The 121896-nt window shown below is 39.9% G+C and overlaps 3 protein-coding genes across 11 annotated transcripts; 1 reads left to right on the top strand and 2 right to left on the bottom strand.

Moving 5' to 3' along the window:
* Positions 1–10411: 10411 nt before the first annotated feature.
* Positions 10412–14399, bottom strand: BAMBI (BMP and activin membrane bound inhibitor). The gene is made up of 3 exons (XM_062567678.1): positions 14294–14399; positions 11500–11787; positions 10412–11211 (listed from the first exon to the last, which is right to left on the bottom strand). The coding sequence occupies exons 1-3, from the start codon at positions 14367–14369 to the stop codon at positions 10793–10795; spliced, it is 783 nt and encodes a 260-aa protein (XP_062423662.1). The 5' UTR covers positions 14370–14399; the 3' UTR covers positions 10412–10792.
* Positions 14400–49403: 35004 nt separating this feature from the next.
* Positions 49404–112835, bottom strand: WAC (WW domain containing adaptor with coiled-coil). Of its 3 annotated transcripts, none has more exons than XM_062568988.1 (14): positions 112809–112835; positions 111991–112027; positions 110365–110560; positions 84692–84798; positions 83764–83879; positions 83236–83348; positions 81372–81680; positions 71195–71440; positions 68799–68921; positions 67645–67793; positions 63141–63259; positions 55582–55768; positions 52334–52461; positions 49404–49559 (listed from the first exon to the last, which is right to left on the bottom strand). In XM_062568988.1, the coding sequence occupies exons 1-14, from the start codon at positions 112823–112825 to the stop codon at positions 49490–49492; spliced, it is 1917 nt and encodes a 638-aa protein (XP_062424972.1). In that variant the 5' UTR covers positions 112826–112835; the 3' UTR covers positions 49404–49489. The 3 variants fall into 3 exon arrangements, with proteins under 3 accessions (XP_062424972.1, XP_062424971.1, XP_062424970.1); XM_062568987.1 differs by lacking the exon at positions 112809–112835 and adding an exon at positions 112175–112766 and having other exon boundaries at positions 55582–55765; XM_062568986.1 differs by lacking the exon at positions 112809–112835 and adding an exon at positions 112175–112764.
* Positions 112796–114593, top strand: LOC134136819 (microtubule nucleation factor SSNA1-like). Of its 7 annotated transcripts, none has more exons than XM_062568993.1 (2): positions 112796–112890; positions 113997–114593. In XM_062568993.1, the coding sequence occupies exon 2, from the start codon at positions 114059–114061 to the stop codon at positions 114401–114403; it is 345 nt and encodes a 114-aa protein (XP_062424977.1). In that variant the 5' UTR covers positions 112796–112890; positions 113997–114058; the 3' UTR covers positions 114404–114593. The 7 variants fall into 7 exon arrangements, with proteins under 7 accessions (XP_062424977.1, XP_062424974.1, XP_062424976.1 ...); XM_062568990.1 differs by lacking the exon at positions 112796–112890 and adding an exon at positions 112994–113116; XM_062568992.1 differs by lacking the exon at positions 112796–112890 and adding an exon at positions 112994–113116 and having other exon boundaries at positions 114002–114593.
* The last annotated feature ends 7303 nt before the right edge of the window (positions 114594–121896 follow it).

A 121896-nucleotide genomic window follows, 5' to 3' on the forward strand; every position in this document is an offset into this window, starting at 1 on the left:
GAGCCCCCTGGAGAAGTGGTGCCTCTCAGCTACGGAGGTAGCTGTGTAAGGATGGCACCTTCGAGAGCACAGCCCGGAAACAAGGTGTCCTTCAGAGTGCTCCTGACAAGAGCATCAAGCATCCTGAAGGCTCTTGTGGAGAATCGGCTGCTTTCCCATGTCTTTCCATGGGAAGCACATCCCCATTTGCTTGCATTTGTATGTACACACACACACACACATATAGTCATATACACACACATATATAGTCATATACACACACTGAGGCATATATCTTTACGCTTTTATATATTTAGTGGGAATCTGTAGCTTATGTCTAGAATGGATCTGAAAAACCCTTGAGATGGGAAGCCATCCCTTTACCTAGAGAACATATAACCAGGATACAACATTAATGGAGAATAGCAAAGGATGAGTCTGAAGTCCATAGGGCAGGGCAATCAGATAATTTGGGTTCTACTTAATGTGTTATCAATCACATTTTAGAATTGCACAATTATATGATACAGTATATAATTTTGATAAATTAATTACATAACTCCAACTTCAGCAAGAAGATTTGAACTCTGGAGTTTTATTTATGTTGATATATTTTATAGTTGTTTTATTTCTGTACTTTTTAGATTACACATAACCAAAGCTCAGCAGGTAGGATACCTTCCTGAGAGACAGGAGACCTTTGGTCAAGCTTTTACTTACTCCAAACACACAGGACTGCTTAGTAACCCGGCAAAGCCAGTCTGGCCTGGCCTAGTGGCTGCCCTAGCCAGGAGCAGAAGCCATGAACCTCCGCAGCCTGGAGTTAGATGTTTAATTCCCTTGGAGGGCCCAGGTTGAAGGCTCACCTCCACATGCGCTCTGGTAAGATTAGCCATCTGCCAGTTCAAGGTGCTGAAATCTTGCCAGCTAATCCCCCCCACCCTGTGCATTGCTTACGGGACCTTTGCATCTGCTAGTAAATGTTAATTTGCACTGCACAGCAAAAAAGATAGGCAGAATAATGTGGAGCCTCGCTCCACCCAGTGAATCTGGCCTTTAATTCCTCGTCAAGGTCAACGCCGAGCCCGTGCGGGTAGCGCGGCCGCCTGATAACCAGGGGAATGCATGTCGTCCTGCACGTGAGAAACAGCCGTGCACTGGCCGCGAACGGGCTCCGGGCGCCGCGGCAGGGGCCCAGCGCAATAGGCGGCCCTGCCAGAGAGTGGTTTCCGTGGAAGAAGCAGTGAGGGAGTCTCTGCAATTGGATATTTTAGGACATACGTACACGGAGAGCCTTGGGCTCCCTTCTGCTGTTTGGAAGGAAGGGGATTTCCTGAGGAAAGGGGGCTGAAATCGCCCCACCAGCCTGCGGCTCTGCTCCCCTTCCCGGGCCGTGCCCCTCTCCGGGAGCTGCGCAGTCCGAGGGAGAAGCGCCTGCTCCAGCGCCCACCACGCAGCCAGAGCCCGGGCACCGGCAGGGTCCTTGGACACCGTGCAGCTGCAACACGTCAGTCACCAAAGCGCTACAACTGGGCCGAACCAAGGCCATTTCCTAGTGCTAGCCACAGGCTTCAGGCTGCCTCTGACCCACTGCAGCTGTCTGCAGGCCGCCGGCTGCGCAGGCTCCTGCTCCTCCGTGTGGGTGCCAAAAGCTGGCTACGGGTACTGAGTCATCCCTGCAGCATTTCAGTCTGATTTGTGCTCATTTGTTGCTTTTTCTTTATTTTGCACAGCATCCTGATATTCCTGTTGCCTCTTTACACTTCTCAGCTTAAGGGGCTTGCTTACTCCTGCAGCTACTGTTGTCATTACTTTGGAAAGAAATTAGGTTTCATATGCTCTGCTCCTCATTTTGTGCATCCTCGTGTATCCTTTCTGTATCCTTGCTTCTGCTCTTCATTTCTCTAGTGTGAAGGCAGAGACTTCTCTCAAATGGTGCCAGGACAAAACTCATTGAACTCCATCCCAGATGCGGTTATGCAGACACCACGTAGCCTGTCCTGCCCCAGTGCTTTCCTCGAGAGCGGGTGACTCTGGAATCCCAATGCTGGCAACTATTTGCTTACAAATTCATAATATGTAATGAAATACCCCAGAAACTATTTGTAAGCAAAGAGTTCCCAGGGTATTTCATTACTTATTACAAATTCTCAAATTGTTCATGAACTATCAAATATTAATATGTAGATGCAGGGCAGTATCGGAACAGATCCACTATTTTCAGAAGAGGTTAGCCACATTCAATGGGCATTCACTCAGTCCTGAACTCATTCCGGCTGCGTCATGTTCATCAATTACCATTTAAAAAACAGGAAATACCACTGAATTTTTGTTCATGTGTTGGAGACTACTAGGCCATCGTAATCTGCTTGCTGACAGGAGGAAGGCGAATGCCTCTCCCATACGAGGAGGCTCTGGGAGTACAAAGAGCTACTCAAGCCCTTAGGACGATGCCGGTACCTTGGCTCCAGTAAGCAGGCAGCCTGAAGGTGGAGCAGAGTGTTTTTGTGATACAGTGTACATAGCACTCCACCCAAGCCTCCCTGTGTAAATAGAAAATAAAGTCAAATTATGCCAGTAAAGAGTGGATTACACTGGTCACTGGGAGTGCTTGTGTACGTTCAGTCATAATCTGCGATAAGGCACCGGCCATAAAATGCCTCCTGAACGCGGCTCCTCTGGAAGCTGCAGGATGCCAGCAGAACCAGGAGCACGGCGCGTCGCTGAACCGAGGCAGCAAGGACGAGACGGAGGAAAGTGCTGCTGAGCCATGGGGCCTGGGCCATCCCACGGGGCCAAGAGCGGTCCCTCGCTGCTGCGGGGAAAGGAAAAGCGTGGATTGCTCCAGCAGATATGAGGGGACAAAGTTCGGTTCAAAGAGGTACGGGGCAGCAACCTTTCTACAGGCAAAGTTGCCCTGCAGTCAGTAAAACACAGCAGTCATAAGGACACAGATAACAAGGTATATAATGAAGTTAGAGATTACAGAGCCTTGCGATCAATCCATCCTGCAACAAAAAGCCATTGTGGAGCAGCTCTAACGCTAGCCTCTAAGCTCACTTAGCTAGAAATGCAATGACTCTCAAAACAAAATCTTAGAGGAAGTCTCACTGGCACTGGGATAGGTTAAACCAGTGTGCAAGCCTGAGCAGGCCCCAGATTTGGTGCATTTCTTACAAGCAAAAAGAATATTTGTTTCCGTCAGAAATAAATAGAAAAAAAAAATGTCATCTTCTGATAGGAAGGCCATGTGAACGTGAAAACTTCCAAGAGAGTTGGAGTTAAATGCTTTATTAGACTGTGAAGTACCACTGCAGGAGGACCTGGTGCTTCCAGCGGCGAGGGCTGCTCAGCGGTGCGGCTGGCGAGCCCAGGGGCTCCCTCCGTCCGGGGAGGTGGAATCTGATTTTAAGAAACCAGTTGCATGTTGGTCCACCTTCCAGTCTCCATAGAAAAAAATAAACAAGGGCAAGGTTATTATGGGCTGATAACAGATAACGAGCCGCGGAGCCCTACCTGGCACCAGGGCCATCCCGCGGCGGCGCACACCCTGGCGAGGCGGCGGTCCGGCGCGGCCGCGCGCGGGCCACCCCTCTGGCCAACCGCCAACCTGGGAGCCCAGGGGGGGTCAGGGAGAAAGATTTGATGAGAGGGTTTTGCAGAAGAAGAAAAAAAATCTGCATGTGTGCACGTAATTAAAAGCTTCGTCATGGTGCACATGCATGAAGGTTGTGAGTTACGGCTGAAAATACAGCTTTGACTTGGGCGTTTCCTAGCATTTGAGAGCTGCTCTTTCGCAGTCTTGGAGTCACGTTGTGATTTCTTGTGTGTGAAATGTGAAAAGGCTCTAGGTGATGGGAGTTTTTTGCAGGGAGAAGTAGAAACGAGAAATCCTGCAGCAGAGCGATTGCCGCAGAGGCATCCGCCCCTTCGCCGCGGCTGCTTGGCGCTACCGGCGCTTGCTCCATCAGCGCAGCCAGGAGAAAGCAAGCAGCTCCCGCCTGCAGCGGGGAAACGCACGGCAGCGCGTGTCCCCCCCCCCCGCCGGGAATCAGCCACGCGCGGCCGCTGCCTGGCCCGGGGCTCTGCGGCAGCGAGGGTCGGGGCACGGCTGCTCGCGGGGCAGCGCAGCCCCCCGGCCTCCGCACCGGCGGGTCGCTCCCTTCTGCGCTGCGTGCAACAGAAGAGGGGTGCAGCCCGGGACGGGGGTCCCCAGCCGGGGGGCGAGAAGCTGCGACACTGCCTAGCCCGTGATGGACGCGCGCCCGTCCCGCGCCGGCTCCCGCCCTGCACCGCATCCGGCACGGGACTGCGCTCGCCCGCCGCCTGCTTATTCCCTTTGCAGTACAAACTAATGCATTTGCGGTATAAAAAAACGTTAGCGTTACAGGATTAACATCCAAAAACCCTGCCAACGGGCTCTGACAGGAGGAACCATGGCGTGCTGGAGCCCCACGTGCCGGCCGGCGCTCGCTCAAAGCTCAGCAGCCCTCCACCAGCCTCAGCCACAACACGTCGCCCCTGGGACCAGGGCTGAGTTATGCACATCCTTAAGTATTTGCAGGATAGAGGCCTCAGTTCATCGGGTTAAAATACCAAAACAAAGCAAAACACCTCTGTCTGCGTAACCCACTGCACTTAATAAAAATGCTAGGGACCCCGCTGGAGCTAAGCCATTGTTGATAGCCATAAAAAATTAGTTAATAAATCTTCTTCCCTGTATAAAATAGGCTACTTCACAGCCAGGACTAAACAAATTGAGCATTTCAAAGCAACCTGTTTGATACAAGCCCTGATTTGCACACAAATACCAGCATCCCCAGCACCCAGCGGTAAGCAAGCCCGCGGAGCCCGCTGGCCTTTATTGCTTGTCCCTCACCGGTGTCACAGCCGAGCTCCAGGAGGAGATTTACTGCACAAATATTTTCCTTCCAAGTGACAGGAAGGGGATTTACCTCTGCAATCTGCAGGCCGGTTAGGTGAAATGATCCCAAAGCTAACAGTGGAAAGCAGCCTCACGCACGCCGCGGAGGCACTGGCTGGCTGCACAGTCACTGCCCTGCTGATGGTCCCCCGGGGGTACAGTGCCTCCGGCAGAGACAGAAGCTAAAAGTTCACAATAACACAGCTTTTTACCTTTTTTGGTTGCCTTCATTTTAAAAATGGAAACGTAACTAAAAGAAAAGCAGCTGCTCATCCCCCTGCTGCTCTATTGAAACGGTACTGAAAGACTGTTTAATCTAGTGTGCAAAAGAGAAAACAGGCTTAAAGAGCAGGCTCTGTTTTTAAAAGGAATTTTTGAGTCAGTATTTTTAAAATACAGCTGATAACCAAGGTTGGGGAAAAAATACATTTCACTAGCTTTTATTTCAAATGCATGACTGTTGAGGTATTGCGATAGATCAGAATAACTGCAGAGAGAAAAAAAATTTAAAAAAAAGAAACTCTCACCCTAAATGCACGCCAACCTCTTTTCTCAACAAGTCAGTACTGACTTGTTCACTTCTTTCCAGCCTGTAGGAGCTGTGGGCAGGACCTGCTTCTAGGCAGAAATACTCCATGAAAAGGTCCACCTAAACATTGATGCTTCAACGGGATTCACGGCTTGTTCCACTGGATGCTACGTAATTGTCGCACTGAGGGTGGGGGAGAAACACACATTTGTTTGGGCCCTTCTAAAAATTATGAAAGACTTGGAAACAGTGGTGAGCAAAGTCTAAATTTTTCAAAGCCATATGACTTGGGGCTCAGATTTCCTGATAACTCATTAGGATTTGGGTTTCCAAGACAGGTGTTTGGCATGTCTGATTGCCTGCTCCCTTCAGGGGACACCAAGCTGAGCACTGAACTCCTGCGGTCCTGAAAGTTCACGTTGAGGGGCTTTGGGTTCGGTTCTTCCCCTTGAGCACCCGTTCAGGGCTGAACCCGCTGGTCAGGGTTGAGCGGCCAGCACAACGCTTTGCTCATTTGCAGGCGCTGCGGCTCCCTCCTGGCTTTCTTCCCTTGCAGTTTGTTTTACTTTGGGATTCGCCCACTGGGATTATAAAGGCCACGGAGGAAGGTTAGAGGTGAAACAAAGAAAACGACACTGCTTGTTTGTTTAGAGGGAGCCAGAATTCGTAACGCCCCGAGACGCAGTGCCCCTCCCGAGAGAGCACCGTAATTTTACAGCACCTCTCTTCAGCTTTTTTTACAGAAATGTAATACAGTGACAGGTCCAAAATACCATTTCCCTGAGTAACTCCTAGAACCAAAACAAGAAGGAGAGTTTATCCTGCAAAGGGGCCAGCCGCTGGAACAAAACACACACCACTCCATTGCTCTCAGTCCCCACGTGGGAAAAACGTCTGAAAAAGGAGAGACAACTTCACCTACTTCAGAGACCTTCTTTTCTATTCACTCAACTTGTCCCTTATTATCTAGGTCTCTTTGACCATAGATTTTTTTTTTTTTCCCTTAGGAGATAATCTTCTTATCCCTCCCTTCAGTGACAAGGTCAAATTTTGCTTTCACTTAATCGTGGTGGGACCCCACTGACGGGCACCTGGCGTGGTCCTGCACGGACAGCCTGGCAATACCTTTTCACACTGTTCACACCTTGGTCAACCATTACGATGGTAGCAAAGGATGATGAAGATGCATCCATTTCACGTAAGGAAAATGCTGCTTTTTCCCCTGGCATTTTCGTGCGCCTGCGCTCCAGGGCAGCATCCGCTTCTAATTGGATCACTCCAGATTCATAACGTAGCATGCGGTTGTACAATCACAAAACAACAACAACGATTCCAAAGTCCTGTTAGAAAAGGTAAGCTTTCCCGAGACCAGCATCTGATCTCAGTCACACAGGCACTAATCTGGGGTGAATCTGCAGGCGTCAGTGGCTTTGCTCTAAACACACTCTGGGGTGAAAATGTGAATCACAGCCCAGCTCAGGCAGCCCAGCTCCAGCACTCTGCTACCAGAACTGGCTGCTTGCTTTCAAGCTCTCTGCACAGCCTGTAATCACCCAATATTGAAACCAGATTTACAGGCTCTTTAGAGGAGGAGAAGTTTGTGATTTCCAAAGCAGACACACTTGGTATTTCAGAAAAAGGTCAAACCCCCTATGGAGTAAGGAAGTTTTAATAGAATCAGTTCAGCAGGAGTTAAGAGGAGACATACCAACCCAACAGCTCTCCAGACTGGGACAAGCAGAGACATAGGAAAAGCCACAATCATTATTGTTTGGAGAAAAGAATCGGGGAAAGAGAGAGGCACAGGAGAAGCTAAATTACATCTTGGACGTTTGATTTCATTTATTCCAACCGGAGAGACTTTCAGTCAGAAAGAGAGAGGGCTGTCCTTCTTGCACTCCGGGGCTTGCAGCGGTTTCAAAGAAAGGAGTGTTTGTTATTGTCTGCAGTGGAAATCTGAGGAGTGCACAGCACAATGACAAATCCAGGCTCCTAAGTCAAATACATTTTAAAAGGCTAGCCATCAGTTACCGTCTCACCTCTCTGGACTCCAGCCTCTGGCCCGGCTCTGCAGCTGTAAACGTTGTTTGTTCCCTGCACAGTAAGGCTGCTTGCTGTCCGTGGCTGATACGGCACCAGCACCACGGAAGCCTGTGAGCCATCACTAAGGTCCCTCCTTATTACAGGAATATAGATTAAAACCAGAGAGTAATGGAAAACTTGTATTGGTGGGATCTGTAGATATAATAAGCAGTCTCTACAGAAATACTTATTAGCAATAAATACCGTATTCTCCAAAGAAGGATCTGTAGAATTGCCAAGTGATTTTGGTGAACAGCTCAATTTTTCTCAGCCTGTTTTGAAGTCAAAAACTCTCTGCAGAAGTGATTTTTTTTTCTGAAATATTTCCTTGTGCTGGGCTGAGGAAGCAAAAGCAGATAAAGTGCAGACCAACCAAATGGTTTATCCATGGCTTGGCCAAGATGCTGACCGTTAACCTCCCCCACCGTTGCATTGCTAATATGGTTAAAGGCCATCAGCTTGCAACAGTAAAGGTGATTGCTAGTTTCAGATGTGCACCTAACATTGCAAACACTGGAAAACCTAATTCAGGAATTCATGTCCTGGCACAACCATGCACCTGTGTACTCCAGAACAGTCACTGATGAAGAAAGATGGGAGGACACTGTCTCTGTTTGCCCCATGCTGTCTAGCCTACGCAGATAGCCACTGCTTGCTTCTCCATCCATGGGATCCTGAAGTTCGGCAAAGTCTCAATAAGAAAATATGCAGCTAATTCCTCAACATACAGCTGCAAGCAGACACCAGGGCTTGTAACATAGTTTCCTGAATACATAGGCTTTAAAATAAATTGGAAGTCCACCTTTCACCTTTAAAAGACTCAGGACCTAGAAACTTGCAGGCCGTATCAGCTACCACGCCTACACTGCACATACCAGCCCAGGCAACAGGACAGTATCAGGAGAAGGCAGCTGCGAACCTGCCTGCTTTTCCCAGAGGCTCAGTGGCCCTGCTCTGAAGATTGCAGAGGAAGGCAAACATGTCTTTTCTTCTTTAAAATATCTCCACAGCAAGGGGCCAATTAAGAGTAGCCTGGTCTTATTAGCCTTTCAATGGCAAGTATAAATAGGCTCTTATGTATTCAAATCAGCAGCAAATGAGTAGTGAAGGTCACAGGATGTTTCCATGACTATACAACCTGCTCCTTCGGAGTTCTGGAGAGAACACCGCGAAAGCTTAGCTATTGCACCTTTTGCAGCTCCATTTGCAACAGATGCTACTTCAGATTCATCTCTTTCAATATCAAGTTCCCACCCAGTCCTCCCCCTCAGAAGAATACTTTTGGTAGAGGAGGCTACTGCCCCAGACTTTAGTTGATATCAGTGCAAAGAAAAGGCAGAGCACATATAGGAAAGCAGCATTTTGAAAGGTCAGAAGATCATGGGCCAGGTTCCTACCACAGTTATATCCACATCATCTCTTAAACATTAACAGCTGGAAAAGGTAAATAGAGAATGTAACTTTAGGTATTGAAAGCAACTCTTCAGGTATATAGAGGAAATAAAAGTCAGCAGCTTGAGGTACACAGATGAAACTAATTCTCCTAAGCTATACTTCAGTACTGCAGACACAGACATGGCATTGCACTGCGCCCCATGAGTGTTTAACTGAATGAATAAGTTTGCACTACCCATACCTCTGTTTGCATAGCCAAGTGACCAGCTTATCTCCAACCAGCCTACCACACAGCTTAAGTGTGCTTTTTGGAACATAAACTTGTGACCTATAGGGGCAGCTTTCCCTGGCTTATATCCTTTTTTTATTTCAGGCTGCATACTGCAAGGTGATATACCATAGTGCTCCAAATGCCCTGAGGCTTGGAGACCAACTCACAGGACTGGAGCATTGCTCCAAGGTCTTTTTTGGTTCTGTTTTAATCTTTATTTGTGCCATGCCCTCCCTCACTGAGAGGAAGGGCAAGGGCTCACTTTTCCACTAGAGTAGGAGTTGAAAGCATTTCTAAAGGGATTTAAACATCAATTAATACCAGACTCTTGCCTATTGCTGTTCAATTCCAGCAACAGCATTTTGGATCTTTGTACCATGATGTTGGTCTGCTTTTTAAGCAAGTCTACTTTAATTAGACTTTCTTGTAGTAACAGAGGAAGAAAAATAAATACTGTAAGCCTCTTGGATGCTTCAGGAGTTTTGTTTGTTTTTAGCAGCTAGGCATCAAACAAATGAAACGATCAAGTGAAGCTGAATAGTTGGAGGAGGATAAGGAACAAGAAAATGCACAGAAGCGGGCTGGGAAGAACAGCCACCTATGCAGGAATAGCACAAAGGAGGAGCCAGAGGTTAAAGTGAAAACACTATTGACTCTTCAGTCTAACAGTCCCCCACAAAAGTAGCAGCACGTAATACCAAGTTACACCATAAAAGAGCAAGGCAGTTGTTGCTTTCCATTTTGCCCAAAAAGGTTATCAGCAAAAGTAATATACACCACAGTGCTATCGTCAGGTTTTTCTTTGAATTCCCTCCACCTCCCAAATAAAGCCAAGAGTAAAAGAAAATAACAATTGTGTGAGAAGTGAGGAAAAACAGCTATGAAGAATTAGCAAAAATTGACATGTTGGTTTGCACACAGACAAGTACTTCCCATGAACAGAGACAGAAAGAAATAGGTATCAGGCACAACCAAAACTAATTCTTAGGCAGCTAAAAGAAAAATGGAACAAACAAGAGTTGAGGCTATAGCTTCACTGCTACTTCAAATATTAAACAATAAAGCTGCCACCCTCCTTCAGGAATAACCATGTGATTTCCCTCACCAAGTAGGAGAAAAAAAAGTTTTTAGAATCTAAACACGATACACAGCTTTAACACCACTACCACTTTGATCTGTCACCCACCCCCAAAAAAACAATTACTTTCTAAAACAAAAAGCCACAAACAGGTTTCAGACAAAATATATATATTTTAAAAAATCTTTACAATAAGTCAGGAAACACAGGAGCTTGCATACAGTTTATTATAATAACTCAGTTCTCAGCTCCCTACAGTTCAGATAACCCTGGTGACAGTGTTTACAACTTCTAATTTTTGCTTTCATAACTTTAAAGCAAAGAATACATTTGAGTGTATTTTACTCTGTGCAAATAAGACAACTTTTGGAATCCTTCAGAAGAAACATCCAAGATTCTGTGTGTTGAGGTCCTTTGTTTCTCAAAGATGATTTATGAGAGTTTGTTTTTCAGATAAAGTGCTCCTGTCCAGCAGAACCCAAAGGCCTTCAAGAGTTCATAGAGTATGTCTAGCCCAGATTAAAAAATAATTGGTCATACAAATTCCAGCTTCCCATGTCCGCTGTACATTCCCCAGTGGACTAGCGAAAGAATTTTATCATTGCTGAGGTCCGAATGTCTCATTTTATCACACGTCATGCAGCAGTTCTCATGACCAGTTACAGGCACCATGCATTCCAAGTCCAATTTTGCCACCTGCCCTTTTTTCGAATGATGTCCATGAAAACTGTAGTGCAAACGGGAGAGCATTTGCTGTCGTTGATCTTGCAGTCTCTTATTTTCACTCCTGAGCATCCGCAAGGCCAGCATGATAAGGAGCACCAAGATTAGCCCACCAGCTATAGGAACAGCAATTACAGCTGCCCTGAACCATAATTCTTTTGAAGAGGTCAGTTCCTGCACCTTGGTGATGAGATTCCTGCTGTTGTCATGTTGATATCTGCTCCCTTGTCCTGCAAAGGGAGAAAAAGATGTGAAGCTTATTTCAATTTCAGCTACTGTTTTTATATTTAAGCAATCTCTTAAACCCCACACTGATGAATTTAAGGAGCCACAGCTACATGCTCTGTAGTTTCTACAGAAGTTTCTCCTATAAATGGAAAGACAAGATTATAAGGGTATTTATGATCGTTAGTGTCTCTAGTTACATTAGCAACAAAATCAACAGAAGACATACAAGGTCTTGACCATCACAAGCCTATAGGCTAGAACAGAGATTTCACTAAACCACCTGGCCCTACCTGAAGTCTCACCCTTGGGAGGAGACAGAACATCATGCAGACCCCTGTAATTGCACATGTCTTCATGACAGCACTCCAATGTGAATGTGGTGGTGCCCGAGTGGTTTCGTGCCTGCTTTGCTTGGCAGATATCAGCTGTGCTTGCAATAGAGTCCAAGCAGCCGTGCGCAAGTGGGGAATGTGTATTCTGGGGATCGAGCAGTCTGGAGAAGCAGGCGCTAAGCTCGGATTTACACATATAGCCAGTTGCAACACAGTGTGCAGCATCACAGTAGCATCTGATTTCACCTAAAAAAAAAAAAAAAAGGAAAGAAAAGAAATAAAATCGTGCAAAAAAGGTAAGAATTTGGTCCTTTGAAGCCACCTTACTAGCTACTCCTCTCATTAGCTGCAAGTATTACAAAAGTAATCAAATTTAACAGCATCAGTTTTGGGGTACTCTTCTAGACTGTAAATCCATGAGGGCAGGGATTGTTTCCTTTCCATCACTGTACACTGCCTACCTCATTGAAACCTTAATCCCAGCAAATGCCTTGAGGCACTCGTTATAATTACTAGTACTATGGTCCTTTCAATTAAAGCAAGAACATTTCACTAAGGGTAGAGGGGAGCAGGAAGGTCACTATGGCATTTTTTTTTCCAGTCTAAATAACTCACAAAACTGTTTTATAGCTACTTCCACTCACTGTCGGCAGTTAAACCACATTTTAAAAGATTAAAAAAAAAAAAAGAAAGAAAGAAATCCTTCAGTCCTTTAGGAAAGTCTCACCTATGTTTTAAATTACTATGATAGGAATAGCGTTCTATTTTTATAAAGATAATCTAAACACTTTTTTTTACGCTGGATAGAAACATACAAAAAACTCTATTTTTCCCCCCCTCATTTGTCTCACAAATATTTAATCGGAACTGCTGAATTGTTTATTACCTCTAAGTACTGTGCCAAGATTTGAGAGGTTTAACTAACACCTTATAAAGCTATTACCTAGAACCATTACCATTTAAAATCTCCCTGTCAGGAAAGTTTTTACTGTGTGAAACTGGGCAACTATTTGTAATTTCTCTAGGAAATAAAAAAAAAATTTAAGTAGCCCTTCATATAAAAGGCTTTTTAGACAGTATTGTCAAACAAGCTGCACAGTTTATAATTAATTTGTTTGCCAAAGCCAATGTCTTTTGACCCAAGTGTAAAGTTACTGAATGGGGCGAAATTGAGAGCATGAAAGTCGTTCTCCCCACCACTACCAGTTTTGCATGCAATCCAGCATGCGGTCAAAAGGGGAAACACTTAGACTGAAAATCCTCTACCGGCTGTATGAAAAAAATCTCTCAGGAAACCTCAAAAATTTCTGAAGGAAGTGATAAAAAAGTTCCCTTCATAAAACTCTTCATTTTGTGCTCTCCAAACCGCTCTGGTACGAATTATACATGTCCTGTGCTGCAGGGAAAACTTACTCTTTCTAGGCAAGTTGAAACTCAAACATGCATCAATTCCCAGATTGAGAGGAAGCCAGATTTTGGAGCCATCACTAGAAAAGGAGACTTAAACTACTCTAACGCATTTGCTGTTCTCGACATCACAGCGGCACCAAGGCTTTAAAAGTCTATTGAATTGTCGGATCTCTTCCTTTTACAACCTGCACTCCAAAATAAATCTGTAAGATACCCTGTAGCCACCCCATTTTATGGCGCCCCCTCCCAACATGCACATGCCTAAAAGGTAGTCTGAAAGATGTGAAAAAAACACCTCAATCAAGTCAGCTTGCACTCGTCAGCCTACCTTATACCTGCCCCCAAATGCTGCTGCAGGCTCCAGGCCTTGAAGTTCCCGCTGCTCTCCAATAACTCTGCTTAATAGAAGCCAAATGACGGAGTGCCTCGCTGTCTCCTGCCTGCACTAACTCCCTTGGGCTTCTAGACCAAGGGACCTAATTCCCCTTGGATTCACCCACGCTCCCATCCAGCATGCTGCGGAAAAGCCTCCTCCTATTGGCGCTCCGCTTTAGGTCTCTCCCTGCGCTCTCTGAAAAGGCATACGGTGCAACGACAGCAATATCGTTGCAAGTTAAAAATAAGACGCAAAGGAGGAGCACCACCGCAGCTGACGGCTTTTTCGTGGACCTATGCACAGCGCAGGAGAAGAGTGAAGCAATATGCATGCTTCTTTTTCAGCTATTTATACAAGCCTGCTTAAAATTCTACATTTTATTGACCCAAGACAATCTTGTAAACAAAAGCTGACAGGCTAGTCATCGGGTTATTGCAATTGCTTTTTAATTAAAAACACGTTTTTCGTGAAACAGAATAGACTTTGTATTACTGTATTAAAACTGTATTTCTGTCAATTCATAAAGTTTCTTCCCGTGCTACGCGAAAGGCCAGCAAGGGTACTTCGCATTTGGAAAGGGGGAACAATGCCCCTCTGTTCCCTCCGCTTTCTTGTTACTGTATGCGGCTATTAAAGAAAAATGTCTGCTTTTAGTCAAGATGGCTACAGGAGAGACTGCGGGCTTCCCCCGGAGCTTTTGAAGTCTACAGCAGCCAGAGGTCTGTGATCCCCTAATTATACCATTATCGGGCACATAGTTTCGGTATCTCTGACTTCGCATCACTGCGGCGCTGCCTGTCCCGCCCGCCTCGGTGGGGGCGCACAGGGCTCCGCTCCGCTCCGCGCGCGGCCGCGGCTCCCGTTCAGGGCTAATCGCACCCTTTCTCCCCAAACGCGTAAGCGCCGCAGCACGCCGCCCCCCACGCGAGCTCGCCCCGCGGGACCGCGGCGCTGCGCGGCGCTCACCTCGGGTCAGCAGCACGGCCATGGCGCACAGCTCCAGTTGCAGCCAGACGAAGATGTAGCTGGAGTGGCGATCCATTTACCCGCCCGCCACGGCCCGCCGCGCCGCCGCCCCGGAGCCCCCAGCGGCCGCTCGCCCGCGGCCACCGCTGCGGCGGGGCCGGTGGCGGCTCCCGCGCCGCGCCGCGGCCGCGTCCCCGTGCGCAGCAGGCGGCGGCGGCAGCGGCGGGACGCTGCGGCGCGGCGGGCGCGGCCCCACTGCCCGGCGGCGGCGCCGCCCGCGCTGTAAATACGGCGGGCGCCGGGCGCGGGCCGCGCCCCCCCCGCGCCCGGCGCCGCCCCATTGGCTGCGCCGCGGCGCCGCGCGGGGGCGGGCGGGGCCCGGGGCGGCGCGGCCGCGGCGCGGCGGCGGCTCGGGGCGGCGGCGGCGGCGCGCCCGGAGCCCCCCGCCCGCCCTCCACCCCCGCGCCGAGCCGGGCCGGGCCGGGCCGGGCCGGGGCGCTCCGGAGCCGCCTCTCGCTGCGAGCCGCCCCGCTGCGCCTCCGCGCACGGCAGGTGCCGCGGGCCGCCCTGCGCCGGCGGCGGCGCCTCCCTGCGCCGCCCCGCGGCCCCCCGGGCGCCCCCCGCGGGCCGGAGAGGTCGCGGCGGCCGCGGAGCGGCACCGCCGCTGCCCTCGCGACGGCGCCTTCCGAAAACCCGCGCTGCGGCTGGGGGGAGGCGGCGGCGCGGCCGCGGGCGGCTCACCCGGCCGGGGCGGCTCCCGGCGGCCGTGGTCGGCTCGGAGCGCTCTCCTTCGGGAGCTGCTCCGGAAAGCAGCGTGCCCCGTGGTTGAAATTCCTTTGCCAACGTAGCTTTCTGCTCCCATTACACCTTATAAAACTTGATTTCGACGGTATTTGCACACCGACCGTTTCCCATTTATGGGCAAAATGCTTTAAATATTTCGGGCTGCCGCTAGTATTAAATCTGCTGGACAATGTGCAGATAATAAGTTAATAGCAACAATTATTCTAGAATTTTAATTCGAAATGTTTTGTCAGTCTTTAAAAATGTTTTCAGTTCAGGATATAATACCTTGTGACAGAGACATTCCTCCCCTGAAAGAGAAAGGAGGAAATATGAAATCTGAGATGGAGATAACTCCGGTTTACTTTGGCAGAGAGGAACAGGCTGGATCTCCAGCTAATTAGTGCTGATGCCATCATGCAGTATAATGGTTTTACTGCGAGTCTTGCGATTTACATACGTACAAGATAGATACGCGCGTGCTGCACCGCAGCCTTTACACTTGTGCTATGCACATTTGCGCTCTACCACAAAGTGATTTTCTAATGCTTGTTTCTCTTTAGAAATTACAAAAACACTGAGCTCAGCCAAGCCGTATCACCCGCTCTGGCACTGGCTATCAGACAGTCATTTGCAAACATAAGACAATATGATTCATTATAATTTATAATCATTATAAGAACGTGTAATTCTGCAGGTATCATTTCTTCTGTTCCTACCACTAGTAACAAGTGCATTTAGCAGGTCTCATTTGCTACATGTGATACCGACAGACTGGAAATGGATTTATTCGTGGAGCCACATTATTACACTAAGTAACGTGAGAGACTCCCTGAATGTTACAAACATCCTGTCCAAGGGAACTTGTGCAGACTAACTAGAAGGCAATGTGCTTGAAATCAGTTTTGAACAGCAAATTTTCATTGACAGCTGTCACGTTTGAATGGTGATCTAAAACTTACTGTAAAAAGTTGCTAAATTCTGGGTGCTGCAGACACGCTTGAAATACCACAACTGGAAAAGGGAGGGTAGGGATTAGTCCCCAACTTCAGTTTCTGTCAAAGCAATTACCTTAAATTCCCTTTTGGGAATCTGTGGGACGAGCCAGGATGCCAGGAAGGTTCAACTGCCTTGCTGTGCATCCTTGCTCACTTGAAACCACTGGTTTTCCCCACAGCGAGCTGCGCAAGGATTGTGTGAGGTCCTCTGACAGAACATATAATGAACAAGATAATTCAGCTTTTGCAGCACTAATTTGCTTTTGTTTTAGAAGCAAGAACAGATAGGGCCAGACTGGCCTGTAAAAAAAGGGACAGGAGACAGACCCAGCACAAAGCAATAACAACAACATGTTCTGCAACTGGCAGGAATGTGGGATAATAACTACAAGGAACCAACAAGGGAAGCGTCAGAGGCCCGAGGCTGCGTGACGCGTCTCCAGCAGCCATGAGAGAGCAGCCTGGAGCCTTGACTTGTGATGACTGCACCATCCCACAGAGCACAGGGCTGCTCCCCCTCCCCCAGCACACTCAGAGACAGCGAAGGCGTCCAAAAGAAGCACAGGTAGAGGACCTGGACGGTTGCAAAATCAGCCTTGGCGCACCTCAGAGAAGGGGACTGCCTTGGGAGGCGCCTCGCAGGAGGACGTTCCCTTCTGCAGCAGCTCAGCACCATGTCACACAAAGTGGTTGAAAAGACACAATCCCCAACAAAAAGAAGAGACTCGTTCAAGAAGCGCTGCAGGCTGCCCAAATCCCATTTTGATTCTTTTAGTTCATTTTGCAGCCAATAGTTGCAGGACCAAGTTTCTGCCAGGGACATGAGCACTTCTTAAAGACCAATTTAGATAAGCATCCAAGGTCCTGGGTTATTCGAATCCTGACTTCTCCTGACAGGCAAGCAGCTGCTCAGCGTAGGACTGGCTTTTCCCCCTGGTTTCACAATCACATTGAAGAAGGGGTCGACTCCCACATTGGGAGTATTCAAGTAGTCCAGTCCCAGAAGAGTCTACCTCCCATCTTCAGCTGCTGAAATCCCTCACATGAAGTCCCAGACCACATCCACCATCTTCCCTGGAAGCTGCATTTGTTGCAAGACCCCAAACCAGCACAAGAGGGTGACTGGCACGAGGAATTTAGGTTTTTTCTCACTTTAGAAGGAAAATAAACCAAGCCAAGAGAGAGGCAGAGCCAGCAGCGCTTTTAGAGTACATTTTTTGAACCAGAAAAGAGTTCCTCCCTGGTTCTGGGATCCCAAGACTTCCATGAAAATCAACCTCCCTGCTTTGTGTTGCTTCTTTCACATATTCCCTTTCTCCTTTTAACATGAATCAGTATTAGCACCTCTGCCTGCTGCCTCTCCCTAGCATGTATTTGCCACTATCATCAATGTGCCTGCAAAATGGACTAAATTAAGCTGAAACTTCAGCCTGCAGGTGCCCCTGATTTAAGGAGCTGCTCCTAGAAAAGTGCTTCGCAGTAAAGAATATTTCTTTATCTGGCAGCTTTGAACATTATTATGAATTCTTCAACCTTCGTTTAACTTGCCTGGCATGCTGGCAACTTGCCACTGCTTCCCCAAATATTTGGATGTAACCTTCCAGCCTGCCTCCATCAAAATCCAATTGTGCTAACATAATATCCTCCACTTGTTTGAACCCTTCCACCATGACCACCCTGACAAAAAAAGATTAAAAAAAATAAAAAAAGAAAGAAATAGATAACATTCACAGTCCAAAAATCCATTCTGCATTCCTCTCCAATCCCTGCATTACAGCAGCCCTGTCCTGGGGAAACCTGCATTCCTGAGGGAGCACTGGATTTGCATATTTACATATTTGCATGTGCACTCTAACATTTGCCAATATTGCCACATAACATGCTGATTTCACTAGCAAAGAAGGATTACTACTACATTTAAGTCATTAAAATTGGTGTCAAAAGTAGCGTTAGCACACCGTATCCATTCTTTTTTGCACCTTGCAGTTGTGAAGTTGTGCTGAGAATCTCTCATATGGAAATGATAGGAAATAAAAATCATCGAGATTTCTTAAAGTTTCTTTGCCATATTTTTTAACTGTTCAATACTAACAGATGAGCATTTTCTTTTCCCAGTTATTTTCCCACCATTTCAGCTATGATACACACAAACTAATTCTACCAAATTGCTTTTATCTATGCTAATTATTGTCTTTAAAGAAAAAAAAAGATAAGGTTTAAGTTAACATAGCTATACTCAGCATAAACCCTAGGGGACAGGGAATACAATGCGACTCCATGAAATTTCTTCAGCTTCCCATTTCTGCGACTGGCCAGGGATTTCCTGAATCAAGGAGCTGTTTGGGAGCGAAGACTACACAGAGCCCGGAGCCTGGCTCCTCCGCCAGCCGCTCCCCCGGCGACAGACAGGCTGTCGAGCAGGTTCCCGCAGGTTAATAACTCCCAGGCAGTTTTATCCCTCGCGTAACTAGAGCAGTTCAAAGGGATGGACGGAGGCCTGCTCACTACGTGCCTGCTCACTCTCAGCAGCAATTTGTATGTCCCAAGTGAAACCCAGTTACCTGCAAACTGAAGGGGGGGGGGGCTGATTTCCAGAGATACTCAATGTTACCTGTTCATATAAAATAAATAGGAAGCAAGGCTAATGCATGCTTCATAAGAACCAACTCTCCATGCCCGGGGGATATATTATCCAAGTGGCACCAATCTGCTTCCCCCATAGACACAGGGCAAAAGAGAGATACTCTTTAAGGTGGCTGAAAAGTGAAGCATTTGCTGACAAATCATCACTATACCTTTTTCATTTAAAACTAATGTTTCTTTCCCCCCAATTGAGCTGCACTCCTACTTCTCCAAATCAATAGGACGATTTGCGTTTATCCTCCTGGAGGCATCGCTGCTAGGACCGGGGCCAGAGCAATCCGATCGATAGAGAGAAGCTGGAGAAGAAGCAGCAGAGAGATTCCCCCAGGGAGAAATGCAAAACAACTGGAGAAAGGCAACAATTATTGTAATTGAAGGTAATGAGGCTGAGGCGCCAGCTCTGGATCTGCTTAACATCATTCAATACAAACTGAGACACACATGAAGGAGACAGCTGGAGCCCAGCTCACCCTGCCACAGCCCAGCCCTGCTCCATGCCTGCAACCCACCACCAGCCCTGCCCCTGCCATAGCCCCAGCTGAGCTTAATCTCCTCATTACAGCCCCCTCCACTACAACCTCCCCCCCCCCCCAGCTGTAGCATAAATGCTCACGGGACAGGTCTTTGTCCCGTGCTAGTAACTCAGCAACACTGGTGCGGACAGATTCAGGACACTCACTCTAGATCTGATTTGCCTTAGGGTTGCAGAGTCCTTATTTTCCTTTCCATAATAGACTCCTGAGTTTGTAGCATCTTCAGTGTATTTATCCTCACTGTGCACTGTAAGGTCACATGCTGAGTGCAAATCACTCGGCCAAGGACTGTGGCAGGGCAACAGATTGCGCCCCAACTTCTTAACCCTCACAGTCCTCGGAGACTGCCTCTGCTTTCCTTCATGCACCCCCCTTTCTGCTGTCCCCAGCCCTTCTCCTCTTCAGCTTCCTTGGCATGCAAGGAAAAACAGTAAGAGCAGGATAAATCTACAGAGGAGACAGAGATCCAGGAGAAATATCCTGCTGCTCTGAGAGTTTCTTTCATGACGCTGCCTAGCCATGCTATTAGTGTGTCTATACCTCTAAACCAGTACTTGCCCACACTTCTTCTGGTCTTAGCGCAGAGATCGAACTAGCTTTTGATGGGGTCTTTAAAGGCATTTGCATTTTCACCTTTGATTCCTTATGTGCAGAGATTCCATCACAACTTTAATAAAAGCAGGAGGGTTCAATAAACCACGGGTCTGCTCTTTAGAGCTTCTTCTCATGTTGCCCCTGTCTAGAAGTACAGCCCTCCAATTCTGGTGAGACCGTGCTGGCAGTAGGATTTCTACCAGGCCACCACACTTTGGTTACTGTCTCCTCAAACAAGGACTGTAAATGCCAGCTTTGCCCGAGGCAGGCCGTCCTCCCCAGCCAGCCCGAGGAGGCTGCTCCAAGGTCTCCCAGAGCTCCTCACAGCCGGGAGCATCCCAGCAGCAGCACCGCGGCGGGAGCAAGGCAGCAGCCCTGCCCCGGAGAGCCCCGCGAACAGCTAACCCCACCGTCCCTCAGCACGGCCAGCTCCTTTCAGGAAGGATTTCTAACCCGTTCGCATCTGACATTTTCCAGAAGTCACTCCCTTAGATTAATGCTGCCGCGGTTGAAATAAGAGGCAGCGGAGCCAGAGACAAGGTAACGCGGCAGCCGCGGCGGTGCGTGCGGCGGCGCCCGGCGGCTCCCGGCTGCCGGCAGGCGCCTCTTGCCCTCTGCTGGCAAAGCCACCCCGAGCGGCGCGGCCGCCCGGCTGCACGCTGCCCCACACCAGTGCAGCCCCTGGGCCACCCAAGGCACCCAGCAGCGTTACAGTAGACCCCGAAGCCGTCTCTTGTGGCTATGCTAACATGGGAAGATCAGTACAGCTTCTCCGGTGCAAATAAAGGTCTGAGAGACGCTAGATAGCACTATAACTACTTTTGACAAGGGATCAGCCTGATACTAATAAAACCACACACAAGCGCAGCAATAGCTAATCACACCTGCCAAAAGAGCTAGAGAGCTACACAACCCTATGGCACAGCAGGACTCGGATAAACTCCTACCCCAGCCCAAGCACTGCGCTCAGGAGCTAGCGTCCAGGATTCAGCCGTCGCCTTCTGAAATATCCACATAAAGGTGTTACATGTCAGAATTCATAAACTGTACCTAAAAAGTCAAGCACCACCTATCCGATCTGAGTTATCAGGTGTCTGGAGATGAGACATGGCAAATATTAGGAATTCACTTTAGATCACAAGCATGAGAAATCATTACTTATGTCCTGACACTGCATAGCAGGCAATCAGGAGAGGTGGAATTAGCTCTGGAATCATGACACGGCCAAAAAAAACCTCTGAAAATTGATCATCATTGAATAGGACAGAGTATACAGTTCAAGTAACATTTATTACAAACAGCTGTAGTTTGGACATAGGGCATCTATTGAAACAGTCAAACCACAGCCTCTTTTGAGAAAGGAGCTCATTGCCTTTATAGAGAAGCTAGCATCTCAGGCTCACACTCATACATGGAGAAGACATGATCCATGATGCATAACCACACGTCAGTTCCTCTGAGAGTTTATACCTAGCAGCAAAAACCTGGGATAATCCAGAGAGGCTAGGAGAAGGTCTTCTCTACTCTCACAAATAAATACTGTCAGCAGCTCCCTTCTCTCCCCTCATCCTCCAACAAAACTGCAGCTCTAAAAGCTTTTGGTGTGGATAAAGAAACTCTCCAATGATATGTTACTCGATATTAGTTGATATTTATTGCTTGACCTCTATTTTCTGAGCTGCATATTTTAGAGACAAATGTCAGAGACAATGTAATCTATAGAAATCAGGAAAGCCGATGCCCATTATAATAGACCAGTCTCAACTGCTTAAGCAGGCAGTATTCTGTTTACACCAAACTCCAGTTCTGATGGGCATTTGAAAATTCCCCTGGCTCTAGGAGAGGATCAGTAACTACAGCAGGGACAACTGGTAATTCTTGTAAGTAGAATTTAGAAAACTGTAAACAGGGAGATTAACAGGGTAAACGAAGCTCCTGCAAGCTGTGGCAGATGCACAACAGGTTGGAGTCACAGAAAGGCCCGGCTGCCAGATAGGACAGTATCTGATGACCTGAATTCACGGTCTCAGATGGGTCTAATCCGAGAGGGTCAAGATGGTCATATCCTCAGTGGTCTGCCAGCTCTCTGAAATTCCCATCCTTGTAGCAAGGACTGCAGAAGGGATTGCCCATCCCAGCAGTTCACAGCCCAGCACTGAAGCGCCTGCGGGGCAGACACAGGCATCGCCCTGCCACCCTCCAAGGAGGGGACGGTCTCAGGTGAAGGAGAAGGACACCCTGTTCTTACCAGTAACATCCTGAGATGCTGGTTCATCTGTAGAAACAGAGAGAGATCAGAGAGAGGAAAATAGGGGTGGAGGGAAGTGCAGTATAGACAGAAAGTGATACCAAGTGGAACAGAAACTCAAATTCCTCAGAGTCTGGGGCTGGGAGGCAACAAGGAGCCAGGAATGATGAGTGTAGAGAGCTGGTAATCCTGAAAGGGGGAAGAAGTTTTACTCTATGTTTTCATAATTACTGAAGGAAAGAGTAAAAGAGACATTGGAGTTACACAGGACACAGACCTAAAAATCAAAAAAAAAAAAAAAATAGAGAAAAAGGTAGTCCTGATTATTCTTTGAGTATAATGTTCCTATAGCAGACAGGACACTAAACTGAGGCCCTCCCCATGTGTAAAAGCTTGTGGAGCAGTTGTAAAACACAGAAGTTAAATGCTCTTCAGGTGGAAAGTGGGATGGGGCTACCTCCTGCCCCCTATCAAGTGCGATGCGTTTGCTGCTGCCAAACCTTGCCCACAAGTGCAGCCTCCAACAGTGACTTTGAACCTCCACACTGCAAAACATGGCCAGTGCTTGCCTCTGCAAGAAAGCGCAGGAGAAGACACCTATGAAACACGGCATGAGTAAGATGACAGCACTAAGAAGACCCTTAGCAATAAGCTGCTACATGTTGGCACTGCTGAGCAAGTTGCCACAGTCCTGTCCCGAGGACACTAACCCCTGCTTTCCCTGCCCTCTGCCACTGCCATGGGACTTCCAGCTCTTCCACTTTGTGTGTTCACTACAGCCACACATTTAGCAAGTGGCTGGTTTTCCTTCACCTGTTATATCTCCTTTTTGTTTGTAGATACAGTCAAGTTATAGTACTGAGGCAATGAGAGGGGCTTGATTGCAGGCTGCAAGCCAGTGAGCTGAGTGGACAGAGCTCCTACCTACCAGGAGCAATGATGAAGGTGAAGTATGGACTTCAGCAAAGCTGTATAAATCACTTTCACCATACACTCAATCTGTGCATGATGTTAAGTTAGCTCTGTACCCCTTTAGCTCTGCTTGGAGACCCTGGCGGGAAGACTGAGACAATACAGAAGATCCTTTCCCCTCTCGAACACAGATTTTAAACTCATCTTTATCTAACAACAGAAGTAACAAAAGGGCTGGTATTAGAAGCTCAATTAAGTGAAACACTGGTGCTGAACACCTAGTGGCTAGCTATTAGTGTGGGAAAAATCAAGGACAACAATCTACAATAACTAGCATCCCTGTTGTTAGCCCGGGATAGCTGCATTTCTAAATAAATGTAAAATATACTTATCTGAATTGCATTCCCATAAGTAAATCAGGGCCCAGGCTACAAGCCAAAGGAAGGAGGACACTGGCGTTGGATCCTTTTCATGCCCTGTGGCTATGCCATGAGCTGCTCCATTCGGAGCATAGGAGTTGGAAGGGAAACTAAGCTCTGCCTCCCGTGTCACAACCAGCAAGAACTGTTTCATGTGACCAAATGCATTTGCCCTTCCTGGAACCCTCAGGTTGAAACAACACCAGCTGATTCATGATGCAAATGCCAGTTGAAACATTTCTATTTCCAGTAGCATGAGGCACCACTTGATTCAGCCTGAGGGGGCCTCACACAGGATTAGTCAGCCTCCCCAGCCCACAGCTCTCTGCACGCCCCTTTCCACGGCAGGGAGGCACCCCAAGTCATCTTGCTTGAACTAGATTACTTTTTTTGTGCAACAAGAGGGGTATTAAAGCAAAAGGAAAGTGCTATAGGACTGTGAAGGAGTCACTGAAACAGAGTAGAAGGAGAGGAGAAGGTCAGTTATGAAGATATTGGAGCCTACTAGAAGATGTATCCGCTGCAGACATAAGACTGTGTTTTCTGCTGCGTGAGCCTTCCTCTGGGGCACCATGCTGTTGATTCACTTTTCTCCACTCCCTAGGAGTTAACATAGTGCTCTACATTTGATCATTTACATTAACTAATTTACTATCAAAAACTTGCTTCTCAGCTGGCCTTCTGGTGGACAAATACTCCACCTTGCTACCCTCGTGCCTTTTGCTCCCCCCCCACCCCCTTCATTTTCTGCCACCAGAGAAATATATTGAAAAAGGTGTGTATGATAAAATTTCAGAGGTCTTCCTGCAGCTAACTGGTGCAACACAGAAAGCTGGGAGACTCCTTTCAGCATGAACATGCTGGGCCACAGCAGGGCTTTAGGACTGCCCACAGCTCGTGGACTCCTTTCAGCACCCCCTTTCACTTTAGGGTGAAGTTGGGGTTATTTTCCCCTGCCCTCAGGAGAGGGATTGGAGAAGGTGATTAAAGTGTTTCTGAGGTGACAAATGGCAAGGAGCTGAGAACACGAGCAGATCTTTGCACTGCAAACATCCCTCGCGGTAGGAAAGCTTCCCTCAAGGATGAAAGAGTGCAGCTTTCCCTGGAAGCAGTCACACAACTGAACTCGCCTCCTCTCTGGTCATTTCTGTTACCAAATCAACATCATTGCCATTTTCCTCTCTCATGAGCTCAACATAAACATTGTGAAGACATTACTCAGTACTTACTACCAAGCAGCTACCAAGGAAAGAGGACAGTTTAGACTAAAAATTAGCCTAGGATTTTAATAGTGCTCCCCTTCTTGCCTACTTTAAAGCCCACACAGCCAACACTGGCTGCTCTGAATCCCAGACACTATACAATGCTGTCTGTCTTGCTGGCCTTGCTCTGAACTGTTTTCCATCACAGGACACATTGCAGTGACTGAACTATCCAAACCCTTTCTCTGAGCTGGTTGATTCCCTGTGTAAATCTCCACGCTTCACATATGTTCAGCCCCAAAGGAGCTCAAGAAGATCGCCTCTACTGACCTACTTTTCAGGCCTCTTCTCAAAATCCTGAACGTACCTTTACTCCTCCTCTTGCTTACATTATTTTTCCCTGTATTTCCATCTGCAGCTAGAATTAGCAGAAGGAAGATGTACCAAGCCACTGAGCAAGGAGGAGCAGAATGAAAACAGGCCAAAATGGAAAGAAGCCCAACCAGCTTACAGGGAGGAAGCACAAGAAATGAGCCATAGGAATGAAAAGCAGTGAGCAGATCTGAATGCAAACACCACAGTGAGAAAAGCTGGCCCCAGCACCATGCTAAAGGAACAAGATATGACTTGCCAGGAAAAAAAAAAAAGGATGCAGTAATGAAGGCTAAGGATATGCTGACTGACAGACACTGGCATCGCCCATATCCACATGTGAGAAATTCTGTCCTCACTATCTGGCTTTGCAATTTGACAAGCTGACAAGCACAGCTGGGTCAGCAGAGGCACTAAGAGAAACCAGAAATGAGGGGTAGTTACAGGCAAAGGCATAAAGAAGCCAAGATGAATCTGAAGTCTGAGGAACAGATTGTTAGCTGATGCAAAAAAGGCACAAGCTTTGCTGTGTAGCATCCTTGGCAGGTCACACTTCACAGGGACAGTGCTGTTGGTGTCCCTCTGCTTGTTGATAAGGACTCTGTCCATCATTCTTGGTAATTTTGTAATAACACTCATACTTTCATTCCAAAAACCCGATATCTTGCTCCAGAAATGGGTCATTATTTCCATCACGCCAAGCTCAAGATTTTTCCCTGTGCACAGAAAACAAGTTTCCCTGTTGCCTACTCCATTCCTTACCATTCTGTAGGAACACTTAGATGAGGAATATTTTACCATGACTGATTTAATTTTTTCCTTTCTGATTTCAATGACATAATTAAGAAAGCACAAATGACGTGGCTTTTTCAGAGAATATGCTCTTTCCCTGTTTGCTGGCACATCTGGAACAGTCCTCCATGCTGCACTTGTGTCAGAGATCTACTTCATTTGTGTTGAAAGAAGGGGTTGTCAGAAATCTGGAAATGGAAACTGTGCCAGGGTCCTACCTTAATCCTTAAAACTACACAGCTGCTTCAGACTCCCTCAGTACAGATTGCTAAAAAATGCTGTGGTATGTAATGACTTGCCATCAACAAGCAGCAGGGACTGGCAGATGGTATGTCAGGAGATATCCTTTCTTTATAGAGCATACTTCTTCCAGAAGATCCCCAAAGCGCAGTGCAGAAACCAACCAAAATGACTAATGCTCATGATCTTTGATTAGAAAACCGACGCCTTTTCAGCTGTGGTGTGGGTGACAATCCTGAATAGAAACACACATGCCAACTCCAAAGCAAGTGAAATACATGGCAATCGATTCTTATAAATTGAGAAACGCGTAATTCTGTCACCAGCCCTCATGGCTCTTATCACAGTATTAAACTTCATTGGACCATTACCAAGAGCAATCCTACAGCTGATTCGGAAAACACAATACCTCGTTCACAAACTTCTCCTTTCTTCCAAACTTAACAATTAAGACCAGGATTCTTCAAAGGACTGTAACAGTGCTAAGCTCCCATTTGCCACAGAAACACCCCCATGTATTACCAACGAGCAATAGTTACACCAGGCCTGAACATGGCAGATGTGGGAAAGAGGATAAATAGACGGTACAAGCCATTGTAGCACCTACAACCAGAGCCACTCAGTGAATTCGCTCACCCAGCAGTAACACTCATAAAAGTATCCCCATTAGAAAAATCACACTTACTTCAACAGATTGTTTTCTCTCAGTAGAAAATGGTGTGCAGTGGATAGAGCGCTATACTATAGAAACTGTGAAGTCCAATAGACCTCAACACACAAGAACTTCTCTTCTGGCTTTCTCTTGAACAATGTCCTCATGAGAGAAGTGTTAGGAAATATTAAGCTTAACCCCACTGAAGTCATCTGAAACCATCTTGTTTGACTGCTTCAGTGTAAGAGGAAGGGAACACGAATGAACCATATTTCACAAGCAAGCTTCAGAAAGCGTTCAACTATATGAAGTGCAGTCCCCATACTGGATTCCAGCTCCAGTATATAAAATAATGTGTGAGACTTGTTCAGCATCCAAAATTGAAGCCATCAAGTTCTACAGATGTTGTAAGTTCATTTTTAATCATTTGGAAATGACAAGGAAAGAGCTGCAGGCAGCAATAAAGTATCCCTACATCCATTACCACTTCAGAACCAGGAAAAAACAAAAGTAATGGGTTGATACCATAAAACTATCATAGAGGAATAGGGCTAGGAAGGGCCTTAAAAGATGATCAGATCTATTCTCCTTGTCCAGGGCAGGATTAGCTCTCCCTACAGCAGATGCTTGTCCCACATGTTCTTTACAGGCACCTAGTCACTGGGACCGCAAAGTTTTCCAGGGCAGCTCTTTCCACTTCTTTACATGCTGTACCTTATTATTAATTACAGCTCGAGTCTTCCTTGATGTGACCTAAGCCTCTCACTCCTTGTACTACCTGCCATGGACACAGAGCACATTATTCCTCTCTTTTTGCAACAACGTTTTACACATGTGAAGATTTGTGCTTGTATGTTCCCTTCTTTCCTCTTAGGCTAAGCTACCCCTATTCTTTCGGTCCTCCATGGTAGGTCTTGTTTTGCAGATCAAACTGAAGTCTCTATAAATATGGACATCATGTGATACTTTTCACCAATGAGTTTCATCTCATGTTTTTTCAGAAACCATCTTCTTTGTGTATGCTTCTTTCTTGTCAAAGAAGAGGTCACAGCTTAGCCAGCATCTCCTCTTATTCCTTTTCCTGTTGTTCATCCATACTAGAACCACTTAACTGCTTGCACTGATGCTCTTAGCACTTTTTGTTTGTTTGTTTGTTTGTTTCAGGATTGCTAGTTCTGCTTCTCTCATTTTTCCTTTAGGCTTCCTCCCTAAAATTACTTACCAATTCAAAGTTTACTGAAGTCTTTCAAGTTTATTTTGCTTTTTTCTCAGTTTGTATTCCTGAGCAGTACAAATATTATCTTTTATCTTCACATTCTCAACTCTTTTGACCTACTGATTAGAATAAAATCCAGAAGAATTTCTTCTTTAACTACTTTTTCCTCTTTCTTTTATATATATATATAAAAAGTCATTTTCCATCTCATTCATATGTATATGAATATGCATATATATATATATATATATATATATATATATATAAACGTATAAAACTAATTATGGCAACAAGCACTGGAATTCCTTGCCATTCTGCATCCTGCTCTTCCTTTCCTAACAGATGCACAGATGGTTATAGTCTTCCATGAGCACTGGAAGATGAGGCTGATTGCTGAAAGACAACCCGGTCCACCTGAGGTTTCTGGGATGGCAGCCTGCAGTAGTACATACTCCTTCCTACGTTTGTTGTTATTGATAGAGCTAACAAACCTTTGTGAAGGCATTGGAAGGATTCCTAACCCACTCTTTGTCTCTTCTTTGATGTAATAGCTGGGAATTGCACAGAACTTCAGATGCACGGCTTCTGCACCAGTGACACCAGGTCCTTGCTTCGTGCTCAGGTGATGATCAGATCGTTCTTCCCTACCACAGAATAGGTATTACCACTAAACCTGTGATTACTTTCTCTTTGCAGAGCAACCATGTCTTCCTCCTTTGGTGATGCTGCTGTAAGCCTCTAGCTTTCTAGTTTCAGTGTTTGGAGGCCCCAAAATTCATCCTGTCATCCATCCCTGTAATGATGGACCTGTCTCTAATTGACTCTTTCTCACCTAGCTCTTGCAGCCCACTTCTAGAGAATCTCCCCTCCACACCAGATAATGCTGTTCTTCCTACCCTCACTAGCAGCAAAATGTAAAGTTCAGTGCCTGGAAATCCCACTGCAGATCCAGGCTGAAGCATGTATGTTTCTGGCCACCACACATGCCTGTACCTCATGGTGGGAGGTCAGGGAAGGTCTCAGCAGTAGAACTGCTCTAGCAGCACCAGGTTTCATCATTCTTGCTCTACATATTAAGATATGTCTCCTTTCCAGACATAAACCTTGTGAAACTCTCTCTTTTGGCGCCCCTAGTTGCCCACAGTGCTGAGGCCAAAGGTTCAGAAATCCTCACCCAGTGTGGCTGCATCCTGCTCTCTAACTAGGCTGCAAAAAGAGAGCAGAGATGCTACCTCTAATTAAACTGGTGCAGCTGGAGCAGCCATAGCAGATGACTCTGCATGCAGGGACTATGTGGTGGTGCTAGGATTCCTTACAAACTGAGCACAATATTCAGTTTTCTTATGATCTGGAGAGACTACAAGAAAAAGAATTTAAAGATGAAGAGGAGGAGCATCAGAGCCGCAACAAAACCTTTCCACTGTTCCTAAACAGGGACAGAGCTTCTGGCTGCCAGTGTGAAATGTGCTGGAGGATCTCCAGAGCAGCTTATGGATTTCCACGTGGAATGCCGTGCCACAGTTTGGGATCCTTGGCATACCTGTCTGCTGACATCTGCTACAACATCGGGATGAGGCCACGCTTGCCTCAGAGCAAGGCAAGCTGCACTATCCACAGCAATTCTGGAAAACAGCTCTTTTCCCTGCAAGATTGTCTTCCTGAAGAGAGAGCCATAGCTTCACTCAGTTGAGTTGTTCTTTCCTTTAGTAGGCATAGGAGTATGAGTAAGAGATGCCCAACATTTCAGACACATTTTCTTCTTTGGCATGCAGAACATCAGTTTGCCTAATGCTTGTAACTATGTGTATTAGCCATTAAAAACACTAACATTCAGAAGGAGACTGGTAAAAGTCTTCACCTGCATCAACAAGTTACTTAATCTCATTTCAGCTATTTTTTAAAATTCTGTTGAAATATATTATGTGTCTTCAGTAACTCTGAAAACATACTGAGGTTGTTTTTTGTGTTAAAAATTATGAAAGAGATAGTAACAATGTCCCCTCCACTTTCTTTACAGTCAGTTCTTCAGGCAACTAATGTTTTGATCTAATTGAGGCCACCAGATTTCTCCAATCTAAGGACTGGGTTAACATTAAAGATATTCCTCCTCAGCCCAGTGGTGGCCAAGTGGCTCAAGGATAAAGCTAACCAAAAAAGGGTCATGGCTAATTCAGTGTTTATCAGTGAATGCTTTAAAATCTCTACATAAATAAGTGACTTAAGTTTGTATCTCAACTCCAAGGTGAGAAGAAAGAAGAGATTCAACATATTTAATTCAAGAGGCTTCTGTCAAGTCTGCACTTTTTTTCAGGTTTTCAGAAATTCTCTCTCTCTCTCTCTCTTTTTTTTTTTTTTTTTTTTTTTTTTTTTTTTTCTCCCTAATTGGGATCTGCACTTCTTCCTGGTTTCAATAACACCGTTCAGGAACCTCTTCTGCATGACCTGGGACGTCAGAAACATTGAGCTCTCAGCTGTGTGCTGTGGTAGAGATGGACTGCTAGGGAAAAAAATAGTGAGATAGGAAAGCAAAGGGAATCTGCAGAGATGTCACTGATGAATAACTTAGATAAAGCTAAGTGGAGATGTGAGGTCCAGCATGCTTAGAAATAAGGAAATATTAAGAAAGAAAAAAAAATTACTTCAAAATTCATGACTCCGATGCATGCTTCTGCTATTTCCTTGGAGGAGCAAATGAGAGAAAGACTTTTATACAAGCTCATGCACCTAATATCCTAAGTAGCCATACAGGCTCAGGCTCCAACTGAATAATCAAGCTAAGATAGCTACTTATCACGACAGTTTCTTCCTTCCTTTCCCAGTACTTTTAGTTGTTTTCAGTGTATCTTGCTTTATAACAGAATAAGGCTTTCCCGAGTGAGGGCCATTTCTTAGTTTGTGAAATGCCCAAAAATCCTTTGGGAGCTCAGAAGCATTTTTTTTTTCAATTCTCAGCTAAATTTATGAAGATCATTTCCATAATTCGTCCCAGATCTGGATGAGTTTTTACTTAGCCTGAGTAATTATCAACTGTCTGTGGAACCCAAAGCCATAGAAGACTCCAGCTGCTATTGCATGACAACATTTGAACCAAGAACAAACAGGTAATGAACTGGATCCCACCGAGGTCACTCACAGGAAAACGCTTTCTAAACACTAAACATGAGTTTGCTGTACAGAGGAGGTATTTTAGTGGAAAGAGCAGCTAGTGTAAAAAATCCAAGAAGATTTAGGAAGGCAAACATACAGGAGCCAAGCCTCAGTTCTCACACTAAAATCAATCAATCAGACAACTTAATCATCTCATTGCAACACTTTGGTTGCTCTTTTAAGCTGGGCTGGTCAATAGATTTCACTTTCCCTCCAATGTACATTTGGACTAGCAATGCAAGCTACGATATCCCACCTCACGTGGGAACTGCCAGGGTCTCTTCCCTGATGAAGGCAGGTAGGTGCAAAACCAGGCAGTGAACAATACAAAGATATCAGGCAGTTACAGTACAGCACTACCATCCTCTCACATGAATTTTGCACCTCTTAGATTGCTAAGGCTTGGAAGAAAACAAATTTATACAGGTCTGTAAGAAACAAGAGACTTTAAGACATTTAGATGGAAATAAAGAGGAGAACTGATGTCAGAAAACAGCAAGCAGCTCTAAATGTAAAGAACAATATCCAAGAGAACAGAGCTGTCTTGGCAAGATATTCTTCCAATGGGATGGTCCCATGCTCTACCTAGTGTTGATATTAACCCAAAACATTTTCAAAAGCACAAATTAGCTTTTCTTCAAAGAACAAGGAATCCTCGCATAACTGCTCTCCTCCATGAATTGAAGCACTTCATGAAAATTACTGAGAGTCACTCGGCCTGCAGTTTCCATTTCTCACTAACATCTTCAGCAAGTATGAGCAGGACCCATAGCCTCACCCTTGCAAAGGCTGAGCTCTTCCACATTCTACCACTAAGAATTCAAATGTTACTCCACTGAATGCCTTTGGCAAGGGCGTTTTACCACTATTTAAGGCATTATTGTGTACATTATCACTGCAGCATTAATTAAAGAAAAATGAAATAAATCAGGCTGATTGCAAAATGAAGGCTACAGAAGAAAAGAGAAGGAGAAGTTTTCTCTAAGGTGGTGTAACTCTGAGTAGAGCTTTCATTCAAAAAGCATTTGGAAGAAATTAACTTTGGTGCCTGATCCTGCAAGGTCCTGAACAGCATCACCTTGCCTGGAAGCTGAGTAATAGGCTATGGCAGTAATATATAGCACTTTTTGATCAAAGCAATTCCTCCATGCCTAGATCTCCTCAACACCATGGTATTTTTTCTCTTGGTCAGGAACTACCAGCTTCACATCACAATTTTTCAGCATGGCACCTCTCTAATGAAACAGGTTGCAGCTGTGCCCAAACGTTTGCAATAGTTTAATGCAGTGGGAAATCCTGGAACTAGGGAGTTAACATGTCAGAATAACCACAGCCCTTAAACTTCACGTTACAGCCAAATGCAAAAACTGCCAAGTGCTGCATTCCAATAAAACGCAACTCTCACAATCTGTAAGTGTAATAAAATAGCTGTTAACAATTCTGTAACTCTCTCTCTTTGAGCTTGTAAAAGCTTGAAGGTCAGCTGGAAGTCAAGCTGCATTTCTTTGGAAGGAGGGCAGGCCAGTCCCAAGTTGACCATTTTCTGTCCTTTTACCTGATCACCTTGTCCTTTTGAAGGGAAAGCACTACACCTTGTGGGTTTTTTCTACCTCACTACCACCATAAGAGCAAATAGAAAGGAAGGGTGTGTTACTGGAGGGTGTCTAAAGGGAATGGCACTAAGCGATCTTGCCATTTCTAAAGTGCCCAGATTTGGTTTCCACCAGCAGAAAAATATTGGGCGAATGCTGTCTTAGTTGGTGGTTTGTAAGAGATAAGTTGATGGTTTCCTTTCTTCAGGATTGATGCTGGAAAGATTCAAGACCCTGCAGTGAAGAGAGAACTTCGTCAGTTCCAACAACACCTCAAAGCATTAAAAAAAAATTAAATTGTGTAGTAACCAAGGACTACTCACCAGAGTACAGGGGCTGGGTATGCAAACCCAGGCACAGTGAAACATGCACAACTGAAATGCAAGACCAGAGGTTAAGGACATAAACTCAGTCTGCCACGCAAGACAGTGAGGAAGCAGGACAGATATGGAGAAAGGGAGCAAGAGCGGAGGAAGCAGAGAAAATTCATCACCATTTTCTCATCATGAGGCACTCCATTTCCAGCTTGGCAAACCTAGTATATTTATTTGTCATCTCCAGGGTCAAAAACCTCCTCATTTAATCAGAGATTTGGAGGGACAGAACATGTCAACACTTAAAAGAAAAAGAACAAAAATGAAAACAATGTTTTCCCCAGGAATTTCCCATTTGTGTCCCCAAACTTATCAAGTTCTTGAAAGAAAAAGCATCTGGACAGACCAGAGTGCCCAGCCACTGCCAGAGCAACTCTGATGAAGTCAACAGTCATTGCAAAAATAATATAATTGACTCCTGTCAAATACCTCTTGCAAGAAGAAAGGATCCAGCTTTATAGTTTTTAATATAAAACTATATATTGTTTTAGAAATAGTACATAATTATATTTTTGTTATATTTCACAATATAACTATTTATCTATTTATTTCAACTACAAAAAGAGGGAATAAAAAAAAAAAAAAAAAAAAAAAAAAAAGAACATCAACCTGCAAAAACAATTCAAGCACAGGCTTCAAGATCTGTTTCAGCATAATTCAGGAGTATTCAAAGTCCTAACAGGCTTTTTCTTGCCATTATCCTACTGAGGCCAGATTTAGAGAAGTACAATAAGAAATGTGAGACCAGATTTGCAGAACACCAGCAGCAGACAGAAGTCACTGCTGCAAACCCATTTATAAAGAGAAAATTCTAAAATAATAGATATGTCTGCAATAGTCAAAGTACAGATGCCTTTTTTTTTAAGAAGCCCCCTTTAGACATCCACATACCTGAAAAAAATTTTTTTGCAGGAAGAGTACAGTGGCAGCTCAGATGACAACAGCAACACAAAATTCGTGAAATATGTTCAACCTCTTACTATTCCTTAGGATCCAGCCTTAAGCCTTACTTAAAGTTTAGTTGGGAAATGGGCCAAGTTCGCTGAGTTTTTGGTTAGAGGAGACTGGCCTTGGCACTGAAGGAACTGTGGAGCTTTTCTGAAGGGAGCTGATAGGGTTCACATCTGCCTCAAGCAATTGGCCACAAAATGGGCCTCTGCATGATCTCTTCTGAGAAACACCAGGAAAATGAGATTTAGAGTTGTGTGGTGAAGAAAAGGGGAAATAACAGTCACCAAGAAAACAAGCCCTTATGACGGCTAAAAGCAGAGCATGGGTGCTGTTTACCTGAACACCTTAACTGCATGAGAACAGCCACTGCACAAAGAACAACGTTGCTGGAGCCAGCACAGCTCCTTCTTCTGTCCCTTAGGGGAACAAGGGCCAGAAAGAATAAAACCTGGTCCCGCAAGCTCACAGGAGCCACACGTTCCAGCCCCATGCACACTCCCCCACCACGGCTGCACCCATCCGCACACTGTGCTGCTTTGATGGCAGGGCAGGAGCAGCTCCTGGTCGTGCACGTTGGCTCGTGGAGCCTCAGCCACCTCCCAGCCCCAGAGGAAGGCTGTCAAAGCACGTCTGCTGCTGGAGCCGCAGGACCTCCAGAGCCACCACACGGATTGAGCCTGTGTGGCTGCTAAAGCAGCAGGGCCTTGCCAGACAGTCTCACTGCAATGGGAGCACCAGCAAGTGGTCACCTTGGGAGATGCCTCAGACACACCTGAAATACACAGGTATAGACACTTAGACAGCCAGAATAACCTGAGCTATTTCTCCAGTGTGGGTCAAAGACCTGCCACCTGAAAAGAGCAGCAATATTTCTTTTCAAAGGCTTGGACACTTTTCTTCAACAAGGCTTTTTCCTGTGCCTGCAGCAGTGTCCTTTGGAATGTCAGAGGAAGAAAAGGGAAGGAACAATGAGGAATGAAGCAAGGCAGGGCAGGACCCAGAGCTCAAGAAATTAGCCATGGCATAGGGAAGTCCAGCCGTTGTATGTCAGCCCACACTGTGGCTGGGGGCCATCACAGGAGCTGCAAGTGTTGGGAGAGCAAAGGGAGGAAGGAGGAAGGCAGGGGAAGGGAGGGCATTGCTTCCACCTTGGCCTGTTATTGCCCCCGAGCACCTGCGCTGAGCAGAGCTGGCAGCAGGGAAGGGGTGTGCTTGCAATCAAGGACCCGCTGGCAGCCAAACACCCCGAGGAAGCCAGTGCTGCCTGGAGACCACGGCTGCCTCACCCAAAATCACCAGTGATGTCTGGTGTTGCCCTGACCAGGCTATTGTGGAAAGAAATAGAGCGATGCTTTGAACAGCACGTGGGAGAGGTGAAAGGGCAGATGGCTGCCACCGGGCAGAGAAGAGAGCCAGGGAAGAGGAGGAGAGGTAGAGGTGAGATGGGTTGGGAGAGAAAGAGTGGGGCGTGGGCCGCTGCCTGCCCTCGCTGCGGAGCTCGCCTGGGCTGGCTGCAGGAAGCTTCACCAAATCCCTAACAAACCACTGACATCTAGTGGCCCTCACTGCTGCTCCTGCAGAGGCCCAGAGCTGGGCGCTTCTGGGGCTCTCCACTCCCACCTGCTATTTTCCCCAGACAAGGAGATGCTCAAGGACTGGGCAGCACTTCTCAGAGCATCCTCAGGACTTACTGCCTTGCACCCATCTAAAATGTACCCTGGACTGGCAGCAGAGCAGCAACTGCTTCTCCTGTACTGCAGTACACCCAGGTCTTTCCGATGCTTTTAGTCACTCTCTTCATACAATAGCAAGTGATAGCCTGCCACACAGCCCAGGTGACCTCGGGAATATCTTCCCCTCTAGAGGCCAGCCCCATTTTTCCAATTAAGATTTTAAACTTCCAAAGAACTTTCCCCTTTGCACGGCCAGCTGCTATTGTTTAGCTCCTCTACCTTCCACTAGCTGCTCTAGCGACGGGGAGCTCATCAGCCGTGAAGGGTTGTGGCCAATCTCTAATATCCAGAGGAGAAGACCAGGGTATGGCATACATTCCAAATATGGGTGCTCATATAAAAGACCACTGCACAGATCAGGAGACTCAAAGAACCACAATGTGTTTTATTTCCCCTGTCCTGGCTCAGGTTAACAAGAGCCAAGAGCTGATGGATGTTCACCTTGTTTCATACTGGCCAGCAGTGACATCAGTTTAGCTTAGCTTCTGTCTCCCTCAAAGCAATGTCATCAGGCTTTCCCATCATTATAACTGTGAGGAAAGTAAGCTTTAGACAGCTAGAGAGGAGGAAAGTTACTGGTATAGAAAACCAAGCGCTTCTGCAAGAGCATTAATTTCTCCATTAAAAACAAAATGGATGCAGTGGTAGCAAAGTCCACTCCTGATCTGACAGCATGACAGCAATGATCCTTTTGAAGAAAAACAGCATGAGCAGCAGGACACTTCCAAAACTCCATGTGATGTCGACAGTTCACAGACAAGTGAGAGGATAACAGAGGACAGGCCAAGCCTCTGCTGGTGACATCAGGATGTCTGCGATTTGGCATCGGCACCACCTGGAAGGCACTGCACAGTGAGGAGAGGAATATTCAGAAATCTCTAATACTAAGTGACAAATGCACAAACTAGGCATACGAGGTTGGCAACTGGAGCACCAGGGAGTACTCAGCAGGAAGACATAGTATCATGCACTTCTTAACTGATAAAAGACATTAGAAGCAGTATGAGGAAAAACAAGTGACACTACCAGGAATTATAAGGGGAAGCCCAGAGACTGTATAACCCCCAAACTTTTAAGTGGGTAATGAAGCCAAACTGGAGACCAAAGATCACTAGCTGTGCTGTTGCTTACCAGCTAAGCCTCCATGCTGGACACAAATAGGTCTGGATGCTGGAGGAGATGGGAACAGCTACTACTAGTTAACCAGCGCCACCAAGTGCACAGCTGTCCCTTAGCATAGCAGAGGTGGACTGAGGTCTCCAGAGTAGCAAGGGGGAAACTTTGGAAGGACTCATCTTCCTTCTCAACTGAGGGCATGGGTATACCACATATTGCTGGCAGATGTCAACTTTCTCTGCTCACACCCCAAGCTGAGAAGCGCCACATGTGTACACCAGCGTGCAGCCAAGACAAGAAGCCTGGCTGAAAATCTTCAACTGTTTTGACCTGGAGCACAGTCAGAGCAAACTTGCACTGCCTGCGAAACACAGCGTAGAGCTTACCCACACGTGAGGCAAAAGCAGGACACTAGTGTTTGTGTCAGTGTTCGTGACATGAATGCTTGAGCAATACGCCCAGAACTATTCTTTTCCTTACACATGTGTCCAGCAGCAAACCAGCATAGGGGACGGGTGAGGGCAGTTTGATCCCTAGTGCATGCAAAGCTAGAAATTGAGCCTGGTTTCTAACAAGGAATATTTCTGTTGCTGCCCAAAATGTTTCAGACACAGAACACCAAAGAATGGTTTTTGGCTGTAAGAGGGCTATCAGTCACTAACTATTCTTAAAGCCTGATATACATGCTGTCCACCGAACGCTCAAGGGGAGGTTTATCCATAAGGCGGAACAAAGTTCTCATACACGGGCTTGCACTGCAGATGGCAGAAGGACCTTGGTTTCTCTGAAACACTGACCAAAAGAGGTGGCAGGGAAACAAAACAAAATTAGGCAAAAGGGGATGAGGCCACCGCAGTCAAAACCTAGGCAAGAAGACTGTCACACTACAGTCTGCTAAAATCCTACCTGGAATGAGAGAAATTGCTTGGCTGAACTATCATAGCAAGATACTTTCGGCACAGGCTCCTGCATGATCTGAAAGCAGTGCACCCTCTGCAACACAAGATGAAGATTCATCACAGTAGGGGATAGTAAGGACCCAGAGAGACTTAGAAGTGGGGCTGGAAAGAAAAGCAAGCCTCAGGCACTAAAAGGGAAGAAATAACATTTCAAAAAGGATGGTTCAAAATGGATGAAATTAGCAGATTTGTTTCTCAGGTGGGTCAGAAAAGTATTTTTAAAGCCATTGTGACCTACAAAGCTGTTGCGACCTACTTCTACATATATTAAAATGCACTAATTACCTCTGAGTTTTAGATTAATATTGAAAGGCAGATTCAGTTAAAATTATAATCCCCAAGGCATGTCACTCATTCCAGGAAAATCTACAAAATGGAAAGACACATGGAAGAAATGATATTATCTTGAAACTCAATCCAATTTCCCTGAAAACTTCAAGTCTGTATAGAATTTAAATATTTAGCAAAATTAATAGGCAAATCGATCTCATTTTTCACTTTTTTTTTCTCCTCAAGGGATAGGTGTTTTTTTAAATGTAGGATAAGGTTTTAGGAAGTGCTGCTTATGAAGATATTTTCTCATTCCTGTATATACTTTGCTTGACAAATACAAAAAGGATCAAGGCATTACAAAAATATATCATAGATTGCCAGGTAGAAAGACTACCTCTTTAACAACACTATATGAATGAATTAAACCTTTCCTGTCTAAAGAGAAAAATTTCATAACCTATACTATGAAGAAATTCAAGATATAGGATTATATTAATGTTTCCACTTGTCAAACAAGGAAGCAATTGCTGAAAAATATGAATAACAAACTTCCCCATATGGAAAGTCTTGTAATCACCCAATCTGACTTAAACACAGATGGTATGGAAAAGCAGAATGCTAGTAAAATATAGGAGACTTTTAAACACCCATTTTAAAAAGGTTAATAGCATGGTTCCTTTGGGGGATCCTCATGTAAAACTATCTACAGCTGTACAAGCCTGAGGTAGGTTTAAGCCTCTCTGCACCTTGATGTTTTCACACCAGATCCCGCAAAACCTGGTGCCAATGACTGGGCATACTGAATGTGAGCAAAAATTATTTTTGTGATAGGAGGCTTAGATTACCTGAAAGTCGTAACAACTGTTTGTATCAATACGTGGTAATGGCAACCAGTTTTCAAAATATAAAATAATATACGAGATCCTTAGTATGAATGAATGAAAGTCCTCTACTAAGTAGTATTCAGCGGTGATGTTTATTGTCACATGTTTTCTGCACGAGATAGGTTTCTGTGAAACTTGGATCACTACTATATTTTACCAGCGCCCTGTAGATCGGGCACATGAAACTGCAAAAACACACAGCAAACTTCTCTGAAGCAGCTAGCAAAATGTTGCCTCCAGTTCAACAAAACATTAGAAATGGCACTTAGGATTGTAAGCAGCTTGGGACAATTGTTGCCATTTCAGGTAAAAATCAGTCAGAAACCTCCAGTTAACATATAAAACCGCATTTAATCTTGTATCAGTCAAGAATGATCAATACTGAAACTAGGCACTACAGAACTAAACAGTCGACTGTGTTCCCAGTGAAGAGAGAAAGGCATGCATGTTAGCCAGGAGGCAAACACAGAGATGGAGGGGCTCATGCCAAAGATTATTCTAAGCTGGATATCAGAGTCCAAACTATGGGAACGTCAATTCTGTCGAAAGCAACTCAGGTTTCTATGGCCTGGGAGTCTCAACCAGCATTGCCAAAATCAGATCTAGGAGCTGGCTGTAAGAGCAGTGTTCAACAGAGTTCAGATGAACACCAAGATCGTGCTTCTTTAAAACCTCATTCCACTAGCTCTCTTGTACCGATTCTTCGGGGGATAACACTGGCTGGAGCCCTTGTGGGTGCCAGAGAGATTCCTGCGTCTTGAGCTTCCTGAGGTGCTAAAGAATCAGAAAACTCCAGTTCAGCAAAAGACTTTCCAGCTGGAGAAGAACAGGGGCTTTTTACCAGGTCTCGCACAAATCTGCCTTGGCTGAAACAGAGACAGCACAGACCCAGCTCCAGTACCGTGTTCGCCCCTAAGCAGGCATCAAACAGAGCTTCAGCTGGAACAGAAGTGAGACAGATTGACTGAGGGGAGAGAGCAAGCGCACGCAGAGACAGAGTCTGCGTCTCGCATAGCCCCACAAGGCAGGGGCTGCCAAAGAACCTGGGCTGGCTTGAAAATCGTTGGAGATGTCCAACCTGCCAGGCTGCTCGCAGATCACCAGCGAGGACACGTGCTTGCTCACAAGTTTCCCTGAAGGGAATCTGCAAAATTTCACAGAACTACTAAGGATTTCAGGAAACACTCCAAACAGCTCAGATGGCAGACACGGATAGCCAGGTCGGTTCTTCCTCCTCGAGAGAGGTTTGGTATCTAAAGAAACCAGTGGGGTGAGAACAGTGGCTCAGCAATAGTTTAACAGGGGGAGTCAACGGGACAGGACAGAGACCTGGCGGCAGCTGCAAGATCTACGATCACCTTTTGGTGGCTCTCAGCAACCACCCCAGCACCCCGGGCAGGGGAAACGGTGAGGTGGGGTGAGTCTCCAGCTGCTGCGCAGGAAATTAAGCCTTTCTTGTGACACTGTGTCCTAACGGGGAGGCTTCTGAGAGAGGAGCAGGTAAACCTTTCCAAATCACCAAGCAAACGAGTGTGTTAAAAGGCCCTTAGCCTTCATATTTAGCAGGCTGAATTGCCTTGGGGGCTCGCATAGCTGGGGCCTGCAATGAAAGACAAGCATTTTGTCTAGCCTCTCTCAAAAGCCACTGGGGCTACTACTTTCAGCACCCACCTTGTAAGGCAAATCTATAGCTTGCGCAAGGAAGCATCTCAATTGTTCTGTATGTAAAGATAGGTATCTATAGCAAGGATAAGCTTGCAAGGAACACGAAACAATAGCAGCAACATTAAACTAGTACAATACAGCCTACGCAAAAGGCCCTTGGGGTTTGAGATGCGTATCAGCAGAGAGAAAAAAAAAATAGACTAAGCTTCTAACTTAGTCACTCTTTTGAGCTGTGACTGAGGGAACTTCCCCCACCCCATGTTCCTTAACGAGGCAATATCATGTGGTGCAGGTACAGAAGTTTTATAGCTAGAAGACAGTAGTTGTGGTGAGGTCGAGCATGGCAAGGGTCAATTAAGCTTCTGGAGCACGCACAGAGCAAAGAACAGTTCCTACAAGACTGAATTAATGGAAGAGGAAACAGACTTTTAACCAACATTTTACATCAAGAAGTAAATTATGAAGAAGCAAGTACATTTTTAAATTAGCGAGGGAGAAGTAGCACCCAAAGTTTAGGGACAGGATCAAAAATATGAGAGTGTTGCTTCAAAATCTGCCAAAGCATTTCATCCAGTGAAGAAAGCTAAGCACCTCCACCTGGGTGCACAGCACACATCAGACATGAAGAGAACCTCTGAAGTTCCCTTGCCTGATTGCAAGTGAAATATTTTACATCTTAAGCTTTATTAGGGTATTAGAAAAGTATTACCAGTCACTACTTTCCTCAGGGATTTTTTCTTTGCTAATGACTTTTAAAAGCCACAAGCATGAAGCAAATCCATCCAAACAACCTTAGAAAAGTGTAGATACCAAGGGAAGATCATTGTGCTAGTTGATTCCCCCACCCCCCCATGCCCTGAGCCCTCCTTCCTGCACACACATCTGTGAGTTTTAAGAGAAACTACTCTTTAGCGTTTTAGTGCCTGTCTGTACATACATTAACTCTGTGGCTATTACAAGCTGCACCTAATTAAAAGGGGACTTTGGAGCTCCTGGAGAAACCAAGGCTGAAGGACTGCAATCCCATGCCATTTCTGTAGCTGCACGCCCAGCAGGCACCCTGAGCATACCCAAGTAGCAGCCCTGCCTCAACTAAAGGAGCACTTCATAGAGCACAAGGTCGCCTGACCAAGCAGCTTACTGCTGCTAGAAGTTACTCTGAGCTCCCCTGCCCTTGCCTGGCCCCTTGGTGAGGCCTCTCAGCTTGCGAACTCAACACACACATTTACCAGAGTGTTTTCTGCTGCAGCTTTGCTCCCTGAACTGCTTCAGGGCTGTCGAAAGGTTATCGGCAGGAGCACAGAATCCAAAGTAAGGGAGGAATAACCACAGTCTACCCTCCGTTGCAGGGAATCAGATACGTTAGGTGAGCTCTCCCACACTACGAAACCTCACCTTCGGCAAATGATTCCTGTGATCAAACAGTCTATGCAGCCTGCAAGAGCAGTCCTTAAGGATCATTCCTGTCAGTATATGCATGATACATATGCATATACTCTACAAGCACACACACACACACACACATATATAATGTACATACATATATCCATGCATACACACATATACACAGCCCAATTTTTCAGGTGAAGAAAGAAAAAAAATACAGCAAATTATTTTTTTGAATTAACCAAAATTCTGATAATCACCTAGGTAAGAAATGAGCTTTTAGATTTTTTAGCCTAAAAATAGAATAATATCAAGAGGATCAGTTATCCAAGCTTCTGGCAAACGTTATTGTGAGCAGAAAGGCGTTTTACTTAGTAAGAGAAAAAAGGGACACGTTGCAAGTGGTTTAATAGCTTTCCTGTTAAAAAAAGAATGAAGGCTTATTGTGGACAGGAAGAAAAAGTTCAATTAAAGCTTCCAAAACATGGGAAAAAAGAAAAGCCTTTACTCTGAGGATGCAGAGCAGCAGCTATATGAACCTGGACAGACGAGCAGACACCAGAGCCCCTGGTTCCACCGAGCGGCCCAGGCAGGCACGTGCTGGAGCACCATCTGCCACGCACTTCTGTCACTTTGCCAAATAACACTCCCCAGGACCCAAGCTTTCTGCTGCTAACAAAGATGCATCTAGCAGAAAAACAGGAATTCCACTTGAACTCCAACAGCACCCCAACTACACTGACAAAAGATCCAACTACGTGGTTTTTGGGTGAAGCAGCACGTAAGATCCTGAGAGCAAATCCACCTGGCCAGACAAGAGTAAGTTGTTTAGGCTATTCAGAGCTCTGAAAGATGACATGTTGACATGTTAATAGTGCCAGTCTTAGGAATTTGGGGGAAAGAGAGAGAAATAAAATCAATATACAGGATTTCACACCATTCTTGTTATTGACACAGATGATAAAGTATTAGCCATAATTAATTGGACAAACCGTCTTGCACCATAAAAATGGAAGAAAAGCATAACAAACCAGTCTGAGCTGAGTAATGGGCAAATTTTGTTCACTGATCCCAAATTCCCTAAACTTCCAAATCGATGCAGTGGGGTCCAAAGCCAAGGGAGTCACTTACGAACACCATGCTGGACATAAATGTGAAAAGCATCCCTTCACAAATGTTTTATGGCATCTGTGACTAATAGAAGGTAGCAAACAGGTGATATGGAAGAAATACTGTCACATGCACTAAACAAGTGCTGGAAAGACAAGGCTGTTCAAGCTGAATCAATAAACCTGGTCCACAAAGCCTGGTATATGGGGCCATGCAGTACAAGCAGCCATATGGATGAGAAAAAACTCAGACATAGCTTTACTGGGATACTCTGACAAGACCTACCAGAATGTCACTAGTTCCACTTGGAGACAAAATTTGACATTTCATCCCTTAGAAAGTGCTAGAACAGATAGGTTAGTGGCTTTATCTGGGAGGACAGAAATTCTTCACAACTTTCAGGTCCTTAGCCTGCTAGAACTCTGATTGGTACAAAATTTAAGTCAGTCTTTTCCTTTAGATAGATGGGATCTTCAGACAAAATCCTTGGTTGGGAAACCCAGAAATTTGTAGTGAGGAGTGTCTTCAGGAACAATTTCTGCTAAATTAACACAGTAGCAGGATCAGCAGCATCCAAGGAGGTTTGGAGAACAGAGCTCGTGCCTACAAGCAAAAAGACTCAATTTTTCAACATCTGTTGTACGAGGCTGGTAAGATAAAGGAACTTCAGATCTATGTGACAAGACTGCCATGTAACTGGAGCTCAAAACTGTATCACAGCTGAAAACAGTTCTCTTTACGAAGAAATTTATATATACGTGGATCTTAGCTGCAAATGAAAGCTTTTGGTTTGCTGCCGTAACTGCAAAAGATAACTACCAAAGTAGAAAGGTAAAGCGAGCACAGACACAAATTATTCCTGCATTAAAAGCTCTGATTCTAAAGAACAGACTAGTTATCAGTAGACAAGTTACTAGTCAAGAGCAGTGTTAACAACAGTGAGATGGCACCTTGGCTCAGAGTACTCCTCTGCAGGAAACATTCAAAAGCAAAGCCAGTATTTTGAAACGTCTTGAATTGTCTCATAATCATCTTATGTCTGTATACAAGCTAGCATGGTTCCCTCTGGCACCCAAGGCAAGTTTTCCCAGACAGGAGAAACTGAGATCTCCAAGGACAGTGAATTCAGGTAAGGATTCACTGTTCCATGTGATCATGGAAGGAGACAGAACAGCATTTGGCACGTAATAATCCCTCCTCCAACACCACAAAGAGCGCTTCTTGGGAATAGCAACCGTAAGATGAATTGATGAAAAAAATAGTAACAATAAATAGAACAGGTACAGTATATGAGCACCCTGCTGTTGATAAAAGGTGAGTGAGCATATGCAAAGTTAGTTCTCTCATGGATTTTCATACAGTAGTATCCTGAAAATTCTGCTGTTGACTCACTCTAAAGCAACCAAATCAGAATTACAGAAAAGTTCCCAGCACAAAGGGTGTTTTACTTACTTTTGCTGAAAACACTCAAGCTATCTTTTAAGGTGGCTGCTGGGCTGTAGGACTGAGGCTCTATCAGGAGCAGAGTGAAAACCTTCTGCCAAAATCTGTCAAGTGTTTTCACGAGGACAAAAAGTTATTCTAGGGACAGCTATAGGAATGAAGTATCCACAAAAACTTCCAGCTCCTACCTCCAAGAATGGACTTGAGATTTAACTATAAATACACAACAATCAAGTATTAAAGTAAGCAAGTGTCCCATATGTGCAGCTGACACGAGTAACCCCAAAACACAGTGACAGTTAGGGTACATAACTCCTTTCATTCAAACGTGCAGTACTGTCTACTGTAGCCAAACTTCCAGCAATAAAGAACTCTGCTCCAACCAACAAGCCCCTGCAAGCATCATCACATGAAACACAGGAGATGGTAAGATACGGTCTCCTTTGACCCACAGATTTACCTAGCTGGTACATGTTCCCAGTATCTTTGGGGAAACTCCTGCAATGAGACTCCAGGCACACTCCAGAATCCTTCTTAAAAATGAATGAGAATGCTTTTAAATCTCTTTGCTCTCAATGTGAAGGTCAGGAAATGAATCATACCCACTTCAAATGTATTTTAATGTGTTTTAACTGCAACAATGAAGACAACACCAGTGTCTACCAACTTAGAAGACTCTTCTACTGAAAGGCATACAATTCATAAATCATGTCTGAAAGGCAGAGGACACTACATCGCTGTAGAAGAATATTGTCTAAGCAGGGAAAGGCAGAGTCAGTCTTGGCATCTGGAAGTCAAGACCATTGAGAAGAGCATACAGATCTTCAAAGATACCAGAAGGCCTGAATAGTAAGGAAAAATACATGATGCAGCTGTAGAAGCACCTACCATAGTAGCCCCCTGGCTCAGTCATATGGTTTTATTAACAAAGTCAGTCCCTCTTCTACTGGAGTTTCTTCAGTATCCCACTATAGATAAAACATTATTCTAACAGCACTACCTGTAATGACTGAGCCTGCCCCTTAAAGTAATTCTAACGTCTTTATTGTAATAGTTTAACAACTGCATAACACAAAAACCAAGAGCAACATATCACATATTTAATGATTCTTTTATCAGTTCCACAACAATCATCTTTGACCAACTACATTAAACAAATTAATATGGAAAACACATCCCACAACTCCAATAAACACCTGCCTAGGAAGAAAACAAATTTTGCCCCAGAAGAGATTAATTTGATTTGACTTGCAGGCTTCGAATGATCCAAAAAAGCTCCCTTCACTAAAAAACATGAACTATATTTGAAAGGATAACATCAGTTTCAGGACAGATAATAAACGATGAGTAGGAGATCTAGTAAGGGGTCTTAGTGAATCCGCTCATTTGTTCTCCAACTTCAGATAGATTTGGCAGGAAGCAGTAAAGTCTGCTTTTCCCCCTCAAGTAATGTACAGAGGGCCAGTTCCTGCCTGTCACTCAAGAGAGCCTCCAGATCACACAGTAAGGCCCAAATTGCACTGTACGTTAGTGAATTTGTTTTGGAGGCCATTAATCCATCCGTTGCCTTTTAGTGGCTGAGCACTTTAAAGCAGTGTTTGCAGTCTCCTTTTCCCCCAACTTGTCTAATGCTAGTGAAAGTTTCAGTATGGCAAGTTGGCGTTCCTGAACTGACAGCTGCTGTAGGCATCTGAAGGATGTGCAGGAGGGAAAAGAAAGCTGTTGCTTGATAATCAAATACAGAAGCCATCAAGCTTTGCATATTCTATTTAATGCTGACAAAGAAGTACTCTTAATTTTATTAGTTCAAAAGGGACACAACCAAAGTGTGTACGTATAAAAAAATATATTATACATTAGATATAATGTATGATATATATTATATACACCTACATATATATTTTTAACTTGCTACTTTAATCCTTTAATTCTTGTTACTCCTTGTAACTCCCAAGTTACTTGCACCTATTCACATACTATAAATCCTGTAGTATGAACTGTGTCAAAAATACACAGCACATCGACTAACTACAGAAGGGGTGAGAAGATTAAACAGAGAAGTTTTCACATCATAATCAAAAAAAAAAGGCTGGAAAAGAGACTGTCCTATAAAACCACAAACAGCAAGTTTAGCAGGCAGCAACTAAGAATACATGAACCTTCATTCAAGTCAGAGGTTTAAAAAAGTACTCCAAAATAATTTCCACACAATAGAAAATTAACACGTGAAGCTCACTGACACTGGTTGTTATACAGCCCGATACTTGAACCAAAAAGGAACAAAGTAAGTTCATGGAGAATAGGCCCAGCATATTAAAGAGAAGCAACCTCTCTCTCAGCAAGCAACTAAACCGCAAAAAGCAAGAACTACAGACAACTGCAGATCACTTACACTTCAATCCGTTTCATATGTTTGGGCAACGTAAGAAAATGAATGTTACTAGAAATGCAGTGTTAGATTCTGTTCCTCAGAAACTCGTGTCGCTTTGCCCTGGCTGTCTAAAGAGGCAGAAACAATGTATCTTAAAATTCACTCAAAGTTATTCTATTCCTGGCTTCTAAGCAAAACCAAACATTTGCATGATATGAAACACCACACACATACAAGAGATGAAAGAGTGAGCAACAATTATAAATTCATCTGTCCTGATTTATGGTCACAGTTAAAACACCATGAAGTCAGAAGCAATATAGCCCTGATCTCAGCATCTCAGACATGAGCAATGGCACTATTTGTAATCAACACCATTTAGGTGTGCATTTTAGAGATATTCATAAGATTCAGGAGCAAGCTGACACTACAATTTTACTTTCCTTATTTCAATCCACTGGTGAAGACCGTGATTCATTAACACATTCACAGACAGAACGCATTCATGTTGTTATAGTGGAAAGGTAAAAACCTGGATCAATTTCTCCCAACATGAAACACTTAGCTTCAGTCAAGGATGGGCCCAAAGAAATAATTTTGTCAGAAAACTTTGTCTCTATTCTACAACTATCACTATTGCTGAGACAAAACTATGGGAAGAATCGAAAATAAGTCAAAGATGAAAGAGGCCAAACTTTAAGCGTAAACATAAATGCCTGCTCTTACAGTTAAGGCATTTTACTGTATTTTAAAGTACTTCAAAAAGTCAGGATATTTTTTTTTCCATTTTCCTCTAGCTAAAAATGTATGTATTGCCATTTTCTACCTCTCCCCCTCCCCCACCTCTTCAGTTAAGGTATTTTAACTCAGTCCATCTTAGGAAACAATATACAACTTCCACTGATTAAAAAGTAGTCTTAAAAATCTGTCTGAGCCCACTCAACTTAAGGCAAAAAAAATAAATAAATAAAAAATCAAGTAGTACTTCTGGTGCTGAAAGACAGTACTTTGTACAAACAAAACATGTAGCATTGCATGTCAATACCTTTACCATTTAGTTCATTTTTTAATCCATCACCTGTAACATAATTGTACTTGATCAAACTATTGTAATGTATACACCTCTGCAACTACTGAACTCGCAGTGCCATCACTTTTTTTGTTTTTAAGCAAAGAAAAAGCCAAGTTTATTTTGTAGTAGCAATAGTTTCTTTTTTATTTTTAATATACTTTAGGAAACAATATACAAAGCTGAGCTTTTCCACCATTTTCAAACGGTGTGTTGCTCCAATTACACAAATTCAGCGTTTTGTGATGGTTAAGAACAGCAGTCAGCACCAGACTTAAACAGTTAGCTACAACACAAACATCCTTCGAAATGAAATGTCATAATAGCAAGACAGGTAAACCAGGAGTTAACATATGACAACTGTTGGGGAGGTGTCTTAAATCATCCTTGTTGAATTTTATATTTCATTAAATATTTTATACACAATTTCCTGTTTACAAGTTTTAAACAAAACCTCCCTTGAGGAATTATTTAAGTACAAAAATGTTCAACAAGAACAGTTCTAATAAAGAGTCCCCAAACAGATCAAATTTTAATGTGTTGACCAAAGGAAATGAAAACCAGTGTTTCTTTGTTTTAACATGTTTATTACAACAGATACAATTCACATCTGACTAGCTTTTTTTTTTTCCTCTTTCCCCTCCCACAACCATGTTAACATGTTCATTGGGCTATTTCTTTATATTTGAGCAAGTAATGTACTTTCAGCACACATGCCCAGCAGTACTCTAAGTCCATTCTTACAGGGTGCAAATGGAAATACGTTTCAATAATTTATACAAACAAGTGGGTTATGCTCAATCACTGCAATTGTAAGCTACTGTACACAGGAATGAAAAGTTTATAGAAAAAGTGCCATAGCAACAGTGCCTTAAGAAAAGAGAAAATTAGAAGCATTAAAAAACTGATAAAATCAGATTTTGGATTTCACGGGGAAATGGAACACAGAAAATGAAAAACATTTCTCTGTAAAACAGAAATGAAGAAGCACTGCTCTTGATTCGGTGCAAGTGTGGAAACAGTTGTTTCATGATATTTTGTACATTACCCAAATTGTTGCAGCCTTAGACACAGATCGCCTGGCGCTTGCATTGAATTTTAGGAAATGCAAGATTTCTGAATGATAAATTAACTAAAAAAAGAAAAAAGAAAAAAAAAGAAAGCTAATTTTGCAGACAGGTTTACATGTAAAAGGCTAGGTATTTAGCCACCTCAGCATTGATTAGTTTTGGATGTCTAAGCTCTGATACACATGGCTTCCCATGGCTTCACTCTACAAAACATATTTACAACGTGAAGAATACATCTACAAGAAATCTACATTTCAAGGGTTTTACAAATCATTCTTGTATCTTTCCCCTGAATTTGACTCCCTCCTGTCCCCTTTCCCATGTCATCTTTTTTTTTCTGCCCAGCTCAACGGTCCAAAGTCTACTCAAATGCAGCTCAAAAGTGTTAAGACTGGGCATCAGTTTAACAGTTCCTGTACTCAAAACCATGTGCAATTGTTCACAACTTTTCACACCATGAAGGAATTCTGATTCTTTAGCTTTTCAAGTTCTTTAATTTGTTGTCTCAAAAATAGTATCCTGAAAGAGAAAATAATTAAATTAGCATAAAAATTCCATTACATACAGATACTAATCTATGCAAGTATCTCTGCAATTTCAGTGAGAGATGCCAACTTCCTTAGTTCTATTAATAAACTTCAAATACTTTAAATGAACTCCTAATCTGTTAAATCACCTATGTTTAACACATGCAAGGGCACAAACCTGTGTATGTGAATTTCTAGTTTGGAATATTAAGTTGCTGTATTTCGTTATGACTGATACACAATGATGTTCACGCCTACTTGAATTTAGACTGAAGCAAAAGTAGGACACATCAGAAGAATACGTTCAGAAACTGAGTATTCTAAAAAAAGGTATTATGCTTGCGTCATACAGTTTTCCCCAGAAAAGCGTGCAATAGCCCAAAGCACTCGAGTTTTTACCAAATACACTGCTCCTCTGTCCTCAATTCCAACATCCTCAGTAGTTCAGCAGATTTAGAGGACAAGACCAGGAAAACAAACCTATCTTAATGTGCCTGTTCTCGTAGACAGAGTACTGCCAGAAGCACAAGCCATCATCTTCCCATCCTTCTATTTATTTCCTCCTCATGTTCTGAAAGATTTTATATTCTAGTAAATGTGGATAATTGTGCAGGCAGAAGAGCTACACATGCTCTTGCATCCCTAGAGCAATAACCAAGACTCACACCCAATCTATTTTAGCTTAGTTCATCAATACAGAGAGTCATAATTTCATTCAGTATGTAATTAATTCAAGAAATTCTAAACAATTGAGCCATAACACCTTTTTCTGGTATTTGGTTCTGTGGTTGGTACAATTAAAACTTACTTTATATGAAGTCTCTAGTTACAGTAAACTCCAGTCTTAAAATATTTGAATAAAAGATGAAAAGACATTAAGGAAAAAAGCTGTCACTACAGCTCATTTGAAAATAAACTGTACTGCTAGCTTTCCCTTAAATTTTTTTCCTTATTTTCCTGATTTGACATAAACAACCACTGCAATTAATGAACATTGGGTTTAGTTACTATTTCTAAAAACTTTTAATGATAGCTTTGTAACAACTTTTCATTATGCTTAAGTGTAATGCAAGCATGTGAATGAAATAAGGAAGTGCTAAGCCAAAACACTACACAAATATTCTGCCAGTCAAAAGTAATTTTAATAGACTCAGAGAAAGCATGTATGTCAGCACATTTTTGTAAAGTGTTTTCCAAATATGCAACCAGTTCAGTAAAAAATATTCTATTGAAAAGTAGGTGAAAATGCTCTGAAAAGAAACATTGGAAAACACAGTAAAATTGAAACATATGAGTGCATGAAACATATCAGTCAATCAAGAGTGCCATTTCACATACTCTCAGTAAGAGTTAAAGCAGTACACTTGCTTTGCCCAAATACAAGGTTGCTTCTTTTAACAAATTTAAATAGTTCTCTTCTCTGAAGAGTACAGAGACTGTAACATCATTTAAGTTTACTAGCTTTGATAATCCCAGTATTTGCAAAACTTCCTTCCCGCCTCCCATTTCAGCTTGCAGCTTTTATCATATATTCCATGTCTCTGGGATGGCAGCAAAAACATATGATGTATGTTATCACAGATTCGAAGTTGTAACAATCCTTACCTATCAATGACTTAAAGACACAGAATGTATAAAGCAAAAGTGCTATTTAGCTAGATAAACAATGACATTTGACATGTTACTGCATATCAAATACGCCTTCAGAGACTGAAATTAAACCTTAGTAGTTATTTCATATGTAGGAAACTAAGCAGTATATTAAATCCTGTAATTTATGTAATTAAGTTATGGAACAAAATTTTGAGGAGAGCTGACACTTCAGATCTTTTATCACAAAACATTCACAAGTATTTTACAGTCTACTTCTGACTACAAGGATGATTTTGTCAACTGCCAAAAATCAACAGCTTCTGAGATTCAATTAGCAGCTGTTTAAATAGTGTACATGTCTATTTAAACAGCCTAAGATAGTAAAAGAGAATCACTGTATTCAACAAGCTACAGCACAACTTAATAAGCAAGATGAAATCATTCAAAAAGGAAACTGAATATGAAAGCAGACTCAGCATCAAAGTATTGGTGAAAAGTTTCATCATGTATTGTAAAGCTTAAGCTTTTCAATTTTCTTACAATAGTCTTTAAAAATGTGGTTGCGTACTGCTGAAGCAATACACAAGATATGGCCTATTAATTGATTTAAAAAGCAGAAGTGTACTTTGCCATAATCATTGTCTCACTGAAGAACCCCAAGATCTTCTCAGATGCCTTTTACCTAAATAACAAACATGACTTTTTTTTCTTAGCATGATATCAAGAACTCTTCAAACTTGCTCTGGCTTTTAATGTAATAAACGGTTCTCATACAAACCACAGCATTTAAGACCAGCATGAACTGTGTAGATGTGCACTTACGTGATCTATGATGTATCACGTATGAACATATATTTTAGATATCCTGAACTACTGTGAGTTGATCAGTTTTTCCTAGTATGTTAATTTTTCTGGAAAGATTCTTCCATTTAAGTGCAAGTACATACACGTGTCCTATACCTCGATATTCACTAGAGACTATCAAGAAGTATCTGTGTGGAAAACAGGCAAAATGTACACAGAGAAGGTAGCTTTCATACCTGGTAAGCATTAGCATACTTGCATTTAAGTCATCAGTAAATAAACCTCATGCAGAACAATACCAGAATGGGAAGTGTAATACCACCTTGAGAACTACCATTTTGAAAATAAGCACAGAGCACACACACTTACCTTTGCTCACGCAAAGTTGCTTGAATTTCACATACTCGAACTAAAGATCTTAAATTCTTTAATTCAGTACAAATTTCTGACATGTGAACACTTCCCATGTTATGGGCTTCCTCACGTAATCTTGATGCCTGCAATAGTTAAATTTAAAAGGCAGAATTTTGAATCGTGCATTAGAAACCGCTGGCTATAGCCAGAGAATTGTTGGATGAGTACATCTTGAAAGAGTAGAGCACTCTAACAATGAACACTAAATCACAAATGCCTTAAATTCTCTTTAAAAAGTTCATTTGGAATCACAGAAGTGGACAGCAGTGGGTACCAGAAAATCATCTAGTTCAGGCCCATGCTGAGGCAGGGATGTTTTAGATTTCCTTGATCCTAAAAGAAGTTTACCCAACAGTCTTGAAGATAGGAAACTTGTTGCTCTGTCACATGCTAAGAAATTTGTTCAAGTAATTAACAGCCTCCATCCACGTTTTCCAATCACTAACTTAAATTTCTCTTGTAAATTAAGCTTTAGTGACACAAACAATCAAATGACATCATCTTTCCAACTGAAATATACAGAAAATGTTCATAACCCTCTCAGCTGTTCTCCCTTCTAGACAAACTCCATCATTTCAATATTCCCACTAAGTCAAGTGGGGAGTGGCTTAAGTATGAATTTAGAAGGCATGACCTATCCCCAGTTTGTGCATTTCTTAAAGGCTTGTCACTGAATTGGATATAAGACTCCAGCTAACTCAACAGCACCAAGGAGAATGTAATTACTCTGTGGTCCTGTGTATCATGCTGCAATACAGAAAGAAGCCTTTTTTGCAAGCAGCACATTGAAGAAAAGAGTTTATGGTTCAAAGCAGTTCTTTCCTGCAGTATTACTGTTTACCAATGCTATTCTTAAGATCTTGTACACTTCATTTTTCCTTTCCAAGAGAAATGGTCTTTAGCACAGGTCTTCATCTACTTCTGGCATTTCTCCAGTTCTAAAAGGCATTTTGCATTCTAGTTCCTTCTATTAGGTCTTCTTTTCTAGACACTGTTGACATCCACAAGTAATTAATGCAACCAATTAGATGAATAATGGAAAAAAAATTAAGAGGAGCCTGTTCACCAGCAGGACATAATTCCTTATGTCTTCTCAAAGCCTCGAGACTAACAGCAAACTACCTTTTAAGTACCTTTTGTTAAAAGTAACCAGTCACACGCATTGAAGTAATTTCACTCAGAAGGCCTTTTGTATAAAATAATCTTGTTAAAAGGTGCTAACAGCCTTGCTGTAAATCACAACACAGCATGTACCATTTTCCTGCACAACCAATGCCTGCAACTTTATCAGGAAAAAAAAAGTCCATTTCACACAGTCCATCATCTGTGCTGACTGTCCACTACAAGGGTTTTCTTTCCAAGCTTTTCTAAATAGTATTATCACCATTTTTTTCTACTGAGATACTGTTCAAGACTTTTTGAACTCTACAGTTACTGAGTTCAGACCATCTACAATACCCCTTTCTCACCTTTCAGGTGAGGTGAGGTGCTTAAAGGTAGATAGTTATGCTGATTATTTTCCAGTCAACCACATAACTGGATTATTTTCCAGGTTTCCAGATCAACCATGAGTTCTCTGAGATAACTGCTAGTGGTTCAAGAATTGTTTTAAGTACTAATTACTGCACAGTACATTTTGTGAAGTCTGTTTTAATACATACCTGCTAATTAATCTTTTTAAGTTTACTCTGGTACGTGTTTGTATGTTTCAATTTCAATTTAAGCTGAAGCAACAAAAGTATCATGTATTTCAGCCTCTCTGCTTCAGCCTAACTTACCTTCTTTACTATGCATTGGACCTACATTCTCCTTCATTTTTCTTTTTTATCAATTATCTCTGACTTAAGTCCCTTAAGTGTGACTACTCAAAACCGGCCTGTAAACATTATCTTCTGAAGTGAAATCATCCAAAATGGCTAATAAGACAATACAACACATGAAAGTTGGCACAAAGGTAGAAGTATCCAACTTAGTTCACAGCAGCCTAGTATTAGCTGCTTTTCTTTCATCTACTGATACTGCAGAAAAATCATTAACTTATACCTAATACAGTTATAAAATTTTATAGTTTATATCTCAATTCAGTACACAGGGAAAATAATACTATCAGAATTTTCCAAGCATTGGGCAAGGGTCATAGAGAGAAGTGGATATGCTGCATCATTTCCTTATTTTTGCAGACATTCCACAGCTGTGTGGAAACTGATTTTCATGGTTTGGCTGAGTACAGATTGGTATGCCTTAAAATTGAATAAAAATTTAATCAAGAAAACAAAGAAAAAAAAAAAAACGAGTCCATAAATAAAGATTAGTCTACTTTGTACTTTTATTTTAAGAGTCACCCTACAAGCTACTTGCCAAAAGCCACCAATGTATGCTTCTGACAGTACACCATCATTCTTCAGAAGACCAAAGCAACCTGGGCTAAGAAAGATTACTGTGTAACATAAACTGACTGTATGACAAGGTTGCCTGTGACAGAAAGGATGCGAACAGGATTTAGTGGCCCATATGGTATGGTAGTGTGTTCTAAGCAGCTGACATGCATCCAATTTCCCTATATTATCATAATGTAGCATGTTTCACATAATTAGCTATAAAATAAGGATAGCACTTTAGACAGAAATTCTGTCTATGAATTTGGGCCATTTTTACAGTCAGAACTCATAACCTACATCATCTTAACAACTGAGTACAACAATAAGGCAGAGCTCCTTTTTCACTGCACAGCTGAGCTAACAATCCAGGAACTTAAACCGAGGAGTAGTCTCAATTAGTTTAATTCAGCCACCCAAATAATGACAGATGAGTTTCAGCAGACTTTTTCTTAACATATATAATAATTATGTTTCTGTTATGTTCTTTGTAAGTTTCAACAGAACACAGACGGTACGAGAAAACAGTTATGATAACTATTCTTCCATCAGAGAATTTCAAAAGCACTGGTACGTTAAATGAGACTGAAAACACTCAATTGCTAAATGACAATCTCATGCAAAACCTGCAAACCTGCCTTAAACCCACACCTCCGATGTTTTCTAACATTATTTAATTCTCACCTTTTCTACCTAAGGCCAAGCAGAGGAGTTTTTGTTTTTCTAAAAGATACTTCTAATTTCTAGAAAAAGCAACAGATGTAACAAAAGCAGACTTCAAGCTACACATTAACACACTCACTGGGAGCAATGCACAAGTGTACTCACTTGCTTTTCTGCATGGTCTGCAGGCCAGCCTTGAACATGCTTTATAAGGTTTTCATTGAAGTGTGCTGCTAGTGTAGGTGTTAACGAACAAGTAGGTCGTACAGATGTATTCTGTGGCGCAGACGTTGAATTTGATGCACTAGTGCTGGAGGTATGATTTGGACCTGGTGACGGGCTTCTTTGACTACTAGAAGAAAGTTCAAAAAAAGTGAGGATCTAAAAACATACATAAAACATTCCTGCAGACAAAAAAAAAAAAAAAAAAAAAAAAAAAAAACCCACACACTTGGAACCCACTGCTTCCAGCCACAAATTACATAAAACATTTAAACGATAAGCAGGTATTCCTGATAAATTTACCCTAAGCTACCTTTCAGCAAACCTCCTAGTCACACTGGAACCATTTGAGTGCTGCAGTATGACAGTATTTTAACTGTAATAGCTGTGTAACAAATACATAAGCAGTGGCTACATTTTAGTACTGGATAGAGATTATATACATACACATTCTCCCTCAACATATGTTTGCAAATAGCTGCAAGTTTTCCAAAATTTCAATATTCATGTGTCCAATGAGGTCAAACAGGCTTATTCAACAAAGTAATTGGAAGTGTCACAAGAATCATTAAGGAAAAAAAGCCATCCCTCTCTCCTGAGATGAGCTTTGAGAAGTTTTACCAATGTTGCAACACAAATTCCTAAGTGACTTTGTTGATACTGTCCATCTTCACTTTTAGGATAACAGAAGCATTAAAAGAAGCAGTACCACATCTGTAGTTACCAACCAGACTGGTTTACTGGAGCATACTCATGCTGCTGCCCTTTTTCTCATTTTAAGAGTTTGTTCACAGAAGCACAGAAGTTCATGGCAACAAAAGACATGTTAAGTTGATCATTTTGTATTTAAAATTAAATCAGAAGCTCTGTACCCTGGACCAAGCCTTTGACTGTCCCCTTTCAGGTCTCCATATCCAAGCAAAACCAGTATTTATATTTTCTGAACAATACTCATATACACAGCTTTTCCAATTTTACTATGCAACCACAATTCTTGGTCAAAAATTCTTCTTCTTGTTACTAAAAAAGCCTCTCATACTGATTTTGGCAAAAGAGTCTTTTGACACCCACAGGGTCTGAGATTACATTATCTACGAAACCATTCTGGTAACTGCTTAGACAACATTAGTTCTCTCACTGCATACCTCTAATAGTTACCCTCTCGCTTCACTCACTCCAAAATTGCATGTCTTTGCAAGACATTTTTCCTCCCTATCTCACGATGCTCCTGATATGTGGAGTGGCACATCAAGTTCCTTTTCAAGGACCTTATCTCTTTATAAAAACCTATTTCTGACTAAAAATGTAGACACTGGTTAGTTAAATCTTTGGTAGGCTGATAAGATTGACTAATCTAACAAAGTTTCTTGTACTTGCTATTTGCAAGTCCTCATCCTTCACCTTATACTTGGACTGTAAGGTCTCTAGACAAAGAAGTTACCTTTTTCATTTGTATCACCTCACTTAACAGAGCTGTGGCACACAACTTGAATACCTAACACTATGCTCAACAAGTCACAAAAATTTCCCCCAAGTAGATTTACAATCACTGATACCTAAATTTACTTGCTGTGTATCCAGAAGCCCAGGTACCACAGCCAAGATGAACACCAGACTCTCACATCAACCACACCCCATACAACCACCAGAACTGCAGCTACATAGTTCTGCCCTACCGTTACTCTTCCACTTAATGCTGTCCTTGCAAAAACAAGGCCTCTCTTCTCCAATATTCTTTCAGTCACTCCCATCCCCTCCACTCACACATACAGTAGTTCTGTTCTTGTATTTTGGCAAGAGGAGGAAGGAAAAATGCTGGTTACAGCTTATGGACATGGACAAGTCAGGAAAAGAACTGCCTGCCTCTAGCCTCTCCATCCTTGTGAAGGGAGACAAAGAAAGCAGCAATCTTCAGTAGCACAAGCAAATAGCATCACTAGTACAATAATAGTACCTCACAACTACATTTTTCTTTAGGCACTACATACACTTGGAAATAGTGGTACTAATTACTAAGCACAGAGTTAAACTAACAAGATGCATTTGTTCACAATCATTCTCCCATCTATGGTGGCAGCAGCTTTCAACATACGCCATAACTTCAGTCCATTTCTTAAATCCTACTACTTGCTTACAAGTAATATAATGAAAAAAAAATCTGAGAGAAACTACCTTAATTCTTCAACTAATCTACCCCCTTGAAGGCTAACACAACATTTTTGCACAATCTTTACAGCCTAGTACCTAGCCATTTATCCTGATCACTCACATGGCAGAGAACCATAGCAGTTTTCCAACCAATCAACACACTGACACACAAATGCTGTACACAAGTACAACACATTGCTCTACTATACAACTTCCTTCATTTAACCTCATTCCTTACACTACCCCTAAATTTGTTTAAACGCTTAGGATATTAAAAAAAACTTAAAAAGATTTTGGTGGGTAGCTTTCTTAATATTTTATGCATAAATTTCCCTTGATTTTGGGAAGCAAAAGTTGCAAAGGGAATACATGGCATAACTGAAAAATAAGAAAGCATTTTTTAGTTAATTCTACTTAATGTCTCCCTCATTAATCGGCTTAGCCACTTACTGAAACTTAGAAATGCAAACACTTAACTGTAGAAATGTTGAGCTGATTAGATTAAAAAAAAAAAGCATTTACATTTTGAGATTGGAGTTGAAAGTACAGAAAAATGTGATGGTAAGAAATGCTGTATATCAGCACCAAAAGAAAGGTTACAGAACATGTGGGTCTACTCTTCTATAAGGCAGGGTTATCCTAGTGACAAAGGGCATGAAAAAGGCCAAGATGCTCAGTAACTTTTTTTTTGCCTTTGTTTTTATGGCTATGGTCTGCCCTCAGACCTCTCACATCCTGGAGCATGTCAGCAGAGTTAATGAGAGTAAAGCATTATCTACAGCAGAGGAAGAATGAAGGAGCACTCAATGCCAACTCAACAAATCCTTGCAACCAGATGGTATGCACTCAAAGGTAATGAGGGCCAATGCCATTTTGAGCCACCACCTATCACCTCTAAAAGATATGACCTTTCAAGTGACTGACTGAGACCCCTTATGATGGGAAAAAAAAGCAAATGTTACACCCATCTTCTGGAAAGGCAATGAAGAGGATCTGGGAATTACCAGCCAGCTGACCTAACCTCAGTCCCTGAGGAAATTACAGACTACATCATCTTGGAAGCTCTTTCCAAGATGAAACAGAAAATGGCCATTTTAAAAAGTCAGCACGGATTTGCCAAGGGCAAGTTATGCCTGGTCAACTTGTTTTCTATGATGAGATGGCTAGCTCAGTGTACATGGGGAAAGTAGCAACGTTTTTCTACCTTGACTTCAGCAGGGCTTCCGACATGGTGTCCTGCTGTATTTTTCTAACTTGACAGTCCATTTATCCTATCCATACTTCACCAGGACGATAGATGAAAAACTGGCTGGACTGACATGCTGAAAGTGTTGCAGCTAGCAGTACAAAGTCCAACCAACAGTCTGTGACTAGCAGCGTCCTTCACTGATCAATACTCAGGTCAATGGATTGAACTGGAGCCAAGTTCAAAAAGGGCAAATTCAAAATCAAAGCAGCTAGGATAGAATGCATCATGAAATAGTATAGGGTGGGTGCTGGATATGAATGCAGATGGAAAGCAGCTTTGCAGAAAAGAATCCAAAGATCTTGGTGGACAAATTAAATGCATGTTAGCAGTATACCCATCTCTAGAGCAAAGGCCACATATTGAGTGATATTAACATGAGTGAGGCCAGCAGGCTAAGCAAAGCAATTCCTTCTCTCTTTTCAGCCCTTGCAAGATTACATCTGGAGTATTGTGTACTTGGGAGCCCAGAATTGGACAAGACAGACATTGCCATACTGAGAGATCCCAGTAGAGGACCACAAAGATGATTAGGGGGCTGAAGAACATGGCACATTGGGATAAGTTGGAAGAACCGAGTAGGAGGGCTGGAGGATATTCTTGCAGTCTTCAATTACGTAACAGAAGGCTGTAGAGAAGATGTAGCCAGATTCTTCTCAGAGGTGCACAGTGATAGGACGAGAGGCAGGGACACGAGGTGCAATACAGGAAATTCAAATTATATATATATATAAAAAATATGTTTTTACCATAGGAGTAGTCAGACATTGAAAGAAGATGCCCAAGCAGGCTATGAAAACTCTGTCCTCACAGCTATTCAAAAATCAACTGGGCAATGCCATCAGCAACCCAATCTTGCTGGTCCAACTTTAAATAGGGGCTTGGACTGGATGACACCTGGACATCCCTTTCAATTTAATTATTCTATGTACTCATACAGCATCATCAGACTGACAATACAGAGAAAGGATACATTTATTAACTAAGTGGGACTGACACTTTATCTTCAGTGCTTATGCCTTTGTTGGAAGGAGACCAAAGCCTCATATTACTTCTCTTCCCCTCATTTATCAATCTGACTTCTCTTACTTGAACTTAATCAGTAGAAATCTCTTCAACATATCACAAATGTTCCAGGGAAAAACCAAAACCCATGAGGTTTTCAAAAATAGATTTGTACCTTAATTATGAATAGAACATACTATCATAAAATTCCCTAGCACTGCCACATTAACAGCAGGGGGAGCTGCTAATACAGCAATGACAGAGGAAGTTCCAAATTGCTGTTCTATTTTTAAATGCTCCAATGCTCCAGTCAAATACCTGAACTGCTAAGTGAGTTTAAAATAGTCTACGCCACAGGTAACAAAATGTTAGGTGTTTTTTTTTTTTTTTAAACTAAGGCCAAAATGTTTTCCCATGAACATGGGAGGAAAAAAAGATGGACGGTTCTGAAACATACTACTACAACTACAAAATCATTCATTCTACCTCCTGAAAGGCTCAACCCTCTTTCCCCTAGCATGTCTGCATTTTCTAGAGATAAAGGAAAAATATTTTCTGCTCTTTAAGGAAATAAAAATAATCCAGGTAAGGATACCTGGTGAAATTAACTCTTAATTATGTAGGTACTCAATTCTATTACTAAAGTATCTATAATTCATGGCATATCTTACAGAAGGCTCATTACACCACCTACAGAGATGTTCAGAATTTTAAAGTTATCAATAGATATTTACATATTTCTTGGAGCTGAAATTATTTTTTGTCTGGTCTGGGAGCACTGTCTATTTGCTTAAAATCTTCGATAATAAGGGAAGCAAAGCAAAACAAATGCAACTGTGACCAACTCCTGCATAATGAATCCATATCCAAACTGGCACCACATAGGGAAAAAAAAAACACTTAATTTACAGAACTTTTTAGATTACCTGTCCACAATTCATTTTGTTGTTCTTCATGTCTACAAAAGCTAGTCCCAGCAGCACTCCTCATTCACATTTATTTCTGTATCAATTCAAAAACACTGCCTGGACATAGCAAGTCTTTTTTGGATGATTATACCTAAGTCTGAACTGGTCCATTTTTTTTTCAACTCCCCTTCACTAAAGGGAAAAAAATATCAGACATTAATGTTTCTCAAATTACTTGTTCCTTAATCTTGTATTTCTGCAAATGAGACACTTCCTAAAGAACAAGAAACTAGTGATTCACGATTTGTCACTGTCACAAATGCATAACAATTTGAAAGATACATAATACCAACTACTATCAAATCTTTTAGGTAAGGATATTGTCACGATATCTGACAGTAGGCTACACGCTCTCCCCTGCTTGCATACTGTTTCACCTGCCTCCTCCTCAAATATGAGAGGGTGTTATTTGCATGGCCCCTTTGCTTCACCTCTGCCATTGCTAGGACAAATTCAGCTTACCCTCTCCAGCAAAACACTGATGCAAAGTGGAACAATGTTTTGTAAAGGGCTAGTAGATCTCTGAAGAGAAGTGGTTGTGGTTAAGGGTTATGCCAGGGTAGCAGATCCTACAACCTAAAAAAGTGAAGGTATGCAACAGCAGGCAAAATGCCCACTAGTATCACTTCAAACAGACTCCAGGCCACAGTGAATGGTCCCAAGGGTATGTCACTATCTTCCTTAAAAAGTTTTCCTATAGGGAAAGGTGGATCAGCAAAAAGGAACATTTCTCCTTCACAGGCCCCACAACCTCACTGCTCCTTACTAAAAAGGTTCAGCTGGTCGTTAAGAATCAACTTTTGATGCTATTATTCAGAAAGATTTAAACACCACTATACATAATTGCCAGAGGCTGAAGCTGACAGACTAACAATATAGAGAGGACCTAACCATAATATAGACAGAACTACAGATAAGACATTTGCCAAAGATCCACATCAAGTCTGCGTAAGATAGCCAATTCTAAAAGACTAAAAAACTTCTCACTTGCTTCTGTTTGTACCCTCACAAACTGATCAGTATCATAGTTGAGTCTTCAATGAGGCTATTCGCCGGGACTGGGCTGCCAATCACAAATAAAATTTTATTCTAGATTTTTTATTTGAAAAAATGCTGCAATTAGCTAGCATATAAATAAGACAGAAGTCAAAGAGGTTGTCTTTATTAGTCCCAAAGCATAGATAAATGACATGACTATTTTATGATCTGGAAAGTTTCACCATGAAGCTCAAGGATGCTGACAAGGAAAGGGATTTTTTTGTGTGTGTGTCATAACCCATGATAAAAAACCATTGTAACACCACTGTAAAAAAATAGCTTTTAGAAAGTACAACTCTGCAGACTTTTGGAAACTCAGTGACGGTGCACTTTTTCAAGGAAATCTACAAGTAAAGGTCCTTTCTCCTACCAAGATTCTAGACTATGACTCCATCGCAGACATCTAAGACTAATCTTAGATGGCATCTAAGATGGTAACATCTACAGCATCCTACAGAAGAAAAAACCCATTTCCGCAAAAGAAATGTCAGACAATATACAGACTCTAAACCCGTCTTGTAAATCAAAGGCTAAATGTTCATATCATGCAACATTTGAACAGGCTGTGATGTGGACAAAAAAATCTGCCTAAGGAAAAGCATTTGTGAAGCCTACTTAATGTTTTCCGTTAAGGCAGAAAAATCACATGTCAGACAGGAGCTCTTAATTACTAATTTAAAGATCTAATCTACACTATAGCAAGAAACCACAAACATCCAAGTCTGAGCCAGTCAAATACCATTCAAGCATTTAATCCTATAACCACACAGAAATAAACAAAAACCCGAAACTCAGAAATCAACTTTTTCAGAAGACTGAGAATCACTTCTTTTATTAACTCCAGAACGACAGGGCAGAAACATGAATTCAATTTTACTTCTGTGAACAGACCACTAATAGTGCATGCAAATCCTAAAATGGAGAAGCAAGCATGTTAGCTCTGTACTAAAGTTATTCGGCTGCATCTTTTCAGCAGCAGTAGAGCTAAATCACAGCTTCAACAAATATGCCAAAAAACCTCACAATTGCAACATATACAATATATGGTAGATCTGGAATGAAAACAGAATACAGTACAGACAAGTATTTCAATGTACCTTGAGCGCTGAAGACTTCGAGGAGAGGCAGGCTCATGACCTGCCTGCTTGTCAGCTATTACTGGTTGCTGAGGTGCTGACTGTGAAGCTGGTCCTTGTTTAACACCTGGAGTAGTAACCTGAAAAGTTCAAAACTCTATTAGATCTCCTCCACAGGAATACTAGAGTAAAATAACCAAAGGAAAATATGGAAATTACAAAGTAAAAGAACTGGAGTTTTTGGTTCAAAGTCTTACTTAAATTTAAAAGAATTTTAATAGTCTTCACATGAGAAGCAGGATTCATTATCTCTAGCTCCACGGTTATAACAACTTTTTATTAGTTTATTTTTAAATTTAGATCCATACGACACTTCAAAACTTTGCAAGTTTATCAGGTAAACCAGTCCAACCCAACGTCAATTTTGGCCAATTCCTCCGTCTCAGCACCAAGCCCATTTTCAACTTCAGAAGAGTTGCTCATTATCTAGAACAAAATTTCCACTGAAGTTTTCTACTTAGAAATACATCATTATTGTGCCAAGAGCAGAACTGTAAATCTTGTTTTCTTTGTTTTCAAGAACAAAATTAATTAGGTCGTAAGTCTTACATGCCCATCAGAAACAAAAAATTTGAAAGCTTATTTACCAGTCTGCTAATCCCCTTTCAAATTGTTCTGCCCATTTAAAACTAAGGAATATTAAAAACACAAAAAACAAAAAAGTCACTTTTAAAGAAAGGGCAAGAGAGGAAGCAGCTCTAAATGTTATTTGCCACAGGAAAAAAAAAAAAAAAAACCTACCAAGCTAAATATTTTAAAGAATAGGGAAGAAAACCAGGTTCTAGGGATCCAAACAGACAGAAGGAAATTAGGCAGTCTGTCTAGCATTTGCTCACATCAAGCTGGTGTAGATTACTAACTAGCAGTTATCAGAACTTCCAGAAAATACTGTTTCACCAACAGACTCCTGTGAAACAATCCACAGACACCAAATCAACCTCTGCTAAAGTAGCTCATATATCTTGAGTTTGTTTTATTTAAATATATAGGAAATCTTAATGTAAACTCAAACACACTTACTATGTCTAAAAGTAAAAACAGCCCACTTTTTAAAACTACCCCCCCTACACATGCACACAAAGAAGTCTAAATAGCACATGAGGAGGCCTTGCTTCTGGAGAGATGACAGTATCATTAGAAAAACATTCAACTAGCAATCCATAAATCAGTTTACTAAAAAAAAAAAAAAAAAAAAAAAAAAAAAGCAACCAACAAATAAGCATCCTTATGAAATGTAAGACGAAGACATTTGGTGTCAATGTCTCACTCTATGAGGAAAGGTAACAACTATTGAGTTTGTTCTAATACCAGCAGCAATTTTAAAAGGAAGAACCATCAGAAATACCACCATCACCTCACAGGTCTAAACTGGAAAACTAATAGCTCCTTGTTTGGTTTAAAAAACCTTACAATTTATGAATTCAAATAAGCACCATTACAGGAGCTACACAAACTCTTAATTATTCCATATTTCCCAAGTGTTTCAAAGACGTAAGTAATCAGAGATATCTGGAATAGAAAAGAACAGAGGCTGTGTCAAAAGATTCTCAGTAAGAGACATTCTCGCAGAGCTTGACAGGTCTTTGTAACATACGCTACATCACTTAAACTCAAAACAGTTTCTGTCCATATAACACAGGCACAGATAAACAGCAAAATGTGGTGCATAAGATCCTTGAGTTTGGGACAACTTTAGCTGCCATGTGCATGTAGTATACCTCCAGACAGATAGACCAGTTTGATTTTAAATGCAATACGGACCAAAGCCCTACCGTGCAAATGACACCACACTGTTTCTGAAGCCAGTCAGCCTGAGTACGTGTGCATCAGGCCCTGAGCTCTGCTTGCACAGTGCCAGCTCAACTTTGTCTGCACCTGCACAGAAGCACCTTAAACCAACTAGCCTGTGTTCTAAAAGAAACTGTGTCCTGGCCCAGCACTAATTGATTACGCGTAATTTACCCTAAATTGGTAGAAATGGATAAGGTAACCTGACTGACAGACATATCTAAATGAGTACTAAAACAGACATGCTCACACTGGAGCTAAATTCTTGTCTTGATACCTTCTTAAGAACTGAATTCTATCAATAGAAGAAAGTTCTTTCATCATGGAATTGAGAAAGCATGTGTTATTGAACCTGTGTTACTGCTGGAACTAGAAGACAAACAATTGATTTTTATTTATTTATTTTTAAGCAGCTCTGTTAGCACCAGATTTGAGGAACACAAACCAGAAAAGCTCCTGCTGGCAAGTGCTGCTACTATTTCTGTTCAGCTGATCTGAGAAGTTTTTCATGTTAGCTAGAAAATAGAAAGCTATTCCTACAGTGGGACATCGTAAGAGCTATGATGTCCCACAGAAGGAGGAGGGGTAAAAATTTGTCAATGTATATCATGCAAAACAGTTCATCAAAATTAAACAATGACATTCTGAAGTAGAGACTTTATAGTGGATAATAAGTATCTGAAATTTATTATATTTAACACTTTGACTGCAATCACATTTTATGTGCTTCAAAAATAAACCAGGCATGCAATCTCACCTCATTAAGATGCTGTCTTTGACGGAAAGGTGGATTAAAATACAGTAATTTAAAAATGTGTGTCACAGTACGCCCATAGAGTCATCAATTTCAAAAGAACTATTAAAAACGTATAAATAAATGCACAGTGCCCTAATTTGAAAATACTAGATGAGAAATTCTGCATACCAAGTCACTAAATACAGGCAATCACAGCCATGTATGTAAATGTTCTGTTCTCACCCCAAAGTCTGCAGTAACACTTCTAAAGATGCAACCGCCTAACTGCAGAGAAGCTATTTCTCCCTTGCAAAGGAAGAATATTTTTCATTTCTTTGCCAAGAAGCTGACAAAATATGTACATATATATATAGCAATATATTGATAGACTGGGTTAAAACCTGAAGCTATCACTCTTGAAAGATTTGTACGATGAAAAGGACAACTTGCCACCTCATGAAATCAGTAAACTTCTAGAAAGCGTCCAACTCCTTCTTAACTTCCTTCCATTATTCACAGTCAAAATAACCTTGTATAAACTACTGGATTTTTCTTTTGTTTTTTTTAGATCTTTCTTAAAAGAAAGAGAGGTCTTATGCTCCAGTGCATCATTACAAAACTAACTCAAACATAGAAGGTTACTTGGTAGAGGGCAGAAACAGCCTTAGCTTCAGTTTCCTTTAGTAACAAATTCTTTCTTCATAATAGGTTCTTAACTCAGTATCTCTCCTCATCCTTGATCTATAATATGAATTGGAAGGGCGAGGGGGGGGGGGAGGTGGGAGCTTCGGAAAAAGGAGAACAGTTCATCTTGAATACCTCTATCTATCTACTTTTCCCAATCATGCTTAGCAAAACAGAGGCTCTGATCTGCTGAATAGAGAAAGAGCACAGGAAAATTCTACCCACCCACTCCACTCCAAAGGAAAAAAAAAAGAAAAAAAAAGAAAGTATTTCTTCATCAATATAGCCTCTAAAGGATATGAGAATCTGTGCTCAGATTCTGCAAAAGACATTTTTTCCCCCTTTAAACAGTGACACATGAGAAGGATCATAAAAATCAAAATAATAAGAGGCAGCTTTGTGTTTTCTTCAGCAGGTCCATCCATTCCTAGAAAGACCCTTAGGAACTTACTAGTTAGCTTCAACTAATGTTTCTTCGTCACTGTCCAATTAAGAAACTCTGAATGGAGGGAGGGAGAGGGGGAGATCAGGACATTGCTGACCTTGTAAACACCATTTCTAAACCAATTTTGAAATCAGGGAAAGCATGCTTCCCCATGAATCTCTCTCCCATTCTAACAATCTTTTATTGGCTAAAGTCCAGGAAACTACATCAGCCATTGCCCTTCAAGCAAGTTTTTGCTAGCATTTAAATGTACTAGTATACTGATAGCTCAGTATTGTCTCCAGACATTGCTATGGCATGAGGTACCTTCTGAAGTAAGCACAAGCTTTTCTTCAAGAAAAGAAAAATAAGGATACTTGAATTCCATGCCTGAGATCTACTGCAAGAAAAGAAGATTGCAGTTCCTTCTGCTTGTTTTCTTTATTTCAACCTTCTCCAACAAACTAATACAAAGCTGCAAAGATCACTTTTTAACTTGTGCTCTAAAACCAGAATCAAGGTGAAAGACGACTGGCAGAAACAACAGAAGCCAGAAAAATTCTGAATGGTTTTAAGTAGTACTGTATTTTAATAAGCAAAAATAAAAATACAAGAATATATTTTCATTTTTAAAATGAATTAACTTACTATTCAACCTACAAAGAATTCAAAACACCAGTTATATCATGACAAGTGTCAAAGAAGCTAGGAAAGATAATGTGCATTTCATCATCACATATGTAAATGTTAGTAAAAGGATATGTACCAGCAGTATTTAACACTACCGTTAATGGTTTCTGACTACAATAAACTACAAACCAAAAGCAGCTTACCTTCTGCTGTGATGATACTGGTGGTGTAGTCATCAAAGGTTTAAGAGGAACGGTGTTAGTCTGAGGCGTGCTTATTCTTGGAGATACGTATGATCTTGGCGATGAGGCATCAGATGTTAAAGACATTGGAGACTGATTAGATGTCTGAGCTGTAAAGATAAAAAGATACTGCTTTTATAAAACCATCTGATGTGAATTAGATTTTCTTTCTAGTATGCTGTATTAAATAATATACGGACAGATTGAATTTGAATAGAGGAAAAAAACAACTGCCATGATCGAATTCTCAACAATCCTAACTAAAGAGTTGTATTTTTCCCAAACATCCAAATTTCTGGAATATGCCTAAAGTTTTAAAATATGGGTGAGGAAGAAAATTTTTGGTGTTTGTGGGTGGGGAAGAAGGGGAGATGCAAGGATTTTGTGCGATGATTTTCTATACATGAAGAGTTTAAACTATTCTCATTCGTGATTCCTATTTTAAAGCGCTTGATTCAATTTAACTGACAGAATGTATGAAAAATTGCATCTAGACACCTGTTCATTCCATTTTGGATATCTGATTTCCAAAAACAAAGAAACATCCCCCTCTTCCTCCCACCCCCAGTGTTTTAATTACTAGTTAAAAATTAGTATTAGCGAAATACCCTTCATCTACACAACAATATGACTGCATTTATGTTTTTGTTACAGTTACTCAATTTACTAAGTTATGAACCAGAATCTACTGAAGATACCTGAAGAAATACCATGCCTGGGAAGTGAAAAAGCATGCACTACCAAGGAAGTAGTGTGTATTATACTAAACACTAGATGAGTTTAATTAAAGGTTCAGAACAAATTTAGGTGTTGTATACACCTGACATAACTAACTCTATATAAAATAATCATGCAAAGCGAGAGAGAAAATCACCCAAAAGCAAAAGAGCAGAGAATCACATTGATTCAGTTGCTTATCAGTTTTCCACTCCCCAAATAAAGAATTTTTATCCTACCTTTGGTAAGAAAAAATGTTCAACATACTCTATGCTACATAAGGAATTCTAAACTAAAGACAGGACAGCATGAGACAGTTTCTTTAAGTTTTGATTGTATCAGCTTTTATAAAACACAACCTAATGATTTTATGCAAGTGAAAAGACGACTTTGAATACCTTGTGTAGACAATTGTGCAGCTTGAGAAATTAGGGAAGTAATATTGAAAGCAGATGGTCCAGCAGTGAGAATTTTATGGAGTATAGACTGCAGAGAGGCTTGTGTCACAGCTGCTGTAAGAACTAAAAACAAACATTAAGTTTTAGTGACAATTCCAGAATGTCAGTTTAAACTGTTCAAACTAGCTAAGCAGAACGTGTTTAAGTTGCTTTTTCCTTTTGATTTTCTGCATCTACAATTGACCAAAGGGCTAACAAGTATTTTTCAGCGACAGAAATTCATCTCATGAATGCTTGGCACCTCAACCCAAATAATTTATTTAACAGCTTATCCTCAGGGATACATTAAAAAAATCCTCTCATAAAATAACTTTAGCTTTTCAGTTTGATCTTATGAACCAATAACAATTGGTCAATAGTAACCGAATCGAAAGAGAACATTTGTTCAATTTGTTACTATAAGAGGCAGAATAAGTTGTGGGTTTTGTTTGTTTGTTTGTTTTTTAAACTATAAGTACATTCCAAGGAAACTGTATTTTCACTTCAACAACTGAAAAAAGAATTGGGGAAGAAAAAAGGGCTCCCAGCTGAGAAAGTGATAATACACTGAAATATTTATCATGGGAAAAAAAATGTTCTTGTTCAAGGAAAAAGAAGAGATAAAATCAAGATGCTCTGATTAAGGGAAATGGAAGGCCACATACACACAAATCTTCACTTTTTATAACAGAAAGGAAAAAAAAAGATTATTTTCAACGAGGTGTTTTTAAACTGCACTATAAGAGAGGAGCACTTTATGGTACAAGTTCATGGAATCCAGAATCTGAACACCATTACTGAAAAGGTCCACAGATTTGTTGAATGCTTACCAAACATGCCCAAGCCTGGAAGAAAAACTGAGCTGCTAGTACAAATGCAGACTAACTCTGCATTATGCACAAAGTGAGGGCAGTCTTGATGTGCAAGGTAAGTCACTGTGCCCTTGTGCACGTGCTGCCCAAGCCCTCACGCTATCAAAAAATACTAAACAATTTTGTTTCAACACAGAGACAACAGCTGCTGCTGGGTTATGGCAAAAGAACGAGACTGGGCGCCTAAGTCTTGCCTAAGTCTTGCAACTTTCTAGTAAAATACAACTTGAGTCTTTTAACTGGACATGTTGTTTTCTATCGCAAACAATCATGACACCCCAACTTTTTAGTCCAACTTGGTACAATAAAGTTTTCAAAGCTTCTTCCAGCACAAGGAAAAGAATATTCTATTTACCTATTAGTAAATAGAATTATTACCTGAATGAAATTATAGTATTTGTTGGTTAAACAGAAATTCAAAAGACAGCTTTTCCTCATAAATAATTCTATGATTAGTCTTAAATTTAGGATCAGTCCTAAATCTTAATTAATATTTTTAGTATCTTGACCTTCATGATTTGCACCTTTCTTAATGACTACTAAAAGTCATTTTAAAAGTCATTTAAATTGATGATCACTGCATAGCAAGTTCAAAAAAAATCATAACACCTTCTTGTTCAGTGTACTCTCACATGCAGACATCATCTTAAATAAAATATTCAAAATGCATCAATTCTACCTGTTCCTGAACAGAAAGGTACTATAGTTAGTTCTAAATTCTCTTCTGATAAACTAGGCCTACACAACAAAATAGCTGAGGAATACACAGATAGATCACATACACAGAAAAGTGAACTTGCCAGCACAGTTACTGATATACCATTTTTATGTTAGGCTTAAATCCTTCAAGAATGACTATTTTTGCCTTGGTGTACTGAACTCAAACCTTCCTGGAGACCAGAAGTTTTTCTCTATGTTCCCCAGTGGGATCTTCAATAATGCCATATAAGAGTATTTTAAAGTTTTAAGATACTCTGTGCATATTTCCACTATCAAAAACTCTCAGAAAGTAACAGATATTGTTAATGATTTCTCAACTTTATTCAGAAAGGCCAATATATGTTCTGCTAAAGAAAAGAGTTGACCAACAACAAGATTTAAGAATCACTAAAGTTTCAGTATTTGGAAACACAGAAAGTAATACAGACTACAGAAGACAAAGAACATCACACAAAACAAAAGAGTGAAAAGCTCTAAATTTTGTTCAATAGACTAATGCTGACATGGTAATTAAGTCCCCAATCTCTCAGCAATCAGTACTGCTCATATAGATCAGTACTTAGGAGTTTAATAACCTTAAATGTTATTTGGCTAATTTAAACAACAATAACAAAAAAAAAGGAAACAAAAAAATTCACCCTCACTTTATCTATGTATTCATTTATTTACTTGTTATTTAAAGTAAGGCTTGCATTAACTACAGCTTAATATAATACACTGATCTGCATAAATAAAAGGTTACATGAACTTTAAAAGTATCCTTACCTTCATTGATTTTGGATATATCTACGCTAGAATTATTAAGCTGCAATGTGGCTTGCAGAGCAGGCAGCAGCTGTCGAAGGAGATTTGGGTCCTGAAGTAATGGAGGAATTGGTGACTGCGGGACAGGTGAGACAGGGACTGTGGGAGCAGATGAAGCAGGTGCAGAAGCTGGATTCAGTCCAGAAGCAGAAGATGTGGAAGGGGTTGTGCAAGAATGAGATATAGACTTGTCCAGAGATGCAGACTCTAAACAGAAAAAAGATAATAATTTACGATTTTCCCCCATACAACCTCACAACTATCGTCACTAGTAAAATAACCACATTAAATCCAGATCAACTTCTTAACCATTGTTACAAAAAAGCTATATATAAACATAAACACTGAAGGTATTTGATAATAGTGCAACTAAGACTATCGGAGTCTATCATTTATCAGGAGAAAAAAATGTTTTACTTCAAGGAGTAAGACTGAAAGTTGACAGTGTCAAAAACAGGATTTTTTTTTCCAATATACTGCTAACTTTTAGGACAAAATTGACCCCCAAATGCCTCTTTTTTCATCTACCGTGCACATATTCATATTCTTAACCTATAATTCCAATCTTCTTTTGGAAAACATATGATGAACAAAAACTTGTGAAGTCCACAGGCTTCATCAACAGATAGGATAGTGCATCAAATTTGAGGGGAGGGTATAAGCCATGCTTCATTTATTCAGAAAACAGATTACAAAAAACTACAATCCAGCAACATTGCTCAGTATTAACACATAGCAGAATGACCTGTACTATACATGTAAAAAAAAGCTGTTAATATTCTCATAGCAGAGGAAATATCTAAAATATCTGCTCATAATTAATTTCAAACTTGTCAGCTTTTCATGAAGCATCAAAACCTGTATCTTCTACTTCAATTAATCTCATTTTAGCAAGTACCAATGGTTATTATCCATGTAAGTGTTTAGTAATTGAATTCAGTCACATCGTATGGCAATTTTTTCCAATTAATATGCATTCTTTAATTAATTTTAAATTTGATTTTCAGTAAACATGAAAGTTTCTCCTTCAATCCAGTACTGTAGAAGAATTCTTGCACTGAAAGAATTTCTCCTTACTATTTTTATATCATCAGTCATTTCAAACATTTTCCACACCTCTGAAAAGCCTGGGCCCCTAAACTTCAATTTTACCTTCATTTTCCCTTATACCTATTAAATTGCATCAGCAAAAAAAGAAAGAAAAAAAAATCCCGCAAATTTGGTCAAAATTAATGCCTCTAACATACCAAACAGATTGGATGACAAGTGAAGAGATGGACAGGGATCCTAAATTTCACCTCGAATGCTTGCCTGAAATACTGAAGACTTATTTTTATCCCCACTCCAACTTGGGCAGGTAATATTAACCTGGATCTTCCCCGTCTCATGTAAGAACCCAAACGAAATGAAGTAATTGGCTACGAACCTCTTTCACAATAAGGTTTTTTATTTCTTTAGGCAAGATGATGACAGTAGGAAGAGGCTGACTGCTTTAATAAAGAAGAAAAATAGAAGTATCTTGTTCTGTGTTAAAGTTTCTAAATGCTGTTTTCTAAACAGTCTTAACTGCAACTCTTTAGCTTGATGCTGATTTAAATAACTATCAATACGTAAATCAAACAAAGTTTCTAGGTTAGATATGTCTGAGCTAAAATAAACAACATGTAACTATTATAATCTAATTACCATCCTGTTAGCCACTAGATAGGTTTTTTCATTTTTTTGGAGAGGGGCACGGAGGGTTTCATCATTTTTTTCTGCCAAGCTACACATATAGAAAATTGTGTGAAGTAGAAGGGATTCTGTTTTCATGCTTTTAGAACAGAAATAGTTCATGACAGGTCACAAATACTCCAAAACAACTTTTCAGTAAAACAGCCGAAAAGCCTAAAACAAAGCAAAACAAACAAACAAAAAAGGCAGAATCACTCATATTTGACTTCTTGTGAGGATGGAATAGCCAAGGGACATAGACTTCTAAGAAAAAGGCTAGCCTTATCTAGCTACAAGCTCCTCAGGATTAGGGGTCGTCTTTTCATCGTATTTGAGCAGGAACTCCAGAAGCTTTCACAAGAAGAACTTAGAACTTTAAATAACACAAAGGGACAAGAAGTGTTATAAAGATGGAAGGGGGGGGGAGAAAGCAGATAGAGAATTCTTGTATCATTTTCATTGACACTTGACTGGACAGTCGATTAGGTATTAGTTCCCCCTTAAAATAGTTAAGTCATCAGTACAAATCTCTGTCATAAAAGTATTATGCACAAAATATTATGATGTTACAGTATTCAAAGTAGACTTACAACTGCAAGTCAAGACACATTAAGTAAATAAGAATCTTATCATCCTAAACAAAAACATGTAAACTTTAAACCAAAACTGGCTCTGTCAAAGTCCAAATAAGGACAACAAGATACGTTTGCAGACAAAAGCAAGGCAATTATGCACAACAGGGTATATTATACTTTTTAATATAACTCTCCTATCCTAGAGTTTTGAGAACCTTAAAAAAAAAAAAAAAAAAAAAAAAAAAAAAAAAAAAAAAAAAAGCCCAAACAAACAAAACGACAGAAACTAGGACTAATTTCAAGAAATATTTAAAGCAATTACACTCATCTTCACAGTTAGGTTAAGATATTTTATCGGAGTTAGCTCAGCCCAAATGAGACCACGTTCCTAGGATCAACGATACAAAGAAGGAATTAATTGCTCTAATAAAGCTACTCATCACTATAATATTAAATTCACACAAGCAACACTTCACCTAGACCAGCACTCCAAATAGCTTACATAATTTCTGACCCATGCTGCAGTTCTGTATGCAATGAGAAACTGAATCAAAGGCAAACTCAAGCTAACAATGCAATGAATACAAACCTTAAAGTTCGTTTTAGGTATTTGTTCATTTCTTGAAAAAAAAAGCACTCAATCTATTGTGTAAAAAGAAACTGAATAAAAGTGCTCTGGTTTGGCTGAACTTTTCTGCTATAAAGATGCAAATTGAATCTCACCAATCCAATCCAATTAATTCTTTCAGACACAATGGAAAATGCTATCATGTATCTGTGTTATTGTAGACTTTTTAAGTATATGTTAAAATATAACTGAGAAAAATATATTTTAGATACAATCACAAATTAAACAGGTAGGGAAAATGTAGGGGAAAAAGATGGTATCTAAACCTAACACTTCCATCTTCGGAGACGGTTAATATTTTAAGATCAACAGTCTAAATTCAGTGAAATAGTACATCACTATGATCATGACTATTTACACACACATAGCATATTAATAATTCTATGTTATCTAACATCATACAGAATGCAGAGCACAGTTCTTAGAGCACCACTGTAGTTCACAAATTAGGTTATTCATAGTGAAATAAAAGAGCATAAGAAGTGTTCTTGCCAAATCAAAAATTTGAAATTTCTGGTTTATACTAAGCAGTATGAATGAGTATTTCCTCTTCTATGAAGGCAAATACCTTTGTGATAAAATTTGAAACTTCCTAACAAAATATGGAAAGAATTCAAAATAGTTCCATACAATCTTAACACTATTAAAAGCATATTTTTAATGACCTTAATTTAAGCTAACTTATCTTACTTGATGGCTTCCAGACACAAAAATAACTCCAAGAAATACTTCCAATAAAGAAAGACTCTAAATACTTACACATCTGTTTTTGTGTAATATGCATTATAATAGGTTTAAAAGGTTTAAAACTGACTATATTTGTGTCGTGCAAAACTTCCAAGTTTCACTGCTGAAGTTAACACAAGCACTCAAAACTTCTCATAAAGAAGTATCTGTCCCACATTAATTCTCAGCTATCACTGCTGTGTGCATCTCCCCTGAAATTTCTACAAATATAAGCAAAAGACTACTTACTCCCTCCCCTTCTTCTTCCCAATTCCCTTTTTCTAATCTTCATGAAGTTGCAGGACTATTTCATCACATGTTTTCCCACAGTTAACTTCGCTTTTCAATATTTAAACACTATTTGCGAGTTCCTACAACATTTTCTAGGACTAAAAAAAGAAATGTTTAGAATTATACCTAATCTCATCATTCTTAAAGGCATTTGAACCCTCAATCAATACAAGGCACCTGAAATGAGCATATGATATTCAGAAAGGTTCAGTTTCTTTACAAATTTAAGTTTTTCTGTTTGGCAGACCTGGTTCACTGATACCTGTCTTTCTGCCAATACTATTATGTTCATAAACAAGTAATCTACAGTATTACTGCAAAATAAGCTTTTTACTAAATGTCAGCTACATATAAACTTAATTTTAACCATTAGCACATCAACCATTAATTAATTCTGAACCTATAACTGAAATTTTACAAATTTTACAAAGAAAAAAAATGCAAAGTACAAAGGGTATTCTAAACAAACAAAGAAAAAAACATTTTGTTGCAAGGCCTGATAAACTCTCAAGCAAAAAATAATGTTGTCTGCAATTGGACAGGGCAATTCTTCAGTCTCCTCATTGTCAATACTAATTTCCACACAATTCTACACAATTACAGTCAAAAGACTTTTTAACCTCACATAATTTCAGCTATTAACATCAAAGTCCCAAGGAAAACTGTTATTAATAAAAATAACAAAAAAAAAACAAGAGCAGAATATACTCCCTTGTGATCCTTTGAACTGCTGAGAATTTCATTAATTAAAATTTATGTTTTAGCTTTTCCTCTCAGATCACTGTTCCAAAAAAATTCCTTTGCACCAATTATTTCCTGAAAAAAAAAACACTATTCATCTTTGTTGTGACAATATGAAATAAACAGTATGCATTCTGGTAATCACACAGGCATATTAGAACCAGCCTATACATATTTTAATAGCAAACAGAAAAACAAGTTTCTGGTCCATTGCATTTAATTGTATTAAAAAAAAGGAAGAACTAAAGTCATCCAGAAATAAGGAAGAAAAAGTACTCAGACGCCACATAAAAAAAATAAATGTGGAGAGGAAGTAAAGTACAGCGCTATTTACTTTTTGTTACATTAAAACACAGTGGGGAAAAAAATTGTAACAAAAATCATTTTTGAAGACCACAATGATCAGGAAAAAGCTTTCTGTTTCTAATCTATTCTGCTAGAACGTGACCTGTGATCACATTTTTGTGGGCAAAAAGATGGGAAGGCCAAGTTATAAGGCCATATTCACAACAACAAGAAGTCGTATGACAGAGGTGAAATTTGCAGCAAAGATACACAAGTGGACATCTGAACTAAAGTAAATTGGAGGCTACTTCTTGCACCTGAAGCATCATTTCAAGTCAGAGCTGAAACATTACTTTGAACATTCCTAATCAGTGTGACTTTTCTTCTAAATATAAAAGGACCAAGTAATCCTTTCAGAAAAAATATGAATCATTTTGAACAATGGCACCATAATGTCCTTGAATTATAGTCCAGATAGCAGAAGGCTAAGTATTAGGTTTGAGGCAGTATATTAAAATTAAATGGCTGAATCTTGCTGTCACCAACTCTGCCCTTCATAACAAGGTAACTTGGCTTCTAAGCAAACATCCAACCCAATAGCAAATCTCATTCTGAAATGCAGTTCTCAGCCTAGTATGTTAAAGTTAAGAAAGTTACTCAGATTACGTTTAGCCCACTGGCCTAGAAAACAAAGCTTTCTGAACTTTGAGCTCCTCGGTCTCAGCAGATGGCTGCTGACAAGCGCACCTCCGCACCTTGTCAATCCGTGCTATCTATCCCCACAAGTCAGCCGCAGCCCTGTCAGTATCTGTTCCTAGTACTTGCTCATTGACTTATTCAGGTGAGTGAGAGGGAAATCAGCGGGAGGATGAATTTTTTGTTCACTGACTTCCTTTACAGGCTTTCTTTTGACAACTTACATACTTGTACTCCCAATATGACTTACCACAAATACCTCTGTAAGACAGCTGTAGTTCACTCTTGCTCATTTATCTATGTGAACACAGGACTTGTTTTAATTACTTTTTTAATGACAAGGAAACTTGCTGTTGACAGGCTAAATCACAAGTTACCAGCGTGATCCCTCAAATATTCCAACAGCTCCTACCACTGATGTAACTTTTATGCCATTAAAAACAAAAACAATTCATTCAAAGCCCTCTAAGTTCAGTACTACATTAATGCCCACTCAATTTATCGTGAAATTGAGTTGTCTCTTGCTCTGCTAGCAACAGCCATGCACATGTGCTTTCACACTATGCCCTCAGTGGGGAAAAAAACTGCTGATGCCTTATTTTCTCACAATCCTCTCCCTCTGCTATAATGATTAAACAACTATCACCTAAAACAACTAATTATTGCTAGTGATTAAGAATCATCTGCACATTCATCTGTGCTGAAGTATCTTGTAAGTGTATACACCACTGTACATTTGCCACTCTAAGCTCTTTGAGCAGTGATGGCCGCATTTAGCTCTTTTACGCAGTTCAGCTCTATAAAGGTCCCTAAGTTATACCCAAATAAATAAATAACTACATTTAAAAGCAATGAATTTTTATAAATACATTTGGCCAAATGCCAACTATAGCAACAATGACAACTGAGTTCTCAAACATGCTCCAATTCTCTAAAACACAAAAATTCTGTATTTTTCTCATGTTGGAGCAAGTCACTGAACTACTGCAATCTCAGAATTGAAATTTCGTATTTTATCCCTGTACAGTTGCTAAAATAAAGTTAACAGCAATACTCAGCAAGCGTGTCTGAAATACCAGAAGAAACCTCTAACAGTCGCTCTAGTGTAATTTTTAACCACTGCATGAATTAAGTAATATATTTAAAAGCGCAGAACTCTGCCAACAAAGAAGATACAATGATACTGAATTCTAAAGACTAGAAAGTATTAAAAGTAGAAAAACTATAGAGGCGAAAAGGATGAGGAAGAAGCTCTGCCACCACTGACCAACCTGTCTGATCTGTCAGCATCAATGTTACAACCTAGACAAAACTGCACGAGCCAACTAGCGAGATTTTGACAGAAAATTTTCTGAATGTATTGCTGCAACCAGAAACAGGAATCCTGCCTGATGGGACTGGAGGAAGGGCATGAGAAGCAGCATCCTACAGACAGAGACACTGTTAAGATATGGACAGCATGACAGCATTTCATTCAATAACTGAATTAGAAACCAGAAAATATGTGATGCATCCTAGAGATAAAGCAGTCAAAAAGTAGGAAAAGCAACCCCACACGTTACCTGCATAAAGCACTCACAGTGAGCACAAGCAGAAGCAGCAGATTCTGACTGGAACATTCAAACCAAAGGGAAGGTCAAACAGTTCCCCAGGAACTCTCCACTACTGCCAGCCACTGAGAGGGCAGAGGGCTACCGCTAACAGCTGAGCTATAGTTCAGCCAGGGACTTTATTCAATCTCCTTGTGGGACTACAACATATCCCTGCAGTAAAAGAGACTGAGCTGAAAAAAGCAGTCTTTTTTTTTTTTTTTTTTTTTTGGGGGGGGGGGGGGAGAGTCTTTTTTTTTTGTTGTTGTTTTGCTTTTCATAGCTATTACTGGATTAAAAATGAACACTATGAACACAACTATTGAAACAGCAGTACACATATGCTGGCATAAACCACCAGCAACACATTGACAAGAAGCAAATATTCTTTTAAGCAAGAACTAGTGTACTTCTTATTGTACATCTTATTTGGACCTAGCTACTTTTATAAGCAATGCTCAAAGACAGCTTTACTGGGATTTTTTGTTTGTTTTTTTTTAAAAAAAGAGGAAAAAGAGAGAGAGAGAAAAGGATGGCATGGCAAGCAAAATGCAAAAGATCAAATACTGTTTGCTTTACTAGCATGAAAATAAAGCTCTCAAACTATTTGCTGACTCTACAAAGATTTTTTTTTTTTTTTTTTAATACTTTGAGTTGAATGTCTCAGGACAATTTTTTTTTAGCTTTTTGCGCAACAACTAACAAACACTTTAAAAACTGCATACCTATAGTACTACAGGTTTACAGTCACCTCGTGGAGAATGAGTACCAGAAATTCATCCAAAAACCTCCCAATTGCTGGCAGAATATTCTCCCTTCCTCCCTTCTTTTAAACATACACTGCAACAAGAATTACTCTGGTCAGATCTCTCATCACATGGAAGTCTAACATTCACAAAAAAAGAAAAAGGCAAGACTACTGCACGTATCTTTTGAATTATCTTTGATCATAATAAAAGCTGCACTGAATTTTTCTGTTACTGTAGGAACAAAGGTAATTAAAGTAACACTTCAAAACTTGTGGTTTCTGCAACTGTAAGTATTTCAAGCCTAATATTCATCTATTTAAACCTTCTATTCTTCTTCAATTACATGCATTAATTTTAAAACCCTGATTCACCCTGTCTGAAACTCAGGAAGCGTTATATTTGCTCACAATGAAGTATCATGAAACACTGAATTACAAGACATCAGTATTACAAAATCTATCCCTTTCAGCTGTATAACCTTTAAAAACGCAACTACACAGGATGACAGAAATTAAGTGATTATGAGCATGGAAGCATCCAAGGTAATACAGACTCCAAAGGAAAATCTATGGTGTCAAGACTGCCTTACACGATACTCCTCACTACTTGTACCCACGCTCAGTTCTCAAAAGAGCATCACATACACAAAAAACACTAGAATTCTCTGCAAACATCTCTAGCAGTTGTCATCAGGGCAAATTCCTTTGACTGCAGCAAAATTCAGTTACTCAATTTTACTGCAATTTTACTGAGTGCATCAACTGCACTCAGAGCACAGAGGCTAAAAACAAAAGCAGGTAACTTCAGTGTTCTGTACAGGAGCCACGCTTAAACTCATACATCTTTTTTTTTGTTGTTTTGCTTTCCTAAACAAAAAAGAGCTTTCCAAAAATCTTTTAATCCTCTACAGGTAAGTCAACATTAATACACTACTTTATACATAAAGTCTCAAGGAAAAAAACATACAAAAAACTCTTTACATACAGTTTTCTTGCACTGTAGTATTTGCCAAGGTATGGCATTGTATGGGAGTTTTTTTTGATGGTCAAGTGCACTTATCTCTACAATAATAGCCAGAGTTCTTTAACTAAAAAAAAAACAATCATCCTCCCAAAAAACTGGAAAGCAGAAGAGCGCATGCAGAGTAAGAGACCAACATCAGGCCTAACTCCTTTTGGTATTCCTTTTAGGACTGTTATTCTTCCTTAACTAGAAAGACTTTTGAACATCAACAGAGCAACACACCATCTTTCAAAAAAAGAATTCAACGTCCTATCAGTTAAGCACTATTCTAAATTAAAGACAAATGTTTATCAAAAATTATTTTTCTCTTTTTCTCAAAAATTATTTTTCAAGGTCCAAAGACCTCAAAATACTTTCTTACACAACATTACTTTCTATGAACCATTAAAAAACCAAAGTATTTCACTATCACTAATAACACCTATCTCCATTCTCACGTTCTTCTGCAGCTCTTCTTCCCTAATAATGAAGTAAATCCAATTAAATACGTAGACTTTTGAAGGGTCACAAACAGTAACTAGCACAGTAAGGTTCTGATCTTTGCTTGGAGGGTCTAATGCTTCCAATACATATTATAAAGAAATACAAACTTTCAGCAGCTTTAAAACTGAAGATACAGCATATCATAGGATGTGGATCAAAACAGAAGAGTAGCTATTACAGACATGTAAAAAACTTCGTTTCTTTCTGTAAGAATGGTGGTTGTACTTACTGACAACTTTGACACTGGCATTCCATATAGTAACAGCAATTGATAAGACAAATTGGTCCAAAATGACTTTCAAACAGTGTAACAACAGCTATGTTAAGAACTCAAATAACAGCAAAGATCCAAAAAAACATGAAGGGAAAACAAACTAAGATACTTTTTACTAAAAGATAATTTGAAATGACAATCTGCAGAGTAAGTCAGTAAACAGTATATACTGTAATGTCAATTTGAAGCTGTGTAAAATACAATAAACGTGGTTTAGGGGAACTAACAATACATCAAAACAAAAAGAGGTTCTAAGCATAATCAACACAAGAAACACATTTACATTCTAGAAATAACGTATTTGAATCAGTAACTCAAACACAATCCATTATCTTAAATACCATAAGAAGTTTCATCAGACATACCTTTTCTCTCTGTTTTCTGTGAAGGGATGGAAGATGTGGATGTAGGCAGTTTTGATAAAGTAGATGCTCCATTAGCATCAAAGGATTTCTTTGGCTGGTGATCAGATTGTAGAGAAAATGGACTAGGAGGAACAGTGCTTGGGGTAGCAGTTGGATGAACCACTGGTTTGATGGGATGCTGTACTGGAGTAGAACTACTGTGAGTCTCTGCTCTTGGCAGTCTGTAGTCTCTGTCATTGTGCCTGCTTGTTTGAGATAAAATATTCTGTGGGAGCATACTACTGGCGTCACTGGAATGCTTGTCTTCCACTTTTTTTCAGGATTCCCCAAGTAATGTTGCAATGAGGGGAAAAAAAGATTTAATTAGAAGCTTGTTTTAAGATTGCAATGACTGTGATTAATTCAGTAGCGTATCAATAATAAAAGCTGACTGAATTTAAGATTTAAAAGGGAAAAAAAAATCCTCAAGCAGATCAGCAATAAAAAAGGCAAAATTCAATTTTACTCACTGAAAAAGTGCACTTTTTCTGACCTTTGCTTGATTTAGAGTTCCTATGTTTTGATGAAGGGCTTCTTTATAATAAGTGCTACAGTCAAAGTTAAGATTTTAAGTCTCCTAAAAAATCTAAATCAAAATCTATTATTTCCACCTTGTATTTAGTGTGAATAGACAATTCATGTCATTTCTTTTGTGCATTAAAAATCCCAAACCAGTAGAATTTAATAATTTCAAATCCTTGCCTTCAAAGAATTCCACCTCAAGTCACCTAAGCACTAGTTCAAAGAACTTACTTTCAGCTGAATTAATTCAAGAAGATCAATTCAAGAATGAGGGGCTAATCTGTGTTTGTCACATGCTAATGGACTTTGAAATATGCTACTCTAGGAACACATCAAGCGTATGTATATACTTCTCTTCCTGGTTCCTAGATTTTCATCTGTCATAAAACAGTTACTGCCACATGCAACTTCTGTATGTTTCATGGCATACACATCTTGAAGAAACACAGCTTTTTTCCTCCACATATTGAAGTGTTGTTCATCCTTTTTTATTTCTTTTTAATTTTTTTTTATTTCGGGGATATTTTTTGGTGATGAAAGTAAGTCTTTTGAAAGTCTCAGCCTTGTCAAGACCACAGATTGGAGGGGAAAAGAAGAGGGGTGAGGGAAGCCGGGGTAAGAAGCAGATACCTTTGCTTCAACTTTTAAGCCATCTCAAGAACTACACTATAAAGTTACACAAACTACATCAGCATACAGAAGGAAGTTTGTAATACAACTGTTTCCTAGAACTATTTGATTATTTGATTAAAGCTAGAAATCTGGAAAAAGAATTAAAAACAATTCAATTAAAAAAATATCATAGTCTGGGAAAGACTTTGCTTAACAGTGTTAGCATGGTGAAAAATAACATACACAAGACTCTGATAATGCTAATGACAAAACCCATTAAGTTAGCTGATTATTTTCAAATGAGAAATCAAGGTTTTAGAATTTTGTTGCTCAGAATATTACATAGATAGGTCTCATAAGGATCAAGACATTCCAAATATATTAAAAATTAAGCTTTTTTCAATAACTACCTAAAAGAAAAAAATCACTAAATTAGCCAGTAAACGCTGAAAAAAATAAGCAGTACTATGACAAGCATTAAGCAAGTGTAATATTAGTAACAGCTCAACGTTATTTTAAGGATCAATATTTGTGAGAGCTGTCTGTGCTACTAGGTTTGGCCTTTTTGTATTAAAAATGTGGGAGAAAGACAGCTAGGAAAAGGGAATACTTTTTAGTTTAAAAAATAAAACAGTAATACAAACAAGGCAAGAATATATTACTGTAAAAGAAAAAAAGAAAAAACACATACTTCCACCGGCAAACCCACTGGCAGCTGTCGCCTGCATCACCTCTCTTCTGTAATCTCTATCTTTTGGGAAACTGTTAACTGACATTTTGCTTGCTTCTTTTTGTCTCTGCTCTCTGAATAAAAGAAAACACAAGTTAAGTAAGAACTTAAGTCATCCTAATACTCTCTAGGGGTTAAGTTACATGAGATGAATTAAGCCATTCCAGTAGCTTGCTGCTACAGCTGAGGAGCAAACTCTACCGACAATTTCCCTTACTTCAGCTCCTGTGCTTGTCCAGCTCCTCAATAAACCAGTTAAGCTCACTAACCTAGCTGCAAGCCACAGTTTTGGGTTTTTTTCCCTTCTTCTTCCTTCTGGATCAAATTGAAAAAGGAATAAAACAGCTGCCGGAGGTCATATAAGGGTGGGGACAGACTAGACTTGGACCATGTAGTAACCTATTTGGTTGGCTCAGCTACTGTTTGAATTATCTATAGTAAATGTTTTCCTTATGCATTAAAAACACACACACACACACACACACACACCTTTCCAGCCACTCTTTTGGTTTTTCCCATTGTGAAACTTCTGTTCGGCAGTTGTAGTAGTACTTTTTGCCTGAAGAGCTGATGTGTTCAGACCAGTCATCCGCAGAATCATAAGCCTTTAAAATACAAACAGTGTTGAATTAAAGACTACTGGGGAGTTTTAATATACAAGTTTAAAAGCTTCTATCATTTTTAAAGCTATGTAGTGTCCTCATATGCACCCTAATCACCTCTAAATGCCTATTCCATCTGACATAGTTTAAAGATGTGGACCACTACATTTCCACTACATTCTACAGGATAGTTTATTCTATTTTATTCCTACCAACTCTGAAAAAAATACACCTAACAGTATGTTTAGTAGGATGCGATAACATCAGTATCGCTAAACTTTAGATTTCTGCACCTTAAATTTCCTTAAAATATTAGTATCTAAATATCCAAGCTATGGCTTTTGTCACTTGTGATTATATATTTTAAAAATCTCCATATTAAAATTTTTATTATACTTACAGAATTTATCTACTGTTTTCAGTGCCATACACCACCATAACTACTAAAATTTACATAAAGTGACCAAAACTCATGATGTATAGTACATCTTAAATAAGTAAATCTAGACAAGACAGTATGATTTTTACCAATGCTTGTGGAAAATATTTCTCCCCATAGTTACTTTTATTTAAACAATCTAGTATGTTAAATTCAAAGATAAGTACCTGAAACTTCTAAAAATAATCAATTTTAGTATCTTTACAAGATGTATCAACTGCAGTTTGGGTATACAGGGGGTTCATACAATAAAAACTTATATTGGATAATTCAATAAAGCACAAAATTTACACTCCTTATTCTTGACAAAAATCACAAAAATACAGTGTGTATGAATGGGGTAAAGTAGAGACAAATACTAATCACAAATACTCACCGCATCAGAAGTCTTGCTTGGATTATTGCTGGGATTAGAAGAATGTGAATTTGAACTATGAAGAGCACTGTGGTTATGTGAATTTTCTTGTGGAGAGTAACTGGTCCCTAAAGGGGAAAAAAAAAATAGTTGGTTCACCATACCTGTTTTCATACAAACAAAAACATCTGCATTGTAAGGCTGCAGAGGTGCGGCATCTTATTTCCTAAGCAACTTACATAGTCAGACATCTTTTCTAAACTAGATTTCTGCATCGAAGTGACTTAGTAACAATAGCCACCTAAATAGACAATTTACATCCTGGGCACAATATAGTTCAGAAACAGAATTTCAGGAGGATCACATGCATATTTACATTGCATGCAGGGTAAAGCCTACTTTGCCTTTTTAGTTTTAGCAATGCAGTATGTCCTTTATTCTCACTCATGGAAGGGCTTCTTCTGGTTTCCCTAAAAATTGCTTCTTTAGGTAACCTGTTTTTTTTTTTTCCCTCACCACAAAAACATTTAAACATAAAAGAATAGCTGGAAAAAAAGAAGGGTGGGAATTCCCAACACTTCTTAAATTTACATTTGTGCCTAAGCTAAAATAATGAATTACACCTGAACAGTACTAACTTCTACTTAAACAAGTTAAAAAAAAAAAAAAAAAAAAAAAAAAAAAAAAAAAACTCCAAAGGTTTTTTTTAAAAAAACTACAAAGAAAATTGCTCCTGGCCAAAGGTTACAACTCAAGTAGAGACTACAGCAAGAGGCAGACACAGAGACACAGAAGGAAGCACAGAAACAAGAGGTTATACTTTTGCATATCATCCTCCTCATGTTAAAGTAACAGAAGAGCAGTGCTAGTTTTCTCCTCCATGGGTATAGTTCATGAAACTGACTCACAGCAGAATCTGACCCACAGAGCAGGCACAAAGATACCAACCAGATTATAGTAACTACCTTAGGTCAGTTAAAAGCCATCACAGAATGTAATTCTTAGGAAACTACTAGACTATTTTTATAGTGTTTACTATCACCTATTAAGCAATATTCTCAATGAAGCGATTGAGAATTAGAACCATTAGAACCATTAACTACCATTAGAACATAACTAGCAGTGCTATCAGTCAGTAGAAAAAATAGACTTTCTTTTTTTTTTTTGGGGGGGGGGCCTCTGAGCAAGGAGTAAAAAGAAGTAACAACAAAACACACAAAAGCAGAGGGAAAGAGATCAGCTCAGCTACATTGCAAGAATAAAAATGCCAAGAGTTTAAGCAACAGGTTCAAAGGAGAACACAAAGTAAAACAAGAAGAACTGCAGGAGATGAAAACAGACTGATCATGAGATTAGGTAAACAAAGACAAGGCTTTCAATTTTTAAAGGGAAACCAGCGTTCAAAATGGAATGGCAGCTGAATACTTTAAGTAGTGAAGTGTTTACCTGAGAGTTAATATACTACTTGAATAGCTGAATTTAAGCAGTTTTGCTCCAACATGAACTTTTAGAGGTTATATGTTAACCAAAACAATGTATCACATAAAGGTCTATCTCTTTTCAAATTAAAAAATTTCCTACTACCAACTATAAAAGACTACTGAAAGAGATAGGCATTCATTTCTGACTAGGACAATGCTCCCAGATTTTACCCTTTTACCTTCTGAAAATAGAAATTAGAGCTCTGGGGGAAAAAAAAAAAAAAAAGTAAAGGTGTTAAACATCTAGACTTGAAATTTAAAATCTCCAGCAAATTCAGGTCTTCCTTTGAAGTCTTGCCTTCTTTTCTGCCTTTTTATGTTTGACCCAAAATTAAATATGATGCCTAAAGGTTCTCCTGAAGGCTAAATCCACTGGAGAGTCAGGAAAAAATTGTAACTTCCTGTATTCTCACTGAGGTGTATCATTGCATCTGTATTCTCTAAGAACTGCAGCCCAGGATACTTAACCTGCTCTTTTAACATCCCATATCCAAGTTTGACTACTGATCAGACATTCTATAAAGCGGAACAGAAAGTGCTCAATTTAAAACTTGCTTATGCACCCACACCATTAGAAAATACAAGCACACTGAAGTATGTTTCAGAAAACACAAAAAACAAATTTTCAGCTTCACTTAAATGTGCAGTATTATGATAATAAGCTTTTTCAACAGAACAACATATGCTTATCACTGCATGAAACATCCAGAACTGGCCAATGTTATCTAGTAATATTTGTCCCTGTAATTCAAAAATGAATTAAAAAGGTTTTCTTCTGAATATTCAGTATTAGTCTGCACAATGCCTATCTTACACATGTACAAAGGACAAACTGATGGATGAAAGAGATGCAATCTTATTTAAAATGTCCTGCTCTTAAGGTTTCCCATTCCTTGAAAAACTGTAAGCAAATAATAAAAATTTGTTGTTGTTGTTGTTTTTATCTGATTTCCTCTTCCTTGGTTATAGATGTTCATATAAATCATGTCAAACTAAGAAAAATAGTTTTGTAGACTACATTCCAAGAAAATAGAAAATATCCTAAATACGCCAACATTATGTCTTTTTTTTCCTCTACCTATTGAGGACAGTTTTTAAACACCTATGGGCACTATATTACAAACCACTAGCTTCACATACTATGTAGCAATCTAGTTATGAAGTCAGAAGGATCTTAACAAGTGGCAAAAACTGAATCTTAAGAGTATCTATAACAAGATACAGCAGTCCACCGTTACAGGTAGGGAATGAATCGAGCCACTAAAACAACTTTTACAAGTCTTCTGAAAGCTACACATAGGATGACTAGATGAGAATCGTGTCATGGTGCAGCATGGGAGAGGTTATAATGCAATATTTATGTTCAGTGCCTTGTGACTACATAAGTTGACAAAACTTGCATACAGCTTAGAAAAACAATCAATTACATAAACAAAGGTGTACACTCATATATTTAATACCTTACAAGGGATAAAAGCCAATTTGCACATGTATGAGTTATTGACAACCTAAAATTCTTCCTGTGTGGTTTTGGTTAACATCCGTATGTCATTCACGTTAAAAATTTGAGAGTCCAGAAGAGAAGAAAGGAAAATGCGTAAGTCTTGACCACAAATAAAGCCTTTCAAAAGCAAGACAATTAGGCGTACACTATCAGAAAATGTGCTCAGAGCCAGGTAAACTCAAAGTTATCACTTCAGCTTGTCAAAGCAACACTCAAAGCATACCTGCTTGGTATACACATGAACAACAACAAATAATTGAGCTTGCACTGAATGATGTGGCCTTAGGTATTACACAGTTAGAAAACTCCAGAATTTTTTTTAAAATATATTTTTCACACACACATGCACTCAAACACCCTGACATGTATGCATGAATTACATTAAAATTACAACATAGTATCCCTCAAACAACCACACCAATCAAGTCTTGACTTTAAGATACCAATTATGGAATGAGGTAACTGTTAGATATTTACGTATTAATCATTCTGCTAATAGTCTATTTACTAGATTCTTCCCAAATCCTGCAAGAACAACATAATTATTAAATATCTTCATATGTTGCTGTGGATTCCTTACAACTATAATGCAACTCTTCCACAGACATATTTGTCTGTTTCTACTAAGGTAGTACTATCTGCATTTTAAAGAGGAAAAACAAGACGAAAATTTACCAGACGGCTTTTTTAAAAGATTCTTTATCACTTTAACATGTAAGAAAACACCAAAATCGTTAACTCACTTCAGTCCCCAAACACAGCTGTAGTCATCTGCAGTAATACTACACCTTGTTCAGCATAATGAAGACGTGGTTGGTGATTGCAAACACCAGAGCAGTCTAAATATACAGCCAAACTGAATCTAGTCTAATGTACATTTTCCAAATATGCATTTTCCAAATATGAACAGAAGCCAACAATCTATTCATTCAAATAATAAAATCCTTCAGTGTTGATTCCATCCAACCCTTACAACCAACCCTCAAACTCACTGACCAGACTTCCAGCCTCCAAGTGGTCTGACACCTCAGTATCTCCCCACCATTTCAAATTGCTCCCTCACGGTCTGGTTCACAGCCACAGTACTGAGTCACACAGCACCTCTAAGCATGTATCTGAGTGACTGCAGCAGTCACACCCACCTGCAGCTGGATTTGATAGCGGAAATGCCTATTGTGCAGCAGTTTCCCCATCAGGGGCCACAGGGCCTTCTCCATACTGAGCTGCAGCCCTTTCAGCAGAACTCCTAGGCTGCTCCCACTTGAGCATGTCCCAAACCAGCGCTCCTGCTCTGCCCCAGCTGGCCTCATAAACAGTGCTCACAGCCACTCCAGCAATACTAACCGGCTCGGGTTGCCACAACTTTTACCATTTCATTCCAGGCTTTTAGAAGAGCCATCCATAAATATATACCTTGATGGTGTGCAGGACAGTTACTGGCACAGATATCCTCTCCCCACCTCTCTCCATAATGCCATTTTATTTTATGGATCATACTCCTTTACATTTGGATAAGTACCAAAACTTAAAGAGAATGAGCAAGAAGCCAAAATGATGTTTGCTATGGGAAGCTTCCAAGACTGAAGCAGATGATACCTCGGAAAACAACAGTTTTAGGCACTTCCAACACAACAATTAATGACTTAGAGATCAGGTATAAGCAATAAAACTAGTATTGTGAAATCTCTCCACATACTAAAACCTTGAAGCCTCAAGGAGGATGGGGAGGGAGAAAGAGGAGGGTAGAAATACATATTTATCTGAAAGTCACCTAGAATTTCAACAACTCAGCCCAGCAAACCTTAAGAGCTCAGACTGCCAGGGAAAGCAGTTCAGAATCTTCAAAAAGCCACCACATTAAAAGGACATGTGGAGAGCAGTCTGCAAGTGGAGACCCTACGAAGGGGGACCTTTTCCCCTTAATTGTATGATAGCTTTCAAAATTAGCAGTGCCTAACAAGTATGACTGCTGCAGGCCTGAGAAGTAGATTGTAAAAAGTCTCAAAGATAGGATCACTGAGATTACTTCAAACCCCAGAAACAGGCCTGACATAAGATAGACAGCATTCTACCACCCCAGAGATGTTCCCTTAATAACAGCACTTCCCATCCATTCCTCTTGCAGTCATTCTTCTTGTTATCCCACTGTCTTTGACAAAGCAGGATTAAAAGAATTCTGTTATTTAAAATTATTAGCATAGCTTACAATTTAACAATTTTAAATAAACATCTTTGGTGCACCACAGAATTTATATTGTTTTATATTCTCTCAATTTAGTTAGAACTACTCGCAGACATGCCTTTTCTCAGCTTAGTCATTATTTTGGAAGCAGTTAGATCTGAAAAGAGCTATTCCTAACTGGAGGAGGCCAACAATGGCATTGGTACTTTAGTTTTACCACATAAAACTAGTGGTGTAACTGCATCAGCAACGAACAATATGTCTTTTAGTACAGATCACAGTTAAGTTATTAAAACTATCTTCAAGTAACTTTCAAAGGAAAATCACATCTTCTCCACTAACACGTGTCAATCAGCAGGAAGTAAATACTTAACGCCTACTACTGAGCTTCTGAGCTTCTGCTATGCCAAGATTCACTTTAACAAGGTATTTGTAAGTACTCTCCTGATGCAAACTGCTGAATCCAAGACAGTCTGAGCAGCAGTGAAGCTTCAACACTACTCTGGACTTGGAAAACAGACATTATAGAAGGTAAAATAGGAATATTACATTCAGAAAGTCTTTCTCAGTAATTTTCATATTTAACGGAAGTTTGTACTACCAGTGAAAAAACAATTTAACTCAATGAAATTAAGAAAAGCTGAGATTCCCAGTTGAACAGACTTCTGTAATAAAAGCAACTATTTTCTTTCCCTTCCTCCCTCCCACCTTTCAAGTAAAAGCTGAACATCATTCCTTTCAAAATGCTATACATCTATACTGGCAACAGCAGCAACCATTTGTAACCAGCTACACCCACCCTTTGACTTCTTAAAAGAAGAGTCAATTATACCACCATCCAATCAACACCTTCTTCTAGCATCCAGGTATCTTAGCTTAATTAAAGCTCATTTTAGCTCATAACATTATGCAGTATCATAAAACAAAATATGCAAATGATATGCACAAATAGGAACACAGACACACTGAAGTCATCTTCAAAAGATAACCCAATAACCCAGTTCGGCAAACAGTAGGAAAATCTATTTTTCTCCTTTCTGAACACACTTTCATTGAGAAATCAGATAGTAAAACAGATATACGCCTCCACTCACATTCAAGCTTTTAGCCAGGAACAAATAGTAATATTGCAGTAGTTCCAGTAACGACTTAAGCTATTTGATTTTCAATAGCTATGCATTAAAGTTATCTTTATACAGTCCAACAACATATGCAGTGCATGTTACATTCCTGTTTTGGTCAGAAAAATAACTAGCTAATATTTTAATTTTTCTTCTCTCTTTATGAAGTATCGATGCAGATTATACAAAGAGAAGTTTACAAAATACTCACCAGCTGGGCAGGAAGCACAAAAAAAAATGCTTCTTAGCAATAACCAGTGTTATAAATGAAAATGGAAGAAAGTCCTTCCCTTAACTCCCTCCAGAGGTAACAGAGACTCAGAAAAAGCTCTAGGATAAACTTCTATTCTCTGCCGCAGAAACCAGCGTAAGAAAAGAAAAACTGGGCAGTAAAAGAAAAAAAAAAAAAAGCAATTAAGTCAATTCTGCTAACTTTTACTCCATAGCTAGTATTCTATGACTTCCCTTTCTTCCAGGTAATAGCATGCAATCAAGCTCATTAAACTCAAGACAGTAAAAGAACTTGAACTTCCTCAACAGAACAAATACTACTGAACTCAGAGACACTGATTATCTGTCAACAGAGGAAAATCTATCAGCAAATGGTTTGTGATAGTAATATTTTATGGAAATAACTAATTAAGGCTTTTTTAAAGAGTGAAAATGATGGAGCCTTATCCAGGTATGCATTAAAATGTCTAAAACGTATTTCAGTTGACTTTTTTTTAAAAAGAAAAAAGAAAACATAAATCTTTGTGCAGAACACTCTGAATTTCTGCACAAGGGAAGAAAAGTAGCAGCACAGTGAGAACACAACAGCCAAAGTCTTAGCAGTAACTGAACAGACCATCATGACCATTTTTATTTGCCACATGCTCAAGTAAAAAGACAAAACAATTTTACTTCAGTGTATTTGTATGTGGCCTGCTGTATTGAAATAAAATATGGCTGCTTTCCACAGGCAACTGGAATCATAAAAACTTGCCATTTTTCTAGTAGAGCAATGGCCTCAGAGAACATACCAACTGTGCAGTAACATCTTCCAGAAATTCGTAATACACTAAAGTTGAATGCACAACACTCTGCCAAAGGAAAAGAGGAAAAAAAAACAAAAAAAGCCTGATCACTGTACTGCCCAATCTCATACTCACTGTTTCTCCTCACAAAATAAATCTGCTTTATACTACTCAATAAGTAATTCTATGAGCAAAAGAATTTAAAAAGTCTCATCTTCTTTCCGACGACCTCTCCTATCCAGGACAGCAGGCGTTATGCTGTTCTGTAATGTCTGGCTCACAGGGTAATCTTCAAAGCAGTGAAAGTACGAGATTTCATCTTTTTCACCAGCTCTCTTTTGCACAAGATTTCAGAGAAATTAGTCCCAGACCTTAGTATAAATGACCAACAGTTGTACGTAAATGGAGTGGGACAATGGACTGACAAAGGATGCACAGGATACTATAAGAATGTGGATTTCTTCAGAAAACAAGATTAAAAATAGTAATGAATTTCTAAAATGACAGTGTGAAACTGACACTTCAAGAAGGGAAGGGCAGAAGAAGAAAACCAAGTAAAGCCCAAGGCTTACATTGTTTTACTAATGAAACACTCCAAGAACTCCCAGATATTACTGATTAGTAAAACGAAAAAGATGAGCCTAAATTTTTATTTTAGGTATTGTATAATTTAACACCAGTTTTCCATCCTCTGCTTACATTTTTATTTCAAATGAGATCACTCCAATTTCACTTCATAATTTGAAGTTTAATTTTGGGGCAAACAGTACAAACCGTTCCAGGAAAAAGACCTACCCATTGAAAACAAAACAAAAGGCAGTAACTAAGACTCAACTTAAACCTCCATTTTGAGTTCTCACATAATAGTTCCATGATTTTCTACTCCAGTAGTTAACAGGCAAACTTACTTTTCCTAAGACTGTACTTTGCTCTGCATGGACGCAACAGTTTGGGTTGTCATCACTGGCCAAATAGATATAAATATCACAATTATAAGTCTATCTTTGTCCAACCATCTCTTCCTAATCTGCTCCTTTCCTTGTTTTAGCTACAGTAAAATGGTTAGGTAAGTCTTTTTTGGTTTTTATTCCTCCTTCCTCCCCTACCCACCCCAACCTAAGCAAGAGAAGTCACTTTCCAAGTCACATGCAACTTAGAAAATGATCATGTCCACTGAACAAATTCTACTAAATCCAGTGAGATTCAGAAAGATCCATTCCTCAATTCCGCAAATCACAATCTTGGAGAAAGAGCAAGGAAAGAAATATGCATTTCTTATGCACTCCAGAAAAATATAAATAGATATCAGAGAAGGGGAAAAGTCATAGTAGTTGTAGTAAATACTACAGCTAAAAACAAGTCAGCAGACAAAACTGACTGCACAGTATTTTTGCTATTTTTTTTCTGTTCCACTACCTGTGAGTTTACAAGTAGAATAGGGTTCCGTTAAGCTGCTTTGTGAAAACATAGGGAGTCCATCTCCACCTCAGGATGAAGAAAAAGAAGATAAACAATTGCAGTTTTCCACACACCATTTTGCAATAATTAAGAGGCTATCCATGAAGAGACAGAGTTCAGAGCAAGGGAACAGGAATAAAGAGCAAGAATAAGCAAAGAAAAGAGCAATTGCTGGAAAATGTGAATTCTCATATTCCCATTTTCCAAAGATGACAATATTTTTTCATTATTTTAAATTAGGCTCATTCATGCTGCTCAATTCAGAGTACAGCAGATAACAGGTCGCCAAGTCTCCACGCAACCAAGTTATACAGATTTCAAAGATCCTTCTCTTGGACCAACTCAAGAGTTGATAGACTTAAGATGGCTATCTACCAACTCAGAATTCAATATACATTGCATGAAGGTTCAACTTTTTTTTGAGAAATCTAATTATATAGGTGCCACCTAGACTAAGACTGTGATCCAACAGACCACAACTGAATGGAATGAAAAAATGTAGGTGTGTAAATTCAGAGATACACGTATGTATACACACATAAAAATATGATTGTGTGGTCCATTTGTGAGATCTTTTGCACCAAACTCTAAGAAGATGCCTTTACAAGAAAAATACGAGAATCTTCTGGCCCATCAGAAGTGTTCGGTTAGCATGCAATATGCATTCCAATACCCCAAGGAAATGCCTAAACATGGAGGAAGAGCAAGAGTCAAGCTGGTTGAATTTTTATAAAACCTTTGATCTCTCTTCACAACTTCTTTGCATACTTATTGTTATGTGGTGTTGTTGCCAGGCAATAGATATTCTATTAGTCAAAGGACAGCAGTTCCAGATATGACATATTTCTGTCATATAATAATAAGCACCTATGTGATCTACACAGTCAAGGACATCCCTTCTCTCTGCCCACTTTAAAGGAAACTTAACTACAGCCCAGTATGCTAACAAATGCTTTGGCATGAAGTCCATATTGAAGTGGGACCGAAAAAAAAAAATTACAGTTGGTAACTATTACAAAGTCTTCTTTGGAAAAAAACAATCTCCCAGCCAGGAAATTACTTATTCTAACAGAACTGAAATGTTCGTTATGTTTGTTTTAAGATTACTAAGAATTTTTTTCCTAAATGAACTCTATCAGGAGATACTCTGTAATATGAATTTCAAACAGTAATTACAGAGAAGGAATAAACTGTTTTAGCCATTGTGACTCCAGAAAAAGCAACAGCCAACTAACACCTAGTAAAGAAACAGAAGGATCTGTAGCAGAAACGGGAATACTCTCACTTAGGTAAAGATGGATCAATTATAGAAGTTTATCGGCTTTAATAACAAGCTAAATTAAAATCTCAGCTGTACACAAAACTGAAAAGCCAATAGTAAACATTGAAGACTCTTAAATCATATTTATCAAGATTCTTTTATGTGTTAAAGCAAACCACTATGTATCACTTATTATTTGAAACATATTGTTGCAAAGTGAATCTGGACTACCAGGCAAGCAGAAAATACAACATATGTAATATTAACCAATAACACTAAAATTTAGGACTTGCATAAATGTTTACTAGAAGCCACATCAGATCTTTTTTTTTTTTTTAATAAACCATGGTATTTGGTTTTCAAAGCACTAATTACACTTCTATTTTAATATTTAAACAGTCACAGGAGTCTTTCTTTCCCTTCATAAACTTCTGCTGGCCTTTTTTTTTTTTTTTTAACAGAAAAGCATCATATTGGCAGGTTTTTTGATATATCTCAACCATTAAAACAAAAACAGTCAATAGAATAGACAAATAATTTTATCAAAACCTATAAAAATGCTTATATTTGAAACTGTTTACTTCTGAACAAATGTAATTAATAACATCTGAGAATTTTCTTCTCCTGAAGAAAGACCACCTCCAATTGGCTTCTAAACTCTTCTAGTAAGAACACTTCAAAAACTCTAAAAGCTTTGTAAAGTAGATTTTTAAGTGAACTGAAATAGTCTCACAATCTACAGGTTGAATTTAAAGAAGCTTCAGAATTACAGGTGGGCACCAAATTCCTCAGATCTACAAGTCTGCTATTCCTCCCTTCAGATTCTGAACAGCAAACGGAGAAAAGTGTTCGCAACCTCCTCAACACCACTTAACCTGTCCAAAGCACCCTACTTAAGAACAGCCAACTTATAAATATAAGCAATTTCACCCACAGAAAGTATGAAAAGGTACCATGAACTTCAGCAGTGCAAAGTCACATTCCTTACTCTCTAGCTCACGATCCCAGATCTTAATGTGTTAAACAAAAAGCAATCCCCGATTACAGCATCGCTGATGGAAGTAAATTCAGAAATCCATTTAATCTTGTGTTACTTATAAATATGATCACATTTTTATTCATTGGAACCTCTCTCTTAAAAAAAAAAAAAGAAAAAAGGTACTTGAGAATACAGCAAAGCTATGCTTCCCCTCCTGACTGTAGTCCAGAAAACATTTACATCTCTCATACAGTGCAAAAGAGCACAAGAGAGGCTCTTCTGTCCTCAAGTATAGAGGAAAAGGCTTGTAAGTGTTAGGACATGCAATATAGGAGAACTGTTGAGCTGACAGCCAGAATTCTTACTAAGAACTAAAAATGATACTATCTTAACTCCAGTGCAGATACAGAATAAGGGCAACCGACCAAATTTTCCCCCTCCTAGTCATCCTCCCATCAACGAACCATGAAACACAAGTGAACAGCTCTCCCCTAAACAACATATTGTAATCTAGTAGTAAGAGATTTAAGTTCTCTAACTGAAGTCTTATAGCACTACATGTAGGTACTATCCTATCTCAGGCAACACCACCACCATAATCCTGGTAACTCAGAGTAAGTTTAAAAAAATACTGTATCACTGGTTCATGTCTTTCTTTATGGGTAGGGGGATAGAGATGGGGCTGTTGGAAGATTCAGGTTCCATGTCAACTGGGATAATCCAGTTAAAAGCATTCTTCCTTTAGAGGTTTTAAGGGTGGAGGGACATGACCTATGAATACCGACAAGACTGGGCAGAAAACAAATCTGACACACTTTTCAAACTACTGAGAGATCAAAACAGTAAAGAGAAAAAACATTCAATAAAAGTTGCTACACAAATGCTGAGTGAAAAAAAAAACACAAAAACTTTTTACATCTGAAAAACACTTGCCAGTTATCACAACCAGCAGTTTCATGCCCTTTCAGGCCTTGTAACTAAAAACAAGAAGTCTTGCTTCTCCAGGAACAAGAAAAGACAGCTTAGAAATCATTCACCTAAAAATTAATATAAATAGTGTTAGGATTTTAATACTATTAGTGTTCAGCTGAATATTTGGTATGGCTTAACAAAGGTATTGTGTAATCATGTTCCAAATATCTAAAGCATGCTAAATGACTAACGTCCTCTCTTCACATTAAGTCACTCTTAAATACATACTTAAAATTCACTCAGTCATTCCTGAATTTTTCTTAATAGAGGAAAATACATCTCTCCATAAAAGCTAAATAACATTTAAAAACTGAAAATAGATTTTAAAATTTGCTGATTACCATTCTAGGTATCTCATTTTATTTCTTAGTTACACAAAATTCTCTAAGGATTATGAAGAAGAGGTTGCAATCACTAGAATAGTGTTTTGCTAGTAAAAAAAGTGAATTTTACACCACTTGAATTTGAACAGCACTACTAATTTTCATATTAAACAAAGTATAAATAGCACTCTTTCAAAAGAAGATAGAGAATGTGAAAATGAGGTCTGTGTTAACCTGTCAGCTCTAAGTGCCTGAGTGAGCAACAAACTACTTATCTAAAAAATATCTAAACTCCTGCTGATGTTATTCAAGGGTGATACCTGACACGTAAAAACACATCATAATTCAGAATATAACTATATGAAAAAAAAATTGAACAGGAAAAACCAGTTAAAAGTGCATTACCTAATTTGTACAAAAGAGTTTACGCACAGATATGCATTATTTATAATTATTTTCCTTAATAAAAAGGTTTTTTCTTCACATCTGTGAGTAAATAGATATGTTTGAAACACATCAGTAAAAGAGATGAGGAGGACAGATCACAGATTTCCTTTCCCTGTTTTCATTGTGGTTAGGTATGAATATTTTATAATTCTGTTACTCTGACACACTCTGTAACAATCTACCTTTCTATGGAGAGAAAAATGTTGAGAAAGACTGACGCTTTGCAGGACATAAAATCATGTAGCATTAGAGTTTAGGAAATCATAGCAGACTCCACAACTAATCTGTTTAACAGAGACTGAGCTGTAAATATTGCTTCTTGAAATATTTTCCGAAATCCTGACATGCCTTACATTTTCCTAAATATATCATAGTGATAGAAAATGTTTTTCCTCCCTCACCACCCCCCAAAAAAACCCACTTTTTTGTTTTAATCTTACTAGTGACACTGAAATCCCTATAGTAAAAGATGTAACAGGCTTGAAGGCAGGAATGAAATTTTTTTTTAAGCTTTTAACTATGCTGAGATCTTTTCTATAAATAAAATAAATTTAAAAAAAACCCCAAAGCTCCAGTACTGGCAATTCATCACAACAACTTAGTCTGAATTCAGTATCATCTAATATTAACATGACCATTATTATAGATTTTATGTTTTCCTCTAACAAAAACACCGATCCTCAAGATTCCTTGACTAAGCAGATTTAAGAGCACTACTCTCAAAAGCAAAATCATTTAAATCACCTCAAATCTTTAAGAGTTATAGAATATATGTAAAGCTCTCATCTCACTAAGAGCTGGTCAGCAAATGGTTTGAGTTTTTGCTAGATAGCATTCTTTTAAAGAAACACTTTTACATATTGTCTCTTTGTGTTCAGTTTCTGCCAAAAACCAGCATGCTCATTCATAGTTTTACTTTTCACAAGCTTGCCTCTGGTTGGCTGCTTCTCAGGCAGACCAACTGTATGGAATAATAACAATGCCAGGTTTGAAGTACAGTCCTCTTTGAAAAATAGCAAGTAGATAATATAGTAAATTCAGCATGCTACTGTACTCCAATAACCGCCAACCTTTTTTCTTTTTAAAGCAATGAAGACTGATTTGCTAGTATTCGGGATTAAAACGCATACAAAGATTAGACAGGAGATGTGCCTCCATGTTCTACTTTTTCCACATAACCTTGACAACATATGGGGCTTTCAGCACCTGCCCATGAGAAGACACAGAGGAGCCATGTTCTGGTTACACCTCAGGGAGCTATCTCTACCCTCAAATGACATAAAAATATTAAGAAGAAAATTGAAGTTATCAAATGAATCAGATCCACAACAAAAACACACAGATTTTATACTAGGAAGTTTTTAACTCACAAAACTATATGCTTTCAACCACAGTCTCCTAAAACCTAAAAGGTATGAACTGATCAAAACCAGAAAAAGTTTTCTAACCAGAGTTCAAGATATTTTATCAGTCTGTGTGTTTACATAACATCTAGTTTTTTTAAGCAAATACCACAAATACTCCAAAAATAAGAAAATGCAACTTCACTGCACATTTCTTCAAAAAGCCTTTATATTTTTTCCACAGTAAGAACCTACACTAGTTCAATTGTGATCAATTTCTCTATTAATATTGTAAAAATGCTAGGAAAATTATCAATTATTGTTATTGCAAAGTAGATGTGAGCTATTTCAGTTCAATATTGGCTTACTTAAATCAATTTTACTTAAATCTTAAAAAAGGAGTAACCTAGTTTATCCTGCTTCTCATCTCATCTTGTATCCATCTTAGTCTCTAAGCCCAGATCTGTTTCTCAGACTCACAGCCAAAGAAAGCTAGAGCTAAGGACAGGAATCATAAAAAAAACAAACAGTAAGGAACCAGCTGTCACTATCAAGTCCTCTTCTTACATCCAATTAGTTTTTCTCTCTCCTTTATGGTCACAATAAATAACAGGAAAAATATCCAGGTAGGTAATTCAGCAGAAATAATCTACAGACAAGAAAAAGCTGGGGGAGAGAAGAAGGAAGAAAAAGGGGGAGGGGGGTGAAGGAAACTGTAATTGTAATTATAACCTCATACTTTTTAAAGAAAGAATTTTTAACTTCAATTGTTCACTTCAGATAATCCTGCAAAAACATAATCCAGTTTAAGGAGTAGCACACTTCTGTGTTCCAAACAGGAAGTGTTTATCTACTCTCCAAATAAAGTATTAGCAATACTAACTTTGAAATCAAATGGAGTCATAGGAGAGAACGAAAAAGGAAAGGACATTATAAATCTTTCTTCAAAAAGGATGTCAACCTTTCTGTAACAAATTCTCCTGGCACAAAAAAAACAATTTGAAGATTTTAAACTTGTTACCACATGCAACTACGTGAAGCTGTGTGGTTATGCTCAACTCCAGCTAAAACCAGATCTAGCAAATATATCCATCCATGAAACAAACTAAAACCATACATTCACTGAAGCGTGCAACCATCTTCGAAGAAATAACATTTTACATACTAGGTCTTGTATCAATTGCACTGAAGTGCGGATAAATTTAACAAATTCAGCTAGCAAGATCTTATCAGAGATCAGATATCTAGATTATCACCAATGCTAAGGACAGATTTTAGGACAGCTGCTCCTAAAAAGCAAGTATGCACTGTTAAAGGGCACAAAACAAACTGTACAAATGGAAAAGGCAGCTGTAAATACTTACTTCTGCTGCTGATAGATCTGTCAAAGTTACACCCAACCACATAACAGCACTCAAAAGAACGTAATTCTCAGAGACCAAAAATTCCACAATGCAATACCAAACACATTTATAGGATCATAATCCTTCATATACGGGTCAAGATTAACCAATTTTAAAAAGATACATAAAGAAAATTATGTATACATACCCTATTTCCCACATTCACGCAACAAAAAAAGCATTGCAGTAGTGCTGCTTAAAGGTAATTCACAATTCTTAATCTCTCTCAATTTGAACAGACCACTAACCTAAAATATCTAAATTAGAAATGTTCATATTACTGTATTATCAACAGGCATTTTATAAACTAGTTCTTTTTTTGTATAAAACAAACACGAAACAGTTGTCTAAAGTGAAGTCATCCAGTTTTAAGATTTCCAGTCCTGGAAAAATAATCATAATAAGTTACTCCAATTGTTACTAACAACATTAAAATGTGCCAAATATCTATTTCCTGAATGTTTGTTTAGCTTCTGGTCACTGGATGTTACTGTACCTTTATTTACTATATTCAAATTCTTTTCCCAGTTGCTATCAATCAAATAAATCCCTACTGTTTTCTTTGCAATTATACTGAAAGTTCTTCTACTCTCTCTTCCCAAAGCACAAGTTTTAACTGCAGTCATTTTTTTGCCTCTCCTCTGAAAATCTCCGGTTTTGCATCCCTCATGAATGGTGAGAATCAAACCAGAGACTTTATTCCAACAGCTGTCACACTCACCCAAATAGGTAATCTCTATCTAGTCCTACTTGATATTCCTCTGCTCATATATTCTTTCTGGCTAATATTACATTCAAATATTACGCTCTGAATCGCGCATCAGGAATTTCACGTCCGTTTTAGAGTCACTGCTATGCATGTATCGCCTTCCTGTAAATTCTTACACTCGTTCTGTAATCTCCTTCCTGAATAATTGTACACAGCAGACCACTCTTACTTGTATCTGTACAGAAATTGGTATTTTTGCTTTTGCATAACTTAACTAACTCTGTAGAAGCAAAAAGTTTTAATTATTTACTACAGTCTTAAACTAATGATAATTTATGACCAAGGCTAAAATTTCTTCCTCACAGAAGAACGTTACTACTTCATTCCAAGAACAGATCTATGCATGCTAAAAAATATATTCACCCGACAATGACAGATTTTATAGTTTCAGAACCTATCAGTAGTATTTGAACCTATCAGTAGTATTTGATCCATAAAATACACAGTGTAAATAATGTTTTATATTTAAAGATCTCAAAATACTTTATTCAGTGGATAAGAATCACTGATCTCACGTATACTTGAGATAGCAGGTCACAGAAGTTGGTTGATATGCAACAGAAAATTTATGTCAAAAGCTGAGACAGGAAAAAAAGATTTCCTGAAGACTTTTATTGCGCCTCAGACTCTGGAAATTTAGCTCTGGCCAAATTAGCATAGGAAACTATGTCAGAATGCCTTGCGCTTGCTATAAAGTAATTTTTCAGTGATATTGCAAAATTATTACAAAACCAGGAAATTATATTTTATCATATCTTTGCTGTAGAAGCAAAATAAGGTATGTTTTAGAAGCAAGGTTGAAAAACTACAACATTTCACCATTTTCCTTGGCAACTCTTCTCTTTACAATAGTCACTATAAGGAAGAGAGACTATCACAAACTAACAGCAGGCCTAACGAACAAAGGTGTTTAAGTATCTCATTTCCCATTCACTTCAAACACAATATAACATTCCTGCATGCATGGAATCACCAATCAAGGCCTCAAAGGCTTACCAGACATCTTTCTTTTTATCCACCTGATAAAAAGAAAGAATGAATAGTGAGATCTGCTGTCAGCTACTTGCTCAAAAGCCTAAGTCCCCTTTGAGTAATTTGGAAGAGAGGCTTTCTAACTAGACATTAGACTCTTGGTGCAGAATTCAAGGATACTTTCTGTATTAGCCTCTAGTCAGTAGGCAACTGTAAATCGCACCTTAAAACATGCACCTCAACCTCCTCAGCTTCTAAGTAGGAAGAAAAAATAACTGCTTTTCAAGCAGAAAAGGGTGGATGCAAAAGTGTATTTTCATTTTCCCCCTTCAGAGCTGCTAGCCTGTTGCAAGATGGTGGGGGGTTGCCACTACCTATCCACCAAGCTTTCATTTGCAAGTGATCTTCCCTCAACAAGATTTCTCCTAGATACGGAAAAATTCTGTACATTATCACTGATAAGCAAATTTTTATGAATTCCAGTTCTGCTCTTCAGATTTTTTTCCCCTATTGTAGTTCTCGGAAAATCTCATGCAGCAGAGTTTAAATGGATTTCAAATTCAAGAGATACCTACTGATTGATTGATTTCAAAAGTTTCTAAAATTTACAGGATTAGCAGTTTATTTTAGAAGCTTCCACTTTGCTGAAATTGATGCAATTTGACTTATGTATTCAAAAATCTTTCCACTTACTACAGAAGGATGAATTTCAAAATACTCCTCTCTGAAGCAACACCTCAAACAAAAAGAAAATTCAATGAAGTATAGTATAGAGTGTAATTCTACTATTAACTATGCATGCAACATCAGACAGAAAGCTCAGATTTCAGAAAAAGAGATAAAATGCTTAGCAAAAATTTGGCAAGCCATAACTGCTCTGTTCAGTACTTTTTCCACAAGGAAAAATAGTGAAGAAACACAGCTACATGCCAAATATAGGCAAGAATTCCCTGTATCATTAGGTTAGTGATTTCAAAAAGGAAAACATTACTGATAAACAGGAACATCTAGTGAACCTATATTGCTTTTTCTAAGGTAGTTTTACTGTAAAAAGCTAGGTAGTCTACTAAAAGTCTTCCAGAGATGAAAGAAAATCTTGTAATACTGAAGTTACACCAAAGGAACACTTTATGCAGTCAAGTACAACCAAGTTTTGTGACCCTTCATAATTCAAGAAAAAACATCAAGAGGGTGTTGAACATAAAAAAAAAAAAAAAAAAAAAAACAAAAAAAAAAACTCTTTTCAAATGCTACATTTAAGTACTTATTTTTACATTACAACTAATTGCTAGTAAAGCAATTTTTTAAAGTAACAGTGCTGAAAACTGTCATTCAATGTCACTACACTTTTTCCTTACTAAAAAACTATGTAAGAAACAATTTCTCTTTGCTTTAGAGGTAAAGATTCCCTCTTAAATGGCCTGAGAAACGTATATAGAAGCTTCACTTAATAAACAAGCATAGTTAACACTAGAAGTTGAATATTGTTAAATTATTGTTTTCCATAGTAAAGCTATTACAGCATATTGAACTAGAAAATGCCTTGTAGAGGGCAAATCACACTTAAATAAATCAGTTTCTCTTAGCCCAAATACCTGTTAAAAACAAGGGGACAGACCTTTCTCTCACAAGTCTGCCTAATTTAAATGACAACTAACTTACTCAATGCTTCATATAGAATGGAAAGAAACAGTAGGAAAATCAAATGCAAACTGGCAATAAACAATGTGTCTCTTTACAGAAAACAGCTAACTCCTCAGCAGCAGTTAAGAAACTAACTTTAATCAGGGCCCCTTAGCACACAGTAATTCGAGGGGGGTGGGGAGAGACACACAATTGCTTAACTTAAAAATTGCTATCTTAACTATTGTATAGCATCAGGCAGCTCTACAGAAATTACCAATTTCATTGCTTCTTTTAACTTTCAGAAGAGTAAACCAAAAATATCTGTTCAAAAGCCCAAGCAATAGCCAGTATACTTCATTTCTGCAAACTCAAAGGCTGGAAGTATATATTAAGAAAGCATAATGCTAGGTAAACTAATCAGAAGGAAATATTTTTTCATGTACTAAAGGAAAGCAAATTTGACAAACTTTGTTTATAATCAATATTTTTCCACTTTCCCAAATGTAAGCTAAGCTTACACAGAAAAGCTTGACAGATCTAGCTATTGAAATTATCTAAACATATCTAAACACTTACAATCCAAGAGCTAAGTTTTTGCATTTTTAAAAACATTTAAAGATTCATGTTCCTTTAAGGCAACTAACAAAAAAAGGAAACCTTAAAATATGGATTTGTAAGCAGATCAGCTCATATACTAGCAATGAGCAATAAAACAAAACAGCACTGAAATTCTGTAAGTTCTCAGTATCAAAATCCTAATGTCAATGGATTTTAGGGAACTAGCTACAGCAAAACCTGTTGCCATGCACTGCAGCTTCCACTGTGGACAGTCTCATATTCATAGAATTTCTCTGCTCTCCTCTCTGCTGTCCCCACTTAGATCAAACACCAGGGTTTAATGAAAGGAAAAAGAGAACACACATACACACAAATGCATTTTTTAAAAGAATTAACGCTTAGTACTGTCATATTACTATCACAATTCTTACTCAATATAAGTAACACAAAAAACTAACTTCCATGCTATGCTTTTTAAAAGAACAGCTTTGCAACTACATTTCGAAAGCAAATCTGAACATTAACATTCTGAATATTAAATTCAAAACTAAAAAAAAAAAACTGTACAACTTATATTCTTTACTGATTTTATGATTACGTATCTTCCAATTGTTCTCTGCTATTAGAAAACCTCACAGCACAGTTAAAAAATGAATGGTAATACAACTGATCCACCAAAAACTAACTTCAGAAGCACTGCCAAAGGTATAGAGCAAATTTTAAGTTATTTTCTATTTAAAAATCCCAAACACTCAACACAAACTCTTGTTAAAATTAACCTCTCCCCCAAAACTGAATGTATTAGCACAAGTAATGACTTCAAAGAAAGCTTTTATTCAAACTTAGATATCCACAGAAATCTTTTTTTTTTTTTTGGGGGGGGGGGGAAGGGGGGAAATGTTGTGGTTGTTTTAATCCACAGAAAAGTTTTTCAGAATTGACCAATCCTGGAAGCAACTGCATTTTTCTACAAAAAAATAAAAATAAAAACCCCATCTTCTTCAGAGCCATCCACCATTTACTTTTAAACAGTCAATATTCAAAAAACTAGGAGAGGTTTTTAAAAAATATTTGGATGTTGAGAAGAAAATTTATTTCAAAAATGTTTCATGACAATCTACTCTCTCATTTGTGATCACAGATGGCTCTCTTCTCAACTTTCACAATAACATAAAGGTGAAGAAACTGTTTTCATCGTGATTTTAATAACAGCACATAATGCTGGTCAAATGGCTAGCATTCTCAACCCTTCACTGTGCTTTAACTATCCTCACTTCCTTTTTTCCACCTGCTCTGTAATTTCCATGCATACCACCCAGCCAGCTTCCATTCTCTTGCACCTGTCCCAATGCCCTGTTCATTTCTGACTGCTGGTCAATGATCACACAAATTTAACCAGAAGTTAGCTTCTTGTCCTTCTCTACTATAAGGGTCGCTAGGACAAGAAAGAAAAGCTGACTCCTCATTTCCAGCTGTTCAGTATGACTTTCACAATGTGGATTCTGAACTCTTCCTGGAACAACTGAAAACAATGCAAGCCAACACTCCATAACAGAAGCAATTCCTAAGACTGGAAATTCATGATGTAAAATACTCCATTCAAGCTCTGATGGAGCAGTATTTTTTAGGATTTTGAATCTTAGAACTGTATAAGGAATGGCAGAGTTATTATTGATAGCATTCTTAATTGCCAATTTAAAAAATAGAAGAAACTTATATTCATTAAAGTTTGGTTACATTTTGAAATCTAAATATCATGAGTTATAATCAAATTTCTGGAAAATAGCACACATCGCATACAATCCAGCTAAAGATTCTATGCTGTGTATACTAATACTTCCCATTTGTTATTTTTAACAATTCATTGAGGTCACGACAGGAAGCAAGCACATGTTTTCAAAGTCTCTTAAGCATAAATGTAGCAAAATACTCAGCATCTTCTTCACAATAACAAATAACTTGAGTACATGTTGCGAAACTGAGCTCCAAACTCTTTTCACTGAACTCGTAACTTTTTTTCCTCTTTTCTATTATTGGTTGGTCATTCTGCCCCAAACACATAAACAACAAGAGACAACCTTTCTGCCTCAGCCCCACACATCCTTTTTTTAAAGCAACGGGTTGTATCTTGCAATTTTTACTCCCAAATAGCATTAATATCTCCCTCACAACATTCCCAAAGCTACCCTATTTGACTTCCTTATCTCCTCTTTCCTGACTGTAATTCTTTTACATCAATACAATCTCATTCATTCCGCTGAAAATAGCTACTAGGATCATCCACCCTCTCAGTCCGTTTATCCTCCGGAACAACAATGCTAAATCTTTGTACTTTCTCTTTAATGGAAACACTCCTCAACATCCACAAGGCCCTTCGAAGTTTTCTTCCCTGTAAACAATGGCAGGTTTAAGTCCCTATTTGTTACTGTTATGAAACTTCACACTTCGGTTGGTCTCATAATACCGCTGATCTCTTCAAACTCCACATTTGCCTATAGGAACTGACCTTCAAATAACAGGTACCCTAAGGGGGGTAGCTATTCATTATGTTATAAACTCTTGCACACATAGCCACAGCTCACAGGGACCTGAATATAAGTACGAAATTATTTAAGTACTTTGATACATTAGCTATACAGTACTCTTTGGAAAACAGGAATGTGACAAAACCCTTGAAAGTACACTACCATGTTTAGCCCAATGTAAATTTGGAAGTCTCCCCAGACAAACCATCTTCTTTGTATACAGCCTTTTTCCAGAGAAACCATGCAGTAAGCACCTATGAAAAATGCTCTGTTTGCACTCCATCACATAAACTTCAAAAATGTAATTGAAAGCAGTAAAACTTCTTACCATGGATGCAGTTCTATAAGCACAAAAGAATCTGACGTAAGTACTCCAAGAACAAGCTATAATGGCAAATACCGTCATACACATAGTAAAAGGTATTCACAGTATTCACAGGAGGGTCTATTATTTGTGAGTTATTCATTTTAAACCAGTATAATCAGTAAATGTTACACTTCATACACGTATACATAAAGCCTTCAAATGACAGTTAGCTAATTTTGTTTTTACCACAAAAAACAAATGGTCATAACTAGATGCATCCCAAGCACCAGCATGCTACACCAGTGGAGCTTTCCATTTCAATAAAGAGCAAAAATCAGAAAGATAAAAACAGGAGCTATTTTTTAAAAACAGCCAAAGGAGGAGACTGAAGGGTGTTGGGCTCGGCTTCACAGTCAGCAGCAAGACTCCAGATTTGGGGGGGCTGTTTTCTGAGGAATGAGAAAAATCAAAGTTGTTTGTTTGGGGCTTTATGGGAGTTGGGGAGGGAAGTAACACTGGAGATTTTTCAATAGCATTCGTTTTGCTAAGTTCAACTAGATCATAGGATGGCAATAGTTCCTTTGTAGTAGTTCCAAATCCAGCACCAATGACTTTCTAATAGTGAAATGTACAGCACTTACAAAAATAGAAATAAAAAAAACCAGAACTACGACACTTTAGAACATATCGCTCAAGTAGGAGGAAAAAAAAAGAAAAAAAACTATAGTAGCATCAAAGCCAGTTAGTAATAGGACTTCAATAAAGACTTTTCACAATGATTTGTGGTATGTATCTACTCAAACAAAATTAGCTTTTTTTTGGAGCCACGAAATGAAAAATGTAAAGTTACCTATATTCCCTGCATGTCCATATTTATAAAGCTATGGAAAATCTTTAACAGTAAGTAGTACTTCAAGTTTTCTGTCTACTTGAATTACACTGGTAAAATTATGTTCTTTAGATATTACCTAAATACAAGTCTCCATAATACCCACAGCATTTCAACTATCTTCTAACACCTACCTTTAATTCATACTGACAGAAAGATTCAGTAAATCTTGACAAAACATACAAAATAAGTTGTAGTGAGCTAAAACTTGCACCTAACTACTTTGAAAGACAAAGTTGACATGCTCTTGGCTCCAACCAGCTCAGCTTTGGCTTACTGTATACAATATACAGGATTTAACATAACTTTGATTATTCAAGGAAAATTAGGGCCAAATCTATTTTATTAACAATACAAAAAAAATGTACTTCTTCATTCCATTACATATTACAGATGTTCATTTATTTAAATTAGTAGTTCTCCCTCAAACTGTGTAGGATTACTTTCTTCTCCCACTGTACTGAAATAAAATGTGCACATAAACACTTTCAGATCAGAATAAAGTAAATTCTTCACTGTCCTAAAGCCTGGGAAAATAGAAGTAACAGTGGAATAGTGTTCCTTCTACTTACAAAACTATGAATAATTCACTCATTCACTTCTATCATTACCGTACACTTCCATATATCAGGACATTCATCAGCAACGAAATACAGCTGAATCCAGCAAGAACTTCAGAACAGCTTTCCTATCTTAAAAAGGATGTCAATACTCAAAAACACAAATATTCTCCTCATACTCCAGATGTTTACACATATGTATAGCTCCACTGAAATTAAAAGAATTGCCAATTGTAGCAAAACTAAGCACAATTACAAGAGTATGCAGGATTAGTATCTTTGGACAGGTGAATAGGAAAGAATACAGTGCACAAAAAAATGAAATTATGATACCTTGAAATGTAGAACAGAGAAGCAGCATACCGTCCTTGCACATACGCTTAATTCTCGGCGTTCTGTACTTTTAAGTATGGTCAAATACACAAAAAAAAGCCACTGTATTAACACAGGATGCATGCTTTAGCATGGGCTACAAAGCAGGGCCCTTTTAGTAGGTCTACGAAGATGATTAGAGTGTGGAACATCTGTCCTACGAGGAAAGGCTGCGAGAGTTGGGCCCGTTTAGCCTGGGGAAGAGAAGACTGAGGGGGGATCTCATCAGTGTCTGTAAGTATCCAAAGGGAGGGTGTCAACGGGATGGGGCTAAAGTCTTTTCAGTGGTGCCCGGCAACAGGACAAGAAGCAACAGGCACAAACTGAAACACAGGATGCTCTGTCTGAATATAAGGAAGAACTCCTTTACTGTGAGAGTGACAGAACACTGGAACAGGCTACATAGAGAGCTTGCAGAGTCTCCTTCTCTGGAGATATTCAAAACCCACCTGGATGTAACCCTGTCTAACATGCTCTAGATGACCCTGCTTGAGCAAGGAGAGTTGGACTAGATGATCTCCAGAGGTCCCTTCCCAACCTCAACCATTCTGTGATCCTTTAACACAATAGCATCACATTATTAGTGATCTACAAATATTTCTGTATTAATCCAAAGAAGGAAAAACAAATAGGAACTATAAATACACTTGGATGCCATAAATATTTCTGGTACAGAGTAACCTAAAGGGTACTTCATGTTAAAGTACAATACAGAAAACAAATTAATCTATCTATTATAACAAATAATGGTAATGCAGTAACAAACATATCTTTACATCAGAAGCTGTTAACTTTACACAGAACATCAAGAAGCTCTAATTTAAAGCTCTATCTTTAAATTCCCTATTTGAATACTTTGTTTTATACTCCATACGAAGACAAAATATAGTACCTACAAAATACAACAGGCTTCAAAATTCAGTCCGTGCTTGGGGTTTTTTAGACTGTAATCATTACCATTTTTAATTAAAAGGAAAACCTACTCTTCTGCTTCTAGTATCAGTTAAGAAATCATTGAGCATATTATCTGCTATATCCTATAAAAATGCAACAAGCTAGCTAACTTAACTGTGAACATTTCCCCTCTGTGTTCCTGCCAAGAAAGATTCCAGAAAGGGCTAACTTGGATTGTTATTTTCTGATCGTTTAGCTGCTGTGTAGAACTTAAAATGAAGAAGCTCGTTTACGTTTTTATGGGGTATAGCCTATAAACTGCTCAACTACATACTATATCAACACAATACACAATTATTTAAAATAATAGCACTGTAATATAGTTTTTAAAACAGCAAACATTTATCAGTGACAAATCTACAATACCATTTTATATTATTGAATACTGCAATATATCTGAATTAAAACCAACTCAGATATATCAATTAAAAAAAAAGACAAGTTTATTTAATTTTTGTGGCGTTAACAAAAACTACTACACCTGTAAAAATAAAAATTTAAATCATTACTTCCAAAGAAACTTCCATTTTGGTTTCAGTGTAGTCTTCCAAGTGTGGTATCTGGCACATCATTTAGTACACAGCACTCCTCATATCAGTGATAAATGCTAATCTGTAATATTTCTGAGAAATCAGCAATTGCTTAAATAAAGGTTAATTAAAGATAACTCACCACCATCCCTCTCTCTAACTCTGTGAGCATGCACACTTTTTGCTTTAGTGTGCCCTGTGTTGTCACCATATTTGTTTTCAGGGCTATCAGATCGCCGCAACATTTTATTTGGTGGCGAAGGATCTGTGGTGTCTCGCATCTTGTCATGACGGTGATCACCACCACTGGGGTGACCCTTGGATGAGTATTTAAGAGTCTGCAATACACAACAAGAAAATAGGCATTTATAATGGATTTAAAGATACAGAACGGATCTTAAAGTGGTATTTCCGAATTTTAGATCTCTTTACAGAATACATTTTAAAGTTAATTACTTTTAATTTCCCATTTCAGTAATCAGCATTAGCCTTTCTGGTTTTAATTATCTACATTAAAGCAACAAGTTCTGTAATTAGAACTCAAAACCATTTTCTCCCACTATGACATCCAACATAACATTTGTTGTTAAGATAAAACTAATTTCTGTATCTTTTCACTGGTAAACTGCATACATTCAGCAGTAAGTGGGCCACAGTACTTCTGATTCTTTTGTAAGAAGCAGAAGTCTCTAGCTAGTATTAAAATGATGATCAAAAAGTTATACTGAATCAGTGTAAACTCTGAATATGTCTTCCATCTTGCAACTGAGGCCACTTAATTCCACCTCTACCTGGAACTTCTGCAAGCTTTTTTCCAGTACTAGCATCTCTGCAACAGAAGCAATAAAAAGCCTGAATTCTGAGGACTTACAATATGGAATATAACAGTTAATTTAGAAATATTTACCAGAAATGACGCATTATGCATCTCTTTGACCTGCTTGATTTTGCAGTGTGAACTTCTGAGTGGCAACTGTTTACATTTACACGAACTGTCACTAACAGCTGCCTTTGACTGTCAGGTAACATTTCACAGTGATACAAATGCACAAAAATGTAATAAAACAACCGTTCAATTATGTGCCCTAAGGAGAGCAATACTACAATATGCAAGCACTCCCCAGATTCACACTATCAGAACTAAATTTCTCAGTAGGCAAGGGAGACGAAGGCAGTATCCCTCACAGAAATTAAGGTTCATCTCAGCAATTCAAGGATTTGTTAGTGATTTCTGACCATAGCTAGCAGCTGGCAACTGCAGAAATTAAGCCTTACAGGCAACCTCATTTATTCAGTGTCTAAAATCATGCCCTGCTCAGGTTACAGCCCATAGCAGCAGTTTTGGGGAGAAGAAAGGACTTGGGGAGGGGAGTGGGGAATAACAAAATGTCTTTTGTTTTTAAAAGCAAAACACTCGCCTCCCCTTGGATCTCTGCTTACGGCAAGTAACCCCAACTCACTCTCCCACCCCTCCTACCCAACCCTCCCTGACTCCTAGGCCCAAGCCGTACACGGGCTGCACTAGGCCTCTCCTCCTCGCCCAGGCCCCAGAGGCCCCAGAGAGGAGCCGCAGCCCCGTGCTCTCCGCACGCAGCCGCCGCTGCCTCCCCCGGCCCGCCCCGGGCCCGAAGAGGCGCTCAGCGACGGGGCCGAAGAGGCTGTTGCACCGCGGCCTGCGGCGGCGGCCGAAGCCTACGCTGGAGTAGCCGCCCCCCCCTTCCCCTCCCCTGCTCCTCCTCCCGGGCCTAGCGGCCGGCGCTTTAGGTACCTGGTAGGGCTGCGAGTCCCCCCTGCGGTCGTGACAGCTAAAGAGAAAGCGAGAGAAAGAGAGAGAGACACAGAGACGTTAGCGAACAACCGTTACCGGCCGCCAGGGAAGGGGGCCCAAACATGGCGGAGGGGAGGGGGAGACCCCGCGGGGCAAGGGGCCAGAGGAGAAGGAAGGGATTTACCCATCACTGAGTCTCTGCTGTTTCCTCGCATACATTACCATCAATGCCCGGCCTGTGTGTGTGAGTGTGAGGGGACCAGGAGGGGACGGCCACGGCCGGGCCACAGGCGCCGAGGGGGGAGGAGGGGGAGGCAGCGCTCCGCCTCGCCGCCGACCGGGGGCAGGGAGGGGGGAAGGGAGGGAGGGGGCGGCTCAGGCAGCTCGGCTGGGAGCAGCGCTCACGGGCCCATCTCCTCCGCACACAGCGAGAGGGGAGACGCCAGCAACTCGGCCCCGCGCCCGCTGAGACCCTCCGGGAGCACGAACTCCGCCGCCGCTGCCGCCGCCGCTGCCGCCTCCTCCCCCCGCTGCGCCCGCCGCCACCGCCGCCGCCGCCGCTCCTCCAACTACATCCGGGAAACTCGGGCGACGCCGCGCTCGGTTAACGTCGGCTCTTTTCGGCTCTTTCCGACGCGCTCCGTCCCCTCTGTCCCCTTTGCTCTCGGGCGACTCTGCCTTCGGGAAACATCGGCTGCCTTCGCCGAGCCCAACGCCCTTCAGTCTCTCCCTTCGGCAAACATCGGCTCCTTCCGTAGCTCTCTCCCCTCCCCCCTCCCCGCAGCCGGCCCGCCTCGTCCTGCTCTCGCGAACGCTACCTGTCTTCGGAAAACATCGGTTATTTCCGTAGAGAGGTTTTCACGCTCCCGTCAGGGTGACGCCGCTTTCGGAAATGCTCGGGTATTTCCGTGACCCCGCACCCCGCGCCTCCGCGGTGCTCCCGGCGGCAGCGCCCGGCGGAGCCGCGGCTGGCGGGGCGCGGCCGGCTGATTGGCCGCGGGGAGCCCGCGCCGCCCGGGGGGCCGCGCCCCCGGCAGAGGCGGGCAGCCGGGCCCGGAGGGAGCCGGGCCCCTGCGGGGCAGCCGGCTTTCCCGGTGGGCACCGACGGGGCGGGAGCGCCAGGCAGGTGGGGGCGATAGGGGCACTGCGAGGGAGCCGGGGGGGAGGGGGCAGCGCCCGGCTGCGAGATGGGAAAGGGAAGGGCTCCTCTTACCTCCCCCCTCCTCCCCTTCCGCCCAGGGACTTGATGTATAGGCAGGAGCCATTTTGTGTACGTTTCGCCTTCTGCGAGGAAGCGCTCGGCGGTAAAGCGGATGTTAAAATGTCCCTGGGGAGGTGATGGCGGCGCGGGTCGGGGCGGCTCCCGCTCGGCGCCGCTCGCTGCGGCGAAGCCGGTTCCGCGCGGCTCGCGGGGGAGGAGGCCGCCGCGGAGCGGGCGCGGTGCCGCCGCGGGTGTTGGGGCGAGGGGCGGCAACGGCCGCCGCCCGGGCGCGGGCGGCTCCTCTGCGTTTCGGCGGAGGTGTGAAGTCAGCGCCCGCGCGGCCCAGGCCGGTTTGCTCCGCGTAGCCCCCGGGTAGCTGGAGCGAGGCGGGTGCCTGGTGCTCGCCGCCCTCTCGCTGGGGCGGCCGAGCGGTGCCGGTGGTGGCTGCCCGGTCCGGCCGCCCTCCCGGGAAACGGTCGCTTGCCTGTTTCCGAGCAAACACGCGAAGCTCATGTGTTCAGGGTGGTGCTAAGATCTAAATACAGTAAATGTAGTTTGCTGCGTAAGGTCGAGCGTTGCCGTGTTCTCTGCATCACAGAAAGAAGGGTCAGTTTTCAGTGAGGGTAAATTTGTAGAGTCTTAGTCTGACCTAGTGCCCTTTCCTGGGAAGGGAAGGAATGTGGCTCACCTCAGAACAGGCATATTAAACAGAGCGTCTTTCCCTGTGGCTTTATTTATGCTAGTGTAGGATTATTCATGATAACTCTGCTACACAACTTTTTTTTTTTTTTTTTTTTAATTAAAGTGCAGAAGGCTGCTGAGGGGGCTTCAGGGAGCGGTGGTGGAGCTGAGGGAGAGCTGTGGAGGATGACTCAGCAGGGAGCTGCTCTGCAGGGTTACAATAACGAGCTAGTGAAATGCATTGAAGACTTATGTATGCAAAAAGAAGAGCTGAACAAACAAATCCAGCAAGCAGAAGAGGAAAAAAATAAACTCCAGCATCAAATCCAAGTCCTGAATGAGAAACTGGAGTGTGTATGTGAAAACCTGGCCCAAAAGGTAGCTTCACGGAATGAGCTTGATAAAATTCTTGCTGAAACTGAAGCTGCTTACATGAAGATTTTGGATAGTTCTAGAACTTTGCTTAATGTCCTGAAGAAGGAAGTAGGAAGCTTAAAGAGTACGCCAGAACTGAAAAGCCATGTAACTTGAAACTGTCGAATGTTTGGACTTCGTAGTTCTGAAATACCACTAGGTGAGAAATATGGTTAGCCACAGAAGCCTCCAACAATAGTATAAGCAGAAGAGGGCTCTCTTCCAGTTTTTCTATATGTTTTTCTTTTTTAAAGTATTCGAAATCCTGTAGTGCATAGATGAAATAAACTTATTTTGCTTAAAAAGACTATATAGTTATGTAAATCACTACAAAACTGTACTTTGAATATATAGTTAACCAAGGCAGACAGTTTCTTCTGAAGATGGGAGGAAAACACTTTTGTTTTACTAATAAGACTTTGAATGGTTACCACTGAATTCCAGTTTGATTGAATAATATTTTAAATCTGGAGAGAGTGCTTGCATTTGTTTCAGTTGCTCTTTTACCCAAAGCCATGTTTATTGTTCCTCTGTGAAATCTTGCCCCCTCTTTTTTTTCTTTTCCCTACTTTAGAAAGAAACCCACTGTAAAACTGGTGAATCTGTAGATCAGATACTGCTTGTTTTCACTGCACAAATATTGTTACTTGTTTTTAACTGTTAGGAGCTGTATAGAAATGAACTATTTACCTCCTTCCTTTGGGAGTGTGTTTGCCATTTGATACATGCACAGAGATGAGCCCCTGTTTACAATCAACTCTTTAATTAGCTGGAATAATGGAGCAATGAGGTGAGAAAGTAAGAGGACATGGCATCTTAAAATATAAGATTATATACACAATTCATTCATCTCCTGAAAGTGTATTCAGAAGCCTTCTTTAAAACAGAATAGTGCTTTGGTGAAAATCAGGTTTTGGCACAAGTACATGCTTTCCGCTTCCAGGGTACAATGCTGCAGGCATCTATACTGTGTAAGCTGGGACCAATTAACCCACTTATAAATGATCAAAAGATGACTATAAATATTACAATAGCTCTAGAAGCCCTGAAAAAATATTAGAGTTTAATTAAAATATTAAGTGTTAAATATAAAGCCAAAGGAGATATTTTTTGCTGAAAGCCAACAATAGAACTGCTGGAAATCTTAGTGAAATTTTTTAGCACTGCTCTATTAAATATTTGTGGTAAGATAGTAAAGAATAATAAAGAACTTGAGAGAAATAAATGCAAACTAAAGTAGAAAATGAGATCAGAAGTGGTTTCACAGCTGACAGGTGTTTCTTACAGGTATGGTTAAAATAGGATCTAGTTTAGTGATTGGGAAGGAGGTAACAGCATGACAGAAATTTCAATCTTGTTTTCTATTTCTAGCACTTAACCTCTGTGTGTGTGTGTGTGTGCGCATACATTTTGCCCTATTCATTCAGGTACCATAGCAGTAACTTTGTTTTTTTAAGGAAAATTAACTTAAAGATTTGACTGCTAGTCCTGACACTCTATTCCATACCTATTCACTAAGTTTAAAGAAGGGCAATTTTGATCTTTTTAAACTGCGTCCCTCAAATATAAGTGTAAACAGTATGTAACAGTATGTTAGGAATAGTGCTGCCTCTTCCTCTGTTTAGGTAGTTAAAGTAGTGCTGAGAGACGCCTTTTAAATGCATATATGTATAGTTTGTCAGTAATAGCTCTTCACCAGTTATGTGAAGGAAATTTTATATTCTTCTAATTGCCATGCTACATCATTTGAATAAACTTTCATAAAGGAATGACCATGACTGGGCTAATTAAGAATTTCCTTGTATAGCATTTCACTTACTTTGCCTTCACTAATGTAGGAGTGATAAAATTAGATTTTATCTATTGTTGCAGCCTTGCTGTATTCATTACAGTTCTTGCATAGAAGTAAAAACAAAAGCAAAAATGTTGATATTCTTTCGTAGCAAGAAAGGTGATTTGACTGGATGTATGGAGGTATTCTCAGTCTGACTGTACTCATAACTACCCTCAAAATAGGAAGTGTTAGGAAACCATACTATCTAAACAGCAAGGATTTAATTTTAGAGTTGAATATGTAAGCTGCTTCATCTTATCTGAAAGGGAGCTTTTAATTGTCTTACTGAAAAAGAACTTGTATCATGGAAACTTTGGTTATAGAGAGCTCACTGTGCAGTTTTATTCTTGTATTGTCCATCTCTGTTAGTCAATAATTACAAGTTTCTTTGTCTTAGAATAATCGTATTAGGAATAGTGCTGCCTCTTCCTCTGTTTAGGTAGTTAAAGTAGTGCTGAGAGAAGCCTTTTAAATTGAAAAAGTTACTTCAGAACCATTTTTGCATCTAAATCAAGTTATTACAATGTCAAAACTAAATGACTTCAGATATTTCATCTTTTTTTTGGTTGCAAAAGCATGGGGAAATGACTGTTGTCCAGTATCTAAGCACACTGAGCTTCCCACCTTTTAAATAAAAAGCTAGTGTTGTCAAAATTCCATTCAGTAATCACAATCTGTAAAAATAAATAAATAAATAAATTGTAACTCAGATACACTATGTGAATCTCTCGGGCTTGCTGTTTGTAGAATAACTCCTGAGTGTGGCACTTGTGAGGTAAGTGCATCTATAGAATTATTACTCAAAAAACAGTTCTTGCTATTATATTCTATCTTGATACAATAAATTCATCTGTGTTATTGTTCAAGTAGTAAGCCTTTTTAGTGCATAGCTTTTCTGAGGGTAATGTAAATCTTCACATAAATAGCTTTTCTTAAACAGCTTCAATTTGTTTAGAAGATGTACAGACTAAAATTAATACACAGATATTGATAGAGCAGAAGTGATAATCTGGAGATCACAGCAACTCTGTAGGGCTGGCCTACAAAGGAAAGTTTATCTGAAATAAGGCAGGTTATAAATTTAAAGCATTGTTACTTCTGACTAGATCTTCTACATTGATTTTTATATACAACTTAGGATTAGATCCAGTAAGTTACTTGAGTGTTTACAAGCCAGAAGCCATAATGATAAGGTTCAGGTTACCAAAATGCTGTGTTGAGTGTCTTGTAGCTTATTTAGATTTAGAGGAGATGCGCTTTTTTTTTTGAGACTCTTAATGGTTTCTGAAGCATCTGTGCTTGATCCAAAGCCCCGGTGAGGTGCATCCAGAGCACCCAACTCACTTCTGAATTCATACAGTGGGCACCTGCACTAGTTTCCAACAGACAATATCTAACTGGAGGAGAGGTGATGATTCCTAGGTCTTAGAGCAGTACCTCTCAAGTGTATAGCACGTGTGCCTCTAGTGATCAACAAGCTTTTCAAAATAGTTGAGTGCTGACTCCTGCCAAGTAAAACTGTTTGTTCTGCGTAATGGAGTTCAATGGTGGTTACATTTAAAAAAATTATTTTGATGCATTTTGAAAGTGACTTTTCTGTGTGGAGATGGTTGCATGAACCACTGGGTAAATGAGTAGCCACAATCCATAGCTGACTCTGCAGAGATGCTTGCCTGTTAGTTCAGGTGCCTCCACAGGCAGTTTCTGTTAATCAGCATACAGAAGCCGGTGGCCTGAAATGTGTCCTAATTTGTGGGATGGATATTTAGGGTATTTAGGAAGAAGCATGGATGTGGAGTCCTCCTTTGGGAAGAGAAGAACGTGAAAGTGTGCAATGGGAATCAAGGTGAGTATCCTCTTAATTTCTGGTTTTGCTCCGAGTGTGTTTATATTGAGCCACTGCCCACAGCTGCTGCTACCTAATCAGAGTTCAGAAATCATCTGAGGTTAACCAGAAGTGAGGTCTCTTCCTCCACCTCTAGGAACACTAACAAGCTGCCGAGGCAACCTACTTTGGGGGTTTTCTGTTTGGACTTTTTCTAGCCACAAAAATTAGTATTCTAGGCTATGCTGTGGCCAGCTCCAACAGAAGAGGATGCAGAGCACTCTGTCCAAAACAGCACAGGACCCAAATAGAGCAGTGTCTTATGAGGAGAGAGTTGCTGCTTTGAATCCTCGTGAACTGAGAAAGCCCTCAAAATCTGAGTCTCCTGTTTGCCAGGTAAATGCACTACCAGGTTCCCAGAGGGCATGCTCTCGTTCGTTGCTCCAGCAGCTCTCTGAAGGAAAGGAATCAGTAAACAACTGTGAAGAACCCAAAATGCTGTCAGTTGTCAGTGTAGGATGCACTCAGCATGTCAATCAGATTGAACCCTGAAGGAATTTAGACAGGAATGTCAAACTTTTTGGTTCCTAACTTGGCAAATGGAAGAGATTTGTTTCCTCAGACTAGGTAGAATTTCAGACGCCCAAAGGTTTGTCCATTCAAATGATGAAGCACCGTAATCTAAACCCAGATGACGAGCTCTTAGACTACAATTTCAGGATTAAGTACCTCAGTTCCATCTAGCTCTTGTTGTAGTATAAATGTGTTTTATTCTGGAAGAATTAAGTGGCTTAAGCTGGGTTGGAACAAGAACATTCAAAAGGCTATCGGTAAAAGATCAACTGCCTATAGTTAATTCCTCATGTAGATGAGTCCTGTTCAGAAGACCCTCCTATCAGGTATCTATTACTTTGTAGAAGGTTCTACTTGTTAGGGAAAAATGAAGTTAGAAGACAGGGCTTGTGGAAATTGCTGAAGTAATCCTTAGCTTGGAGTGCCCTCAAGACTCATGAGTTTTTACATCTGAGGCAGATGCAGTGGGTTTGGGGAATGTTTTTGTTTGTTTTGTTTTAAATAAGGGTTTATTTTTCTCTCCAGGGAACAGAGCAAAACCAGGACTTTATTTCATCTTTTTCAGTAATGAGTGAAGAGGAAGTATCAATAAATGCTTTGACTTTGATTGCTTTGCTTTTTATTATCAGATTATTTAAATTTTCCTAGCTCAGAGAGTTCATTTAGCTTAGTAAATGTGTGTTTGTGTATTTAAGTATAAATTTATTTTTTTTTCTTATTGGGGGAAGGACAAATTACCCTTTGGTTCAATCAGTGTTCCAATTGCTTTGTCAGTAATTGCTGATTATTGTGCAAGTAGGGTCCAGGCACCGTGGCTGCTTCTCAGGTGACTGATGTACTTGTTTTTTAAACCAGTAATGGGCTGTTTCATTCTTTGCTTCTCGCTGCTTTATGAATCTGTCTCTAATTTCAATTGCCCCAGACTAATGCTTGATTATTGTCTTTCTCAATTGATTTTTTGAGATAAAGTTTCATTCAATATCTAGCCTTACTAAAAAACAGATGTGTGCAGGTGGCACAACTTGCATGTTGGCTATTAATATAATGAGATAGAGAGGTTCAGACTTGCAGATTACATATCATTTGGTCATTCATAGCTCTAGAAATGTAGTTAGGTGTTGTAGCTTAATTTTACAAATAATATGGTTCTGGAAGAAGACAAAAAAACCCCTTTCAGATTATAGTAGTTTTGAAAAGATTGGTGGGTGGGGGGGAGCCACATGCATTTTTCTTGCATAGTGAGACCACTTGAGTTGAAAACCTGTGCAGTAATTAAAGACCCCCATGATGCTTCTTTTATGTAGTTAGTATTCAAGAGCTGAATCATATTCTAAGAGTAAGATGTTTAAAAACAAAAGAAGCAGGAAGAATTCTTTGGATACTTCTTTATACAGTTCTTTAACGAATCCTGTTAAATAAAGATTTGTGCTGCTTATTGTGCAATAGTAAGTAGGATTACTTGGTGTCATTGACAAACCCAAGGTATTTCTTGTTAAATGCAGGAGCTGCTGGCTAGCACAAAGGAAACGGATGCTTCATCGTGAGGGAGCAGTGAGGGGGTGCTATGTCTAATCCTTCAGTCTTGTTGGAAGTTTTGTGAATCCACTTGTTATTTGTTGCAAGTCATTTGAACTGCTGTTTGCATGATTTGGAGAGACTGCATTATGATGCTGTCATTAATGTACTTTTGCATTTGTTTAAATGATGTCTTCCATTGAGTCTTCCCATGGCATTTTGCTTTGGCACACTGCGTACACATTCATGTCATGCATGGGAATTTACAGGTTTTCTTCGGAGTATCAGGAAGAAACTACCTCTATTGCAGCAGTTTAACTGAAAAAAATTGGGTTTAAGCCATTCTGTTATTTAAAAAAAAGAAAAGTCTTTAAAACTACCAAACATATGAACAAACAGAAATATTGCTTCCAATCAACACCTTATAGAGAATGTTATTATCTTTATCACATTTGGTAGACTGTGATGTTCTGTAGCAATCTATCCAAAATCAGCAGCAGGTCTGGTAACGCAGGCTTTGTTTCTTCAGCCTCAGCTCAGTGCTCTGACTGGACTGCTTCCCAGGATTTCATGTCTCATTTGGCACTTGTCATAAACTAACTAGGTGAGGTATTCTCAACCTGTATGCCTCTCAACCTGTATTGGGGGAATTGATAGAAATAACCGAATAGATGCATTTTTTTTCTGTTAATCACATTGCATGCAGCATCATGTTGGCACTTACAGTATTACTTGTTTCTTCCCTCATTACACTGTATCTCTATCCTGGAACAACTACCATCACTTTCCAGAGCTACTTTCGCTAAGCTTGCGTGCACAAGTGTTTGGGAACCGGCTGTGTACTATAGGAAAAGGGTTGTAAAAGAGCTGTTTTAATGGTAGTGACTGGTTAGTTACTTTCCAAAAGCCTAACTTCATTCAGATAACTTATTTTCAAAGACCAGGTTATTTATCTAATTTTTTATCGGACTTTTTATTGGTCTATGTTATTGTAACAGTTGCCGGCGAGATGTTTTTTTTTTTTTAACTGTCAGTAACATACAGAGATTTTCCTGCAAATGAAGACCACCAGGTATTGCACCAAGATCCTCAAAGGGATTTCTAGACATTAAGGCTCTTTAATGTTTAAATATAGTTGGAGATCTGGATTTTGGTCCATATCTGACCATATACCACAGCAAAAGACTGCATGACTCCTGCTTTGGGCTAATGATATTCAAATAGCATGGGAAGTCAAGAACTGGAGTGAGCTAGGTGGATGGAGCTCCTTTACAGGGAGAAGTTTAATATAGAACAGTGACATCTGACAGCAGTATTTATTTGTATATGTGTGTGTATATATATATATATATATATACATACATGGTACACATCTCAATAACAAAATATATATGAAAATTACATAAAAATATTAAAAAATAAAAGAAAATAAAGTGTAGACTGTTCTTGGTAGAAACCCATCTAATGTTTCAATACTGTCTGTCAGTAGAAAGGGCAACTTAAACAGGTGGGTCATTAAGCACTTGCATTAAACTGTATACCTTCTGCCCTTCATTATACCTCCACACTCTGTCCTCCTCTTCCTGCTGCAATAGCTTTTGCCAACTGTTATCTTGCTTCTTCTTGCAGTTATTTCATTTTCTAGCCCCTTGCTTACCATCTTTTTAGCTATCTTAAGCTGCTGACCAGAAAGCTGCTCTTCTGCCACATGGTGGGTCAGAGATAATTTCCAGTATCTTCATACTGTCCAGACTTGTTTTGGCACACTTAGAAGACTTCACTTGCAAAGATAAACAGAATTCACTTGCTTTGCTAGTGCCACAAAAAGTTAAGGCTGGACAGGGGAAGAACGCCCCATGCTAT

The sequence above is a fragment of the Rhea pennata genome, chromosome 2 (genome assembly GCF_028389875.1).
Source record: "Rhea pennata isolate bPtePen1 chromosome 2, bPtePen1.pri, whole genome shotgun sequence".
NCBI lineage: Eukaryota > Metazoa > Chordata > Aves > Rheiformes > Rheidae > Rhea > Rhea pennata.

Excerpts from the sequence above, each read along its gene's own strand:
- BAMBI (XM_062567678.1), bottom strand. The coding sequence starts at position 14,369 with ATGGATCGCCACTCCAGCTACATCTTCGTCTGGCTGCAACTGGAGCTG. Across the intron at positions 11,788-14,293 it reads GGCCGTGCTGCTGACCCGAG|GTGAAATCAGATGCTACTGT; the intron begins GTGAGCGCCGCG and ends TTTTTTTTTTAG. Across the intron at positions 11,212-11,499 it reads TCCCAAGGGTGAGACTTCAG|GACAAGGGAGCAGATATCAA; the intron begins GTAGGGCCAGGT and ends CTCCCTTTGCAG.
- WAC (XM_062568986.1), bottom strand. The coding sequence starts at position 112,215 with ATGGTAATGTATGCGAGGAAACAGCAGAGACTCAGTGATGG. Across the intron at positions 52,462-55,581 it reads CAGACCATGCAGAAAAGCAA|GCATCAAGATTACGTGAGGA; the intron begins GTGAGTACACTT and ends TAACTATTGCAG. Across the intron at positions 49,560-52,333 it reads GCAACTTTGCGTGAGCAAAG|GATACTATTTTTGAGACAAC; the intron begins GTAAGTGTGTGT and ends TTTCTCTTTCAG.
- LOC134136819 (XM_062568989.1), top strand. The coding sequence starts at position 113,237 with ATGTATAGGCAGGAGCCATTTTGTGTACGTTTCGCCTTCTGCGAGGAA. Across the intron at positions 113,295-113,996 it reads CTGCGAGGAAGCGCTCGGCG|TGCAGAAGGCTGCTGAGGGG; the intron begins GTAAAGCGGATG and ends TTTTAATTAAAG.